General features: G+C 42.8%; 3 protein-coding genes and 1 long non-coding RNA gene across 7 annotated transcripts; 2 read left to right on the top strand and 2 right to left on the bottom strand.

Moving 5' to 3' along the window:
* Positions 1-13,031: 13,031 nt before the first annotated feature.
* Positions 13,032-40,613, bottom strand: LOC141252545 (lysozyme g-like). The gene is made up of 6 exons (XM_073670529.1): positions 40,490-40,613; positions 30,861-30,886; positions 29,277-29,357; positions 24,030-24,229; positions 15,225-15,387; positions 13,032-13,246 (listed from the first exon to the last, which is right to left on the bottom strand). Exons 2-6 carry the CDS (start codon positions 30,865-30,867, stop codon positions 13,113-13,115), a joined length of 585 nt encoding a protein of 194 aa, XP_073526630.1. The 5' UTR covers positions 30,868-30,886; positions 40,490-40,613; the 3' UTR covers positions 13,032-13,112.
* Positions 40,614-50,978: 10,365 nt separating this feature from the next.
* TXNDC9 (thioredoxin domain containing 9) lies at positions 50,979-61,519 on the bottom strand. 3 transcript variants are annotated; one of them, XM_073664867.1, is made up of 5 exons: positions 61,377-61,519; positions 59,358-59,556; positions 55,057-55,175; positions 53,537-53,791; positions 50,979-52,975 (listed from the first exon to the last, which is right to left on the bottom strand). In XM_073664867.1, the coding sequence occupies exons 2-5, from the start codon at positions 59,532-59,534 to the stop codon at positions 52,858-52,860; spliced, it is 669 nt and encodes a 222-aa protein (XP_073520968.1). In that variant the 5' UTR covers positions 59,535-59,556; positions 61,377-61,519; the 3' UTR covers positions 50,979-52,857. The 3 variants fall into 3 exon arrangements, with proteins under 3 accessions (XP_073520968.1, XP_073520967.1, XP_073520966.1); XM_073664866.1 differs by having other exon boundaries at positions 61,323-61,465; XM_073664865.1 differs by lacking the exon at positions 61,377-61,519 and adding an exon at positions 61,099-61,251.
* An 11-nt stretch (positions 61,520-61,530) lies between these two features.
* EIF5B (eukaryotic translation initiation factor 5B) lies at positions 61,531-127,880 on the top strand. 2 transcript variants are annotated; one of them, XM_073664858.1, is made up of 25 exons: positions 61,531-61,691; positions 69,018-69,131; positions 80,082-80,160; positions 80,403-81,024; positions 81,147-81,358; positions 82,909-83,059; positions 84,541-84,639; positions 84,871-84,957; positions 89,440-89,490; positions 91,344-91,403; positions 92,723-93,054; positions 99,469-99,576; positions 102,919-103,029; positions 103,149-103,216; positions 104,162-104,303; positions 104,433-104,564; positions 105,145-105,327; positions 105,424-105,585; positions 105,990-106,121; positions 106,228-106,359; positions 107,382-107,458; positions 110,941-111,105; positions 112,324-112,462; positions 113,655-113,816; positions 127,162-127,880. In XM_073664858.1, the coding sequence occupies exons 1-25, from the start codon at positions 61,657-61,659 to the stop codon at positions 127,267-127,269; spliced, it is 3,663 nt and encodes a 1,220-aa protein (XP_073520959.1). In that variant the 5' UTR covers positions 61,531-61,656; the 3' UTR covers positions 127,270-127,880. The 2 variants fall into 2 exon arrangements, with proteins under 2 accessions (XP_073520959.1, XP_073520960.1); XM_073664859.1 differs by lacking the exon at positions 89,440-89,490.
* Positions 93,096-99,304, top strand: LOC141211999 (uncharacterized). Its single transcript, XR_012281825.1, has 3 exons — positions 93,096-93,738; positions 94,347-94,395; positions 99,159-99,304. It is a non-coding gene; the product is annotated as an uncharacterized lncRNA (long non-coding RNA).
* Positions 127,881-128,225: the final 345 nt, after the last annotated feature.

Raw genomic sequence — 128,225 nt, 5'->3', positions numbered from 1 at the left:
TTTCCTTCGTCTCTGTAATTCTCTCACGTGGTGCTGTCATGGACGACCGAATAAAGCCTTAGTTACTTACCGGTAACGGGATTTTTCGGAGCCCATGACAGCACCCGTATATTCCCTCCCTTCACTGGTGTTGTGCACTCCTGTAGATTTGATTTCTTTTTGTGCACCCTTGTGGGAAATTGATGAAAAGTAATGTACTTAATGTGATTATGTTTTGTTATAACTAACCTTGGCGGTACTCTCATGCTCTGTTAACTAAACTGAGGCGGAAAGAGAGGGCCGCCCTTTTTAACCTGTAGGTTTCCTGTCCTTGATGGGCGGATCCTCTCTCTCACGTGGTGCTGTCATGGGCTCCGAAAAATCCCATTACCGGTAAGTAACTAAGGCTTTTCTGGTCTGATGAGGCGAAGATAGAACTTTTTAGTGATAATTCTAAGCGGTATGTGTGGAGAAAACCAGGCACTGCTCACACCTGCCCAATACAATCCCAACAGTGAAACATGGTGATGGCAGCATTATGCTATGGGGGTGTTTTTCAGCTGCAGGGACAGGACGACTGGTTGCAATTGAAGGAAACATAAATGCAGCCAAGTACAGAGATATCCTGGATGAAAACCTCTTCCAGAGTGCTCTGGACCTCAGACTTGGCCAAAGGTTCACCTTCCAACAAGACAATGACCCTAAGCACACAGCTAAAATAACAAAGGAGTGGCTTCAGAACAACTCTGTGACCATTCCTGACTGGCCCAGCCAGAGCCCTGACCTAAACCCAATTGAGCATCTCTGGAGAGACCTGAAAATGGCTGTCCACCAATGTTCACCATCCAACCTGACGGAACTGGAGAGGATCTGCAAGGAAGAATAGCAGAGGCTCTCCAAATCCAGGTGTGAAAAACTTGTTGCATCATTCCCAAAAAGACTCATGTACTAGCTCAAAAGGGTGCTTCTACTCAATACTGAGCAAAGGGTCTGAATACTTATGACCTTGTGATATTTCAGTTTTTCTTTTTTAATAAATACGCTTTCAAGGAGAAATGAATGTACAACATGTGCTGGCTTCACCCTTAAATAAGGGCCACATGATTAACACCTGTTTCTTCACATAATGATTGAACTCCACAGTGCTATTATTTTGAACACATCCCCTTTCAATTAATTATTCAAATACATAGACTCAAAAACATGCAGATCATGAATGCTGAGTCTGTTGGTTTTCTTAGAATCTACTGCACCAGCTGGTAAATTGTTTGACATGTGGCAATATAATTTATACCAAAAACAGTGATTAATCTGGTTAGTCGTATTGGACTGCTGTTATTTTGAACACTACTGTAAATACAGTACAGACCAAAAGTTTGGACACACCTCATTTAAAGATTTTTCTGTATTTTCATGACTATGAAAATTGTACATTCACACTGAAGGCATCAAAGCTATGAATAAACACATGTGGAATTATATATTTTTAACAAAAAAGTGTGAAACAACTGAAAATATGTCTTCTATTCTAGGTTCTTCAAAGTAGCCACCTTTTGCTTTGATGACTGCTTTGCACACTCTTGGCATTCTCTTGATGAGCTTCAAGAGGTAGTCACCGGAAATGGTTTTCACTTCACAGGTGTGCCCTGTCAAGTTTAATAAGTGGGATTTCTTGCTTTATAAATGGGGGTGGGACCATCAGTTGTGTTGTGCAGAAGTCTGGTGGATACACAGCTGATAGTCCTACTTAATAGACTGTTCGAATTTGTATTATGGCAAGAAAAAAGCAGCTAAGTAAAGGAAAACGAGTGACCATCATTACTTTAAGAAATGAAGGTCAGTCAGAGCGAAAAATTGGGAAAACTTTGAAAGTGTCCCCAAGTGCAGTTGTAAAAACCATCAAGCTCTACAAAGAAACTGGCTCACATGAGGACCGCCCCAGGAAAGGAAGACCAAGAGTCACCTCTGCTTCTGAGGATACGTTTATCCGAATCACCAGCCTCAGAAATCGCAGGTTAACAGCAGCTCAGATTAGAGACCAGGTCAATGCCACACAGAGTTCTAGCAGCAGACACATCTCTTCAACAACTGTTAAGAGGAGACTTTGTGCAGCAGGCTTTCATGGTAAAATAGCTGCTAGGAAACCACTGCTAAGGACAGGCAACAAGCAGAAGAGACTTGTTTGGGCTAAAGAACACAAGGAATGGACATTAGACCAGTGGAAATCTGTGCTTTGGTCTGATGAGTCCAAATTTGAGATCTTTGGTTCCAACCACTGTGTCTTTGTGCGACGCAGAAAAGGTGAACGGATGGACTCTACATGCCTGGTTCCCACCGTGAAGCATGGAGGAGGAGGTGTGATGGTGTAGGGGTGCTTTGCTGGTGACACTGTTGGGGATCTATTCAAAATTGAAGGCATACTGAACCAGCATGGCTACCACAGCATCTTGCAGCGGCACTGCTATGTGCCCCCAGTCACGTGCAAGCCGACGTCATCTGCTGGCCTCTGATTCGATGGCAGCATGCATTGCCTCACACGGACCCGACGGGTCTCTGCGACGCACTACACCAGTTGACTGTGTGTCCGAGGACACACATCCAGTTGAAATATTTGCTGGCCTCCGCGGGCCCCTCACCCGCCGGGCCTAGTTGCAATCACGGTAGTTACAACCCTGCCCACCGGTGACCAAATCCAGAGCCTCACTTTTCAGCAACATGCAAATGTGACATTATCCTCAATCACAAATTTATTGTCAAGGGAACACCGCAACAGAGGGAGGCCAAATTATCGCGGCGTCTGGTTTCACGAACTCCTGCACTGGTTAGAAGTGCTTCACCATCTTATTCAATAGTGCAGGTTTTTTCCTTGCTAGCATTGCAGGGGTTAATCTGTTCAGTTGAAGCTCCTGGAGCTTTCCTATCTGAACTGTCTCAGCTGTTCAGTGTTGGCCACTCTCCTCTGCTATATATGCTCACGTCTGGCACTTAGGAATTGACAGTGTTAGTTCTTACTGCCTGGTGTGCAGTTGGAGGTATAGTTTGTTGTTGGAGTTGGCGTTTGGAGATTTGTTCAGGAGATTGTTGCTTGGAGTTTTGTTTGTGGGTGCATCCCCTCACTCTCCTATTTGGTTTCTCCTTCCTTTAACTCCCCTGTGTTCCACTCTGTTGTTTGAGTGTATTTTGTCTGATTATTATTTTCACTTATTCCAGGCCATCTTCCTTTGTCTGTTTATTGTATTCCTATACACTTCAGCTTCCCACCTCCCTGGAGGTGTGGGGAGGGGAAAGATAAGGGTTAATTAGGAGTTTAGTGAGGCACGTGAACCCTGCGTCTCCACCTTCTGGAGTAATTTGGAGGACAGGGATAGACCACAGCACCCCTAGTTCTAGGGACCTGGTTAGCGCCCACAGTCCTAAGGTATTGCATGTCATTTATATAACAATGAACTGGGTAGATTTTTAAATGAATAAGATGCTGACTTTGTCTGCACATAGTGATTCAAGTATATTGTGCCAAGCACTACTCATATAAGAGAGTGGTGGCCCACAGAGGCCAACCGGAGGATTCTCCTGTGGGCCAGTTCAAGCCCACTGATGCTCTTACTGAGGGAAGGAGCTTGTTGGCCAAAATCTTGTGACACATGACCCCATCCATCCTTTCTTCAATACAGGGCAGTCGTCCTGTCCCCTTTGCAGAAAAGCACCACCAAAGTATGATGTTTCCCCCTCCATGCTTCATGTTTGGGATGGTGTTCTTGGGGTTGTATTCATCCTTCTTACTCCAAACACGGTGAGTGGAGTTGATACCAAAAAGTTCTATTTTGGTCTCATCTGACCACATTACCTTCACCCATGCCTCCTCTGGATCATCCAGATGGTCATTGCTAAACTTCAAACGTGCCTGGACATATGCTGGTGTGAGCAGGGGGACCTTGCGTGCCCTGCAGGATTTTAATCCATAACGGCGTAGTGTGTTACTAACAGTAATGTTTGAGACTGCGTTCCCAGCTCTCTTCAGGTCATTGACCAGGTATTCCCATGTAGTTCTGGGCTGATTCCTGACTTTTCTCAGAATCATCCTTAGCCCACGAGGCGAGATCTCGCATGGAGACCCAGACCGTTTTTTTTTTTGTACAAATGTAATTATTTTTTCTTCACTGCCCAATGGTATAAAATTCTGTGACACACCTGTCAATATGCTCACTGCAGAGGTGTAGTTTGCAATATGGGGTCACTTATGGCGGGGTTCTGCTCAGAGGTGACTTTCTGGCACCCGGGGCAAGAATTCAGATTGGTGCCCCCTCCCCTATGCGGTTTGAGAAGTCGTCATGTAACTAATCATTCATATGCGATTTGCACACATACAGTCATGTGCCGACTAGCTGCTCTTCCTAATTCTCTCAATGGTTAGTGAAAAACTGAGAGACGCAGGAAGAAAAACTAGTTGTCACATGACCGTAAGTATGAAAATGAGTGAAATGGCCATGTGATGACTGCTGGAACTAGTAAGCAGAGCTGAATCCTGACTGTGAGTATATTACAAACTGTTAGGATTGGCATGCTACAGGGATTAACTTTATAATTAAAGGGCTTGTGATAGGGTATGCGATTTATATACTTCTGGCCACATTCCGATTAGACGTGTCTGACCTCGCTCAATTCATTTTCATTGAATGAGGCCACACATTTCTATTTGCCATGTGAACGCGTGTATGCAAATCGCATACTTGCGGTTTTGTGACCTCTAACCCTCATCGAAGGCACCAGAGAATCCTAAGAGCATGCAGTGCGCGCTGCGAGAATTCAGAAGTGTGCAGTCATTTAGAATGACTGCAGACTCATCACAAACTTGAACAACCTCTTTAATGCTCTTGACATAAATAAAAACATAGTAACCTTAACTTGCCAGACAGCACAACATTTTATTAACATAGCCATGTATCATGTAATCTTACAAGTTATGGATTGTTACATGTGTACAGGATCAGAACCAATAACCGCACAAGAATCCATCACCAGAACCACCAGCATTACGGAAACACAGCATCACAACCCTCATCAGTACAGATATACAGTGGTGTGAAAAAGTGTTTGCCCCTTCCCGATTTCTTATTCTTTTGCATGTTTGTCACACGTAAATGCTTCAGATCAGAAAGTAAATTGAAATATTAAACAAAGATAACACAAAAAAAAACACAAAATGCAGTTTTTAAGGGAAGGTCTTTATTATTAAGGGGAAAAGAAATCCAAATCTGAAAAAGTGATTGCCCCCCCCATAAAACATAAATTAACTGTGTTGTATCACATCTTTGGGAAGCTGCGTTCAATTTCCCTAGCCACACACAGGCCTGATTACTGCCACACCTGTTTTCAATCAAGAACTCGCTTAAATAAGACCGGCCTGACAAAGTGAAGTAGACCTAAAGATCTTTAAAAGCTACACATCATGCTGCGATCCAAAGAAATTCAGGAACAAATGACAAACAAAGTAATTGAGATCTATAAGTCTCAAAAAGGTTATTGAGCTTTGAGACCCCAGCAAACAACAGTGAGAGCCATTATCCACAAATGGCGAAAACATAGAACAGTGGTGAACCTTCCCAGGAGTAGCCGGCTGACCAAAATGACCCCAAAAGCACAGCGACCACTCATTCAAGAGGTCACAAAAGACCCCACAAAAATATACAAAGAACTGCACGCCTCACTTACCTCAGTTAAGTTCAGTGTTCATGACTCCACCATAAGAAAGAAACTGGGCAAAAATGCCATGCATGGCAGAGTTCCCAGACGAAAACCACTGTGAGCAAAAAGAACATAAAAGCTCATCTCAGTTATACCAGAAAACACCTTGATGATTGCCAAGACTTTTGGGAGAATGTTCTGTGGACTGACGAGACAAAAGTTGAACGTGTACAAGTTCTTCTCACTAAATTAGAATATAATCAAAAAGTTAATTTATTTCAGTTCTTCGCTACAAAAAGTGAAACTCATATATTATACAGAGTCATTACAAACAGAGTGATCTATTTCAGGTGTTTATTTCTGTTAATGCTGATGAGTATGGCTTACAGCCAATGAAAACACAAAAGTCATTATCTCAGGAAATTAGAATAATTACCAAAAAACACCTGGAAAGGCTTCCTTAGCATTTAAAAAGGTCCCTTATTCTGTTTCAGTAGGCTCCACAATCACGAGGAAGACTGCTGACTTGACAGATGTCCAAAAGGCAGTCATTGACACACTCCACAAGGTGGGTAAGCCACAAAAGGTCATTGCTAAAGAAGCTGGCTGTTCACAGAGTGCTGTATCCAAGCATATTAATGGAAAGTTTAGTGGAAGGAAAAAGTGTGGTAGAAAAAGGTGCACAAGCAACCGGGATAACCGCAGCCTTGAAAGGATTGTTAAGAAAAGGCTATTCAAAAATTTGTGGAGATTCACAAGGAGTGGACTGCTGCTGGAGTCATTGCTTCAAGAGCCACCACACAGAGACGTATCCAGGACATGAGCTACAAGTGTCGCATTTTTTGTGTCAAGCCACTCTTGACCAATAGACAACGTCAGAAGCATCTTACCTGGGCCAAGGAGAAAAAGACCTGGACTGTTGCTCAGTGGTCCAAGGTGTTATTTTCAGATGAAAGTACATTTTGCATTTCATTTGGAAATCAAGGTCCCAGAGTCTGGAGGAAGAGTGGAGAGGCACACAATCCAAGCTGCTTGAGGTCTAGTGTGAAGTTTCCACAATCAGAGATGGTTTGGGGAGCCATGTCATCTGCTGGTGTAGGTTCACTGTGTTTTATCAAGACCAAAGTCAGCGCAGCCGTCTATCAGGAAATTTTAGAGCACTTCATGCTTCCCTCTGCTGACAAGCTTTTTGGAGATGGAAATTTAATTCTCCAGCAGGACGTGGCACCTGTCCACACTCCCAAAAGTACCAATACCTGGTTTAAAAACAACAGTATCACTGTGCTTGATTGGCCAGCAAACTAGCCTGACCTTAACCCCGTATTGTCAAGAGGAAGATGAGAGACACCAGACACAACAATGCAGACGAGCTGAAGGCTGCTATCAAAACAACCTGGGCTTCCATAACACCTCAGCAGTGCCACAGGCTGATCGCCTCCATGCCACGCCGCATTGATGCAATAATTGATGCAAAAGGAGCCCCGACCAAGTATTGAGTGCATTCACTGAACATACATCTCAGTAGGCCAACATTTCGGATTTTAAAAACATTTTTCAAGCTGTTGTTATAAAGTATTCTAATTTACTGAAATAATGACTTTTGTGTTTTCATTGGCTGTAAGCCATAATCATCAACATTAACAGAAATAAATATTTGAAATAGATCACTCTGTTTGTAATGGCTCTATATAATATATGAGTTTCACTTTTTGCATTGAGGAACTGAAATAAATTAACTTTTTGATGATATTCTAATTTAGTGAGAAGCACTTGTATGTCCCATTACATCTGGCATAGAAGTAAAACAGCATTTCAGAAAAGGAACATCATACCATATACCAAAATATGGTGGTGGTAGTGTGATGGTCTGGGTCTGTTTTGTTGCATCAGGACCAGGAAGACTTACTGTGGTAAATGGAACCATGAATTCTGCTGTCTACCAAAAAATCCTGAAGGAAAATGTCCGGCCATCTGTTCATGACCTCAAGCTGAAGCACACTTGGGTTATGCAGCAGGACAATGATCCAAAACACACCAGCAAGTTCACCTCTCAATGGCTTAAGAAAAACAAAATTAAGACTTTGGAGTGACCTAGTCTAAGTCCTGACCTTAATCCGATTGAGATGCTGTAGCAAAACCTTAAAAAGGCTGTTCATGCTTAGTAACCCTCCAATGTGGCTTAACTACAACAATTTTGCAAAGATGAGTGGGACAAAAATTCCTCCAGAGCGTTGTAAAAGACTGATTGCCAGTTATCGCAAACGCTTGGTTGCAGTTGTTGCTGCTAAGGATGGCCCAACCAGTTTTTAGGTTAGGGGCAATCACTTTTTCACACAGGGCCCTGTAGGTTTGGATTTCTTTTTCCCTTAACAATAAAGACCTTCATTTAAAAACTGCACTTTGTGTTTACTTGTGTTATATTTGTCTAATATTTAAATTTGTTTTGTGATCTGAAACATTTAAATGTGACAAAAATGCAAAAGAATAAGAAATCAGGAAGGGGGCAAACACTTTTTCACACCACTGTACATCACCAGAACAACCAGCAGTACAGAAATGTATCATCAGATCCACCAGCAGTACAGAAATACATCAGTATAACCCTCATCAGTACAGACACAGCATCAAAACCCTCATCAGTACTGGTATACATCACAATAACAACCATCAGTAGAGGAATACATCAACAAAACTACCATCAGCGCATGAATATATCACCAGGACAACCATCAGTAGATGAATACATTACTAGGATCACCATCAGTACATGAATTCAGCACTAGAACCACCATCAGTACATGTTACATCAATTGTAATGTCAGGTCAAACTCATATACATTTGTATCTCATGAACCTACAACTTCCAGTACATCCTTAACAGTGGTAAGGAGATACTGGGAGTAGTTGCTATTAGTCATCATCAGACTGCAGTCCATACAGGAACCACAGTACTGGTGAGAATTAGACAGTATCACAAATAAACATTTACATCCAGGTACCTTACAGATGACGTTGTCTCTGATTGGAGTCATTCTTTTTCTTTTCTTCATCTTGTCCAGACGCCTTGATGACTTATCACAGCCACAGCTCATCTCTGCACACTTCTATCTTCTCTGGTCTTGTGCAGCACATCTCCACATGATACCCTTAAAAATAGCAGTGTCATTATAATACTCCTGACTAAAAATATCTGCCCTACGCCGTGCCCCTGAATAAATAATTGCTCCTCATTGTGTTCCCTTCAAAAAATATGACCAACCCACACAATGTCTCTCTTATGATATATGCCCTCCATACTGCCTTCTACTTTGCCTACTGAGCCCCATCTTCACACTGTCCTCTCACACTGTGTCCCCCTATACTGTCCAGTCTCTATACTGTGCTCCCTCATCACTCTTCCACTCCTCGGCATAATGTCTCCTCGTTGCTGTGGCCTCACACTGTCCACCCATACTGTCCCTATTCCATACTGCCCCCACACTACCCAGTCTCTTTTCTGTGCCCCTTCACATCTTTCTCATCCCATACTGTCTCCTCACACTATTTCCCACATTAGTCCACTGACACATCCCTCCTGCTTCCCATACTGTTTCCTCTCTCATCCCCCTTTGATCCCATACTGTGTCTGCACCCATCCCCTCCTCGCTCCCTATACTGTGTCCTAAAATTTACCCCCTCGCTTCCCATACTGTCCTCAAATTCCTCCCTCGCTCCCCATACTGTGTTCACACCCATTCCCCTTTATTCCCCATATTGTGTCCTCACCCATCCCCACTCGCTCCCCATACTGTGTCCTCAAATTTCCCCTCTTGCTCCTTCTACTGTGTCTTCTCCCTTCCCGCCTCCTCGCTCCCCATGCTGCCTTCAAATTTAGCCCATCACTCCCCATAATGTCCTCAAATCCCCCCTCGCTCCCTATATTGTGTCCACACCCATCCCTCCATCTCTCTTTTTCCATACTGTGTCCGCACCCATCCCCCCCTCGATCCCCATACTGTGTCCTCAATTTTTTTCCCCCCGTTTGCTCCCCATACTGTGTCAACATACACACCCCCCTCGCTCCTCATACTGTGTCTTCACCCATCCCCATCGCTCCCCATACTATGTCTGCATACATTCCCCTCACCCTCTCTCCTCATACTGTGTACTCTTCCCCCCTTTCCCTAATTACAATAAATCTTTGGTGTCTTCAGCTCCATTGGAGCACTTACCACAACAAGCTTCACATGACTGATCATGCTGCTGACGTCGCCCTGTCCAGGAAGTGCCGGAGGTCAGGACTTCAATTGTACTCACACCTGAAAGACGCGAATGCAATTGATCACTGGGAGCTGGAGCGCTGCACCTTCTTTGAGCTATCTGTCAGCTTGACAGCTGGCTCAGAAAATGGGTGACTTCCACTACGGGGGGCGGAAAAATGCAGCCACCGGGGAGACGCCTCGGACTACCGCATCAGCCAGTCCGACAGCGCCCCCCTGCTGGCTGCACTTGGGGCAAATGCCGTGCCAGCTGCCCCCTTGATATGCCCCTGGTTCTGCTGTTCTGTTACCTTGGGGATCTGCCAATGTAACATGGCACATGCAAACCATAACAGCAAAATATGGACTATAATATAGCGCTCCTTCCCTTCTGACCTTTCCACTGTGCCTGAAAAGTAGTTCCTGATTACATGTAGGGTATTGGCATACTCAAGAGAAATTGTACAAAAAACTATGCTGTCCATTTTTTTCCTATTAGCCCTTATAAAAACTAAAAACTTGGGGCTAAAACAACATTTTAGTAGTAAAAATGTAATTTTTTCTTCTTCACCACCCAATGGTATAAACTTCTGTGACACACCTGTGGTGTCAACATACTCATTGCACCCTGAGATGAAGCCATTGAGAGATGTAGTTTGTAAAATGGGGTCACTTATTGGGGGTCTGCTTTTATGCTATGCCTGGGGCTCTGCCGATGTCACATGGCACCCTCAAACCGTTCCAGCAAAATCTTGACTGTAATATGGCGCTCCTTTTTTCTGTGCTTTGCACTGTGACTCAAAAGTAGTTTATGACCACATATGGGGCATTGGGGAACACAGGAGTAAGTGCATAACAAATTGTAACATTCGTTTTTTCCTATTACCTCTTTTGAAAATTAAAAACTTGGGGCCAAAGCAACATTTTAGTGGAAAAAATCTAATTTTTCATTTACAGAGCCCAATGTTATACAATTCTGTGAATCACCTGAGCGTTAAAAATGCTCACTACACCCTTAGATGAATACCTCGAGAGGTGTAGTTTCCAAAATGAGGTAACTTTTGGGGGCTTCTGCTATTTGGGCATGTCAGGGTCTCTTCAAATGTAACATGGCGTCCTCCATCTATTCTAGCCAAAATGGCACTTTAACATTCAAATAGCGCTTCTTCCTTTCTGAGCCCTCCAGTGTGCCCAAACAGTATTTTGCGACCACCTATGGAGTATTGTCATACTCTGGACCACACAATTTGCTGTGCAATTTCTCCTATTACTCCTGCTTCTCTTTAGAAAATGAAAAATTTGGGGCTAAAGCAATATTTTTGTGGAAAAATAAATGTAATTTTTTCATTTCTCAGCCCAATGTTATACAATTCCGCTAATCACGTGTGGTTTCTTGATGCTCACTGCACTCCTAGATGAAGTCTTTGAGCGGTGTAGTTTCCAAAATGGGGTCACTTGAGTTTTTTTTCTGTTTTGGCATGTCAGGGGCTCCTCAAATGCATCATGGTGTCCTCGATCTATTCTAGCCAAAATGGTGCTCCAAAATTCAAATGGTTCTCTTTTCCTTCTGAGGTGTGCGAGGTATCCAAACAGTAGTTTTCCACCACATATGGGATATCTGTGTACTCAAGAGAAAATGGACCACACAATGTATTGTGCAATTTCTCCTGTTACCCTTGTGAAAATTAAAAATGTGGGGTTTAGATGGAAAATAACAAATTTTTCACTTTTTGTTTCCAGTTTGTTTTAGTTCCTGTGAAGCAACTGAAGGGTTAACAAAACTTCCTAAGGCTGTGTGCCCACTATACGTTTTTTAAGCGTTTCCGCAGCGGCAATTCCGCTGCAGAAACACTTAAATAACCCTTGGTAGAAGGTCTGCCATGTTTCCCAATGATAATCCGCATGTGCTGTGCACATGCTGTGGAAATTTCCTCTGCGGATTATCATAAAAATGTGCAGCACTACCAATTATTTTGCGTAAGCGCTGCGTTTTTGCCGCCATTGAATTGCATTGGAACGCATGGAATCCGCATCACTGGATCTGTACATGCGGAATCCATGCGTTTCAATGTGCGGATGGTACCCGGGTTTGGAGAAGAGGAGACTTTCCTCCGGACCCGGGTACCATAGTACCTGTAAAAAAAAGAATAAAATAAAAAATAAATATTATACTTACCTTCTGATGGCCCCCGGTGTGCTTGTCTCAGCTTGCCGGCAGCTCGCGATAGACTAAAGGACCTGCGCTGACATCATTTAGTCATGTGACTGGTCACGAGATCACTGACGTCGGCAGGTCCTTAAATCTACTGCGAGCTGCCGGCAAGCCAAGACAAGGACACCGGGGGTCATCAGAAGGTAAGTATAATATTTGTTTTTTATTTTTTACCATTCTTTCAGTCACACTATATAAATCCATGCCGTTTGCATGGATTTATATAGTGTGACCAAGTTGTCAAGCACTTTCCAAGTGATGCTAAAATCACTTGGAAAGCGCTTGACAACCCGCATGTGGAAATGCATGTGAAGAACGCTTCACATCCGCATGTCCCTGGCAGGAAAAACGCATGTACAATCCGCATGCGTTTTTTCTGCCAGGGAGATGGAGAAACGCTCAAGAAAAATCCGGAGCATTTCTGCATTGTGGGCACATAGCCTTAATGTGGTTTTCAATACCTTGAAAGGTGCAGTTTTTAAAATTAGGTAAGTTTTTGGCATTTTTTGACATATAGGCCCCCAAAAGTCACTTCAAATGTGAAGTGGTCCCTAATAAAATAGGTTTTGCACATTTTGTTGGAAAAAATGAAAAATTACAGCTAAACTTTTAACCATTCTACATTTATAACAAAAAGAAAAATTTGGCTTGGTCAGGAAGGTGAAAACAGGCTTCTGCGGTAAGTTGCTAAAGTTTAGACTAACAAAAAAGACTGCAAAGATGACAAAGCACCTTCACTTTGCAAAACTTGGTCCTATATGGAATGAGTATTTTTAAAGATTTTCTGAACAAATTTCTATGGTTATTTGCCCTTGTTTATTTCTACTGTAGTGCATAAACCTACTTTGGCGTCCTCATTAGGTGAGAGAGGATTAGAATATTAGACAGACATAGTCATGGACTGATTTATAAAGCTTTATTTTTAATGGAATGATAATACTGCATAGTGATAGGCTGTTCAACACACACTATAGTTACTTTATTAATATTATGAGGTAAAGTTAAAATCCTCGTCTTTTAAAAAACTTTGCTCTAGCAACAACATCATTAGAGTAGTCCTTTCCTGTTGTGCGGCTGTCCGGATCATGCAAATTGGTGACATTGCCTGGACCAGCATTGTAGGCTGCAAGAGCACCTGTGAAATAATGCATGAGATTAGTAGGTATGTACAAAATATATTTAATCTGCTGTCAAGATACACATACTGTTTACCTGTACATTTTTTGTACTGTATATATGTGTATGTATAGCATTTTTTAGCATTTCTTAAAGAGGTTGTCCACTACACTACATAATGCCCCCATCTATTTAAACAGTGGAAAGAAGATTAGACAACCTCTTTAAGGTGGATTTCAAGTGGCATCTTCCTGAAAAAAACGTTGCATGCAAACCATCATAAAAACTACCTAAAAGAAGCCAAAGAAGATGCTTCCGGAAAAATACATCTGGAGTTTTCCTGAAGTATCTTCTGCTTTAAAACCAATATGTGGGTATAATGGTGTCTAATAGATGTCTTGTGCACCAACTCCTAGAGTGGTTTCCCATACAGTATTTTTTTTTTTTTTTTTTTTTAAGGCCACTTCAATTTTTCATGCCGTTTTATCAGCTAAAGCCAGAAGAGAAGAGAATCCATCAAGGAGAAATATACATTTTTTTCCTAATATATTTCTCATTCCTTCTGAGTCCTTATTCTGCCTTTGGCTTAACAAAAGGTGGGATTTTTAAAAACAAAATACTGCATATGAAAAGCTCTTAGGGCGAGTTAACGCTAACTTAATTTTCTTTGAAGAATTCAACAGAACAAACCTTGTGAAATGCTTTATTGTATGCTGTTTATTGGGAGTGATGTGGCTTTCTTCAACTGCTGTTACAGGCTTGGTGCACTACATACTGAACAGTGTACAGAGAAAAGTGCTAGTTCTATGGTCAAAGACACCTTGTTCATAAAAGTGATTAATGCAGTATGGCCAGTCTGGTTCAAGGTGAAAAGATGTCAAGAATTCATGGATTATGATAGCGTTATTAAGGAGAACGTCTAGCTGAACTAAATGAGACCTGGGGGTTGCAATTGTCAGACTGAAATTTCATATTCAGCTTTAGTTTGTTTTGTGCCCATTTTAGAGCCAAATATGGATTCAAATTGTAGGAAAATAGAAGTCAAAACTTCAGACTTCTAAATTTCACAGTCCAAGTACTTACTGCAACTTCAGGACCGGCTCTGGGTCTTTTGACCCAATCTCAACAGTTTTATATACGGTAAGCCTGTGAGGCTGTAGCGTTCGAGTCGTGTGAACCGCAATCTTGTGTTCATAGTCTGCCGCAGAAATGTTTGGAATTAATGAAAGAGTGTTACTTGACTCCTCTTTTGTGTCTACTGTTGGCTCCCAGATCTCTATTATAATTTTTCATATGATATGGGAATATTTATCATAGCCCCCATGATCAGAGAAATTGTATTTTCTGCTGGCAAATATTTCCCAAAACAAATATTTGTGAAGCTAAAAAAATAATGCCATAAAAAGCTGCATATGTGATTTCAGACTTATGCAGACGTTAGGCCGCAGCCACATTTCAGCCATCTGCATGCATTGTGTAATTATTGGTATTTCCATACCCCTAAAGGTAAGTATGTATTTACTTGGAAAATAAACACTTAAGGCCTGACTCATCAAGATCGGTGTTGATCACGCCGGTGTTGATGAAGGGATGTGCTGGAGTCAGACACCCCTGATTCATGAAGATGTGCACACCTCTTCATCAATCAGATGCATCTGATAAGTGGTGTGTGCCTCCGTGTGCCATGCCAGAAATCTTACTCTAGTCAAGCACTGGCGTGAGATTTCTGACGTTAGGGAACACCACAGCTCATCATGAATTATACAAGCTGTGGCGTCCCAACACAGCCGCACCTCCGTCCCACCCATTTTATCAGAGCTGGAAGAAACTGGAGTAAAAAAGACAAAAGTCGCAAAATGTGGATGCAACTGCGCCTAAATTTTACGACTTTTCAGAGCTTATACACCAGAATTCTGATGTTTAATCTAAGGGCCCAATTCATCAAAACTTTCACAAGTCAAGGAAATTAGATATATCTTTCTGTAATCAATGGTTACCTTTCATTTGATCTTCTTTTGTAAACCCTGGAAATTTTTGATGAATTGCTGTAAACATGGAGGCCAGAATCTGGGTACACTGTAAAATGTGTACTTTATTATTCCAATCCCTAGGGTTTTCAGATTTCCAATCTCCACGAGGTGTATGATAACGTATATCAATCTGTAAGGAATAATTCAAAGATTAGACATAAGTAGACAACTAATTTAAACATACACAAGATCATCAAGCGTGAACCATGAGTTATCTACTATATATGCTATAGTTAATCAACAATTTACACATATTAGCCAGGGATTGTTATTTAAGGGCTTACAGTATATGAGATTTTACATTTTTTTGCAGCAAGAATGTAAATGTAAAGCATTAATGTGATGAAAATAGGAAAAACCTCCAGATTTGTTAGTTACACTCTTACTATTTCTGTTATGCAACACTTCTTCTAATACAACATGCAGTATGTACTGATGAGAAAATATACTCAATGCAAATTGAATTTCGAGTAGAATTGTATAAATTTGTAGTTCCTGGCAAATTTGAACAGCCGGTCCTTTACCATTTTACACATTGCAGATGATTTCATCAGTCACAGAAAGGTGACGTGACCTCAGGTGCGACCTTCCCCATAATTCCTTGCAGCTGTCATCACATGGTATAGTGCAGCCAATCAGGGCAGACTACCATAGCCTTTAGAATAGCCTAAGCAAGGAATGCAGTAGCCATTTTGGGGATGTACAGGTGCATCTCACTAAATTAGAATATCATCGAAAAGTTAATTTATTTCAGTTCTTCAATATAAAAAGTGAAACTCATATATTATATAGAGTCATTACAAACAGAATGATGTATTTCAAGTGTTTATTTCTGTTAATGTTGATGATTATGGCTTACAGCCAATGAAAACACAAAAGTCATTATCTCAGTAAATTTAACCCCTTTGCAACCCATGATGTCTTAGTACGCACAAATTGCATCCCCCGGTTCAGTGAGGGCTGCTGCACTGAGCCCCCACTGAACCGAGCACATGTCAGCTGATTCTTACAGCTGACATGTGTCCGCAACAGCTGCGGGTAGAATCACGATCCACCCGCGGCTGTTAACATGTTAAATGCCGCTGTCAATCTCCGACAGCGGCATTTAACGCGCGCTTCTGGGAAGCGCGTCCTAAGCCCCGCCCGTCGGCGACCCCGTCACGCGATCGCGGGTCACCGATGGGTGGGCATGACAACCCAGGGTCTGCAGCAGACGCCTGTGGTTGTCATGAGCTGGTCGCTATGAGCGCCACCTAGTGGTCGGTGCTCATAGCACAGGACCAATTCTGCTATATGCAGGGGATCTGCTGATCCCCTGTATGTAGCAGAGGCGATCGGATAGTTGCTGCTTCTAGTCTCCTATGGAGACTATTGAAGCAAGCAAAAAGTGAAAAAAAAAAGTTTTTAAAAATATAAAAAAAATTAAAAAAATATAAAAGTTTAAATCACCCCCCTTTCGCCCCATTCAAAATAAAATCTAAAAAAAAAAAACCTACATAGACATATTTGGTATCGCCGCGTTCAGAATCGCCCGATCTATCAATATAAAAAAAGAATCCGAATGGTAAACGGCGTAACGAGAAAAAAATTCTAAATGCCAGAATTACGTTTTTTGGTCGCCGCAAAGTTGCAATAAAATGCAATAACGGGCGATCAAAACATCGGATCTACCCCAAAAAATAAGCCCTCACCCAGTCCAAGATCCCAAAAAATGGAGACGCTACAGGTCTTAGAAAGTGGCGCTATTTTTTAAAAAAAAATTTTACCAAATTTTGGACTTGTTTTTCACCGCTTAAATATAAAAGAACCTATACATTTTGGTGTCTACGAACTCGTAATGACCTGGAGAATAAGAATGTCAGGTCAGTTTTAGCATTCAGTGAACGTGGTAAAAAAAATAAATAAAAAACAACTGTGGTATTGCACTTTTTTTGCAATTTTACCGCACTTGGAATTTTTTCCCTGTTTTCCCGTACACGATATGGTAAAACTAGTAATGGCGTTGAAAAGTACAATTCGTCCCGCAAAAAATAAGCCCTCACATGGCCATATTGACCAAAAAATAAAAACGCTATGGCTCTGGGAACAAAGGGAGCAAAAAAAGAAAAAGCAAAAACGGAAAATGCTCTGGTCCTTAAGGGGTTAAATAATTAACAAAAAAACACCCTCAAAGGCTTCCTAAGTTTTTAAAAAGGTCCCTTAGTCTGTTTCAGTAGGCTCCATAATCATGGGGAAGACTGCTGACTTGACAGATGTCCAGAAGGCAGTCATTGACACACTCCACAAGGTCCCAGAGTTCCAATTTTCATTTGGAAATCAAGGTCCCAGAGTCTGGAGGAAGAGTGGATAGGCACACAATCCAAGCTGCTTGAGGTCTAGTGTGAAGTTTCCACAATCAGTGATGGTTTGGGGAGCCATGTCATCTGCTGGTGTAGGTCCACTGTGTTTTATCAAGACCAAAGTCAGCACAGCCATCTACCAGGAAATTTTAGAGCACTTCATGCTTCCCTCTGACGACAAGCTTTTTGGAGATGGACTTGGCACCTGTCCACACTCCCAAAAGTACCAATACCTGGTTTATAAACAACAGTATCACTGTGCTTTATTGGCCAGCAAACTCGCCTGACCTTAACCCCGTATTGTCAAGAGGGAGATGAGAGACACCAGACACAACAATGCAGATGAGCTGAAGGCTGCTATCAAAGCAACCTGGGCTTCCATAACACCTCAGCAGTGCCACAGGCTGATCGCCTCCATGCCACGTGCATTGATGCAGTAATTGATGTAAAAGGAGCCCCGATCAAGTATTGAGTGCATTTACTGAACATACATTTCAGTAGGCCAACATTTTGGATTTGAAAAACATTTTTCAAGCTGTTGATATAAAGTATTCTAATTTACTGAGATAATGACTTTTGTGTTTTCATTAACCGTAAGCCATAATCATCAACATTAACAGAAATAAACACTTGAAATAGATCACTCTGTTTGTAATGACTCTACATAATATGAGTTTCACTTTTTGTATTGAAGAACTGAAATAAATTAACTTTTTGATTATACTCTAATTTAGTGAGATGCACCTGTATAGCATAGTGAGAGAATGTCATAGCTCACAGCTCAGCAATAAAGATAGGAAGAGAAAGCCGTTCAGACAGTATTATCTTTTATAATTGCAGTACTGAAGAAGTCGTCTTTGGATAATAGAGAAATTAAATTAATAGGAGGAAAACAATAGGAGAGGAGCAAGCACCCATGCCAGACTCAATGTGATTGATCAGTGATAGGGGGTAGCTGGCACTTGGCCTACTGCATTAGGATTACAATTAAATGTTTTTCTTTTTTTTTCATTTGTAATGCACTAAGAAACAGAAGCAAGACAGCACAATAGTTTTCACTGAAAAAAAATAAATTAAATCAATGTCAGACAGTGTGCTTGTTTGTCACCAGCAACTGCACTGAGTTCTTGCATTTCTTCTGCAATCGTTTTTGTGAAGGTGAGGTGGGGGTAATTGTTGATTTGTTATCAAAGAAAATTCTTCAAAATTCAGACATTTAACTATGACTGTCTAACTCACAAAGTGTGTGTTTAACCCCTTCATCCCTGAGCCTTCATGACCGGGCCAAATCTTACAATTCTGATCACTGTCACTTTAAGAGTTAATAACTCTGGAATGTTTCAACAGATCCCACTGATTCTGAGAATGTTTTTTTATGTCATATTGTACTTTATGGTAGTGGTAAAATGTCTTCGATATGACTTGCGTTTATTTGTGAAAAAAATGGAAATTTGGTGAAAATTTGGAAAATTTAGCAATTTCCAAACTTTCAATTTTTCTGCACTTAAATCAAAGAGTTATTTCACACAAAATGGTTCACAAATAACATTTCCCAAATGTCTAATTTACATTAGCACAATGTTTGAAACAGAATTTTTTTAGTTAGAAAGTTAGAAGGGTTAAGAGTTGACCAGCGATTTCTCATTTTTACGACAACATTTACAAAACCATTTTATTAGGAACCACATCACATTTGAAGTGACTTTGAGGGGTCTATATGACAGAAAATATCCAAAAGTGACACCATTCTAAAAACTGCACCTCTCAAGGTGCTCAAAATCACATTCAAGAAGTTTATTAACCCTTCAGGTGCTTCGCAGGAATTAATGAAATGTGGAAAAAAAAATGAACATTTTTTTCATAAAAATTTTACTTTAGACCCAAATTTTTCAATTTTCACAAGGGTAACTGGAGAAAATAGACCCCAAAATTTGTTGTGCAATTGCTCCTGAGCATGCCGATGCCCCATATGTGAGGAAAAAACACTGTTTGGGTGCACGGAAGGGCTTGAAAAGGAAGGAGTCCCATTTGACTTTTTTAATGCAAAATTTGCTGGAATAATTAGCGGATGCCATGTTGCATTTAGAGAGCCCCTAATGTGCCTAAACAATGGAAAGCCCCAAAAGTGACATCATTTTGGACACTAGACCCCTCAGGGAACTTATCTAGATCAAGTGCTTCACAGAAGTTCATAATGTAGAGCCGTGAAAATTTTTCCTGAGCATGCAGATACCCCATATATAGGGGGAAACTATTGTTTAAACGCAGAGCTGGGCGAAGAAAGGAAGGCGTGATGTTTTGGAAAGCAGACTTTGATGGAATGGTCTGCGGGTGTCATATTGCGTTTGGAGAGCCCCTGATGTGCCTAAACAGTGGAAAACCCCCACAAGTGACCACTCAAGGAATTTATTTAGATGTGTAGTGAGCACCTTGAACCCACAGGTGCTTCACAGAATTTTACGTGGATCTGTAAAAATTAAAAAATATATTTTCCCACAAAAATTATGTTTTAGGCCCAAATTTTTTCATTTTCACAAGGAGAGCAGGAGAAACTTTGCTGTGCAACTTTTCCTTTGTACGCCGATACCCCATCTGTGGTCCAAAACTACTTTTGAGGCACAGTTCAAAGCTCAGAAGGGAAGAAGCACCATTTTAGATTTCAGATTTTGCTGGACTGGTTTGAGGGTGCCATGTCACATTGGCAGAGCCCCTGAGGTTCCAGAACAGCAGATCCCCCATATGAGACCCCATTTTACAAACTACACCTCTCAATGAATCCATCTAGGGATGCAGTGATCATATTGACACCACAGGTGGGTCACAGAATTTTATACCATTGTGCAGTGAAGGAAAAAATAATTACATTTTTACTACCAAAATTTTGTATTAGCCCCAGATTTTACATTTTCACACTGGGAAATGGGTAAAAATTGCACCAAAATTTGTCCCACAATTTCCGCTGAATGTAGAAATACCCCATATGTACAGTACTGCTTTGCCACATGGCGAGACTCGGGAGGGATGGAGTGCTATTTGCCTCCTAGAGCACAGGTTTTTCTAGAATAGTATGCAGACTCCATATACAGAACCCCTAAGTGCTAGAATAGCAGAATCCCCCCTCAAATGACAACATTTTGGAGATTTTACCCCTTTGGGAATTTATCTACAGGTGTAGTGACAACTTTGACTCCATGGGTCTTTTTCAGAAACACGCAGCAGAGGATGTTGCTGAGTGAAAATTGCAATCTGCCATTGTAGTGACCAGTATGTTGTAGTGACCAGTATGTTGAAGTGCCCAGCTCATACTTCTGGAGACATGCACTTGTAAATTAGGACGGGCTCTCATCGCTACAGAAATGTCAAACATGTGAGTGCTAAATGTGGTTTAGGCACACTGGGGCTCAGAAGGGACGTTTTTGTTAGTACCATTTTCGGGCACATGACATTTTTTGATCACTTTCTATTCTGATTTTTAGGAGGCAGCATGACACAAAAACCAACAATTCATATTTTTTTTTTAATGTCATTCCGCATATGGTAAAATTGATAATGCAGCTTTATTCTTCGGGTCAGTATATTTACAGAGATACCACATTTCTATAGTCTTTTTAGGTTTTGGTCTTATCCACAATAAAAACTATTTTATAGAAAATAATTATTTTTGCATCGCTTTATTCTGAGAACTATTGCTTTTTTATTTTTCCGCTGACAGAACTGTATGGTGGCTTGTTTTTTGCGGGACAAGATGACGTTTTCAGAGATATAATTTTTATTTACATTCGTCCTTTTGATCACATTTTATTCTACTTTTTGTTCGGCGGTATCATGATAAAGCATCGTTTTTTGCCTCGTTTTTTTTTTTACGGTGTTCACTGAAGGGGTTAATTAGTCCTACAATTTTATAGGTCAGGTCGTTCCGGACACGGCGATACCAAATATGTGTATTTTTTTTTTTTTTCAGAAAAATATTTATTTATGGGTACAGTATATATAGAGATAGATAGATAGATTTTTTTTAAATTATTTTGTAATTAATTTTTTTAACATTTTTACAATTTTTTTAAACTTTTTTACTTTGTCCCACTATGGTACTTTCATTTTTTTCAGCCTGATCGCTTATAAAGCATAGGGATGCAGGAGCATTCCTATGCCTTATAAACTGTCAGTGCTGCACTGACACACAAAGTTGCTAGCTCTGGTGAACCAGATGTCGTTATGATGATATGGGTCACCATAGCAACGATCGGGACCCCACAATGACGTCGTCTCCGATCCAGGGGCAGAGGGGCTTTCTTTCCTCTGCCTGCTCCCTAAATACTGTGATCGCAACATTTAGCGGGTTAAAGTGCAGAGAGAGGTGCCTGGCACTGTGTCCCAGGTATCAGCTGTCAGAATCAGCTGACACCTGGTGGCGATTGCCCGTGCACAGCCCCCTGTGGAATTTGTATATCTGATGTTTTTATATGCACATAATCACTTTATGTATTGTTTATCACTTTTGTCATTTAGCACATTCCTGGGTCTGATATTGGGCTATTATTTTATGGGACTTCATTGAACCTCTGGCTCCCTGTAACAGCGGACCTTTTTGTTCTTTCGGTAATGCCGTGACTATGAGTGTACTAATTAGTCTTTATTAGGGGTATTTGTGTTTTCTTTCCCGCTTTTAATGCGATTATAAATAAAAAAAAATTATTTTTTGAGGGTTACTAATGATTGCCTGAGGAATGTTCTGCCACGCTGAATGCACTTGGGCACCCAAATCATCAAGATCAACTGCTAGCAGCAAACTTTGCAATTTCCGACCAATGACGTCTCCCATCGTGCACATTTGGGACAAGTCCATAGACTGTGCAGATCATGGTAATTTAGGCCATGCATGCCACTCACAGACAACCATTACTAACCACATTGATTGCATGGCAAGGTGTGTAATAAGTGTGTATTTCTGTGTATGGCTCTCATACTCAATAAATTGAGATGTTTTGCAAATTTTGTTTCCATTTTACTATAATTTGCATATCAGTGAGTGGTTGTTTATTAGTATTTTGCACCTTTGCTGCCTCTGCCTTTTATCATGGGGGCCTATCGGTATTCTGCAATATATTGGTATTGTGATCAGTAAAGCTGGTAGAAATCGAGTCACAGGATCAAGTCCCGCAGCCGAGTCAGTAAGCTGCTGGACAAGAGTCCCAAGAACTGCCTCCTACCTCCTGGCATCCCCGGCTCTTCTTTTGATTCATTGGCCTGTTGTTACGTCATCATTGAGGTATGACGTACCTGTGACGTTGCACCGCGCAGTCTAATGAAAAGTCCACAGGTGCCAGGGGGTATGAGGTGACTATCAAGGCTCTTGTCCCACAGCCACAGGCTAAGACATAGCCACTGGATTGGGTCCTGTGAAATGATTCACACCAATCCGAGTGACAAGGTATCGGTAAATAATGACTTTTTTCTCTGATACTGTTTGGATTTAATGTCCTTTTTTGTCAATTATTTTTCCAGCATTCATGATATGTTATAAATGACATGTTTTGATTACATTCACAGAAATAAAACAATCTAAAACAAAAATTATGTCTTCAGGTCACCATTTTGTGAGGGACATTCTTTTTTCTTCTTTTTTTGATGACAGAGTTGTTTGATGGTTTAATTTTTCTGGGCTAAGTTGACAATCTTGGTTACTTACAACTTTTTGGTAGTTTTTTTATTCCTATTTTGAGAGGAGAGGTAACAAAAAAAAAGCTAATTCTGCATTGTATTGTTTATTCTGTTAACCACAATGTGATAATTTTATAGCTTGAGTTGCTCTGGAAAAGGCAATACTAATTATATGTTTATGTTATTTCTTCCATTTTCTTTTTCAATAATTAGGACTTCATCATTTAGGATCTTGCCTTTGGCATATCTGGAGGTCATTGGTAGGATTTCAGCTGCCATATTAACCCACTGGTAGCCAGTGATCGCAAAGCAGCGGAGTCACCGGGGTACAGATGGAACCCATGCCTTTGTTAATCACTTAGATGCCACAGTAACTATTGACTGCAGCAATAAGGGGTTATGTTACTGTGAGTGGAATTATCTATGGATCCTGACTGTAAAATACAGTTGACACCTGCCGTCTTAGTCCATGCCATCATGGGCAAAGGTTGCACACATAGACTCACAGAGAGACAATGACTTCAGAATACTAGTTTGGCTTTTTCTTCACGTGGGGTAAATGTTACATTTGCAACCCAAGCTATGTATCTAAATACTTTGGCCAAGGATTGTTGGCAAATCCTTGGCAGCCAGTACCCAATGAAAATGGACCACCAGCTTACTCCCCCAACCCCTGGTTCTCTCTTGAATGAGTTCAATAATTATGAGCTTATCAGAATTAATAGATGGTTAATTCCATTTAGATGTTTCCTCTGCTTTGCTGAATAATTACCTGCATGAGGCCAAATGCATTTCCATGGTCACCATATTTCCTTGAATCTAGAACGTTTCCAGCACGTGACTCACGAGATATAATTCCAGCAATGATAGCACCATCCATTCCAGTTTCCACAGACACTGACTGTATCGTCCCTTTATATTTGTTCATTCTGCCCAGATCTGTTCTCGCTAGTTTCTCTGAAGCAGCAATACCTTTAAAATTATGAATATCAGAAGAGAACGTTCAGTTCTGTATTTTCATATACATTAGTATAAAGCTTCCAAATGTTGCCTCAAAGGGAAAGAGGAAAGAAATAGCCAGAAGTAGAGAGCAACTGGCTCAATAGTTACCATTCAGAAAGACTATGTCCACACAGGATGGATATATTGTGTATCTGTAACAAAATCACTAATAAAAATCTGCGGCATTCGCATCTACGTTTGGAAACAGATTTTCATGTGGACTTGATCTCAGATTTCACCCTCTGTAATATGAAAGAGTTAAGTCAATGCTGAAGTTTGCCATGTTTCTGCAGCATCAAAATCATAGAGAAAGATGAGGATAAAGCTAATCTATTAAATAATTTTTTTTCGACAACTTTCACAAAGGAAATCGAACTAACAGGAGAAATGAGAAGTGACAAACTTAATCCTCCACTAAGTATGACAAATCTAACCCAAGCTGGGGTACAGAAACGCCTCAGTAACATTAAAATAAACAAATCACCAGGACCTGATGGCATACACCCACGGGTACTAAGGGAACTAAGTAATGTGATAGACAGACCGTTATATCTTATATTTAAGGACTCTGTTGAGACTGGGTCTGTGCCACTTGATTGGCGACAGGCAAATGTAGTGCCAATATTCAAAAAGGGAGCGAAAAGTGACGCCGGAAACTATCGGCCGGTGAGTCTGACGTCCGTTGTGGGCAAAATTTTTGAAAGCTTCATTAAAGAGGCAATTACGGAGCATCTTGATGCTAATAATCTTTTAATCCCGAACCAACATGGATTCATGAGGAATCGCTCCTGCCAAACAAACCTGATTGACTTCTACGAGGAGGTTAGCTCTCGAGTAGATCAGGGGGAACCAGTGGATGTCGTGTATCTCGACTTCTCAAAAGCGTTCGATAGCGTGCCACATAATAGGTTGGTATACAAAATGAGAATGATGGGGCTGGGGGAAAATGTCTGCAAATGGGTAGCTAACTGGCTAAAGGATAGATGGCAGAGGGTGGTTATAAATGGAATATACTCAGATTGGGTAAGCGTCACTAGTGGGGTACCACAGGGGTCTGTACTAGGCCCAATGTTATTTAATATCTTTATTAACGACATAGTCAACGGGATAAATAGTAAAATATCAATATTTGCAGATGACACAAAGTTATGTAAAACAATTAATACAAAAGAGGACAGTGCAGACCTACAGAGGGATTTGGATAAGCTGGGTAGGTGGAGCATTAAATGGCAAATGAGGTTTAACGAGGAGAAATGTAAGGTCATACATATGGGAAGGAAAAATGGAAGTCACCAGTACTCACTGAATGGGAAATCATTGGGGAATTCAGAGATGGAGAAGGACTTGGGCATCTTGATTGATAGCAAACTAAATTGGAGTGCCCAAAGTCAGGCCGCCGCTGTAAGGGCAAACAGGGTAATGGGATGTATCAGAAGAGGTATAGCTGCAAAGGATGAGAACATTGTTCTTCCACTGTACAAAGCACTGGTCAGACCACACTTGGAATACTGTGCTCAGTTATGGGCCCCAATATATAGAAAGGATATAAATGAGCTTGAAAAGGTACAAAGGAGGGCAACAAAATTAATAAAGGGAATGGAGGGACTGCAATACCCAGAGAGGTTGGCAAAACTAGGACTATTCAGCCTGGAAAAGAGAAGGTTGAGGGGGGACATAATAAATGTGTACAAATATGTTAGGGGACAGTATAGATATCTTGCCCGAGATTTGTTCAAAAGGAGGGATATTACGGTAACAAGAGGGCACTCACTAAGACTGGAAGAGAAAAGGTTTCAGCACCAGCATAGGAAGGGGTTCTTTACGGTAAGAGCAGTGAGAATATGGAATTCACTGAGTGAGGAGACGGTAATGTCGGATTCACTACACCAGTTCAAGCGGGGACTGGATGCATTTCTAGATACCAGGCAGATTTCAGCATATACTTAAAAATAAAATAAAATAGTAGGTTGATACAGGGATTTATTCTGACTGCTGGTTTCAGAGTCGGGAGGGAATTTTTCCTCAGGTGAAGATTGGCCAAATCATTTGGGGGTTTTTGCCCTCCTCTGGATCAACTTTAGCAATTACAGAACTAACAGGTCGAACTTGATGGACGCAAGTCTTTATTCGGCTTTACAAACTATGTTACTATGTTACTATGCAGCAAGTGCTAAAACCAAATTTTAATTAATCCACAGTTTGTAAATGAGGTTTTTAAAACCTATTTACTTGCACGGCAATATAGTTTGCAAAAAAATCTGTTGTAAATTTGCAGCCAATTGTGGGAACATTGCCAAAAACCTCTATGTGCAAGAATCAATATCGCCCCGAATCATCAAGACCGGCATTTTTCACAAGACAGAGTGGAGTGCAAAGCGCCTTATTCAATAAGATGTCCCTGCCTCTTAATGTACCAGGCGATGCACCAATTGGCGTGTGTCTCTATGTGCACCTCTCCACACATCCTAATCCAGTCATGAATTTGACGATAAAGGGGGTGTGGAGGGATTTGCCATGCACCGCCCCAGCTCCACCTACTTTGTCAGAGCTGGGCCAAAATGGCGTGAAAATGACAAAAGTCGCAACATCTTTTTGTTCAGTCTCGCGTTGTGCAAAAATTTTGAGAGTCTTTAAAGGTTTTTAAGACAGTTTTCTGGAGTAAAACCTTCATGAATTGGGACCAATGTATTGAAAAAATATCACCTGCAGAAAGTGGAAGGGTGACACGCTGATTCCAGCTGATCATTTTGTGGAAAGGGGGCTGTTATCCAATTCAGCTAGTGGGTCTTACTTATAGTATTTAAAATTTGGGCTTAGTTTGAGTAACATAGTATGTGTGACAAGTGTATTGACACCAGGGTTCACTGTTCCACTTACTCTCACATCCATAACCGAGTCATGTCATAAATTTACAGCACTTGATTATAAAAGTATGTCCTAACAGAGGTAGAGCTATATGATGAGATTATTGAAAGCAATGCATTTTTGACTTATTTAAGATACCTAAATATACTTGGGTGCAACTACAACTACTGTTGCAAGCAGGGGTGGTATAGGGTGGAGAACATGTGGCAATCTCTCCTCCTATATCACAGCCCTTCATTCAATTGACCATTATCTACTGAGTTTACACACAATAGATAAAAGCTGATCGAACTTGGCATCCATGAACAAGGGAACCCAACATGCTGCCAAGCTCTGGAACCTGTTACATTGGTTTCTGTTGCCATCCAATGTGAGTTAGGGATGTGCATGAGAGCAAAGAGGTTAACGGTTCATTTATACAAACCAACCGGTGGTGTTACACGTTGGTAAATATTGACCAGTTGTTTAATAGCCCGTTTACACAGGCAGACAGCGCTTAACGATAATAGGCTGCCATTGTTCTTGGCAGCACAGATTCTGTTTACACAGGATAATGTGCTTCCGAAAATGATGATCTTTTGTGCAGAACAGAAGAACATTTCACCCATGGAACAAGTGTTTTGATTATTCATCGGGTGATTGACAGCCTGTTAACACTGCAATATTATTGTGAAGCGGGTGTTCCTCGTTCACGATAATCTCAGTTTAATTGCACCTTAAGTTTGGGGTATGAATTTAGTTTGGGGATTGAAATTATTTATGGGTCTGGTCTCGCTTCTGTTCATACCCAGATTTTGGCATCTGGTCAGAGGTATGTTTGGAGGTATTAATTTAATTTGGGCTTTGGTCCAGAATCTAGAATTCTTTTTACGAAATCTAAACAGGGCTATTAAAACGCATGGTTTTGTGGGTAAAACTGCATTACTAATGCCAACAATATGTGGACAATTACTACTCTATTTGAAGACAACATTTGGGCATAGTTTTGGTACTATTTGGTTGCCATATTTTAAGAAAATACTCTTAAAGATGACTTGTCATTTTTTCTGACATTTCAGTCATGGGAAATATTTGATCATCTTCACATAGAACCCAATAATGCGACATCCCTCTGTTATACCCACTAGTAATATATGGCCTAATCACGGGCAGGGACCCCAGGAACAATGCGCAAGCATGGGTTAACCTGACACATTATCTGCGCTTGCGCAATGTCACAAACACCCTGAGCAAGCTGGCTAATACATGAAAAGTGCGCGGAATAGAATTCAAATTGAGTGGCGACCAGCATGACTAAATACAGTAAAGGACACCCCTATCACTGAACGAGCAAGTAAGTTGTAAGTATATAAAGTGATTTTGGAAAATGATTATAGCACTGATTTTCATGGAAAAAGCGCGTCAGTGATGCACATTGCATCATTAAGAACAACCTGGGGACAGTTTAACTTATACAAATGACATGACAAGTTCTCTTTAAAGTAATTCTGAACATTTAAGCTTTCTCTAAGGATAGTTAGGCAGTGTCTCAAACCCCAGACACCCACTTTTCGATGTGGTTTTGCTAATCACCACCCCATTTTGTGGCTTAGTTCGCAGGACTTCCCTAGCAAACTCGCATTGGCAAGTGTAGGTTCACATTTATAGAAGTCGTGAACGGCATGACGAAGAAAGCAGACGCTTTTTTACCCTTCAGAGATTTCTCTTCTGGATGCCCCATAGCAGTGATTATGGCTCCCATATTCTTAGAGGACCCACTTTCCAAGAACTTATTGTCTAACGCCACTATGTGAGTTCCCTTTGATGCAGAAGATTATCAGTGTTGCACTACTATACACGTTTTGGCTCTTTAACAAATAGTAATTATGCTGCTTATTACAGTTATGTATTGTTAAGAGGCAGGTGGGCTGATTCCAGCCATAAATTGTTGCTCATATACTATCTTAAGAACCTTTGTCTAAAATATATGCATTTTGTTTTCCCACCAAATATGTGTCATCCCACCCTTAATAACATCTACCAGAACCAGAAAGAGAACATGGTTTTCACATATTTATTATTCAATATTTTGTGAGATAATAGAGAACACTTACCTAATTTTTTAATACAATATTCTCTGAGACCTTCTTAGTGTAGTCCATGAAACACTTACCAGCAATGTTTTCTCCATCTTGTCTGCCAGTTGTAACCGAGGCACCAGTGGTAGAAATTTTGTCAAGATTACCATATTTAGCTGTGAAGAAATCAGAAACAAACATTAAAATTCTTGGAGTCATTTATCGAATTGTGATAGCTACATCCCTCTTTTTATGATTAAAGGGGTAGTCTGATACATAAAATGCACTATATAAATATTGAACCACTTTTGTAATTAGCTTTGTTACAACATTTCGTACCATTCTCCATATACAGCCTTTTACTTTACTTCAAGTTACGTTTGGTTTGAGGAAAGTCTCCAATGGGACTTCATCAGAGGATGGCCCTGCAGTCAATTCTCCACAGCTTCTATCACCCCACTCAGAACAGAACATCCTGGGGCCACGGCTGCTGTTACTTACAACAGCTTCTTTCACCGCCGCCGCCTGATGACGTCTGAATCAATTGCGGGGATGGAGGCAGAGAGAAGTTAATGCAGCTTCTAGAACCGCCACCACACTTGTCACCAGGGTTGCCAACCGTCTAGAAATTCCAGGACAGTTCGTAAAAATAGTCAATGATAAGGAAGAGCATGGCACATTTGGTCAGTAGGTGCTCAAGTAGGATCCTGTCCCATAACACAGTAGATATTAGACTTGGCACTGAGATATCATGAATAAGTTAGATTTTATTAAATAACAGCAATCCAGAAATTTGAAGACATTTCAGTCTATACAGTAGACCTTCATCAGGGTGCCTTTTCACTTCACACTGTGGTGGATACCACATGCTAAACTTAGCACAATTATCCTGAATCAAACATTCTCCTTGGCAATCCATAAACTGATGAAGGTCATCTGTATAGACTGCAACATCTTCAAATTTCTGGATTGCTGTTATCTAATAAAATCGAGCTATCTTAAGCCTAATATCTACTGTAGTCTGTAAAAATAGAGCATTTGTTGCCCTCTCCACAAAAAAATTAAAGTTGTCTGATTTTTTTGGAACTGAAGAAACTTATACAGATTAAAATGATGATAATTACAGTAAAAATACAGTTTACAGTGAAAGCAGCTGATGCCTTCATATAGAACAATGGGCTGTAGACATGTGTCACTCGCCCTCCTTCTGTCACCTCACCCTGATGACGACTCGTTTCAGTGAAAAAAGCTGTGTTACAGAATTTGTGTGGTGGCAGTAACAGAAGCTGTGGTCACTTCTCACTGCCTCCATCAAAGCAATTGATTTCGGACATTATCAGGGGACAGCGGTGACAGAAGCTGTTGCAAGCAACTCCCTGATGATGACTTATATTAGGAGGGATGATAGAAGCTGCATGGAAATGATTGCATACTGTCCTATTTCCTGTGCTGATAACTGAGCTCATGAAAGAGGCTTCATGGAAGTGACTCCTGGCTGCTTCACATATCTGCCGGTAGGGCAGTAACTGGCATTGATATGGAGGATCTGTTGATAACATCTTGTATAAAACACCTGAAACTAGCATTATTATTGGCATGGTAATTAATACTATGGCTGCAACTCTTATAGGAGCTCTCCCTTCACATCACAAATGACATATTTTGCTATAGATACTTACACGCCATTGTTATTTTAGCTGTGGACCTAAAAGAAGAACAAACATTATTTTAGTATGATGTGACCATAATAAACAGGCAAATTTTCTAAAACATTTACAGTCTGGACTATTCAGACAAAAGTAGATCTAGAGCTTGGCTAATATCTTTAGTCATATTTTAAAAAACGTTAACCCCTACTTGAATGGCCAATTCTGTTTTTTTGCATGTTCATGTTTTTCTCCCCCTCTTTCAAGAGCCATAACTTTTTATTTTTCCACCGACAGTCATATGAGGGCTTGTCTTATTGTGAGAAACGTTGTAGTTTTGAATGACAACATTCATCTTACCATACCAATGTATTGGAAAATGTGGAAAAAATTCCAAGTGTGCTGAATTATGAACAGCGTAGGTCCTCTTGTTATGGGAGACATATTTTCGGCGTTGTGACGAAGTGGCGAGCGTAACACATTTACTTACATCACTGCACATCAGCTCCAAATTAACATTGGACAGAAGGATAACGATATAAATGCCATATTTCCAATCTATGGAAAGCTAAAATCATGTTAGGAAATATGGCAAAAATATCTCGCGCCTGGCACCTCCAGGTGGGAAGATATACTGAAAATCAGGGATTCCATAACTTTTTGGAACCCTAGCCGAATCCTGTGACCATCCCCAATCTGAGGTCACACAGGAGAGGTACAGTGCTGGCCAAAAGTATTGGCACCCCAGCAATTCTGTCAGATAATACTCAGTTTCTTCCTGAAAATGATTGCAATCACAAATTCTTTGGTATGATTCTCTTCATTTAATTTGCTTGCAAGGAAAAACACAAAAGAGAATGAAGCAAAAATCAAATCATTGATCGTTTCACACAAAACTCCAAAAAAGGGCCGGACAAAAGTATTGGCACCCTCAGCCTACTACTTGGTTGCACAACCTTTAGCCAAAATAACTGCGAACAACCGCTTCCGGTAACCATCAATGAGTTTCTTACAATGCTCTGCTGGAATTGTAGACCATTCTTCTTTGGCAAACTGCTCCAGGTCCCTGATATTTGAAGGGTGCCTTCTCCAAACTGCCATTTTGAGATCTATCCACAGGTGTTCTATGGGATTTAGGTCTGGACTCATTGCTGGCCACCTTAGAAGTCTCCAGTGCTTTCTCTAAAACCATTTTATAGTGCTTTTGGAAGTGTGTTTTGGGTCATTGTCCTGCTGGAAGACCCATGATCTCTGAGGGAGACCCAGCTTTCTCACACTGGGCCCTACATTATGCTGCAAAATTTGTTGGTAGTCTTCAGACTTCATAATGCCATGCACACGGTCAAGCAGTCCAGTGCCAGAGGCAGCAAAGCAACCCCAAAACATCAGGGAACCTCCGCCATGTTTGACTGTAGGGACCGTGTTCTTTTCTTTGAATGGCTCTTTTTTTTTCCTGTACACTCTATGTTGATGCTTTTTCCCAAAAAGCTCTACTTTTGTCTCATCTGACCAGAGAACATTCTTCCAAAACGTTTTAGTCTTTCTCAGGTAAGTTTTGGCAAACTCCAGCCTGGCTTTTTTATGTCTCGGGGTAAGAAGTGGGGTCTTCCTGGGTATCCTACCATACAGTCCCTTTTCATTCAGACGTCAACGGATAGTACGGGTTGACACTGTGGTACCCTCGGACTGCAGGGCAGCTTGAACTTGTTTGGATGTTAGTTGAGGTTCTTTATCCACCATCCGCACAATCTTGCGTTAAAATCTCTCGTCAATTTTTCTTTTCCGTTCAGATCTATGGAGGTTAGCCACAGTGCCATGGGCTTTAGACTTCTTGATGACACTGCGCACGGAAGACACAGGAACATTCAGATCTTTGGAGATGGACTTGTAGCCTTGAGATTGCTCATGCTTCCTCACAATTTGGTTTCTCAAGTCCTCAGACAGTTCTTTGGTCTTCTTTCTTTTCTCCATGCTCAATGTGGTACACACAAGGACACAGGACAGAGGTTGAGTCAACTTTAATCCATGTTAACTGGCTGCAAGTGTGATTTAGTTATTGCCAACACCTATTAGGTGCCACAGGTAAGTTACAGGTGCTGTTAATTACACGAATTAGAGAAGCATCACATGATTTTTCAAAGGGTGCCAATACTTTTGTCCACCCCCTTTTTCAGGTTTGGTGTGGAATTATATCCAATTTGGCTTTAGGACAATTCTTTTTGTGTTTTTTTCATTGAAGACAAATTAAATGAAGAGAATAATACCAAAGAATTTGTGATTGCAATCATTTTCAGGAAGAAGCTGAGTATTATCTGACAGAATTGCAGGGGTGCCAATATTTTTGGCCAGCACTGTATGTGGGCATGACTTTTATCTGATAAATACTGATTTTGAATTATAATCATTGTCAGTGGAAGACACAGTTCCTTGCAGTTCTGTACCATTTTCCTGAAAGTAGTGCTATCCATGACACAGGTTTAGTACTTTACTTTTGTTGTTCCTTTTTATTTAATGATGTAATTGTATACACTGTATTGTTTTGTAAATTTTTGTAACATCTTTTGTATTTTTTTTATGTCCAATCGGCCTGTATAAATGATTGATGGTAGCAGCTAGTTATTGTGGAGTTTGGCAGTGACTGTGCCGCAGTATATATTCCTTGCACTGGAATCAGATGTGTATATACAGTCATGGCCAAAAGTTTTGAGAATGACAGCAAAATTATATTTTCACATGATCTGCTGGCCTCTGGTTTTTATTAGTGTTTGTCTGATGTTTATATCACATACAGAAATATAATTGCAATCATATTATGAGTACCAATAGGTTATATTGACAGTTAAGGTTAGGTTAGGTTAAGTGCACACGTAACGTTTTTAATGCTTTTTCGCCTCGAAAACGCTTGCTAATTGGTCTGCCAGCTATGGCAAAGGCAATCCTGACGTGCTGTGCACATGATGCAGAGATTTTCGCTCAGGATTGCCATTGCGGAAAAAAACGTAGCATGACCTTGATATGCAGCGTTTCCGCAGCGCTTACCGCCCATTGACTTTAAAGGGAATCTGTCACCCCCTGGGACCTATCAGACTGCTAATATGGGCATACAGGTGATAGAAATGTGAATCTATAGTTACCTGTATGTCCCATATTAGCGGTCTGATTGCTGTGTAATAGCTTTTTATTAAATTATTTCTGCTAAGCTTCGCGTCCGGGGAACGCCAAGAAATGCCCTCCTACTTGCTTCGTTTACATACTCACCCCACCTCCCCTGCACTTCACAGGGCCCTGTCACGTGCAGTTCCCGGCCGGATCCCGCTCTTGCGCAGCTTCCCCTGTATGGACGGCGCTCTTCTCCCTGCCGTCTGTATAGCCTTGTGGAGCAGGGAACTTGTGCACAGGCGCCGGTGGCTGCCTTCCCAGCGCCTGCGCACAAGTTTCCTGCTGCACAACACTACACAGACGGCAGAAAGAAGAGAGCCATCCGTACAGGGGAAACTGCGCAGGCGCGGGATCCGGCCGGGAACTGCAGTGCAGGGGAGGTGGGGTGAGTATGCAAATGAAGCTAGTAGGCGAGCATTTCTTGGCATCCCCTGGAGGCGAAGCTTGGCAGAAATAATTTAATAAAAAGGTATTACACAGCAATCAGACCGCTAATATGGGCCATACAGGTAAGTATAGATTCACATTTCTATGACCTGTATGCACATATTAGCGGCCTGATAGGTCTCAGAGGGGTGGCAGATTCCCTTTAATTGAACCGCAGCAAATCCGCAGGTATAATATTTATGCCTACGGATTTGCTGCATTTCAATTAAAGTCAACAGGCGGGAAAACGCTGCGAGTAGTACTCGGGTCGGCAGAGGAGGACTACTACTCCCCTCATCTGACTGCCGCTCTCGCTGTTCAGCGGGAGCGGCGCGGCTGAGAGGAATAGTAGTCTCCTCAGCCGAGCCGGCGTGTACGCGGTGTAAAACAAAAAAAAAAGCATTATTCTCACCTGTCCAGCGGCCCCTGGACTCCCCGATGTCCCACGATGATGTCTTCAGCCCGGTGGCCCGCGGTACACTGCCGGGAGCGCGCTCGCTCCCAGCAGTGTACTGCGCTGTCAGGACCTGCGGTCACGTGAGTTCTCAGCTGAAGATCAGCTGAGAGCCCACGTGACCTCACTTTACGTCACCGGTGCTGCATGGGAACATTCTCAAGAATGTTCCCACCAGTAATGGTGCCGAGGTCACCGAGGCTGATCAGCTGATCTTCAGCTGATGAACCCCAGTGACCTCACTCCTGCAGCAGCATGTACACTGACAGGAGTGATTTTACACCCATGTCAGTGTACATTGCTGTCTTCTACAGCACAATGATTGCTAATGTCACTGCTGTAGAAGTGACCCGGATCGCCGAGGGACAATCGTTGGCGGTAATCGTGGACTACGTTGTGACGGCGAACAGGTGAGGGATATGGTTGTTTTTTATCTTACTTTCTTTTCAGGAGACGTTGGCTTCGGGGACTGACCGTACAATAAAACAAAATTTAAAACCATGTGTCATTTTATTTAATTAAAATACTTTATTCTGGCAGTGTATTTATTGAAAAAACGGCGACAACTTTACTACGCGGTTAGTAATGGGGCTATCTTATAGATGCCCTCCATTACTAACCTGGGCTTCACGTCAGGCGCCAATACAAGGCTGACATGAACCCCAACCGCATTACCCCACTCGCCACCATTACAGGGCAGTGGGAAGAGCGGAGGCTAAGCGCCAGATTTGGTGCATCTTATGGATACGCCATTTCTGGGACTGCAGAGGAGTGATCTTATTAGCCGTGGAGGGGGCTAGTATTCATGGCCCCTTCTCTGGCTATTAAAATCAGCCTGCAGCTGTCTGTTTAGCCTTTTCTGGTTAGATTTTATAGAAGGACCCTACGTAAATTTTTTTCTGGGGTCCCCTGAAATCTAGCCAGTAAAGGCTAAACAAACAGCTGTGGGCTGATATTAATAGTCAGGGAACATTGTTGGCTAATGGCCCCTTCCCCGGCTATTAATATCAGCCCCAAGCAATCAGCTTTCCCTCTTCTGGTTATAAAAATGAAGAGGGAGCCCACACCATTTTTTTATTTAATTTTAGGCTCTGTACCCATGATCCGGAAGTAGCAGCGCTTTGGACGCATATTTTTGCTGAGTCCAAAACGTTGCATTCTATTGAACGGAGTTAAATCCGCATGTGTTCACTGAACCATGCAGATTTATCGCATTCAATACTTTCTAGTGGTCAAATTTCTGTTGCGGAGACTAGCGACTCCGCAAGAGAATTTGACATACTGCGGTCCTGAAAGACGCGCTGCACGTCAGTGTCCACGGGTGATTCGCAGCCTCTGATGCATGCATAGTGGAGATGGGATTTCTACAAATCCCATCCACTATGCTGTAACATCTGGATGCTGTGGATTTGACGCTGTATAAACACGCAGTGTCAAACTTACAGTGGCTCCTTATCGTGGCCTCATACCCAAACTCATCCGCAGCATGGCAATTTCTGTAGCAGACACATCAGTCTCCGCTGCAGATTTTGACCTATTGAAGTGTTATTATATGTGGTGGATTCACATGTACCGACTACAAAAGTGCGGCAATAGAACACAGCGTTTTGGACACAGCAAAAATACACTGCGTTCAAAGCGCTGCTTGTTGCCATTCGTGGGGATGTAGGGGCTAACGAAATAGCTGTGAGCTGTTAATAATAGCCAGGGACCATGTTTGCCTAATAACACCTTCCTAGGCTAAAAATAACAGCTCACAGCTGCCCCAGAAATTGAATGAATGGAAATGCTAATGAAGGTTGGGTGAATGGGATTAGCTGACACCTAGCTCTTTTATTTGGTGATGACAAGGTGTCAATCAGACCTTTTCATCACCAAACCTAATTAAAGAAAAGTAAAGAGTTAAATAAACACACAGACACAGAGTAAACACTTTATTTGAAATACAACAGAAACATTCTTTAATCATTTAAATTAACCAATATACTCACCCCAATTCTGACAGTAATCCAAGGATTAAAGAAATGTCCCACCAAAATAACTTTATTTAGCTCCAAAAAGCATTCATTGATGTACAAAAATGCTTAAAAAAACACATAAAAAAGCGTCAAAAATGCGGCAAAACTGCACGTTTTTTCCGCAACGTTTTTCCTGCCAAGGAGATGCAGAAATGCTGCAGAAATTTCTGCTTCAAATCCTGAATATGCGCAAATACCCTTAACCCCTTAAGGTCAGAGCCAATTATGTACTTAATGACCAAGCCAAATTTTACAATTCTGACCACTGTCACCTTATGAGGTAATAACTCTAGAACGCTTGAACAGATCCCCCTGATTCTGAGAATGTTTTTTTGTGACATATTGTACTTCATGATAGTGGTAAAATTTCTTCGATATGACTTTTCGTTTATTTGTGAAAAAAATGAAAATTTTAAGAAAATGTTTTACATTTTGCAATTTTCAAACTTTGAATTTTTATGTCCTTAAGTCAGAGTGATAAGTGACACAAAATAGTTAATAAATAACATTTCCCACATGTCTACTTTACATCAGCACAATTTTGGAACCAAATTTTTTTTTTGTTAGGAAGTTATAACGGTTAAAAGTTGACCAGCGATTTCTAATTTTTACAACAAAATTTACAAACCCATTTTTTTGGGACCACATCACATTTGAAGTGACTTTGAGGGCTCTACATGACAGAATATACCCAAAAGTGACACCATTCTAAAAATTGCACCCCTCAAGGTGCTCAGAACCACATTCAAGAAGTTTATTAACTCTTCACATGCTTTACAGGAACTGAAGCAACGTGGAAGGAAAAAATGAACAGTTAACTTTTTTTCACAAAAATTTTACTTCAGGCCCCAAATTTTTAATTTTCTCAAGGGTAACAAGAGAAAATGGGCCACAAAATTTGTCGTGGAATTTCTCCTGAGCATGCCGACACCCCATATGTGGGAAAAAAACATGTTTGGGCACACGGCAGGGTTTGGAAGGGAAGGAGCGCCATTTGACTTTTTGAATGTAAAATTTGCTTGAATAATTACTGGACGCCATGTCGCGTTTGGGAAGCCCCTGATGTAACTAAACAGTAGAAACCCCCCACAAGTGACACCATCTTGGAAACTAGACCCCTCAGGGAACTTATCTAGATGTGTGGTGAGCACCTTGAACCCCCAGGTGCTTCATAGAAGTTTATAACATTGAGCCGTAAAAATAAAATTTTCACATTTTTCCCACAAAAATGTTTTTCAGCCCCCAATTTTGCTTTTTCATAAAGGTAACAGGAGAAATTGCACCATAAAATTTGTTGTGCAATTTCTCCTGAGTAAGCCGATACCCCATATGTGGGAGAAAACCACTGTTTGGGCGCACGGCAGGGCTCGGAAGGGAAGGAGTGCCATTTGACTTTTTGAATGTAAAATTTGCTTGAAAAATTAGTGGATGCCATGTCGCGTTTGGGGAGCCCCTGATGCACCTAAACAGTGGAAACCCCCCGCAAGTGACCCCATTTTGGAAACTACACCCCTCAAGGATTTTATCAAGGGGTATAGTGAACATTTTGAACCCAGAGGTACGACACAGAATTTGATAACATTAGGTCATTATATTGAATAAGTTGTCATTAGTCTTGAGCGCAACTGCTCGCTATTTGAGTTTGCATTGGGTACTCGGGTATGCACCAAGTATCGCGGATGCTCGAGTGACATGCTTGAGTCCCCGCCCTGCATGTTTCAAGGTGGTTAGGCACCCAAAAAAACATACAGGTTTGCTCGTGCATGGTAGGCAATCCCCACATGTTTTTTTTGCTGTGTAACAACCACGAAACATGCGGGGGGAGGAGTTGAGCACGTCACTCGAGCACCGGTGATACTCGGTGCATACCCGAGCACCCGATGCAAACTCAAGTAGCGAGCACTTGCGCTTAACACTAGTCGCCATATCGTCATCATTTTTTTTCTTTTCTTTTGAAAAAATCCCAAACCCAGCACAACCGTAACAAAACCCTAGCCCTAATCCTAACCGCAACCCTAACACAACCCTAACCCTGGGCTAAGCCTAATCCTAACCCTGGGATAACCCTAACCCTGGGCTAACCCTAACACTAGGCTAACCCTAACCCTGGGCTAACCCTTACCCTAACCCTGGGCTGACCCTAACCCTGGGCTAACCCTAACCCTGAGCTAACCCTAACCCTGGGCTAACCCTAACCCTGGGCTAACCATAACCCTAACCCTGGGCTAACCCTAACCCTGGGCTAACCCTAACCCTGGGCTAACCCTAACCCTGGACTAGCCCTAATCCTAACCTTAACCCGGGGCTAACCCTATCCCTGGGCTAACCCTAACCCTGGGCTAACCCTAACCTTGGGCTAACCCTAACCCTAACAAAAAATATATATTTTTTATTTTAGAATTTTTATTTACCTAAGGTGGGGACAAAAGGGGGTATGATTTATTATTTTTTTATAGGGTTTATCACAGTGATCAAAATTAACCAATAGGGAAAATTCCCTGTCATTACCGGGCACCGGCCGGCAGATCTTGGCAAGCGCTCTGCGCCCGCCATTTTTTTTCTGCGGCAAGATGCCGGGGAGCCAGGGGATGATTAGAGGACGGCAAAAGTAAGAAAACCTCCTGATGTGCCTGTGATAATACACGGGTGAAACGAGTCGACGGTTAAATGAGGGTTAAATAGTGGATATGAGGGAGTGTAAACAACTGACATTCCTAAACCTGTAGCAAGATCTAGTGATGAGATGTCGGTGAAAACAGTGTCTCACTAACAGCTCAACAATAGATACAAATGTGATCATATAGAAATGCTGAGAGATAAGGAGCATTTTTAATAAATGAAGGTGCTTAAGCAGTTTATTATATGAATTGTTTAGAGTGATATCTGATTAAGTCCCAGAGAATATACTTCTAATGGGGATTGATTGAAAGTGTATGGGATCTATCTGTTCTGGTGCAGAACAGATAGACTGCAAATTGGGTACGTTGGATATTGGGCATTTTAATCATTACAAATAAAAGTTTAATTTTTATTGGGGATTCCACCGCAGTCAGTAACATTTTTGTTTGATTAGTGGAGTCTTCTGAGTCTTAAGATCCTCAATCAGTGATATGTTAAATGTACCCCAATATTGTGTCATTGAAAAAAACAAACTCATCCAGGTAAAAAAAGCAAGCCCTGACACAGCTATATTAACTGAAAAATAAGAAACTGTGGCTCTAGTATACACTGATAATGTGAAAATTAGCAGAAAAAAAGAAGCATTAGTGTACAGCCCATTGGGTACTGCTTGCATTGGTGCCATATATGGGATTAACTAAACCTTACACAATAGTATGTATATACTACTTTCTATGGCTTTGTCAGTGTTGTTGCAGACTCAGATTTGCTGACAGTCTCCCAATAGAGGTGAAATCCACCCCAAAGTGATCTGGCTTATCATCAGTGACATATGACTGGTTGGGTTATGTCTGTCACATTTTTTCCTGCCTCTTTATGCACTGATCACTTATCTAGGTATTTCTTTCAGATCTATTCATCTATAGTTATCTATGTTTACAATATATTTTGTAGATAATATTGTGCTTTTTGTCTGGTTTGCTTACCTTTTACAGAAAGTTTCTCCAGTAAAGTTTCCAAAATGAGCAGCTAGTTGCGTTCTCGGTAAATGATGTGTGCGGCGTCCGCTTTCACTATTCAGCTTTTATAAGGCATTGGAGAACTGAAACTGAAAGTCATCTGTAACAGAACATAAAAAGCCTCCTCCTTTCAGAAAGCCAGCTGGTTTAAAAGAAATCAAACTGAAAGAAATTGCAAAAAATTTAGAATTTTGTTAAATTGGAAAAAATAAATCTAAAAAATTAAATAAATACACAGTAAATGGGGAAGAATGATGTGGCATGCACCAGGCACTATAACCTTATTTATTGTTTCTCACAGGACATGCAATAACATGACAAGAGATGAGAGGTGCAACGAGGCGATGGACATATCACATCTTCTGAAGAATCCTCTGGCCTCAGACCTGTAGATGGAAGTCATCACGTTATTTACAGGGTTGGTACGGTACCTAAAATATCTTAAAAATATCTATTTTTACACCCTAATTAAGTTTGTAATTAGCATCATTATAAAATACCCTAATTGTGTTTTTATACTTCACTTCCTGTCAAGTTTCGTTTGAGAAGAGTCTCAATCAGGACGTCACAGGAGACTGGGACCACATTAATTTTCCTGAAGCGTCCATCACCCCTTCTGGAACAAGATGTCATAAGGGGGCAGCGCTGCAGTTACTTTCTACAGTTTCTATAATCACCACCCCCCTCTGAAGATGTCCTGGTTCCATGGCACTGTCAAAAGCTGCGGAAGAGGTGAGCGCAGCGCCGGCACTCTACTTCTGGCTCCACCGCCACAGGTTCTAACAGGGAAAGAAGATAGGAACAGTTAGTTACACCAGCGCCACCCCACAGCTTCTGTCACCACCAGCAAACAAATCGTTATCAGGGGGCAGTGATAGAAGCTGTGTGAGTGACACAAGCACCACCCCCTGATGATGATTTGTTTGAGGGCAGTGCTGGAAGCTGTGGGGCAATGCTTATTGCTTCTATCTCTGCCCTCTGATAATGTCTTCTTTCACAGTTAGAAGTTACAGCAGTGGAGACAGCAGAGTGCCAGTGCTGTGCTCAGCTCGCTCTCAGCTTCTATCAATGCCATGCTACCCAGACATCTTCAGAGGGCTACGATGAAAGATAGGTATATTTTTATTATTTTTCTTAAAGGGAATATGTCATATACGTTTTTTCAAATTACAAATAATACCACATACAAGGAGTAAATACCGTTACACCATGGCCAGACCACATATTACCACCACATAATGACGGAATAATACCACATGCAAGGAACAAATACTGCCACACCATGACCAAACCACATATTACCACCACATAGTCACCGACTATTACCACATACAGGGGACAAATACTGCCACACCATGAGCAGACTATATATTACCACCACATAGTGTCCTAATAATACCACATAGAAGGGAGAAATACAGACATACCATGACCAGATCACATATTACCACCACATAGTGACTGAATAATACTACATACAAGGAACAAATACCATCACATTATGACCTGATGACATACTGTATTACAACCACAAAGTGACCGAATAATACCGCGTACAAGTGACAAATACCATCACACCATGACCAGACCACATATTACCACCACATAGTGACTGAATTATACAACATACAGTGGTGGCCAAAAGTATTGGCACCCCTGCAATTTTGTCAGATAATACTCAGTTTCTTCCTGAAAATGATTGCAATCACAAATTCTTTGGTATTATTATCTTCATTTAATTTGTCTTCAATGAAAAAACTTATTAAACCAGACAGGGCACACCTGTGAAGTGAAAACCATTTCCGGTGACTACCTCTTGAAGCTCATCAAGAGAATGCCAAGAGTGTGCAAAGCAGTCATCAAAGCAAAAGGTGGCTACATTGAAGAACCTAGAATATAAGACATATTTTCAGTTGTTTCACACTTTTTTGTTAAGTATATAATTTCACATGTGTTAATTCATAGTTTTGATGCCTTCAGTGTGAATGTACAATTTTCATAGTCATGAAAATACAGAAAAATCTTTAAATGAGAAGGTGTGTCCAAACTTTTGGTCTGTACTGTACGCAATCCTGGGCCCTTTCCTGGTATATATGTCCCTCATCCTGGGCCCCTTCCTGGCATATATGTCCTTCATCCAGGGCCCCTTCTTGGTTTACATGTCCTCCATCCTGGTATATATGCCCCCCATGCTGGTATATACAGCTCTGGCAAAAATTAAGAGACCACTGCAAAATTTTCAGTTTCTCTGATTTTTATCTTTATACGTATATTTTTGAGTAAAATGTACATTGTTGTTTTAGTCTATAAACTACTGACAACATGTCTCCGAAATTAAAAGCTAAAAAATTTGTATTTATTTGCAGCAAATAATAAAGCGTCAAAATACTAAAAAAGAAACAGAGCTTTCAGACCTCAAATTACTCATGTTTTAACTCAGGAACAATTCAGAAATCAATATTTGGTGGACTAACCATGATTTTTAATCACAGCTTCCATGCGTCTTGGCATGCTTTCCACCAGTTTTTCCATGCTTTCCAATAGAAAACTGTTCAGTGGTCTCTTAATTTTTGCCAGAGCTGTATATACAGTAAAGACCAAAAGTTTGGACACACCTTCTCATTTAAAGATTTTTCTGTATTTTCATGACTTTGAAAATTGCACATTAACACTGAAGGCATCAAAACTATGAATTAACACATGTGGAATTATATACTTAACAAAAAAGTGTGAAACAACTGAAAATATGTCTTATATTCTAGGTTCTTCAAAGTGGCCGCCTTTTGCTTTGATGACTGCTTTGCACACTCTTGGCATTCTCTTGATGAGCTTCAAGAGGTAGTCACCGGAAATGGTTTTCACTTCACAGGTGTGCCCTGTCTGGTTTAATAAGTGCGATTTATTGCCTTATAAATGGGGTTGGGACCATCAGTTGTGTTGTGCAGAAGTCTGGTGGATGCACAGCTGATAGTCCTACTGAATAGACTGTTAGAATCTGTATTATGGCGAGAAAAAAGCAGCTAAGTAAAGAAAAACAAGTGGCCATCATTACTTTAAGAAATGAAGGTCAGTCAGTCCGAAAAATTGGGAAAACTTTGAAAGTGTCCCCAAGTGCAGTTGCAAAAACAATCAAGCGCTACAAAGAAACTGGCTCACATGAGGACCGCCCCAGGAAAGGAAGACCAAGAGTCACTTCTGCTTCTGAGGATAAGTTTATCCGAGTCACCAACCTCATAAATCGCAGGTTATCAGCAGTTCAGTTTAGAGACCAGGTTAATGCCACACAGAGTTCTAGCAGCAGACACATCTCTACAACAACTGTTAAGAGGAGACTTTGTGCAGCAGGCCTTCATGGTAAAATAACTGCTAGGAAACCACTGCTAAGGACTGGCAACAAGCAGAAGAGACTTGTTTGGGCTAAAGAATACAATGAATGGACATTAGACCAGTGGAAATCTGTGCTTTGGTCTGATGAGTCCAAATTTGAGATCTTTGGTTCCAACCACAGTGTCTTTGTGCGACGCAGAAAAGGTGAACGGATGGACTCTACGTGCCTGGTTCCCACCGTGAAGCATGGAGGAGGTGTGATGGTGTGGGGGTGCTTTGCTGGGGATTTATTCAAAATTGAAGGCATACTGAACCAGCATGGCTACCACAGCATCTTGCAGCGGCATGCTATTCCATCCGGATTGCGTTTAGCTGGACCATCATTTATTTTTCAACAGGACAATGACCCCAAACACACCTCCAGGCTGTGTAACGGCTATTTGACCAAGAAGGAGAGTGATGCGGTGCTATGCCAGATGACCTGGCCTCCACAGTCACCAGACCTAAACCCAATCCAGATGGTTTGGGGTGAGCTGGACCACAGAGTGAAGGCAAAAGGACCAACAAGTGCTAAGCATCTCTGGGAACTCCTTCAAGATTGTTGGAAGACCATTTCCAGAGACTACCTCTTGAAGCTCATCAAGACAATGCCAAGAGTGTGCAAAGCAGTCATCAAAGCAAAAGGTGGCTACTTTGAAGAACCTAGAATATAAGACATATTTCAGTTGTTTCACACTTTTTTGTTAAGTATATAATTCCACGTGTGTTAATTCATAGTTTTGATGCCTTTAGTGTGAATGTACAATTTTCATAGTCTTGAAAATACAGAAAAATCTTTAAATGAGAAGGTGAGTCCAAACTTTTGGTCTGTACTGTATATATCCCACATCCTGGGCCCCTTTTTGGTATATACAGTGGGTGAAATAAGTATCGAACACGTCACCAATTTTCTAAGTAAATATATTTTTAGGTATTGCTATGGACATGAAATTCTCACCAGATCTCGGTAACAATCCATTCAATAAAACCATAACTGTCCATAAATTAAGTTATGCGTAATAAAGAGAACTGACACAGGAAAACAAATTGAACACATGAAGAAAGAGTGGTGCAAAAAGCCATGGAAAGTCATGACACCAGCTGAAATCTATCAGTAATTAGAAAGCAATCCTGCCACTTTGTGAAAAGTAATATCAGCTGGTTCAACCGATGGCCTATAAAAAGGTGTTTCCTTACGTAAGGTGACATACAAGAAACATCTCACGATGGGTTAAACCAGTGAGCTGTCTCAAAACCGTTGCAACTATTCAAGCGCGTTTAAAGTTTGCTCAACAACATTTAGACAAGCCTGTGAAATACTGGAAGAATATAGTCTGGTCAGATGAGACCAAAATTGAACTCGTTGGATGCCATAATGCACATTATGTTTGGAGGAGAAAAAGGCACTGCATATCACGCCCAAAATACCATACCAACAGTGAAGTTTGGAGATGGGAACATCATGGTATGGGGCTGTTTTTCAGCATAAAGCACCTGCAAACTTCAAATAATTTAAGGAAGGATTAATGGGCAAATGTACCGTGACATTCTTGAAAACAATCTGCTGTCATCTATTAGGATGATGAAGATGAAACGAGTATGGATATTTCAGCAAGACAATGATCCCAAACACACTGCCAAGGAAACTCTCAATTGGTTTCAGAGAAAGAAAATAAAGCTGCTAGAATAGCACTATGTGTCTGGTACGGATCCCGAACTTTACCGTTCGGGTTTGCCCATCTTTACTCAGTGTTCATGGAAGGAGCCCACTGAACCTTTAGGATTTGATAAGCGTTTGTGTGGAAGAATGGGCCAAAATCACACCTGAGCAATGCATGTGACTAGTTTCTCCATACAGGAGGCATCTTGAAGCTGTCATTACCAGCAAAGGCTTTTGTACAAAGTATTAATTAAATTTAAGCAAGCGTGTTCAATACTTTTTCTGGTGTAATTTCTCATTATAACACAGAATTTATGGGCATCTATGGTTTGATTCTTTGCCTGTGTGGATTGGATGGGTTGTTACTGACATCTGGTGAAAATGTTATCTCCATAACGTCTTTAAAAATATATTTACGTAGAAAATTGGTGATTTGTTCAATACATATTTCACCTGCTCTATGTTCCCCACTCTGCATAAAAGAAAAACACCATTCTTCTCACCTTCCTCAGCTCCTTTGACGTCGGTGTCCTCTTTGTTGTCCTCTTATGTCCTCCCGTTCCCTGTGCTGCAATATACAGGTGCTTCTCACAAAATTAGAATATCATCAAAAAGTTCATTTATTTCAGTTCTTCAATACAAAAAGTGAAACTCATATATTATATAGAGTCATTACAGAGTGATCTATTTCAAGTGTTTATTTCTGTTAATGTTGATGATTATGGCTTACAGCCAATGAAAACACAAAAGTCATTATCTCAGTAAATTAGAATAATTAACAAAAACACCAGCAAAGGCTTCCTACGAGTTTAAAAAGGTCCCTTAGTCTGTTTCAGTAGGCTCCACAATCATGGGGAAGACTGCTGACTTGACAGATGTCCTGAAGGCAGTCACTGGCACACTCTACAAGGAGGGTAAGTCACAAAAGGTCATTGCTAAAGAAGCTGGCTGTTCACAGAGTGCTGTATCCAAGCATATTAATGGAAAGTTGAGTGGAAGGAAAAAGTGTGGTTGAAAAAGGTGCAGAAGCAACCGGGATAACCACAGCCTTGAAAGGATTAAGAAAAGGCCATTCAAAAATTTGGGGGGAATTCACAAGCGTCTTACCTGGGCGAAGGAGAAAAAGACCTGGACTGCTGCTCAGTGGTCCAAGGTGTTGTTTTCAGATGAAAGTAAATTTTGCATTTACTTTTGAAATCAAGGTCCCAGAATCTGGAGGAAGAGTGGAGAGGCACACAATCCAAGCTGCTTGAGGTCTAGTGTGAAGTTTCCACAATCAGTGATGGTTTGGGGAGCCATGTCATCTGCTGGTGTAAGTCCACTGTGTTTTATCAAGACCAAAGTCAGCGCAGCCGTCTGCAAGGAAATTTTAGAGCACTTCATGCTTCCCTTTGCCTATAAGCTTTTTGGAGATGGAAATTTCATTCTCCAGCAGGACTTGGCACCTGTCCACACTGCCAAAGGTACCAATACCTGGTTTATAAATAACAGTATCACTGTGCTTGATTGGCCGGCAAACTCGCCTGACCTTAACCTCATAGAGAATCTATGGAGTATTGTCAAGAGGAAGAAGAGAGACACCAGACCCAACAATGTAGATGAGCTGAAGGCTGCTATCAAAGCAACCTGGGCTTCCATAACACCTCAGCAGTGCCACAGGCTGATCGCCTCCATGCCACGCCGCATTGATGCAATAATTGATGCAAAAGGAGCCCCGACCAAGTATTGAGTGCATTTACTGAACATACATTTCAGTAGCCCAACATTTCAGATTGTAAAAACATTTTTCAAGCTGTTGTTATAAAGTATTCTAATTTACTGAGATAATGACTTTTGTGTTTTCATTGGCTGTAATCCATAATCATCAACATTAACAGAAATAAACACTTGAAATAGATCACTCTGTTTGTAATGACTATATATAATATATGAGTTTCACTTTTTATATAGAACTGAAATAAATTAACTTTTTGATGATATTCTAATTTTGTGAGAAGCACCTGAATGTCGCCGGCCAATCAGAGGCCGAGAGCTGACATTGGCATGCCTGCTATGGCAACGTATGACATCACTGCCATGAAATGCCAATGCCTGGCACGCTGACATTAGCTGACAGCCTCTGATTGGCTGGCAGCGTGTATTGCAGTGTCCGAGGACACACATTCAGCTGATGTGGGCGCTGGGGTCTGTGGGTCCCCCTCCTGCACAGGCTGTTTCACCTTCTACAACCGCGATCATTACGCCCCTGCCTCCACACATGCGCCAGTTTTCTGTTAGCGTCATGGCAACTCTAGGAATTCTTCACCGTGCCCCTTAGTGACGCCATCCTCATCGATGATGCGCTTCCGGGCCGGCGCACTATATCAGCATGCAGTTTGCTTGTCCTCCCTGTGGACAACAGCGCGCATAGCACCTACTTCTCCCTATCCTCTCCACATGTTGGGCACAGGTAATACATTGGACTGATGCGCTCATACCCTGAACAATTTTATTATTCTTATGTCTTTTCATGTTGTGTCATACATTTTCCATGTCATAGATTCCAGTGGACAGGAAGGGGAAACCAATATATGTTTTTATTGCAATTTTACTTGTACCCTTTCTCTATATATTTCATTACTCTTTATATGGCCTTTCATTACTATCTGTGAGCACTTTAAGACCTATACTCTAGTGTAGTTACCGTGACATGGTGGTTATATTATTCTCATAATTTTATATATATTGCTTTCTATACATATGACTACATTACAAAAACCATTACCTCTTTGTCTTTGATTATGCAAAATATCCAATGTTATGGATCACTGAATGTCAAACGGTCACCCTTCTACAATTTATGGTGTTCTTTTCAGCCTTCTTGCCCCTTGTACTAGAAATTCTCCATTTTGTTTTACTCTATATACACACACACACATTTACACTGTATATATTGTACAGCACTTTCATGTATTATTTTTTCCCTTTCTCCTTTTTAGAGACTATGCGATAATGACCGGAATAGGTCAAAACGTCTGGTTTCTGGTTGTCTATGTCCTCACACTGTGGATCATGTGTTTTGTGATTGTTACACAAATAAGGGAATTTCTAGATGAAGCATTTAAAGCAATTTCAAGAGTGCAGTTAATTTCAGTCTCTGGTCTATGACAGACATGTCACTGCGTGCTCTTTTTCCCCTGGACAAAATCTCAAATCTCACACAGGCACAGTCATTGTCACAGGTGCGTAACAATGGCTCAGCTCAATTACATGATGTGGAAGTTACTGTCCATGCACTTTCCCCAGCAATGTCAGCACCTGCGTGAATTTTTATGAGAGGAAGAAAGTCACTGAAAAAGCAGTGACCTGTCAATCAAAAACAGAGGCAGTTGGAACGGCTGGCGAACACCCAGATTTGCAGATGAAGACAAACAGCAGTGTCCAACCTTGCGGCTTATGCACCTCATTAGCATGTAAATTCAACAGGTGTTTCCTGAAGAATAAGCACATGGATGTCTTCAAACAAGTATCAATTGAATCTGTCTTACAATTCCAAATGCTGCTAACAGGTCATCTTTAAAGGGTTATTATCATAATCATAAATGGTTAAAGTTGTAAAATGCTTGTAAAAATTAGCGCTAACAAAACTTGTAAATGCTGCTCTGAAGCTGGTGGATCCGCTAGATCTGGCCAATTTCTAATACTTCAGAGGCAAGGTTGCCTTTGCTTGCAGCATTGGGAGGGCAATTTGGGCCAGTGGCATGGGAATGTGGCAAGATTGAACTGTCAATCAAGCAGGAAGCTGGGGAGTTGGGCGCTTCTGAAGAGGAGAGAATAGAGCTTGCTCTCAGTGGGAAAAACAAGATAATCTTGTAGTTATACCTAAAAATTAAAAAAAATTTGAACTCCTCCTTGTCCAGATCGCTCTATGTCCAAAAATGTGATATTATAACGTCCATGAGATTACTGTGACTATCTGCTCTTTAATTAATGCTGACATAACAGCAAACAGATAAAAGTTTTTAAAAAGTTGTATGTTTTCAGGCTTTAGAGATTAATTATTGTAAGTTTAAAAATCCCTTTAAACTTTTCTCGACTGTGCATCATACTTACATGGTGAAAGTTGTAAGGAGTGTGCTCAGGAGCTTCAATTGCTCCATACACCGACTGAGCTGGCTGTAAAATATTCATGCTGCAATTGCCAGGATCAGATATAATTCTGATTCCTCTTGTTTAAAGGAGGTTTTTCCAGAATTGCTAGAATATATCATCAATATTAGTTTTATAGGAGTAAGATTTTTCGCCAATGAGCTGATTGAAAGAGCAGTAGTTAAAATAGCCTGCATCAATCAAGACAGTTAAAGAAGACCCCATCACTATTGGGTCTTTAATTGAACCACAGATGTAATAAAACATACCATTTAAACATAAAATTTATTAACAAAGCATAACTTAGAAAAATCCCTTTTCGTAGCAAGAGACTATTATACAAATGAGCCGACTTCAGGAAGCCATCATGCTCCTCTGGTCTGCAGAAGTTACTTTCCCATGATGTATAGCATTAAAGTAAGGCGAGTTATTCCCTGATTTTCTACCTTCCATGGAGAACTGTTAGTCCCTACCAGAACCTGTCAGCATGGCTCAGCGCATCCAGTATTAACACAGTCGCAGTGCTGGCCAGGGCGGACATTGACTCACTGCTGCGCTGCTGATGAGCGCTCAGCGACAGACTGATAGGCAATCCCTCTACCAGTCCAGTGCTGAGCACTCATCAGATTAACAAGCAGTGCAGTAGTCAGTAAGTCTGCACCCTGACTGACAAGGAGTCTGCTGATACAGTATGTGCAGAGCCATGCTGACAGGTTCTGGTAGGGATAAATGGCTATTCGTGCAAGGAATATTGAATCATGCATTATTCGGAAAGTGACGTCAAAAGAGCCAAGGCACATGGCTACTTAGAGGTGACTGACTTTTGCATGATGGGCTTGTGCCATGAAAAATAATTTTTTCTGAGTTTTAGTATACGCTTTGTTAATAAATTTTATATTATAAATAAATCTGCTTTTAGAATACGCAAATTGAATGATAACAAATTTTTAACCATTTTCACTGCTATTAAAAATTACCTAAAAGAAATGTGTCCCCATCAGAACTAGAATGGCACCCGTACTTGTTGTACATTACTGTACTCCTCTTACTGGCAATGCTGTGCCAATGTCTCAACTAGTAGTCTTTTCAAACAGTGTGTTATTTTAAAGTAAATTATTGCAGGAAAATTGGAATTAAAAAGGTCATCTCACGAAGAGTCCTATTAGGCGATCCGCTGATTGCAGTAGGTTCAGCTTCTCTAAACCCAGGCGAGCAGTTATTATCATACTGATCATTCAGGTGAAAAGCCAGACATTTTCAGAATTAGAAACCGATATTAGGTGTGAATAAACACAAAGAAAATCTGATTAATTCGTTTCAGCTTTATTATTAGTCTGTTTAGAAAAGGAGCTATAATATTTAGATATGAAAATGGTTTGCATTGCCATATTAATCATTGTAAGGCCCCAAGATTCGTACAGAAGGTGACATGTAACAGAAACTGAATTTATTTTAAGCCTATAAAAGTTCAGTCCCAAGTGGAAACCTATGATCTTTATGCAAACAGGTTTTAGAGTGAAGAATACAACTAGGAGATCGTTTATTTAAAGTCCCTGCAATAAATCTTCTGTGGCATGTCAGAAGGGAGTCAGGGTATCATTTAAATGAAGGTGCAGACTAACTCATCTGAGCACCGCACCTCTTCGGATCTACTTGGTTGATTCTTGGAGAGGCAAAGTTTTCAGTGTACACATCTCTGGTCAAATCTCTTTGCAGATCATATGACAGCCAGAAGGACACAGTGCTCAGCTGACAGATTTTATCCTTTCAGTTATGAGATCAGTGGTGGCTTTAGCACTTATTTTTAAATTATAGGTACACGCAAATGAAACCTTTCACCTCGGAAAACGCTATTCACCAGCAGTTATAAGGTTAATCTGCAGATTAATAGTATTACAATGCCACCTTACTGAAGGTTGGGACACTGGGAGAAAATTAATTTATTTCTTCTCTGGAGCCGCCGGCTTTAAAGGTTTTCAACTACTGCTTTTACCCCCTTTCACATGTCCTAACGCTTCATAATAATCACTTTTCTAATATACTTCTATTACCTGCCCTGCTTCGGTAAACGTATCTCTGTGTGGGTCATCTAGTTGTCCTCTGTTGTGATGCAGTCACTGCTACTTCCGATCTGGGGACCAGAGTAGGACAAACTGAGTAGCGCATGTCATTGGTAGGGGTGGGGCTACCTCTCAGTGAGTGACAGCAATGCAGTCTGAGCATGCATGCTCAGATGAGACTTCACTCTCCTCTTCCGCCTGGATCCTGCCGATGCTTTGGAGCGCCATCCCTTCAGTTGACATGCGCTGCGATGTGCTGCTGATCATTAAAAAGCATAACACAGGGCTTGTCTGCTGAAGGAATGGCACTTCAAAGCTTCAGCAGGATCCAGGCAGAGAAGGAGAGTGAAGCCTGATCTGAGCTTGGTCATGCGTGGTGTAGACTGGCTCTGCCAAAGCGTTGAAGTGCCGTCCCTTCAGCTGAAAAGCTTTCTAATGATCAGCAGCACATCGTAGCACTTGTCAGCTGAAGGGATGGCGCTCCAAAGAATCGGCAGGACCAGGCAGAGGAGGAGAGTGAAGTCTGATGTGAGCATGCGAGCTCAGACTGCTGTCACTCACTGAGGTAGCACCACCCCACCAATGATGTGCCTACAGCAGCTGCTGACAGTATATTGAGCGATGACTATCCACTAACTGCACGCCCCATGACAAAGCCGGTAGCATTTTCAGAGTTGACAAATACCATGTAAATTGTTTGAAGAAAATCAAAGTGGTAATCTAATGCAAGTAATAATTTACACCCTTGAGTTATTAGGGATATAATTTAAGAAAAAACTACTAAAAAACAAAAAAGCATTTGCAGTAGATGTATTCAAATCAGGAACATGTAAGCCATAAAAGGACCATTCATTTATATTTCATGTTTTTTTTTTTTTTTGTATATAAATAGCTCAGATTATAAAAATTTTTAAGAAAAGTCCTGCATTTTAGAGCAAGACGTCAACTACCAACCTCAACCAATAAATCTAGCTTGTATGAACACTTTTTAATTGACCAAGGTATTTGCACTTCTGTACTGATAAATTGCATATCCCCAGGGAAAGATTATCAATGACATCTCATTTTAAGATCTGGCATATAAAGAAGGCTCAGTCACAGAGGAACATAAAGATGTATGCCTAGTCGTCATCAGAGTCTGAATCATATTTCTTTCCTCGTATACTTTTCTTTTCCAGCTTTGTGAAGTGAGAACCATATTTCTTCTGATTTTGAAAAGGAGGCTCCATAAGATTTCCACTAGAATGAAAAAAAAAGCAAAAGCAAAATCATAAATAGCCACAGGATAATAAAAGAAAACTATGCACGGAGCTAGTATTCCAGCCTTAATGCATATATACTTGTCTTAAAGTCAAGAAATTAAAAGGGTTGTCCTTTCACACATGCTACAAGAATCCTGGTGATGTATGTGACCTTCAAAAAAAAAAAAAGTCTTCCTCTAAAAACTATTCTAAACCCAAAGTAAAGAAAGAAAATTGTAGCTCGTCTTTCCCAAACAATGGGCAATAAAGTTCTGTGGCAACTGTACCACGCCAGAAGAGTATTGTGTGCTGATCCAACCGTAATCAATCAAATTCATGCACAATTTGCTCAATGGTAACTGTACCGCCCAGCATCTAAGAGCGAAGCACCATGTCAGATGTGCAGGTACTGTAAAGAATGAGGTATGTCTGGTATTGCATCTTATGCAGATACCATGTAGCTTTTAGGCTGTGCAACTGAACTCCGTCAACCTTATAGAAACAATTCACTAAAAGGAAGCAGAAAAAGAGCCTGCACCTAGAATGAAACATTTCCTACCTGTAGGTAATTATATCGGCACAGCCAAGTCTCCATTCCAAGGTCTCTGTAGTGAACTCATCGGTGTTCCCCAAATCAGTAAAGCCGACAATATAATCTCTCGTTTTTCCATCCTTTACTAGTGCCAGAGTTGGGATGACTTTAATGCGCAGCCGTTCACATAAGAAGGGAGCCTTCTCCACGTTCAGTTTCAGGAATTTTGTTTCGAAATGCTTCTTGGCCAGAATCGCCAGGTGTTTGTCCAGGATCTTACATCTATTGAAAAAGAGGAAAGGCGAGCAAAAACTCAGTAATCATTCGCCATAATTTTTCTAATCAGTGTATAATTGACTCGATATTTCCTTATATTGATTCCACATTTTTTTTTTTAAAGCTCTGATTGCTGTGAGTGAACACAAACACACACACACCCCCATAGGCTTATATGAAAAAAGCAACATCCGACACACAGCACTGTGTGATCTAGCAAGTCAGAATAGCAGTCATGTGACCCAGAAGATAACCGGCACGGTCAATGGAAGCCGGGGAAGCAATGTGAGCATATTAATGTACCGACACTACAGATACATTCACACAGGTTTATCCAATAAAAAGTTTGATGGGAGGGCTTTAACGAGCGTTGGGTATTCAGTTTAGGAAGCACTAAAAGAAAGTTCTCCTCCCTTCCTAGTGATTGCTGGTAGGGAGCAGAAACTGCTGTTTTATAGCAGACCCAGATCAGCTCAGCAGTGTGGGCAGGAGACCGAATTTTCCATGTTACTGAGGCCAATATGCCAATCCCCTAGATATAGAGGAAGTTATACCGTATTTTTCGTATTATAAGATGCACACCCCCCCCCCCCAATCAAAAATTGGGAGGAAAATAGGGGTGCGTTTTATAATCCGAAGTGAGCTTACTGGTGGGTGGGGGGGTGGTGGAGTGGAGTCATAGGAGGCAGGCAGATCTAGTCTCCCAAGATCTCAATCTGCGCTGCCTCCGGTGGCCATATTCCCGAAGCCCACTGCAGGGAAATCATTGGGAAAGGGGTCTCCCCTCCCCAGCGTTGACATCTTATGACAGCCCAGAGGCCGCAGCATCGCCCCACTGCTGCCGCAGGCCTCCTGAAGCAGCGACCCTGCCTCACCCCTCCCACGGTAAGCTACTAGTAAAAAGAACTATAAGATGCACAACCATTTTTTTTTAAACATTTTTTTTCCTATTTTCCGCCCCAAAATTTGGGGTGCATCTTATGGTCTTACAGTCCGCAAAATACGGCATATTTACAATCTTAAAATGTCCTCAAAGGTCTTACCATCTTATAAAAAGGCACAATATGTGAAATAAAAAATAAAAAGCAGAAAGGAACTATATACATACATATACACAGAATCAAAAAAAAAAAAAATTAACAAAACATATGTTTCATAAAGTGAATTCAAAGAATTGCTTCAGAAGTGCAACATAAATTTTCAATTTATTTTAGTGGTCCCTTGTGGTCGTTAAAGTAAATAAAACTAAAATCTGTAAAATTTTTCAATACCTGAAAGTAGAATCTTTGTAAAAATGGCAGATCACATTTTTACTTTCCTTCACTTCCGTGAAGAACTCTCTCTCACTAGGTATTTCTCTGTATTCTCCGTGCCCTTTGGATATCCATTCCTGAGCAATTTAAAAAAAAAAAAAAGAATATAGTCAGGACGCTAATCATTCTATTTGACACCACTTCCAAGCAATGATGCAATTTTCCTTAAACACAAGGTAATAGGCTATAACATCAGGATAAGTGAGAAGGAGATGGAGCTGGCAAACAGCCTCTCCTGCTAAGGGCTTGTTCACACAACCGTATTTTCGGTCTTGGTGCTGTCTGTGAAAACAAACGGACAACACTCTGACCAATGTTATTTAATGGGGCAATGCAGATGACCAATTTTTATTCATAGACTGAATATGTGTGTGAAAATAAATAAATCGCCGCATACACCAGCTTCATTTGTAAATCGGATGGGACTCAAATTCAAATCTATGGGTGTGTAAAAAAAAAAAAAAAAAAAAGATCAGATGCCATACACAGACACAGTTTAGCATCCAATTTTTACACATGTTGCAATTCTGTGACATAGGAAACGGTAAATGGTCTTTTAAATGATTAATAGCTGCTGTTATGTTCAGTATTTGACATTAGTATTTGGAAGCCAAAAAAACAGGAGTGGGTGATAGAAACACGTCACCACTTCTGTATTTATTATACTTTTCCTCTGATTGTCCCTCACCTGGTTTTGGCTTACACATACTAATGTAAAATACTGACCAAATACTGAATGTGTGAAATGTCAATGACAAGTCGGAAAAAAAAAAATAAATTGTCCCACTTTTCTGGATGAAACTCTCAATTTTTTTTTTTTTTTTTATACGCTTGTGTGAACCTAGCCACACTCTGATATGAAAGAGAACGTAAAGTCACCAGCTTCCTCCTACAGCTCAAGAAAAAGTCTGACAGTGAATGGAAAATGCTAAACTGGTGGAAACAGAAGCCTCTATGTATGGCAATGGGACAACAAAAAGATGACAATGGAGAAGCAGATTTACGAACGGTGCAAAAGAATAGCAGAATCAATTTAATAAAAATAAATAAAGCACTCCCCTATAATTCAGATGGAACCCACGATGGAGCAAGAGACTAGAATGACAAATGGAGTTAAATTGTACTTTTATTTGGACAGTGTCAGTCTTTCCAGATGGGCACAAAACGGTATCTGAATCAATGGTCACTGTAAGGAAAAAAAACAAACAAAAAACAGAGTCCATTTGAACTCAGTCAGTGTCATTACTGTCTATAGTTCTGTCTGAATCCCCAAAAAAACCCTAGACACACTGTATAAGCAGTGTGAACAAGTCCTGACCAACTGTATTTATATGGCAGTTGCTTTAAAGGGAATGTGTCATCCCGAAAAAAATATCGCTTCTTCAATTGCTGAAAAATAAGTATTAATGTTTTAATTAAAAATAAATAAAAAAAAAATTAAAATTTTACATAACTTTTTTTATTGGTATAAACTAACAGTTTTGATATTTTCCACTTTTAAAAAAAACTAGGAGGAGCAGCTGCTGAAAACCTAGTGTACTGTATACTGGCATCATGAGGACTGCAGTAAATGTGTGTGATGCCGCCCCTCCCCACCTCTACTGGGTGTTTGCAAACAGAGGAGGATGAAATATAGAATCACAGTGCAGAGACATTTTGTTGGTGACTGCAAGGTGACAGCGCGATGTGGACAGTCACCAAAGATGGCCAGCAGCGCAGATTCCATTAATTGTTGCTGCTTGCATTACCCCGCTCTGGGAGGTTGGATATGCGAAGGGTACACATGATGAGATATGTGGGTTGTATCAGACACGATGGGCATTAGATATGTGGCTCTGAAGGCTGTAGCACATATGACGGGATTAGATACGTGGTTATGTGTGCGGTATCACACGTAATGGGTATTAAATATGCGGGTTGCATCACACATGATGATTATCAGATATGTGGCTCAGCGGGTTGTATCACACGTGATTGGATTAGATACAATGCTGTGCTATGTCACTGGAAAGTCTGCTTCAGATGTCTGTAATTCAGGGACATCTAAATGAGGCTATGGCTGTGTGCCCACGATGCGTTTTTTAAGCGTTTCCGCAGCGGCAAAAATGCTGCAGAAACGCTTAAAAAAATGCTTGGTAGAAGGCCTGCCATGTTCCCCAATGATAATCCGCATGTGCTGTGCATGGTTATATATCCTGAGTCTTTTTCTTCCGAATAATTTTGTGTCTTTACATCAGGTTACTGTAGCACCCCTTTCTATTTGTGATTATTATTCCCCAGCAGTGCCCACTTTTTCTTTTTGTGTACTTAATCCGCATGGGCTGTGCACATGCTGCGCAAATTTCCGCTGCGGATTATCATTGCTGAAAATAACGCAGCACTACCAATTATTTTGCGGAAGCGCTGCGTTGCATGGATTTATATAGTGTGACCAAGTTGTCAAGTACTTTTCCAAGTGATGCTAAAATCGCTTGGAAAGCGCTTGTCAACCCGCATGCGGAAATGCATGTGAAGAACGCTTCACATCCGCTTGTCCCTGGAAGGAAAAACGCATGTACAACCCGCATACGTTTTTTCTGCCAGGGAGATGAAAGCTCAGGAAAAAATCAGGAGCATTTTTGCATTGTGGGCACATAGCCTTACACTGACATAAAGCTGAGTCAGTGCTCAGAGCACAGTATCGTGATGATTACTCTGCTGTGCTCTGAACACTACAGGCTATCAGTGGCGGAGGGCGGTGATCAGCAGCCTGGTATTGTACTAATAATCCCATGCTCTCAAGCTATTGTCACCACTGGAAGAAGTCTCCGCCATATGCAGTGTTCTCACCGCTCAGAGCAGCCCTGCGGCAGTAACTTCTCCAGCGATGTGAACAGTTCGGTAGTCTGACAGTAGTACAATGTCAGGCTGCCGTCCTCTGCCCTGATGCACTGCTCACCACATGCCAGCAAAATGTTTTGTTTTTTTTCCTTTTGTTGCTCATTTTTTCTCCACTGTAACTAGGTCATCCATAGGAGCTCCAGTTACAGGGCAAAACAGCACCCTAAAGTGACATACTACAAGTCACTGGTTGAGAGGATCAAGGTCATCTTGAACCCAGTAGCCTTGTTGTGCAGGGCAAAGAGGCAGCGATAATGTGATCACCAGGTCATACTGAAGCATCGCCACTGCTCACTCAGTGCTATGTAATAAACTGCTTTTGTCCTCTTCCTAGGGTCTCCGGCTTTGTCTGACAGCTGGTAACCAAACCTGCTCCAGCTGAATTGCAAGAACAGGAGCTTTGTTCCCGCACATTACTTTTACAATGGCACTTAGTCATTTATCTGGATAAAGAAGTGTTTTAGGTAAAGTTTCCAAATAAGCTTTTGTATGTGCATGAGGAATTAGACTATTTCTGGCCACTATATGACTTGTATCCTACATGTTTCATCAGTCTTTCCCCTTCAGGGTCTCTCTCTCTAATTTTCAGTTGTCTCTGAGCTGGTGGGTGGAGACTAGCTGCTACAATGTCTCCCATACACAGGACACAGAACCAGTCGGATTCCAGCTCTTCTTTACCTGTGTAGAATGTGTTCAAGTGCAGTAGAAGCATGGATGACATTATATAGCAGAAAGGAGGATAGTATACTGCAGTACTCAGCTGTGTGGCTGAGAATGTAGCACAGGAATTGGGTAAAACTCTTGCTATACACTGCAGCACGATCTGCATGGTTCTTAATGTGTTGAGTATTCCTCCTTCACCCTCCCCTCTCCACAGACACCACAGTGAGTTGGGAGTTGGCCCTGCTCTGACCAAGATAGATTTGAGTTGTTTTTCAGAGTGAATGATGATTTTAGGGCCAGAGGAAGCAAGATATTTCCTTGATAAGGTACATCACAAAGCTTATTATATTCACCAGTATTATTGATTTATGCAAAGTCTGCTGAAACAGTAATGACTATTTAGCCCCCTAGATGCTGAACTACAAAGCAATTGCAGCAAACAGCTGGTATTGACGGGGGTGGGGAGTAGTCTCAGTTATGCAGGCATCTACCAGTGCATTGGAAATGTAGTATCACAAGGTGTCCATTAATCTGAAGGGCCAACCTTGTAATGCAAGCACAGCTCAAGCCCTACAAATCTTATCTTTCTTCTTGAGCAAAGAGAACGGTCCAGAGTAAGAAACTCCCTCCCTGATCTTCATATACACCAATATGGAACTTGTACAGACGTTGCCTTTATAAGACAAATATCTGACAGTGTGACAAGTGGAAGTTACCTGCTTCTGCTGCTGTGCCTTCTTTAATGCCTCCAGACGCTTTTCTTTTAGACGTTCCATTTCATCTTCATCCATCTGATCCAGCTTTTCCAGTTCTGCATCTAATTGTTCCTCCATCAGTTTGGCAGTTTGCAGTAACTGGTTCTCCATGACTTTGGTAAACATGTCGGCTGCCATCTTTTCAGCAAGTTGTTTTAGTCTGAAAAAAATATTATCTTCTATATACCAAAAGCAAACAAATCACTAATGCTCCAATTGTACTGTACTTAGAAGCGATTCCCACTAATCCTATATTGATTAACAATTGTTAAGATAAAACCCCCCTCTACCCCATACACAATAGATAGCTGGTGGCCAAATGATGACCCCCCAACACACAAGCGGCATCATCGGCAGGTAATGCAAATGTGCGCAGACATGTCGCTCATTCTGGCAGCGTCACTGCGTCTCTGAAGCCAGGTGTACGCTTCCCGGCCTCAGAGGCAAGCACTGCGCATGACCGGAAGTGCAGAAGATAGCTTCCGGTCATAAGTAGTGCGCACCTCTAAGGCCGGGAAGCGTACACCTGGCTTCAGAGACGCAGTGACACTTGTGCAAATTATGTTAGACAGGGCTAGTTAGGGAGGGGGTTTTATCACATTTGGCTGAGTACTGCTGGTTTAGAGGGCAAGGAGGACCAGACAGGTTCCCTTTAAGAAGAAAATAATTGGCAGTCATATGTATGGAGCCTGTAGAGATTCACTCTCTCTGGTAGGCATTAGGCCTTAGGTAGCGTTCACACAGGCAATGCAGTTTTTTATTGCTTTCTACTGGTTGAACAGCACCAAAACAAACTCAAACATGAAACTCTAGCCTTGTCCAGTCGCTAGCTAAACAGGACAGACCCTGGCTACTCGTACACGGCTGAGCTAGTCCCAGCTTGGTCACGCAAAACAGCCATTGTCCATAGCTATCACTGATATTTGTGGTTCTCTGACCGCGGCCTGTGCATTTAATCATGATCACGTATGTCAGCGCGGGTTCACAGATTACAGTCCTTTCTCCATCAGCCTTCTTCATACACAGAAGTAGCAAGATCCCACCAGTCTCGGTGTCCCCTTCAGTCTGAGCTCCAGCAGCTTCCAGCAACAAATAGAAGTGTTCAACTCAAGGCACAGTTCACACTGAACAGGCTGCAGCGTCCACACAGTTCTCTGCAGCTATCACAGACTACGCGCAGTGCTCCACCCCTCCCCCCCCACAGACCCCACACTCACTCTGCACTACCAATGCCAGCACATCATTAGGCTACAAACTGATTGCACACAGCGTGCAGATGTAGGATATTATCGGCCCCCATAAATATTAGAGTACAGTCAGCCAGATCGGCCGGTATGAATGGGTTTGGGGCCCCTGACAGACGATGTCGGGGGCGGCTAAGGATCCGGCATGGATGTACTGCCCACCCTTTTGTTCTCGGCGAGCTAACACCAGCGATGAGTCTCACAGAGGGTCGGGGGAAGACAGTGTCCCCTTACTTGCCTCCGGCCTTTCCCTGTGGGAGGCATGGGATGGCATTATAGGGCACTTGTGCCCATCCTAACCCTGACACACAGGACCGGTCAGATGCGGCACAATGATGGCCGCTAGCTCAGGAGTGACCATGAGATGGGAGAGGTCCCTGAGGTGCAGTGGCCGCGCCCGGTACTACACTCCCCCGTGGGCCCCGCTCCTGGGATCCCCTACTTAGGCCGCACATTACCTGCTGTCCCCGCTCCGTCGCCTCCACACCGGCCACTCCCACTAACAGCGACCACTGTCAGGACAACCAAACCTCCGTACGGGCGTGTTACCCAGGCGCCCTGCTAAAAGGATGTCACGTGCTCCCTACGCATGACGTCACAACGTCTAAGAGGCATCGGTGGCCATTTTTGTTTCTGGCACAAGAGAAATCTGATTGTGAAAAAGATCAGCAAAATGTCTAACCAGTTATATCCGTACGACCATACTCCGTGGTATAACCTCCTTCCCAGAAAATACCTCCGCTTTTCATGATGTATTATTAAGCAGTATTCATCACGACATCGCTCAGATTAATCATTGACTAGAACCGACACGGAGCTGCTAATTCAGAACGCTCTCTACGTTCACATGACGTAACCAAGTGCGATCAGACGCCTCACCCTATTGGCTGTACGCGGGCAGTAACCAATGACGGTGCGCCGGGGGGGTAAGGTCGTGCGCATGCGCAGGAGAAAGCACTAGCAGCTTGTGAGCACCATATGCAGCGAGGTGGTAGAGCTACACTGACATAGGCACCATGGGCAAGAAGCAGAAGACCAAGGCCGAGGAGAGGTAACAGCAGGCATCCCTGTGCCCTTCATAGCCTGCGGCGTGTGTAATGGCCGGACAGCTGCGATGCTGCTCTGAGGCCTAGAAGACGGCGCCTGCCGGGGCTGATGGATGGGAGGTCCCGATAGTGCAGCATGTAGTGCCCAGTGTACAGGCTTCCTGCTGCCAGCACCGAGTGGGCAGTCACCAGCTGCCAGGGCAGGAGATGCAGGCTTATACTGCAAGGCCTGGGCAGGAAGTCTGCATTCTGCACTCAATTACAGTCTGTTGTTCTCTGTTATCAGCCACCCAAGTGAACTGTGTTACTGCCCCACGATCTCCGCTGCCTCTCATATATACAGTTATGGGGAGTGCTGTGATCCCACCATTACTGTTAGTGGACAGAGAGTAACTGCCCTACTGGGGTAACTATGGCTCGCCAGTCTTACAACTGATCGCTGATGGTCAGAGAGGCCAGATCTGGGGGCTATAGGTGCCATGCTACAGGTACAGGTTTGGGGGATCTACAGGTGCCATTATACAGGGTCTGGGGGTCTACAGGTGCCATTATACAGGGTCTGGGGGTCTACAGGTGCCATTATACAGGGTCTGGGGGCTACAGGTGCCATTTTCTAGATAGAACTTTTAGGTTTACAAGTTGACACTAATTTAAAGGGCAAGTATCAATATTTGAATGTGGTGTACACTGTATGTCAGTAATGCTCCATATACAAATTGCCCCTTGAGACAGGAAGAGGACTAGAACTCTAGCGCCACCTATAGGAAGTAGCAATGCTAAAAGTCTATTGACCCTTTATCGAGCCTTGTCACATGACTTGGGATGAAAGCCAGAATCTCTATAGGTGGCACCAGACTTTTAGTCCTCTTCCTCTATGAAGAGGCTATTTGCATATTTAATTTCCCAGAGGAGCATTGGATGGCTTATAAGCCTCCTCACATTGGCATGCCAGGTTTGGCTTGTCACTTTCCACAAGGAGAAATGTTGCCCTTGGTTCCCGGAGTAAGGCTCCATGTACACGTCCATATGACACATCCTGGTGCTGGATTTTTCTTAGCACACTGACCCATAGAGTTTAATTGATCCATACAAACGTCAGTTTTAAAAACGGATCTGTGTCTCCCGCCGAACATGTCCTGTTCTCATCCATTTTAATCAGACTCTACCATCAGGCCTCCTTCACATGTCCGTGTTGCACATACGTGTTGTATTTGTAATGGGTAAGTGTGGGAACCGTGAAATAAACAATCTATGGTGCTGTTCACATGTCTGTGTTTTTACTCGGATTGTGTGTACATGCAAAACACACGGAGACAGGTCTGTTTTTGCCACGTAGCACAAAAGACAAAGGACAATACAAGTCTATGGGTCCGTGAAAAACGTACAGCATACGGATGGCATCAGTACAGTCCGTGCTTAACATCACAAATTATAGGAGAAGCTGTCATTTATTCCTTTCTTTATCCATATCGGAAAAACACTGATGGTAAAAACGGACACACGGATGGAAAACACTGATGGTAAAAACGGACACACGGATGGAAAACACTGATGGTAAAAACGGACACACGGATGGAAAACACTGATGGTAAAAACGGACACACGGATGGAAAACACTGATGGTAAAAACGGACACACGGATGGAAAACACTGATGGTAAAAACGGACACACGGATTTAAAACACTGATGGTAAAAACGGACACACGGATGGGAGAACACTGATGGTAAAAACGGACACACGGATGGAGAACACTGATGGTAAAAACGGACACACGGATGGAAAACACTGATGGTAAAAACGGACACACGGATGGAAAACACTGATGGTAAAAACGGACACACGGATGGAAAACACTGATGGTAAAAACGGACACACGGATGGAAAACACTGATGGTAAAAACGGACACACGGATGGAAAACACTGATGGTAAAAACGGACACACGGATGGAAAACACTGATGGTAAAAACGGACACACGGATGGAAAACACTGATGGTAAAAACGGACACACGGATGGGAGAACACTGATGGTAAAAATGGACACACGGATGGGAAAACACTGATGGTAAAAACGGACACACGGATGGGAAAACACTGATGGTAAAAACGGACACACGGATGGGAAAACACTGATGGTAAAAACGGACACACGGATGGGAAAACACTGATGGTAAAAACGGACACACGGATGGGAAAACACTGATGGTAAAAACGGACACACGGATGGGAAAACACTGATGGTAAAAACGGACACACGGATGGGAAAAACGGACACACGGATGGAAAACACTGATGGTAAAAACGGACACACGGATGGAAAACACTGATGGTAAAAACGGACACACTGTCACCAGTTCCGTTTTTCATATATGTTTGTATGGTTTATACGGACGTGTGACGGAGGCCTTAATGTTTATGGGGATCTGTATAAAAGCTGATTCAGATGTCTGCATACACGGACCACCCGGCACAGACTGGCCGTGGATCTCCCGACCTGAGCATGACAGCTTTATGTATTTTTTGTCGGGAGGCCCGCTGCCAGTCTGTGCTCGGACCAGGTTGCCCTAGAATAGTGGAAATGTTGTAGACATACTTTGTACTTCAGTCTGCTGTGCAAGTTTCATCAGTTCTTAATGGATCTATCTATTGTCAGTGGATGGAAATCGTTCAGGCAGTCTACTGGCCCCAGTGAGAATAAGTGCTGAAGTAAATAGTTGCGACTAGAGTGATACCCGGCTCGGTTCCTCTCGGATGGTAACATCACCCACGTGTGAGTGCAGCCCAATTCTACACTCCGCATTCGTTACGTTTATTTCAGGCTTCTTTGGGTTTGAGTCTAGAAATTCCTCCTTTTATCTCTTGGTTTCCAGCTGTAGTTTCCCATGTGTATCTGGAGCAGCCACTATTTTTGTGGCCTGACTTGTAGGTTTCGCCTCGTGACCACTATAATCATTTCTGATACGACAGAAGGTTCTAATCTAAAGGCCCCACTTCAATTTTTAAACGGTTTAGTCTTACTTTATGAATTAAAATAACTACAGTTTCATTTATCAGGACTGACAAACACCCGCTTTCATTGTGAATACAATTATATAACCATCTTGGCATGTTATTTCCATCACTGGATACTAATGTTAATCTTGGAGTTATTTAATACTTTCTCAGTTACCTGGGAAAACCGAATGGACTTAGCTTACTGCATTCTGGAAGCCATGGATGATATTAGGTTAATGCTAATAGCACAATCTGGTCATAACTCATTGACTTCTATGGAATTGTGTGCTGTGTGACCTATAGGGGTCACTGTGCAGGGCGGGGGGGAAGGTCAGTTGTGATCCTTGCGTATTGTCAATGGTGGATCTTGATATCTGCCTTCAGGCTTATAAAGGCTTCAGCCGAATATGAGGCTCAGTGATCTGTAATGTGCAAAACGAAAATCACCAAAATCGCTTACAATACAAATGTGTTTACATTGATTCAAGCGTTTTCTGTTATCCTAAAATTACCACTTGTCCACTGCATAGGAAACAATAATTTGATCTGTGAGAGTGCTGCAGACAGGGAATGAAGCTTCAGGGCACATGCCGCTCCATGCCACTTCTGGCCTTTCTATTATGGTTGGGGGAAGAGGGGACACAAGTCTTCTAATCTGGTGATCAGTGGGGGTCCCTGCTGTCTGAATCTCACTGCCCTAACATCTATCACCTCTCCATCCAGTGGCAATCTTCTATGTTTTATGGAGCCCAGAATAGCCCTTTAAACAATAGCTTTTTTTCTGCTGACACATTTCCTTTAAAGGGCTCTGTAGAGCCAAAAGTAAGGGCAGAGGCAGACGGGGAACGCAATGCTCGGAATTGCCGGCTGCTCTCTTGACCCAAGCTTGACAGCATGTATTTCTATGCTCTGGTTGGGAGAGCTGATGGCTAGTCCAAGCATAGCATTGCGATCCCCGAGGTGCCTTCTACAGTTTCTTCTTTGCCATTAAGATATTGTATAGGCCCCCATGAGTGCCCTGTATTTAGTAACTGTGTTGTGTAGAGATGAGCTAATCTAGTCGGGGATTTCGGCAGGCAGTAGACGTGGTCTGCAGACCTTCTGTTCGACAGTCATGGACCTCTGACATGGCGGGTGGACCAGGGTCCTACTTGTCGATTTGCTCATCTCTACTGGTCAGGTTTGCACATAAATCTGAGCTTCCTCCTCTAATTGCCCCAGGGATACCTTCTCGCCCCTCATCCATTTCATACACTCTCTAGGCCTTGCTTTTTTGCTGACCGCTGGGTTTTGAGCCTCTCCCTTTTTCTCTCTAGATTCCATGTTTCATTGACTATAATCTGAATCTTTACTTGTATATTACTTAAATATGGAATTGTGCTGCAGCTTTCAGTTGTATATTGTCACCTAGTCATTGTGGACTCATTGATGGCTGTGTGTCTGAATAACGCTGTAGAAGTTGGTAGGTTGTCATTAGCTAGGTGTTTCTTTGTAATCATTGTTGAAAGCCATGACCTCATGGTTCCTGCTGAGGTTCTGCTGATGCTGTACAATACATGTTATGTTTCCTGCTGGTTGTGACAGAAGAGGAACAAAATCCCCTATACGGATACCTAGATGTCTTGGAGGACGAACTACTATTTATGATGGTTTTTGAATGATTACTTTTATTCTGCACAATGATTTGTTCTTACAGCAAACAATTGTGTACAATTTACTTTCAAGTACTGCAAATATAAGTCATTGTTGCTATCACAGCATAACTAGGGTGATTTACTGGTCACATCCGAAAACTGCCTGTGTGGGAGTTTTGGCTGCCATTAGCTGGCACTTGTCTGTGATAGAGGTATTCTAGCTACGGTATATACATTTAGGTTTCATCCTCTGCAGAGATAGTAAATGTTATTGTAAGTGCTCACGGCCTTATTGCACTTAGCCAAAAGTATATACTTTACCATCATCAGAGGCTGAAGTGCGTTCTAGCTTGGATCTGGCTAGTATATATCAACATGCTGTTTATTTAAAAGGGTTGTTCTTTACTGGGCAACTCCTTATGAATGCTTCTAGTATGCTGCATAAAATAAAAAAAAATCATGCTTACTCCTGGACATTCGATATCACAAAATTGTGAAGGCTGCAGCCAATTAGTGGTTGGGTGCAGTGCTCCCATGACATTATTTCTGTCATGAAATCACTGGGGGATGTAGGGTTCAGAGCAGAAGTAGCACGAATATGAGAAATAAGTATACCTTTATTTTTTAATTGTATGCTGTACATTAGAGCCATTCATAAAGGGTTGGCAACTAGTGGACACCCATTTAAATATATTGGAGAGCTTAGCAGACTATTTTCCTAAACAGAGGGCCACGACGAAAACAACCCTTCTTAAATACGTTTCTTTGCAATATATTCCTATAGTGTACTGATGGCTAGGCTTCCATCCATCCTGGGGCCAGTGTTGGGCAAATACCTCCTTCACTAACACTGGAAATGAAGAACTAATAGTTAAAGACTATGTCTATCTATGATCATGATCATTTTGGTGTTAATCAGCCTTGTGATATGAACATACTGAGACAGGTTTACTAACATTGCTCAATTTGTAGACCATGTAAGGCTATGTTCACATGTCCAGTAATTACTGGATCCGTTTTTTGCTTACTGGATCCAATAAGTGAAAAACAGATCTATTGCAAGGGAAAGAAATACGGATGGCTAATTAACGGATCAGTTTTCTATAGACTTCAATGTTAAAAAAATGGATCCAACATAGATCATTTATTTAAAAACTGACTAAAAATTTGCCAATGGATTGCTGCTGGATCCGTTCTAATGGATCACTACTGGACATGTGAACATAGCGTAAAGGTAAGCTCGGCATAAAGTGAGCCAAGCAGATCACACTAGGTCTTGTTGGATGATACATTTGGTGCTCTAACTTTACACCCCCCATTAGTTGGCTTATTCTGAGCCTATGTGAGACAGTGTATATAGCTATAATATTATACTCTGCAAGGCCTTATTTTATATTTTTGCTGATTTTTGTACACTGCCCCTTTTTACAGTAAACTAGAAAGCTTAACAGATGCAATAAAATCGTGTGTGAACAAGTTTAGTGACTCCGGACGATGCATAGGAAAGCTGTGTGAACCAGTCACTCCTCACCATTGAGTGAACACAATATATACAATATCTGCAATGTATAGTTGGTAATATGCAATGTTTGATAGGCAGAGATTAATTCTACACATTGCACAGTGTGTTCTATGCAAAACTGCTATTTAAGAGCATTGATGGTGTGATGGTATGCCTCAGATCAGGTTTCCTGATGGGTTGTCTGAGGTTGTGACAGGGGCTTTGAAGTCCGAAGAGCGAGAGTAGCTTGGTCAGTGATCTGTCCGAGGGAAGTGTCCTGTGGATTAGTGAGCATGGCCGACCATCATCACAATGTACGCCCCACAAAAGTGGCGTCTGTAACAGCAGGAACTGGCGCAAAGCAGTTGAAGGATGCACCAAATTTATTTTGGATTCTAGATTAAGATTTACATGAAACCGCTGGTGTTGATGAATCGGTGGCTCATGGCCTAATACTTCTGCATTGGATTTCATATTATTTTCTGTTTCTTCTTTTTGAGTAGTTCACCTCTTTTACAGCCGAGGTTTAGATACCTTTTTGAGTGTAACACGTCTTATGTTTGGATATTATTATTATTATTTATTATTATAGCGTCATTTATTCCATGGCACTTTACATGTGGCTATGTAGTTCATGGACTGCAGGGACACCCCTTGCATTGCTGGGTTTGGGAAGTTCCCTCTTTCTGACTCAATCACTTGCAACCTTCTGCTGCTATATAAAGAGATAAGCGCAGCTCTTTGTCAGCTCCTGACCGGCAGTGGAAGAAAATGCTTACTTTGCACAGGGTTTTCCTACTGGATCAAACTGAGAAGTATTTTTGTTTATATAATTGTGCGTTGATTATTTTATTCCACTTATTTTTGTATCGCATGTTGGATTTTACGTAATATTATCTTTCTAATTTTTTTGCCTTTTCTTGCACTCACGATTCCAAATATTTGTGTCCGTGAAGCAATGCTTTTCATGCCTGGTATTTTGAAGTCAAAACTAGAAGTGAACCAAAGAGAAATATACGTCTTGCACAATCCTTGTTCTTGTGGTGCCTGTACTAGTGGTATTGTGTTTTGCTAAATATTTACAATATTTTGCGAACTGAATGAATTAATAACTTGTAACATCCCTAATTTTTTTTTCTAACAATATTATAAAAAGAATTCTATTCTGATCTCATACTGAAGTTATTTCTTTTCTTTTAGCGGCAAAGATGATGTTGACATTGATGCCCTTGCTGCAGAGATAGAGGGCGCCGGAGCTTCCAAAGAGCAGAAAAGTAAAGCAAAAAAGAAAAACAAGAAAAAGCAAGAATTTGAGTGAGTTAAATGTTTGTTTCATTTAATGTAGAAGCATCAGACAGACTGGTGTCTGTTCAGACTGGGTTCTTCCCACCTCTAAATTGCTACATACTGAAATGTGTCTTCATATATCCTGTAAGTGAATACCTTTTAAAGGTTTGTCCTCAATATAAATGGCTAAAATTGCAAACTGCTTGTAAGGCTATGCTCACACGATCGTATTTTCGGTCCGAGTACTGTCCGTGAAACAAATTAACAGCATGTTATTCAATTGGACTGATCTGATGACAGGTTTTTTTTTTGTTTTTTTTTCATGGATGGAATGTCCATGTGCAAAAAAAATTGCATCATGCTTCAGTCTCTCCTGTATTTTGGATGAGACTTGCCTATTCAAGTCTATGGGGGCACAAAAAAAAATCCAATCTTCCGTATAGCATCTGATTGTTATGAATACATTGCTATTATTAATATAGGAAACAGAATTTGGTCTTGCATATTTTAATAACTACTGATGTGCAAAATCGGATGCTATATAGATGATGATAAAGTTGCAATTAGGGCACAAAAAAATAAACTACCAGATGAGAGCGTGTGCCGGCCTTGGGAGGCCGAGTATTATTGTGTTTTTTTTGGTTGAACATATGCTGCTAGCCTTTAGAATAAAAAAAAAACAACAACAAGTATTCATCGACAACCCCTTCTATGGCTATGAACCCCATTGCTCTGATTTATTTTATTGATTTTTTTTCTTTTCATTTGGGATTTGCTTTCAAAATGCAAAATTAAGGCTCTTTGTGTATAGTTTTTGTTTATTAAAAAATGTCTGTGTCTCCGTCGGGGCACACGTCCTAAAATTCCCCGCAAAACGGGGTCCGGATGTATGCTCTGACAGGGCCATAGACCACAATGGTGACTGGGCAGAGCGACCATGCTCTCTGCCGTGCACTTTTTTAGGGAGTGTACGCCCACAGGAGGCGGACACTGAGACCTAGGCTCTGTCGTCACCATTGCGGTCTATGGCCCCCGTCACAGCATACGTTCAGACCCCGTTTTGCGGGGAATTTTAGGACGTATGCCCCGACGGGGACATAGAACGCAATGTGAAAGCACCCTTACCCTTTTATTGTTGTAGAGGTTGTGCAACTCCTTCACGTTAGCGGGCTGTGCTGCTTCTCCTGTAGATCCAACAGCAAACTGCTTCTGGCTGTATCAGCTCAGGGCTGATATCATTTGCTGTTTTTGCTCATCTCCGTATTAAAGATAGCAGCAGGTAGAAGAAGGTTATTCACAACAGAACAAGATATTAGATATTGAAGGGAGGACCCACAGTCAGTAACGGGAGAGATCACATCTGCTATGTAAATGACACAGGACAGGATCAACAGCACAATTTGCATATGGAGAGCTCACACACAGACTCAAGCATGTATGTTAAAAACGAACAGCAGAAGGAAAGGATCGCACATACAACATCATAGAGATCCTTTCAAATACTTCTCATCGTCTTGTCAGCATTCTTGTCCAGGAAGAAGAGAACCCTGGTGTCTGTACAGGGCTGATGACATGAACCGTAGAAGGAGAAATCCGTTTAGGAATAAAGCTGTGCTCCAAGTGAATGCAGCAGCTTCCTAAAGCCACAGATCTCAAATCCAGCATGTATTACTGTGGAGACCATGCTTTATGAGAAAATTCTACAACTAAGAACAGGTTGGTCGCTGCTTACTAGAGGGTCTGAAAATAAATTAAAGGGGTACTCTTATCTCCAAGATCCTATCCCTATATGTAATATGTGTAGTAGTAGTAATAATAATAATAATATTAGCAAATACCTCCAATTAGAAATGTATAGTTTTTCTGATTCGCTGTATCTCTTTCCTCATGTGCAGGCATTGCAGGACCTTCGGTATCCATGGTTACGTCCACTGATATAGTGACAGCTAGCTCCTAGTGGATATAACCATGGATACCTAATGTCCTGCAATTCCTGCACATGAGGAAAGAGACATAGTGAATTAGAAGAACTATACCGCATTTCTAATTGGAGGTATTTGCTAATATTATTATATTTACACCTACTACATATTGGGATGGGAATACCCCTTTAAGAAACTGAAATTGTTTCTGTAATGCAGCTATTTTAAGACAAGTAAACCATTAACTTATGAAAAAATATTATTCCACCAAATTGTAACGACCTCTATTATCAAATCCCTATATGTCGCACTAAGCAGAGCGATAAAGCATGGAAACTGCTGAGGATGTTGGTCCTCCACTGAATGCAGGCGACAATTATACCAGCACTTTGACCATCGGAAGAACAACAGGGCGCCCCACCACATACTTTGATATAGTGAAAAACAAACCATATTTTTAATGCAGGTTGTAAATAAACTACATTTCACATAACCTGTTAAATGTAATAATTCTTTTTTCTGGTTTAACCCTGTTAAAGCAAAGGTGTGCTTCATTAACAACTCTACATTGTGGCCTTATCGTGAACCTATCTTTGTCTTCAATAAGCCACAGTGAAAAAATATTATGTAAATGTGTGAAAATGTAGTGAATGTTCCCATATTATAAAGTGTTGGTATATCTTTAAGATATACCATCACTTTATGATGTATAGTCTGACCTTTGGGATCCCCATGAATCCTGCATAGAGGTGGTCCTGGTCACAGGTTGTGCAGAGAACTGCAGCATAGCCCTGTTTACTTAAAGGGAATCTGTCAGCAGGTATTTGCTATGTAATCCGAGATCAGCATAATGTAGGAAAAGAGAGCCTGATTGCAGCGATGTGTCATTTATTAGGATGTGTGCTGTAGTTTCAATTCAATCAGTGTTTTATCAGCAGGAGATTAACACTAGATGACAGCGTCTCAAGTGTAGACCAGTCCAGCTAATCTGTGTAACCCCGCCCCCCACTACTGATTGGCAGCTTGCTTTCAATTCAACGTGTACATTGAAAGCTGCCAATCAGGGGTGTGGGCGGAGTTATACTCAGCCCAGAAGTCTTAGCTCTGCTACATCGACATCAGACAGAACAGGGATTCAATCAAAGCTGCACCAAGCAGTCCAGTAAATGATACATCGCTGGAATCAGGCTCTCTGTCTCTACATTATGTTGCTATCAGATTCCATAGCACGAACCTGCTGACAGATCCCTTTTAATTGGCACAGTGCTTCAGATATTTGTACATTTGGCAGCCAGGGAACTAAACAGAGAAAAATAGTGAACGAGATGATTCCCCTTCATATCTATGGATATTAAAGAGTACCAGAGTTCACCAAGGAAATAACTTTTTTTTACTACCTCGGGACCACCCATAGACTATAAACATCTGGGCGGTCTACATTCTATTTTGCAGTGACATTCTTAAACATCACTGCATAGTATATAGCAGCAGAATGAGCTGTATATTCCCGTCTCTGCTTACCCATACCCTGTACACATAGAGCTGACCTGGACCCCAAGGTCTTGTGATCGCTGGGTGCAGAGAGGCAGCAGGCCCTGAGCTCTGCTAAGCAAGTAGGTGGCAGATTAGCCCCAGTTATATGGGAAATCATATTTAAAAAATAATAATAAAGGTGCTGTCGTCACTGAATTTTGGGTCTTCTATCCTTTGGATTACGAGCTCGGAGAGAATGAAGACACAGGACAGGATGTTTGTGTCTAAACATACTCTAAAAACTTTATTACAAAACACAGGGCTAATATACACCCTAAAGGCAGGAAACGGATTTGCCATATATGGTTCGATTATACAGTTTAGCTGAACAAGCGAAAAAAGCTAGTTTCTGTATGCTTTAAAATATTTAATTAGACTTATCTAGTTAGCAAGGTCATTTCATCTTTCTGCAAGAACACATTATTGCTACAAGAAGAAACATCTGGCCAGGGAGAATCACGTTATCTTTTTAGCAAGGACACGCTATTGATACAAGAAGGAACATTCATAGCTGTTGTTTTCACCTAAAATAACTGTCAGACTTATATAGCATAGATGGGGCCCTTAAACTTGAGGGACTCCATCTTCTGCTATAACATTCCATCCTTTTGTTCCTTCATTTATCAATACGAATTTCTTTGTTTTCTTTTAGTACAACGCTGAATACACATTAAAAAAAGCTTAAAAACCAAATAAACCGCAAGACACATTAGCAAAACCTGTAAAATAGCTTGTACTATACCAGCCAACCACCCACCAATACCTTTAAACCAATTTGCGGGATTTAGAAAGGAAAATCTCTGTGTGGAATTATTGGCCAAAGTATCTGAACAGTTCACTCAAAAGTTTATCTCTTCCCATGAGACCGGGACAGCGAGAAAGGGTATGCTAGTGGACGTCACAGGGGCATGTGTACATATCCAACAATTAGCAATGGTCTGGTTTTGCTCCTTTAGTCCATCGATTAGAGCAAGATGGTGTCTAATGAATCTATTGTCATCTCCATCCATGGTGCCTAACCTAGTCCATGCACCTGTGGTCGCAAGGATGCAGGTAAGTATAAACAATGTCATCATTCTTTGTCCGCTGGTTCTCCTAGTATCTTTTTGCAATGGGATGCGTGGATCCAGGCCTCTTTTCCCTCTAGCTTAACGGCTGTACTTGTGGTCAGCAGAACTTGAAAGGGTCCGTCAAACCGTGGATCTAGGCTTTTCCTCACGTGTCTTTTTATAACCACCCAGTCTCCAGGTTGCAGCATATGGCTGCTAGAGTCTTGATCTGGATCTGGAAGAGAACTGAAGACATTATCATGTACTTGCTTAATCTTTTTGTGTAAAGCCCTCACATAGGAACTTAACACATGGTTGTTCATTTCTAATGCTTGCGGATAGAAACACCCTAGGCTGGGTACGTTGCCAAACAATATCTCATATGGAGAGAGTCCAGTCTTTCTATTAGGCGTGTATCTTACTGAAAACAGAGCAAGTGGTAAATAGTCCGGCCATGGTTTTCCTGTCTCAGCCATGGCTTTCTGAATTTTTAATTTCAATGTCCCATTCAGTCTTTCCACTTTACCACTACTTTGTGGGTGATATGGGGTATGGAATGTTTGTTGAATTCCTAGAGCTGACATGACTTCATTCATTATTTCACCTGTGAAGTGTGTACCTCTGTCACTCTCAATTACCTCTGGTACCCCATACCTGCAGACCACCTCCGCAAGCAGTTTCTTTGCGGTTGCCGCAGCCGTGGCTTTGGCAATCGGGAAAGCCTCTGGCCATCCTGAGAACAAATCAATACAGACCAACACATATTCCCATGATCCTGACTTTGGCAGCTGAATATAATCAATTTGCAGTCTCTGGAATGGATAGAGGGGCCGGGGGGTGTGTTTGGGTGGTGTTTTAACTACTCTACCCTGATTATGTGTAGCACATATCATGCACCCTTGTACCAGGTTTTCAATACAGGTGGAGAATCCTGGTGCCACCCAATGTTTCTGCATCACACTCATCACACCCGTTTTAGATTGGTGTGTCGGCCCATGTAGTATCTGGGCAGCTGCTGGGTACAGTGCCCTTGGAAGGCATCGTCGTGTCCCTTTCCCCCATACCCCATTTGCTTCATTCAGGCATGCACCTTCCTTTAACCACTTATCAACCTCCTCCTTTTGAGCCTGAGCCTGCATTTGGGATAAGATGTCCTCCGACACAAAGGGGTTTTTAGGGGCACTTAACTGACGTACTGTTGACCCTTGTTGCGGCTTACAGGCTGCTGTTTTTGCCGCTGCATCTGCCATCGCGTTTCCTCTGCTTACCTGGTCGGTGTGTCTGGTGTGTGCTCTTACCTTTAAGACAGCTACTTGTTTGAGTAGTTGTAGCGCATCAATTAACTGCTGGACCGCATCAGCATTCTTAATGGGGTGTCCTGCTGCCGTCAGGAAACCTCTTGACTTCCATATTGGACCAAAATCATGCGATATACCGAATGCGTGCCTAGAATCTGTGTAAATGTTAACAATACTACCTTCCGCTAGTTTACAGGCCTCGGTTAGGGCCCTAAGTTCAGCTTCTTGAGCCGACTGGTGTGGGAGCATTGGTTCTGCCTTGATTACTGCATTGAGGGAGACAACTGCATATCCAGTATGGAAGGTACCTGAATCGTCCTGATGATGGGATCCATCTACAAAAAATTCAAAATCTGCATTTTGTAATTCATGTTCAAATACAGTAGGTAAACCTGCCGTTTCTTGTGCCATCATTTGTACACAGTCATGAGGAACTTCCTCTCTTGGATCTTCCTTAAAAAGCACAGTACCTGACTCCTCCTTTAGATCCGAGAGAGGTAACAAAGTTGCTGGATTTAGGGTAGTACACCTCTGTAAAGAAACATTGGGAGGCATTAACAGTGCACATTGTAACCTAAGATGACGTGCTGCTGAGAGGTGAGCGGGTTGCACTTGATTCAATATAGTGTAGACATCATGAGGTGTTAGAACGGTGAGCGGGTGGTCAAGAACAATGTCTGCGGATTTATGGAGTAATAGTCCAACAGCATGCAGAGCACGTACGCAGGATGGTGCACCTCTGGCTACCGCATCCAATCTGCCACTAAAGTAGGCAACAGGTCTCTGATTATCACCGTGTGTTTGAGTTAAAACTCCTGCTGCATGTCCAGCTTGTTCATGAAGGTACAGAGTAAATGGGAGCTCATAATTAGGGGTACCCAAAGCTGGAGCGGCCAAAATACGGTTCTTGAGAGAATAAAAACAGTCTATTGCCTCTGATGTTAGTACAAAAGGTGTTGGGGTAAGACAGTCATAGAGGGGCTGCATCAAAATAGAAACGGCATGAATCCACTGTCTGCAATAGGAAACAAGTCCAAGAAAAGTTCTGAGGGCTGCAACATTAATGGGGACGGTGAATGCCTGTACTGCTAGTTTACGTGCATTTGTTAAATGACGAGCTCCTGGAGTAATACAATGTCCCAAAAAGGTGACTGAAGATTTACAAAACTGAAGCTTATCTTTCGATGCCTTGCAGCCAGCGTGATAGAGAAACAACATAAGCGATATAGTTGCACTATGACATTGTTTCCTGGAGGGGGCACAAATGAGCAGGTCATCGACATATTGCAAAACAACGATATGTGGTTCAGACCATCCCTCCAGTATTTCCTGCAGACTTGCAGTGTACATTGTGGGTGAATTCTGGGCACCCTGTGGCAACACTGTCCATGTATATTGACTGCCCTGGAATGTGAAAGCAAACAGGTACTGGCAGTCAGGATGTAATGGTACACTGAAAAATGCATTTGCCAAATCAACCACTGAAAAGCAAAGAGAGTTAGAAGGTATCTGTGACAGGAGAGTATGCGGGTTGGGCACAACTGGTGTTAGAAGTTCTGTGGCTTTGTTAACCAACCGGAGGTCATGGACCATTCTATATGCGGCTGGTTGTCCTGGCACACTCTTTTTCTTTACTGGGAACAGGGGAGTGTTGCAAGGGGACTGGGTTTTGACTAGGACTCCTCTCTGTAGTAATTTTTGGACCTGCTGGGCTATGGCATTTTCCTGAGCCGAGCTAAGGGGATACTGCCTCTGTTGAGGCAAGATGGCTCCTGGTTTTAATTTCACCATTACTGGTTGAACTCTTAACCTACCAACATCTGTTTTGTCTGAGGCCCAAAAATCATGTGGTACAGCCTGCTCCAATATCGGGGGAAACTCATTTGTCTCTTCTATGCTGGCAATATCTAGTGACATAATTTTGCAAAGGGTACTTGGTTTTAAACCTGGGGTCATGGTGACAGTGCCATCGGGATGATACTCAATATGTGCTTGTAATTGGGACAACACATCATTTCCCAAAAGGTTACATTGGCCTCGGGGCGATACCATGAGCTGGCTATGTACAGTAGCTCCTTGAATTTGCAGGGGAATTCTTTTAGTGACAGGAAGCAGGACAGATGGGGAATTGAAGGGGGTGGCAATGACATGATGTGAAAAATCAGTGTCAGTATATGGCCAATCACCTTGCGTAATTACGGAATTGTCGGCCCCCGTATCTACTTGGAAATCGATTTCATGTCCCCCTGGTAGGTTCACCTGCACTATACAACTGGGAGTTGGGGGTAAGGAGATGAGGGGGTTCATGTGCAAGCTACCCTCATCCTATGGGGGCGTTGTTTGGTCGGCTGGAGGACCCGTACTCTGAGCATTTGGATACGGGTTGGTCCTACAGTTCTTTCTAAAATGTCCTGGCTTTTTACATCCGTAACACAGTTTCTGTCCTCCTCCTTCAGTCCGTCCTCTGCCTCTGTTGTTTCTGGGGGTCGTCTCTACTATATGTATTCTGGCAGCTCTTTTTGCCTGCGCTATGTCATGCTGTGCCCCCTGAGCTATTCTAGCTAAATCTTCTGCCTTCACTGATCTCCAGTCCGGTCTACTTGCTTTTACCTTCTCTGCAATCTCTTTCTTTAGTCCATTCATGAAAGCACTTGCTAATACCCTCTCACTAGTCTTATTCCCGGGGTTGAACCCCATTTCTGACCAGGTTTTCTTTAGTGCATAGAAATAATCCTTAGGATCTTCCTCCTTTCCCTGCACTCTATCTTCTAGTGTAACTTGCTTTTCTGCTTGCCTGTCTTGACATGCTTTTACCAACGCTGCTGCGAATAGGACTCCAGCTGCTGCATCATTAGATTCTGCATCTATGGGTCCGGTCCTATTGGCATACTGTTTTTTTGTCTCATCTATCAACCTATCATAGCGGGCTTCATCTGCCAATTTTCCCTTAATTACCCCCTGCAGATCTATTCTAGTGGCATGATACGTATCCTGTATGGTGGTGATCATTCTAGCGAAACCCATAGGGGACTGGGATGGGTCTGGCAGCTGGGAGATCAGTGCCAACTGCTCTGAAGGACTCCATGGTCTATACATTAACATTGTGCGAGCTTCCTGACCTGGAACCACTGCATCCCCCCCTGCTGCTGCTGCTGCTGGTGCTCCTGGCACAACTACCGTCCTCATTGGGAATTGTCTAGCTGGGTGGGGTCTCGGTCCTCCACATGCCACACAGATGTCTACTGTCAAGGGATTCTGCTGTCCACATCTGGGGCAAACCCAACATTTAGGTTCCTGGGAATTCTGGTACTGGGGTGGGGGTGACGTCGGGAGCGGACAGGGAGGAAAATCTGTCATTCCAGTTTTTGTCAGTCTGTAACGTCCGTCTCCTAATTCTTCAATCTTTCCTTCAAAATAAGCGCATGCATTCATCCATACATCCACTGTCTCCAACAGACCCTTATCTTTCAACCATCCATGATAGGAGTTAAAGAAGGATTTCCATTTCTCTCCATTCATCTCTCCATTCTCATTCATTCCCGCTTTACACAATATTTTGTCAATTCCAATCAGTGCCTGTTTCCCTTCTCTGCGTACCACTAAGTCTTTGGCTATAATGCCTTCCTTGGCATTTTGGTTCCCCATTTTTTTTCAGTTCTCCTCACCTAGAAGAGACTCCTCAGTCACTTAGACAATGGTCACTTAGACAATGGGCCACAAAGGTTTCTGAACCATTCCACTACTAGCCTCTCTAGGACTTATACGCCAACCAGAAAAACAGACCAAAAACATCAATCCCGGGACACATCCACAACACAATCATCGGATCCATACTTTCATTCTTAAATTCTCCAAAGGATAGAAGGCAGGACTGTCAATTTATCTGAGGGAATTCTACTGGTTCAAAGGGACCTGAGCCAGACAACAATCTGTTGAATTACCTGGGGAGCCGACCGCTCGGGGGTGAGGGAGTCTCTTCTATGCAGTGATATAATTAGGTAGAATATAACAGTTATTCTTACCTCAGCGCTGTATATATCACCAACAGAGAGCTTCACTCGTCCCACGTCTCGGACCGGTCGAGCACCCTTGGGTAGATTAACTCAAGGTCCCTGTTCGAGGCGCCAGCTGTCGTCACTGAATTTTGGGTCTTCTATCCTTTGGATTACGAGCTCGGAGAGAATGAAGACACAGGACAGGATGTTTGTGTCTAAACATACTCTAAAAACTTTATTACAAAACACAGGGCTAATATGCACCCTAAAGGCAGGAAACGGATTTGCCATATAAGGTTCGATTATACAGTTTAGCTGAACAAGCGAAAAAAGCTAGTTTCTGTATGCTTTAAAATATTTAATTAGACTTATCTAGTTAGCAAGGTCATTTCATCTTTCTGCAAGAACACATTATTGCTACAAGAAGAAACATCTGGCCAGGGAGAATCACGTTATCTTTTTAGCAAGGACACGCTATTGATACAAGAAGGAACATTCATAGCTGTTGTTTTCACCTAAAATAACTGTCAGACTTATATAGCATAGATGGGGCCCTTAAACTTGAGGGACTCCATCTTCTGCTATAACAGTATTTAAATTTTTAAATGCCCTGAAAAGGTTTCTTATGAACTTATGGGGGGCACAGAGTATAAAGTAAATAACTAAAAAGCAAAAGAAAAAAAAAAAGATGCTGCCAGTCCAAATCGCTGTTACTAGCTTTATCCCCGTATACAAAAAAAAAATGTTTAATATATAAAAATTATGGTTACTGAAAGTGATGTGAAGCAGAAGTATCAGTATGGGAGAGAGATACACATTGGAGCAGTTCATGGATAAGGAGTGTGAATGTTTTATTGTCTCTGAGGTGGATAGTTCTGCTTCACATCACTTGTCTTATTACTGCGTTATTCTGTCATATTGTGTATAAATATGATTCTTCAGATTTTGTGTTATACTAGCCTGATGAAGAGACCTGTGTAATCTGGAAAGCTGCTATTTTTTACCATCTTTTCAGTTTGCCATTAAAAGGTATCACCCACTAAGGACTCTCAATGTCTTAATATTTTTCTATCCAAATTTTTTGTATTTTTTATACCAAATGTATGAAAAGAAAAAAATCAAATGGGGGTAAATGGCCTGCTCTTGAACTGTTAAACAAGATTATCTCATTCATTTGTAGTGAAGATGATATTCTGAAAGAGCTTGAGGAACTCTCGCTGGAAAATCAAGGAGGGAAATCCAATAAGGATTCTGCACAGGTTTGTTACTTTCAGTAATTTCTAGGGGTTTGTACTAGGTTTTAAAGCTTATCAAAAGTGAAATTGTGTCATGTGGAAGAGTATGTGCACTGTGGACATGATTGTGAGTAATAATTCCTTTCCCCGTCTGGACATAAGAGTGCATGGATACTTTGTGTATCAGTGCTATATAGTGGCCGCTGGGTATAGTGGCAATATTTATGTTTAAAAGATCCTTTTAACAAAGTTTGTTTGGTTTGTAGAAATCAGAATTAGAAGAGACAGAAGCTATCCCTCCAAAGCAGGAGAAGAAAAAGAAAGGCCAGAAGGGCAAGAAAGCCAGCATCGATGAATATGATGACAATAGTGATGAAATGGAAAGCAAAAATGCAAAACCCAGAAAAGAAGAAAAGCCCAAAAACTTGTCAGAGAGTGAAGATGATGATGATGATAATGATGATCATTTTAATAAAACTTCAAAGAAGGGTAAAGGCAAGAATGAGGCGACCAATAAAAAGCCACAGGTGTCAGAGGAAGCTAAGGATCATGATAAGGAGCAAGTAGATATTCCCGGATATAGTGATGAGGACTCTGATGATTTCAGCCGAGGTAAGAAAGGGAAGAAGAAGGAACCAAAAGCCAAGCCAGTTACCAAAGCTGATAGTGAAGAGGAAGGGGATTTCAAAATAAAAACCGCGGCTCAGAAGAAAGCAGAAAAAAAGGAACGAGAGCGGAAGAAAAGAGAGGAGGAAAAGGAAAAGGCCAAATTGAAGAAGCAGAAGGATAAAGACACTGAAGTCCCTAAAAAAGAACCTGAAAAAGAAACGGAAGAGGCGGCATCCAAAAAGTCTGCAATGGAAGCAGAAGCTGCAGAAGTAGAGGATGGTATGTGCTTACTCTTCTGTAATTACTGTAATCCTCGGCATCGTGTATTATCCCTCTCATTGTGGCTCCTGGCCTATGCTTAGATGCCACTGAAGTCTTATTAATATCGTTGTCTTATACAGATGATGATGGTGACAAGAAGAAAAAAGACAAAAAAAAGAAGAAAGGGGAGAAAGAAGAGAAGGAGAAAAAAAAGAAGGGTCCTAGTTTAGCGACAGTGAAAGCCATGCAGGAAGCGCTTGCTAAAATGAAGGAGGAGGAAGAACGGCTTAAAAGAGAAGAGGAGGAGCGGCAGAGGCGGCTAGAAGAGATGGAAGCCAAGCGTCTAGAAGAGGTACTTAAATTCTAGGACATTAGGCGTTGGGAAATTAGATCAAGCCACCTTACTGGCACTTTAAAAAAGCTTGCATCATTGTCGACAGGGACTGGCTGTGTCACACAGCCATCATCTGGCTTTAATAGCAGTGAGTGAAGCTGAGTTCCGCCTGCTGCTATTAACTTTCCAATACTGCTGTCAATCTTTTATAGCGGCATTTAATGTACGCAAACAGGAAGACGCGCCATTCCTTTTGCTTATTGGTCCCCCGCAATGCGATTGCGGGGTGCTGGTGAGTTGCTATGGTAGCCAGGAACCTGCTGACAATTTTCCACCCATGCTTGTCTCTTCACTTTTCCAATGAAGACCAGCCTGTTGCTGGCATTCACAGGAGACCATGATTTTTACTATATGCTGTAATTCTGTGGTATTACAGTAAATAGTATAAGTGATTGAACGATTGCAGGTTCAAGTCCCCAAAGGCAACTAACAAAATTTTAAGAAAAAATTAAAATTAATCTTTTATAAATATAGAAAAATAAAGAACTAAACATGATATTGCGGCTTCTTTAAAAGTCCGATCTATCAAAACATAATATTAATTAACATGATCCGTAAATGCCATAAAGAAATCAAAAAATGCCATTTTTTTTTTTTTGTCTTGGCAACACTGCAAAAAAAATGCCATAAGAACTGATTAAAAACGTTGCATCTACCCCAAAATAGTATCAATATAAACGTCTGCTCACGACGCAAGAAATCAAGCCCTCTCAGCTTCAACAACAATAAAATGAAAATGTTACGGGTCTCAGAAAATGGAGACACAAATTTCCGAGATTTTTTTTTCAACTCTTAAAGAAAAGACTATGTATGTTTGATATTGCCACAATCGTGGTAACCTTGGGAGTCATGGTGCCAGATATTAACCTCATAATAAATGCTGTAAAAACAAAATGGAGAGAATTGCGGACTTGCAATTTTTTTTACCCAATTTTACCACATTTGGATTCCCCTCCACCCCCTCCCCATCATTTTCCAGTACAATGGTAATACGAATAGTGTCATTCTGAACTACGACGAAAAAATAAGCCCTTGTATGGCTATATGAACAAAAAGAAAATAGAGTTATGGTTCTTGAAAGAAGGAGGAAAAAAATGAGAATGCAAACACGGAAAATCTCCATGTCATGAAGAGGTTGAAACCTTTTTAAAAAATACTTTTAGAAGATGTTATTGGTGGGAGTCTGCAGGTGGATCACCCTCTAATTCCCGGAGTATCTGTCCAGTTTTTGTGTCCAACATCCCACTTTGGTTGGATTTCCATTATTTGCTGCCTTAAGAATTGCACAATATTTCTGCTTTAAATTGAGGAAGACCCTGATGACCCTATTAGAAATTGAGTGAGGCAGGTATCTTTTGGATCTGTTTTATACAATGAGTTCGGCTTCAGAGTTTCCATTACAAATGAAATCCATAATGAACATATTACCAGCCTAAAATTGTGGTAAGAGAGTTACATGGTCAGTAGTAATGTGCATAGATTTTGACATGACCCGATGCCCTTCACAGGAACGTCTGGAGCAAGAACGGAAAGAAAAGAAAAAGCAGAAAGAGAAGGAAAGGAAAGAGCGCCTGAAAAAAGAAGGGAAGCTGCTGACAAAATCTCAAAAAGAGGCGCGGGCTCGTGCTGTGGCTACGTTGAAGGTCCTTCAAGCGCAGGGTGGGTATTTCTCACCATCACCTTGACATTTGCCATCTTTATTAGATACATTTAGTTAATTTTGCCGATGCTATAAATCGTGTAGCTTTTTTAACGAGTGTAAGTTAATGTATTCACATTGGGATGGGAACTAATTAGCTGCTGATAGATCCTGTATGAGAATGCTTCCGGTCAGCAGTCCTTGGACAGATGACCGAATGTCACAGGTGTGTCAGAAGTGACAGACAGTCGCCCTGCAGTTGGTTGCAGGCGATTTCTTGGTTTGGCATTACAGACACCTTCTTAGAAGCTGTCTCTCTAGGACCCAGCGGCTACCTTCCTCTTGCTAATTAACACCCTGGCCTCAGTGTATAAATACCTGCTGTTTGCTAGAGGGAGGTGCCGGCGATACTAACATGACCCATTGTGAAGGCTTGGAGCTAGCACAGTAATTCTTCCTCTCTGGAGCTAAGAGGACGTGTGTTCATTTCTCTGGAGTCGACTAAAGCTAAGCTATCTTCCCTTGTTTGTTCCCCCTTGTTGTCTTTAGTTGTCAGTGGGGATCGACTAGCGCTCATCCCCTCCCTTCCCTAGCCAGGGCCAAACGTCAGGGAAAGACAGGGAGTGGTTCCTGTGTGATTCGTACGGAACCAATATAGGGACTTTAGGGGAGACAGGGTGATATAGGTTAGCCTAGGAGGTCTTCACTGCCCCCTTTTCTCCCTTCCCTTTGTTTTGCACTTAGTCTTTTTTACACCTTGCGTGACACCGTATATGCTTTTCTTCTTTTGGTTTTGCATCATTCAAGGAATATTAGGCCTAGAAATTGGCAATTACATTAAATAAGAAATATAATTATTAGTGTTGAGCGAGTATGTTCTATTAACCCTTTCGCCAAGTATGCTCGGGCTGAGCTCCGAGTATTTACAGCTGCTCGGTGATATGCTTGAATCGCTCCCGTGTGCATGATTTGCAACTGTTTGACAGTTTTATTACATGTAAGGAATGTCTATTTCTTACACATTCCTCACATGTAATAAAACTGTCAAACAGTTGCAAATCATGCACACGGGAGCGATTCAAGCATATCACCGAGCAGCTGTAAATACTCGGAGCTCAGCCCGAGCATACTCGGACAGAACATACTCGCTCAACCCTAATAATTATCCACACTGTTCGTTAGTCTGCAGTATTTTTGCAGGATCGGAAACAGCCAGCATAGTAGAAATCCTGCACTTAACACAGGCTTATGTCCTGCCGATCAGCTCCATCTTTTGTGCTGCTACAGACAGGGCAGAGGCTGCCGCAGCCAGTTGTCTTACAGCCAGACACAGCAGTAAATGTGACAGTTGTGAGTAACGTTCTGGCTCCTAAGCGTAGATCTTATTATGCAGTAATGTATTTTTTGCTCGGCATACTTTAGTATTATTAAACTTTAATTGTTAAGTACATGCAATTCCCTTTCTCCTTTTCTTCAAACTGGAATCTGTTTGCTGTTAAAGGTGTTGAAGTGCCATCTAAAGACTCTGTGCCAAAGAAAAAGCCGATCTATGAGGATAAAAAGAAGAAGAAGCCACAACAGCAGACCCCAAATAAGGAGGGTAAGTTTGGGCTTATATTTTATGGACACAGACATGTTTTTTTTATATTTATTTATTTGTAAATCTTGTATTTTAGATCAGATACAGCAAAAGTGGTGATCTCCATGGTGTAATTGTTGTTAGGAATATTATTGAATATTTGTATTTTTTATTGCACTATATCACTTCGTTTTTGAGGGAAAACAATTAATAATGCACCCAACATTTTACGTTTTTTTTCTTTTTTCTTAGAACCAATGGAGGCGAGTTCTCCAGTTGATGATCCTGAATCTCCAGTGTTAGAAAAAGAAGAGCCCCCTCTGTCTGCAGAGCCTCCTGGTGAGTGGGGAAAACGTATCTAATCACAGTTCTTATTGTTACACAGAATAGGATGGCATTTTGTAGTATAGGGTGCTGATGTGTCTGGTAAAGTAGAACGCTATAATTGTACACTCCAGTGTCCTTCAAGTCCCTGCGCTCCAGAGGCACCAGGGCTGATCTGCCATCACCAGAACTTGGTACCAAGGTGAAAAGCAGATAACTGAAGTTATCACTTGGACAGAACCCAAATTGATATGTGAGAACTTAACTCCCTAATTAAATGTGGCTGAACGTCAACTGTAGCATATGAAAGTAGCTCAGGACGAGGAGGTCGTGGATCTCCAATATTCCCCATACAATACGTGACACATCTAGCAGCACCATGCATGGTTGATGAAGCATCAGGACAACCTGCCAGTCACTGGAGTCTTTTTTCCCATCCGATTGCTTTCTGCGATCAACACCAAATTTTGCAGCCATTCTTTTTTTTTTTTCTTATTTTGTTAAAAAAAAAAAAAAAAAGCTACTAATTGGTTGTGGGAAATACAGACTTTTTCCATGTCTCACTATTTTGTCTTCACCAATTTCTGTTTTTACCTTTCTGTTTTTTCCTCCCCTCCTTCCCAGAGCCATAACTTTTTTTTTTTCTGTCCACATTAACATATGAGGGCTTGTTTTTTATAGGACGAGTTGTACTATTGAATGACACCATTCATTTTACCACATAGTGTACTGGAAAATGAGAAATTCCAAGTGTGGTGACATTGTGAAAACGCAATTCTGACAGTTTTTTTGGGATTTGTTTTTACGGTGGACCTTTTTTGTGGTAAAAATGATAATGATTGATTCTCCTCATCAGTACGATTACAGCGATGCTCAACCTGTCCAGGTTTTTTTATTATTATTTTAGTGGTGAAAAAAAATTAGAAGTTTGCAAAAAACAAATTTTGGGTGCTTGTCGCCATTTTCAGAGACCCATAACATTTTTATTTTTTGACCGATGGAGCGGTGTGGTGGCTTATTTATTGCAGGGTGAGGCAACGTTTTTATTAGTACCATTTTGGGATAGATGTCATCGCTTTTTTTTTTTGTGGCTTTGCGGTGACCAAACCCCCCCCTCATAATTTTGGCGTTCTTGAATTTTTTTCATTTACGGTGTTCACCGATTGTGTTGTTTTTATATTTTGATCAAACTTTTCTGAATGTGGCGATACCACGTGTGTATTTTTTTAATATCTTTATTCTCAATGAGCGAAAAAGGGGGGGGGGGGTTGAGCTTTGTTTTTTGTTTTTTTCATATGTTCTAATTTTTTTTTTACTTTTCATTATTATTGTTAGCCCTCTTAGGGGCCTTGAAGATACGATCATCCGATCACTTGTGCTATATACAGCGATGCCACAGCATCTCTGCATATAGCAGAATTTGCAGTCTCCTTAGAAGCTCGGTCACAGGTAAGGTTTCATGGAAGCTCCATAATGACAGCACAAGGGTCATCAGCTGACCCCCACTGTCGTGAGAACCCATCAGCAACCCGCAATCACGTCACAGGCTCGCCAATGGGCAGAGAGAATGATGCTCATGCATGTTGGCGCATGTTAAATGCCGCTGTCAGAGATTGACAGCGGCATTTCACAGGTTAACAATCTTGGACAAAGCTTCGTTCCACCCGTGGTTGTTAGAGTTGGGTCCTGGCTTTAATACACAGCCATCACCTGCAGTCAGTCAGTGACCGCAGGATTTAAAGAGAATCTGTCACCATTTTTGACCTATGTAAGCTATTAATATGGGCATACAGACTAACGACTGCTGAGAATAGTCCTCCCTGTATACCTCATATCAGATGCCTTGTTGTGGATAAATAATCTGTTATCACTTTATATAAATGACCTCTTGCAGGCTATAGGGAGGATGCTGCATTGAAGATAACTCTGCCTCCAGAGCTTATTTTACATTAAGGGGTAGTTACCAATTTGATGTGTAATGGCCGCTCTCTGCTCTCGCTGCAGAGCTGTGTGTGATTATACCTGACACATCTGCAAGTTCCTCTCAGCTTACATCTCACAGTGCAGACAAGGTTGTAATATTCTTACAATACTGCAGAGCTCAGAGAGAAGCAAAAATGTGTTTGTAAGAAGACAGAGTTCATTTCTCCTGTTCTGTGTTAGTTACTTGTCTCACACTGGTAACTCCCCTTCATGTAAAACAAGCTCTGGAGGCAGAGTTATCTTCCAGGCAGCGTTCTCCCCATAGCCTGGAAGAGGTCATTTATATAACGTGATTAAAAGATAATGTCTTAACTATGAGGCATACAGGTCTTTATGCCCATATTAATAGTTTAGATAGGTCAAATGTGGTGACAGATTCCTTTTAACACATGCCGACCAGAAGCGTGACATTAATCCCACTCAAATGACACCTTTTGCCCATTGAAAATAAAACATTTAAAAGCTAGAGAAATACACAACTGGTGTCGTTGTGTTCAGAAAAGTCCAATCTATCAAAATATAAAATAAATTAATCCGATTGGTAAACAGTAAAATACAAAAAGAGGCAATCAAACATATCTACCCCAAAATGGAATCAATAAAAACTTAATCTCAGGGTGTAAAAAATAAGTCCTCAAACACTTTCATATCCCGAAAAATGAAAATGTTACGGGTCTCGGAAAATGGCGACAAAAACAAAAAAAACATTTTTCATGCAAATTTCTGAATTTTCTTTTCACCACTTAAATAAATAAAAAAAAAAAACTATACATGTTTGGTATCTGCGTACTCGTACTGACCTGGGGAATCATATTACCAGGTCAGTTTTAGCATAGAGTGAACATGGTAAATAAAAAAACAATTGTGGAATTGCACTCTTTTTTTGCAATTTCACTGCAATTCTTTCCTGTTTTCCAGTGCACTGTATGGTAAAATCAATAATTTCATGCAAAAGTACAACTCGTCCTGCAAAAAACAAGCCCTCATATGGCTTTATTGACGGAGAAATGTGTAAAAAGTTATGGCTCTTGGAAGAAGGGGAGGAAAAAACGGAAAAAGGCTCATGGTTGAGGGGGTTAATGGCGTCCTGGAAATTACCAGCGGTCTGCAGTTACCTGATCGCTCTTCTGGGTGCATGGTGTGAATGTACATTTCTCTAGTGCTACAGGTCATTTTCAGAACCCTACGTGTAATGGTGCATCCTCACATCCGTGTGATTGTCTGTGTGCTGCCCGATTTTTATATATATATATTTTTTTATATGTATACATTGGACAGCACTCAAACCCACTGAGTACGTCCTTATTATTATCCTCAGCATCCGGTAAGAATAAGACATGCTCTTGAGGTTCACCAATTGATCTCGTTCGCAGAGCCGTCATTTTCACGGGTAGGAGACTTTCTGGGTCAGTGTACTGTCAGATAAAAAATCAGACGCACTCGAACATTTCACTTGGATATGTGAACGCACCCCACCCGAATAGTGGATCATACACTTGGGAATTGCATTAAAAAAGAAACCAAAACGAATCCACTGGTCAGTGTTACGGTCTCCTCAAGCACTGGGCTGTAAATGTCCTGCTGCACTTTCTACCATAATAAGGCCTTGGCCCCACTATCAGTATTTGGTCAGTATTCGGTCAGTATTTTTTCTCAGGACTGGGAGACAAAACCCGGTGAGGAACAATCAGAGAAAAGGTATAATAAAAACAAGTCACCAATTCTGTATTTATCACCCACTCCTGGTTTTGGCTCCCACTCCTGAGAAAAAATACTGACCAAATACTGATAGTGGGACTGTGGCCCAAGAAGAAGAATGTTGAGGTCTGGAAATGCTGCCAGGAGGTCCTTCAGGACTGCTTAATTATTAAATGGCCATCCCCTACCTGGACATTGACAGTCTGTCCTAAGGATATTCCATTAATATCTGATCAGTTGGTGGTCCGGCACTCCTGTCGTGCTGCGGTACTTAGCAAAGTAGTGGACGTCCCTATAGTAGCTGTTTGATATACTGCCAGCTTGTTCTGTAACTGCGCACCATTTTCCAGTGAAGCAGCTTTTAGCTGCAGTCAATTTGCAAGACTCTCTCTCTAATCTGCGTGTCAGTGCGTTTGGAATGCGTCGTTAATGTGTCTACAGCCCAAGTTAAAAGTCCCTCTATAGATAATAATTCATAGCCCCCATACCTGTGCCCTGTTCTGGCTCCACGCTGCATGGAGAGTGGAGTGGAGAATCTAAATCCCGCACCTCTACTCTTCCATGTAACTGCAGTGACTATTTCTGCTTAGCCCCAGCATTTGGGAACAGCAGTAGCTGAGATCCAAAGCGGGGTACCAGGTAGGGTGTCTATGCATTACTTACCTAAGGGCAAATTCTTCACCTGGGTCGCTTTATTCTTGCTGTGGTTAATATTGGCCGCCTTAGATAAATTCACATATGGGTATGTTCGCCTGATGGCTTTGATAATTGCCTTTTTTATTTCCAAAACTGAAGTGTTTCTCACAAACTTTCCAGACTTGTTTCTCCAGTATGACTCTAATCAGGATAGTGGGACAGATAAAGAAGGTATTACATTACCATTTAGCGCATGGCTAGACTTCTGTTTGTTGTGAGCTTTGCTTCTAATCTGTAGTTAGTTATATAGCCACTAGCTTTCCTATAGTCACATGTAAGCCCTTCCTTTACATTAGCCTTCCATATAGGCCCTGTGTCTATTTTTTAAACCTGATAATCTGCATTGCTTTTAGTCAATATCCATAGTAACGATGCAGCCTTAAACCAACATGGAGGTATATTACAAAGCTGCTTGACCTTCACATACATTATTAATGCCATCACAGTTCTGCAGGTAAAATCTTGCAGCAATGAACAATCTTTGACAACCGCGCTGATTTGCTATAGAACTGCCCAGCGGCCATTATCACTGATGATTGTAACAAAGACTTCTCCTTTCTCCACTATCCACCCCTAGCTCGGCTCAAAAAACTGGTTCAAAAACTGCAATGCATTTTCAGTGTTTTCTTTACAATTTTATTTTATTTTTTTATGTGGCCAGATTTTACTTTAAAGTATTTTTTTATATTATACAAAGCATTTTTAAAAAATTTGTTTTATTTTGGAATTTTGTTTTTTAAACTTTCAATGCTCTAGATATGACTTTTTCTGGCAAAAAGAAAATCTGTGTGAAGGGAGCCTAATGAGACTAAGATTTTGTGGTTTCAAACTTTACTAAAGGCATGCATAGTAGATTTGCTAATTAATGGACTTAATCACTGCATGTCTGTAGTAAAATGTAAATATATAATGTGTGTGTGTATGTTATTTAGATTTTTGATGTACTTTTTCCTGTCTTTTAATGTACATTATTCTTTTTTCTACGTACATTTTCTTTCCTTTAGGCTCTGTATCTCTGGGTAGGTACTATTCTGCCTGCAGAGACCCAGCATGTATAAGGGACAAGCATTGCAAATAGTATCAAAATACGTCTCCTCCAAAACAGAAGAAAACTTGTCACAATGCCACCTATAAGAAACTACCCTGCAAGCCAATGATTGATCCATTGTAGATACTTCTGATATCACTGGGGCATTTGTTGCTCTCTGGTTTCTCATATCCATAATCATGTTTCAAGGCTCTATGATGAGTTAGGCATTGACTTACAGGGAACTCTTTTTTATAGGTGGGACTAGAGACAGTTTTCTTTCCTTCGAAGAATATTTGATCTTGTACATTTTTGCTTTTTGGAGTTGGAGGATGAAAAGATAATGACAGACATTGAGCAGCGTACAGACAAACCCATTGCTTGCTGTTTTTCCCCATTGGATAAAAACCTTTTTTTTGTGGAGTGAATGGAGTGAAGTGTTTCCACTTATACCTTTGTGGCTACAGGAGACTTTACAAGTTTTGTTAAATAATTGAAGTCCTCTTGTTTTCTCTTATTCAGGGGAATCTATCACGGGGTTTTTGCCACTTAATTTGGGAGCATAATAACCTAGAAACAGAGACCCTGATTCCAGTGATATATCACTTATTGGGCTGCATTATGTAGTTTTGATATCATCATTTTATCAGCAGGAAATTATCACTAGAGGACTAGTAAACCTGCTGCCAGGTCACACCCCCACCACTGATTGGCAGCTTTCTGCATATGCACAGTGTACACAGAAAGCTGTCAATCAGTGGTGTGGGCTTGATTATACAGACTCCGCATTCAGAGAACTGTTACATCTTCAGCAAATAAAACAGAGATTTACCCTTATTCCACTGCAGTTTTGATATCTGCTCCTACATCCTGCTGCTGTAAGATGAGCAAAAACCTGGTGACCAATTCCTCTTAACAGTTTATTGTAATCTTTTTCTACTTTGTGTCATTCCTGATCATGCTCTAATTGTGTTTTTTTTTTTCTAAACTCTCTTAGAAATTGAAGATGAGCTTGGGGTAGATGACTGGGAGGCGAGAATCAGCGATGAAGAGAGAGGTCTGTTTTGTTTTTTTGTTTTTTTCTTTCCTAATTTTGCTTATTTGATTAGTTAAATTTCAATAGTTATATTATTTATTCTGTTAAGTCTTCAGAATCGGGTTTAAACCTTCAGAAAACATGAAATCTTGTGAGGAGCTGGCTCTAGCCAGTGATCATATATTTCTTAGATGGCAATCTCTCTGGATTCATAGAAAGGTAGAGTTGGAAGGGACCTCCGGTGTCATCGTGTTCAATCCTGTCAATGTTCACTAAACCATCTCAGACAGATGTCTGTCCAGCCTCTGTTTGAAGACTTCCATTGAAGGAGAACTCACCACCTCTCGTGGCAGCCTGTTCCACTCATTGATCACCCTAACTATCAAAAAGTTTTTTCTAATATCTAATCTGTATCTTCTCTTTCAGTTTCATCCCATTGCTTCTAGTCTTTCTTTGTGCAAATGAGAATAAAGCTGATCCCTCTACACTGCGACAGCCCTTGAGATATTTGTAGACAGCTATTAAGTCTCCTCTGTCTTTTCTTTTCCAAGCTAAACATTCCCAAATCCTCTAACTGTTCCTCATAGGACATTGTTTGCAGACCAGCCACCATCGTGGTATCTCTTCTCTGAACTTGCTCCAGTTTCTTCATGTCTTTTTTTTTTTTTAAATGTGGTGCCCAGAACTGGACACAGTATTCCAGATGAGGTCTGACCAAAGAGGAGTAGAGGAGGATAATTACTTCACGTGACCTAGACTCTATGCTTCTGTGAATGTAACCCAGAATTGTGTTTGCCTTTTTAGCCTCTGCATCACACTGTTGACTCATGTGCAGTCTGTGATCTATTATTATACCCAAGTCTTTTTCACATGTGCTGTTGCTTAGCCCTATTCCTCCCATTCCGTACATGCTTTTTTTCATTTTTCTTGCCCAGAAAAAAAAAAATTCTATGGTGGTTCCATTGAAAACTAGGCCTTTTTCACCACATTAATCCAGATGTGCCCTTTTAACAGTTCACATTGGGATCACTGTATAATTAGGCTAATATACCTCTGGTGGATTTTGCTTTTGATTTCACCTTATGCATTGCAAAAGATGAAGATCAATGGCACATCTGCAACATAAGTCATGCTGCCAGGCTTCAAATCTGCAGCAGATTAAAAATCTATATGTAAATGAGGGTTCCAATCCAATTTACTGTCACTGCACTGTATATTTGCTGCTCACTCAATCTTCAACTACTGATCCCACCCTTAGAATTGGAAATAACCTGGCCAGAAAGCTTACGTCTTTGAATACCTACTCTGTCCAAAATAAGACTAGTGTGTTTGCTCGACAGATCCAAAAAAAGTTCACATAGAAGTTCAGGAGAAAAATGAAGAAGAGGATGAGGATGAGGATGAAGATGATGAGGACGAGGATGACGAGGATGAAGATGATGATGCAGAAAGTGAGGAGGAGGAAGATGATGATGATGAAGCTGATAGCAGTGAGGATGAAAAATGTTCAGAAGAAAAAAAAACTGAAAAGCCAACAGTGTCTTTCTCTGCTGGATGCAAACCAGCTGAGAAAAAGTCTATTGTAGAGCACAGCTCCGAGTCGGAGTCTGAATCTGATGACGATCGCACCAAAGAAGAACGGGCATATGATAAAGCAAAGAGGCGAATAGAGGTATTCAGCATTGTTACTTTTACTTATGTTTGCATTGACCTAGTAGCTTGTAATTCAGTCTTAATTTCTTTATTGCTTCATTGGGGGACACAGGACCATGGGTGTATGCTGTTGTCGCTAGGAGGTTGACAGTAGGCAAAAAAAGAAATAGCTCCTCCTCCGGAGTATACACCCGCCTATAGGCACCAAGCTCACCAGTTTAAGCTTAGTGTCTGTAGGAGGTAGACCTGGATCCTAACTGATCCAACCCTGTTGTGTTTTATTAATGTTTGTTCTTTATTTTTCAGATACAGCTCTTCAGGGTTAACAGGGAACACTGCGTCCTCTGTTATCCCCATTCTCAAGCGACCGAGAGAGCAGTGTGGCATTTCCCACATCGCCCACTCTCGGACCCGCTCGCAGGACCTATCCCCTGTCACCTCCAGGTGTCTCAGGGTGATTCCCGGTGGCCAGTCCTTGCCTATTCCCCACCCCAGCCCCCTCCTCGAAGCGGCCTGGGAGGGAGACGGTGGTCACTGCGGTGACCTTCCCCCAGATTCTGGGGTTGACACAGTCTCCTGCACTGTCCAGGACCGGTCAGTGCGGGAAGGAGGAAGAGCCAGGATCCCCCCTATCCACGGAGGACCTCCTGTGACCATCCTCAGAAGGGGAGAGGAAGAAGAGTCATCGGGACCTCAAACAAAGGTACAATCCCCTCCCACTTCTGCTGCCTTACAACCTCAGCTCCCCAGGTCCCTCATAACACACGGATATGGCACAGAGTTGTCTGTCAGCGGGCCCCGTAGATCCTGTGGATTATTAATGGGGGCATCACATCCCCACCGACACTCACTTACAGCAGCGCTTCCCTGGCCACGCCCCCTCTCCTCGCATCTTCACGGCATTTCCCGCAGCATGGCATCCCCCTCAGCATGGCGTCCCCGACAACCCCCCCTACCTTTCTCTTTCCTTTTTGCGCCGCAAATCTGCCTGCGCTTTCTCTGTCGGGGGGCGTCTCGGGTGGGGCGTTCCTATTACCGGCGGGTATACGCCCCCCGGAAATCGGCCAATCAGGACCGAGGAGCAATGTGACCCTTCCGTCACGCCCACAGTTCTCGCGGGGACCTATCAGCGGCTGAGTTCTTAAGCCAGCCCCCATTCCTTTTGCCTATCGGAGCCTTGGCTCCCCTACGTTACTCAGGACAGCACGCTCTGCTCCTGCCCCGCCCCTCTACGCTGCTCTCTGTTCTGGCTCCGGCAGCATCACTCTGTCTGACTGCCTCATCACCGCAGCCCTGCTCCTGTCTCCGCAGCTCCGGATTTTCCGACGTGGGATACGGGACCGTGCACATTCCAGACCGGGTAGGCCCTGCTCTGGCACCTACACACACCCTTTCCTGTCCACAGGCTCCCTCCTCTGCAGTATTCCTGGTTAGGCACATATGCCCAAACCCAGGGAGCTTTCTGTGAGTCCCGCTCACACAGTCACATACTACGCCTGTGCTCTTTGCAGTACTAAGTGGTCCGCGGGTCTGACAACGGCTTTCTGCTCGACTTGCAAGCCTCCCACCATGCTGGCACCCCAAGATCCCCCTGCTGCCCAGGTCGAGGTAACTCTCCCTCCTCCGGAGTGGGCTGTTGCTATGTCCCAGTCTGTCTCTGACCTCGCCAAGGTATCTCAATCTCTGGTGCAGGTCCTAGAACGTTTGCCCATGCTATCCACGTCCACCAGTGTTCCGAACGCTCCAACGGACGAGTCGCAGGCACCCCTGCCCCCTCCTCCTAAGGGCAGACCGAGGGCACGTTCTCAAAAACGGACTCACACAAGTTCATCTTCCAGGTCCCCAGACTCCAAATTGCTCCCTGCATCTCACATCTCTTCCCCAGAGGTTGCTCCGGGATCAGACACTGCATCAGATTCTGACTCTGGATCCGACACGGACCAATATTCTAGAATCCAAGACATGGTTGACAGCCTTATATCGGCCGTCAATCAGACTCTGCATGTTAAAGAGGACGAGAGCCCTTCTCAGGACTACTCCGTTTCCTTCAAGAGAATCAAGCGCCCGGCACGCACCTTTTCTAACCATTCAGAATTTGATGGTGTCTTTCAGAAACAGTGGGAGCATCCAGAAAAGCGCTTCACTGGAAAGAAACAGTTAAAAATTCTATACCCCCTTTAACCATGACCTCGTCAGCAGATGGACGGAGTCCCCTTCTGTGGATCCTCCTGTCTCTCATCTCTCGGCTAAGACGGTACTGTCTCTTCCAGACTGTTCTTCCCTCAAGGACACTACGTATAGACATGTTGAGGCCTTGGCTAAGTCAACCTTCGAGGCTGCTCGCACCTCCCTTTGTCCTTCCTTCGCCTCAACTTGGGTATCAAAAGCAGTCTCCGCATGGGCCAAACAGCTTAGGCAGGGCATCCTCACGGGGGCTTCCCCAGACGATCTGCCTGACCTAGCGGATCAGATGGCCCACGCAGGGAAATATCTTCTCACGGCGTCCCTTGACGCCGCTACCTGTTCAGCCCGCGTCTCTAGCAATATCATCGCTATACGTAGGATTCTTTGGCTGAAGGCTTGGAACGCCGACCCGGCCTCCAAAAAAATCACTAACAAATCTCCCGTTTCAGGGCTCCAGACTGTTTGTTTGGGTCTAAGTTAGACCAGATCATCTCTGATGCCACTGGGGGCAAGAGCACTTCCCTTCCCCAGCCGAGTCCTAATCGCCCCTTTCCTAGGAAACGTTCCCTTCAGTTCCGGTCCTTGCGTCGGTTCGCTCAACCGGGACCCTCCTCTCAACAGGATCGTACCCCAGCACAGCAAGAGAGACGTAAGCCTACCTTTAGGCCCACTCCCAACTGGCGCGCAAAAGGTCGCTATTCCAAGCCCTCTGGATCCCGATCATGATCCAACAGATTTTCCTCAGCATGACGGGTCACTCCCACCTGGGATTTCTCCCAGGGTGAGCGGCCGTCTACTTCTGTTCCGAGACCCTTGGGTATCAGCAATAGAGGATGCCTGGGTCAAGGAGATTGTGACCTCCGGCTACAAGATAGAGTTCAGCGCCATACCAGGAACACGTTTTCTCAGGTCCTGCCACCCGCATCCATCTCTGCTTCCTGGTTTCCTTCAGGCCATTGCCTCCCATCTGCGCTCAGGAGTCATAGTTCCAGTCCCCCCTTCAGGAAAGGTTTTCAGGTTTCTACTCCAATCTTTCCGTCGTTCCAAAAAAGGACTGCTCACTACGTCCGATCCTAGACCTCAAACAACTAAACTGACAGGTATGCGTATGGCACTTCAGAATGGAGTCCCTCTGGTCGGTAATCGCCTCGATGGAGGCCGGGGAATATCTATGTTCAGTGGACATTCAGGATTCGTACCTTCATATCCCAATCTGCGCACCACATCAGAAGTTCCTTCGACTTGCCTTCCAGAACGCACATTACCAGTTCACTTCTCTCCCCTTCGGGCTTGTCTCCGCACCGAGGGTTTTCACAAAGGTAATGGCGACGGTCATGGCCATTCTACGAGCCAGGGGGATTGTAATTATCCACTACCTAATGATCAAGGGTCCCACGTTCAGGGACTGTCTCCACAGTCTCCAGATCACCCTGAACACACTCTCTCGGTTAGGCTGGCTGATCAACAGAGACAAATCCTCCCTGGTCCCATCTCAGTGCTTAACCTTTCTAGTGATGCTGTTCGACACGACCCATGCCCGGGTCCTTCTCCCGAGAGAAAAGATAAACTCTCTCCGTCGGGGGGATTCACCTTCTCTCCGACCCAAGTCCACGCCGTCTTCGCCTGTGCATGAGTGTCTTGGGAAAAATGGTGGCAGCTATGGAAGCAGTGCCGTTTGCCCAGTTCCATACCCGGCCTCTTCAACTGGCCCTTCTGTCGGCATGGGACAAGAACCCGTTGTCTCTAGATCAACGCATCAGGTTACCTCTTCATGTGAGAAAGTCATTAATATGGTGGACTCGCTCTTCTTCCTTCAGACCCGGGAGGTCATTCCTACCGCTTCGCTGGCAGGTGGTCACGACCGATGCCAGCTTCATCGGTTGGGGGGCAGTCTCCGTCCACCACACGGCGCAGCACCGTTGGAGTACCCATGAAGTCTCCCTACCGATCAATATATTGGAGATAAGGGCAATCTACCTGGCGTTGCGTCACTGGCAGGACATTCTTGCAGGGTCCCCAGTCCGCATACAATCGGACAACGCCACGGCAGTGGCGTACATAAACCGTCAGGGAGGAACGCGCAGAAAGTCCATCTTGAAAGAGGTGACAAGAGTGCTAGTTTGGGCCGAGAACACGGTTCCGGCAATCTCAGCAGTCCACATCCTGAGGGTTGACAATTGGGCGGCCGACTTCCTCAGTCGGCAGGGCCTTGCCTCAGGAGAATGGTCTCTCCATCCCGAGGGGTTCCATCAGATTTGCTTACGATGGGGCACGCCTGACGTCGACCTCATGGCGTCTCGGTTAAACCACAAGGTTCCATCCTTCGTAGCCCGGTCCCGCGATCCCCTTGCGATCGCTCAAGACGCGCCAGTCATTTCTTGGTCTCAGTTCCAGCTGCCCTATCTCCCCCTCCCCCCCCCCTACCATTGATACCTCGGGTCGTCAAAAAGATCAAGACAGAAGGAGTACCGGTAATTCTAGTAGCCCCGGATTGGCCCAGACGCATCTGGTACGCAGATCTAGTAAACCTGCTCATCGACTCCCCCTGGAGACTACCGGACCGTCCGGACCTCCTCTCTCAGGGGCCTATTCTTCATCAGAGTTCTCGTTCTCTGAATTTAATGGCATGGCCGTTGAGGCCGCAGTGTTGAAGAAGGCGGGTTTTGCGGACAACGTCATCCAGACCCTAATTAGTGCCAGGAAACCCGCAACCTCGCGCATATACCACAGAACCTGGAGAGCCTTTTTTCGTCACTGCGAGAAGGATCAGCTAGCTCCCATGTCCTTTTCGCTACCGGTCATTTTGGCCTTTCTTCAGTCTGGCCTGGAAGCAGGACTCTCTAAGCTCTCTCAAAGGCCAGGTATCGGCCTTGTCCATTCTATTCCAACGTAACTTGGCTTTCCGTCCTCCGGTCAAGACGTTTCTACAAGGGGTGGCTCACCTGGCGCTGCCTTATCGCCCCCCGGTGGATCCATGGGACCTTAATATGGTCCTGAGCGTCCTTCAACAGCCCCGTTTGAACCCATTCAGGACATCTCAGCCTCTCTTCTCTCCTGGAAGGTGGCCTTCCTGGTGGCTGTTACCTCTATTAGGAGGGTTGCAGAGCTCGCAGCCCTCTCTTGTCGGTCGCCTTTTCTGGTCTTCCATCAAGACAAGGTAGTGCTCAGGCCAGTGCCTTCTTTTTTGCCAAAAGTGGTCTCCTCTTTCCACATCAATGAGGACATTGTTTTGCCTTCCTTCTTTCCGGCCCCAGTGCACCCTCGGGAGAAATCCCTGCACAAACTGGATCTGGTCAGAGCTTTACGTGTGTACCTTACTAGAACGGCTTCCCTTTGGCGTTCGGACGCCCTGTTTGTCATCCCCGAGGGGCGTCGCAAGGGTCTTCCTGCTTCCAAGTCAACCATCGCCCGTTGGATACGTTCGACCATTTTGGAGGCATATTGCGTCTCGGACAAATCTCCCCCTCCGGGGGTAAGGGCTCACTCCACCCGGGCTGTGGGGGCCTCTTGGGCTGTTCGCCATCAGGCTTCAGCTTCTCCGATCTGTAAGGCCGCAACATGATCTAAACTCCACACCTTTTCAAGGTTTTACAAGGTCCACACTCATTCATCGGCTGATGCCAGTCTTGGACGGAAGGTTCTGCAGGCAGCGGTTGCCCGCAGTCAGACCTAGTCTGTGGCTATCTTTTGTTCTCCACCCTAGGGACTGCTTTGGGACGTCCCATGGTCCTGTGTCCCCCAATGAAGCGATAAAGAAAGAGGGATTTTTGTTACTCACCGAAGAATCTTTCTTGGAGCCTTCATTGGGGGACACAGCACCCTCCCTGATTTTGGGCATAGGTACAGTTGGCCCTGTTGGGCATCTAATTTAGTTTTCACGGTTGTGCCCCGTTGGACCATTGCATAGTTAATTATTTTATGTTCCTCCTACTGCTTTAGCCACTAACTGGTGAGCTTGGTGCCTATAGGCGGGTGTATACTGCGGAGGAGGAGCTATTTCTTTTTTTGCCTAGTGTCAACCTCCTAGCGACAACAGCATACACCCATGGTCCTGTGTCCCCCAATGAAGGCTCCAAGAAAGAGATTTTACGGTGAGTACCAAAAATCCCTCTTTCTGTTGTTTTTTTTTATACCTTTTCACTTTGCACATTTTAAAACTAAAGCTATTGTTTTCATCTGTGTTGACTTCTGTATTAGTACTACTCTTATCAAGTCTTATCTAGAACTGAGTTGACTTGTCTTATTTTAGAAACGACGTCTGGATAACCAGAAAACCATAAACACACAAATTCTACGGGCACCAGTTATATGTGTTCTTGGTCATGTGGACACTGGAAAGACGAAAATCCTTGACAAGGTATGCACCGATTTTTAAATTGTTTGCCTACTACTACTTTTATATGATGACTGATCCTTAGGATAGGTCATGAATAGAAGATAAGTGGGGGTCTGACACCCGGCACCCCACCAATCTCCTGTGATTAGCTTCTCTGATGGCCAGATGTAAACAGCTGTGGTATCCTGCTCTGTACAGTCATAACATGCTGGAGGTGGTAACAGGTGATCATTGGGGTGCTGGGTGTCGGACCCCCATTGATCTTATATCCTTGATCTTTAAGGATGGGCAGCATGGTGGTTGAGTGTTTAGTGCTGAGGTCTTGGATTCAAATCCTAGCAAGAACAACATCTGCAAGGAGTTTGTATGTTCTCCCCGTGTTTGCGTGGGTTTTCTCTTTTGTGCTCCAGTTTTCTCCCACACTCCAAAAGACATACAAATAGGGAATTGTGAATTCCAATGGGGAAAGTGATGATGAAGTCTATAAAGCGCTGTGGAAATCAATGGCACTTTATAAGGGAATATAATAAGTCATTTAATGAGAACCTGTCATCAGGATTTTATACCCCAAACTGGTGACATGTACAGTACAGACCAAAAGTTTGGACACACCTCATTTAAAGATTTTTATATATTTTCATGACTGTGAAAATTGTACATTCACACTGAAGGCATCAAAACTATGAATTAACACATAGAATTATATACTTAACAAAAAAGTGTGAACAACTGAAAATATGTCTTATATTCTAGGTTCTTCAAAGTAGCTACCTTTTGCTTTGATGACTGCTTTGCACACTCTTGGCATTCTCTTGATGAGCTTCAAGAGGTAGTCACCGGAAATGGTCTAACAACAATCTTGAAGGAGTTCCCAGAGATGCTTAGCATTTATTGGCCCTTTTGCCTTCACTCTGCGGTCCAGCTCACCTCAAACCATCTCGATTGGGTTCAGGTCTGGTGACTGTGGAGGCCAGGTCATCTGGCGTAGCACCCCATCACTCTCCTTCTTGGTCATATAGCCCTTACACAGCCTGGTAGTGTGTTTCTGGTCATTGTCCTGTTGAAAAATAAATGATGGTCCAAATAAACGCAAACCGGATTGAATAGCATGCCGCTGCAAGATGCTGTGGTAGCCATGGTGGTTCAGTATGCCTTCAATTTTTAATAAATCCCCAACAGTGTCACCAGCAAAGCACCCCCACACCATCACACCTCCTCCTCCATGCTTCCTCCAGGCATGTAGAGTCCATCCGTTCACCTTTTCTGCGTCGCACAAAGACACGGTGGTTGGAATTAAAGATCTCAAATTTGGACTCATCAGACCAAAGCACAGATTTCCACTGGTCTAATGTCCATTCCTTGTGTTCTTTAGCCCAAACAAGTCTCTTCTGCTTGTTGCCTGTCCTTAGCAGTGGTTTCCTAGCAGCTATTTTACCATGAAGGCCTGCTGCACAAAGTCTCCTCTTAACAGTTGTTGTAGAGATGTGTCTGCTGCTAGAACTCTGTGTGGCATTGACCTGGTCTCTAATCTGAGCTGCTGTTAACCTGTGATTTCTGAGGCTGGTGACTCTGATAAACTTATCCTCAGAAGCAGAGGTGACTCTTGGTCTTCCTTTTCTGGGGCGGTCCTCATGTGAGCCAGTTTCTTTGTAGCGCTTGATGGTTTTTGCAACTGCACTTGGGGACACATTCAAAGTTTGCCCAATTTTTCGGACTGACTGACCTACATTTCTTAAAGTAATGATGGCCACTCGTTTTTCTTTACTTAGCTGCTTTTTTTCTTGCCATAATACAAATTCTAACAGTATATTGAGTAGGACTATCAGCTGTGTATCCACCAGACTTCTGCACAACACAACTGATGGTCCTAACACCATTTATAAGGCAAGAAATCGCACTTATTAAACCTGACAGGGCACACCTGTGAAGTGAAAACCATGTCCGATGACTACCTCTTAAAGCTCATCAAGAGAATGCCAAGAGTGTGCAAAGCAGTCATCAAAGCAAAAGGTGGCTACTTTTAAGAACCAAGAATATGACATATTTTCAGTTGTTTCACACTTTTTTGTTAAGTATATAATTCCACGTGTGTTAATTCATAGTTTTGATGCCTTCAGTGTGAATGTACAACTTTCAAAGTCATGAAAATACAGAAATTTCTTTAAATGAGAAGGTGTGTCCAAACTTTTGGTCTGTACTGTATGTAGAGGTGCTTTATTGCCGAGTAAATCCTCATCTATCTTATGGAAATTTGTTTTGCTGGTTTTGAGAAATTCATGGTTGTAATTGCATGCTAATAAGTTGTAAGTGCATTGGGGCGGGCTCTGCACTTGCAGCTCTCCTGCTTATTTGCCATTTCCCTGCCTGCCTTTCTCCTATCTGTGATTGACAGGTCACTGAAACCTGAGTAACCTGGAGGCAGGAGGAAGGCAGCGGGCATGGAAATAAGGAGAAAGGTAGCTGAGCTGTAAGTTCAGAGCCCGCTTTACTGTACTTACTACTCTTTAGCAGACAATTGCAACCATGGATGTCTCTAAAACAGCAAAATGGATTTCTATGAGCACAGGAAGCATTTACTTTTTTCACTAAAGCACCTTTACATACATGCGGTATAAAATCCTGATGACAGGTTCTCATTAAAAGTAGTGGACAACCCCTTTAAGTTTACCAATGATAAAGACCCTCACATCTCCTGCACTAAGTCTGTGTGGCTGTGGGAAACGTAGCTGTGAGGTTGGCAGTCCTGTCATCAAAGCAAACGCATGCCACAGATGTATTCTGCATCACCAGTGCTCAATGGCAATGCTAAACCTTAGTGAGCATGGGTCAGAACTCCGAGTCTTTTTAATGTGGAGAAAGGGGGATAATGTTGTAATTTAAGTTGCCATGTTTCATAGCATAGCAATCAGTCAAAGAAAAAAAATATTATTCTGAAATCTATAATTTGAAAAATATTTGCTTTTCAAGGCACTAAAAGTACAATTAGAAAGAAGTCGCTTAATTGAATCAAGAGAACTGGGTATCAGAAATGCGATCAGCATGTTCTTCTGAAACCTTGTTTACTCTCTGCCTTTGGTAAAGGTATGATATATTACATATTCAGTCTTATGGTCTTGTAGAGTCCTTTCCCACAGGTGCAAACCCAATGGGTATTCTAATATGTTTTCCTGTACCAGTTGTTTGCTTGGTAATTTTAAACGTATGGTCACGCTGTAGAAAATATTCCCAATCTAAATTGATCAGGATGTCTATATATGCAGTAAATGTTAACCCGAGTTTTACCCTTTTCAAAGAAGAAATGCATGGCCCATATTATATCTTCATTTCTGCACACCAATGGAAGTTTTCTTCTAAATTTTCTAGCTGCGTCATACTCATGTACAAGACAGTGAAGCTGGAGGGATCACTCAGCAGATAGGCGCCACCAATGTGCCCTTGGATGCCATAAAAGAACAGACAAAAATGGTTAAAAATGTAAGTACTACATGAAACGATGACTGCATTAAAATATCTGCGCAAGCCATGTGTACATTGGCTAATTAATACCCATTCTGTAGTGAACTGTTTTCTGAATGTTGTCCTCTTTAATTCAGTTTGATAAGGAGAATATGAAGATTCCAGGAATGCTCATCATTGATACACCAGGCCACGAGTCTTTCAGGTATCCTCTTGTCCACTACTTCTGACTTTCTACTAAAGTGTACTTCCATCCAGCTTCGATAAGAATTGTGAGCATAGTATGGTGCAGAATTATCTAACCTGTCCACAAACCGGCTACTTTCTTCCAGAAAAGTGAATCGCTGCCATACTAGACAGATGGGGCCCAATTCATCAAGACCGTTGTGGTTCATGCCGTCTTGATGAGGAGATATGCTGGAGTCATGTACTTCTGATATGTGAAGAGGAGTACTCCTCTTCGTGAATCAGGAGCGCCTGATGAGTGGAGTATACCTCTGTATATGCATCACCACGAATCCTACTCCCTGCTAAGATTCGTGGCAGAGCGGTGGTCACCACACTCCCATCCTGTCCCAGCTCTGACATAAAAGCTTTAATGAATCGGGCTCATGGAGTAATGTTCTTGGAAGAAATCAGTTGTTTCTAATCTCATATTACCCTCCTTAAACCTGTCACATACAGACTGGACTTGTTTTGGCCATACCTGAAAATATGGACTGGTTCAACCAACACCCTAATGTTTATGGAGGTTCCGACAAACTGATTTTCAGGGATTATCTCGATAGGGGATACCCGGTTTTGGACTGTCGATGGTATTGTTCTCCCATAGCTAAGCCGCTGGCAGACATGTCTGTTGGTGTCTTTCTAATAGAGAACACAGGAGCGCTCGGCAATACCTGTGTATGGGAGAGTTGGTCGAGATGGCTGTCGACCATGCAAGGCATCGTTCTGCTGACAGTCATATTTTGTGTATGGCTGCCTTTAATGCCTCTTTCTTGCTTTTGTTTTCAGCCTGTCGAAAATATATGCTATGAAGACACAGTTGTGATATGTTGTGTATCTGAACCATTTGCCTTGATTCAGTTTCTTTGTGCATGCCTCTAGGTCCTGATGTAACTAATTCGCACGTTGTTATTTAATTTTCAAGTAATCTGAGGAACCGTGGAAGCTCTTTGTGTGACATTGCCATCCTGGTAGTAGATATCATGCATGGGTTGGAGCCACAGACAATTGAATCGTTAAATTTATTGAAGAATAAGAAGTGTCCTTTTGTGGTAGCGCTAAATAAGGTAAGGAATGTTTTGGGTTTTTTAGTGTTTTTTTTTTTCTTTCTATCATTTATATTTTGCGCCTTGAATTCTTAATCATAGGATTTTGGAATATTTCTCATCCTGCTGATACGGACACTGTCTTTTCAGGTTGATAGGTTGTACGACTGGAAGAAAAGTCCAGAGACTGATGTGGCTGCTACTTTAAAAAAACAAAAGAAAAATACTAAGGATGAGTTTGAAGAGCGCACCAAGGCCATTATTGTGGAATTTGCACAGCAGGTGAATAAGAAGGTTTAGTGATTTATTGAGTTGAGACTCAGGAACTTTTTTTTTTCGATTATTGCAAATGAAAAATGATCTGAGAATTGTGATTTTAGTGGGACGTTCTCTTTAAAATGGGTTAACCTGTAAAGCTGGTTCACACTTAAACCATGTGTTTTAGCAGTTAAGTAAAACTTGCAGGGCTTCACCCATCAAGGCCTCTCTGTTCTAAGTGTGTATCCACTCAGAAATGTATAATTACTTGGTGTCTCTTCCTGTTGTGACAACCTTTCATTTGCATGACTTGGGGCCTTTTAGAAAGGCCAGGAATCTGGAACAAGCGATCCTATGAAGGCCTGTAATCACCTGACGAACAAGCAAAAAATGCTTGATCGTCAGGTGAGATCATTTCTAAGCAAGCTTAAAAATAATCATTCTCAGCAGCACAGTTGTACTATGCGCAAATAACAATCAATTTGACTATCGTTCTGTGCTCATGAACCAGTAAGTTGGGTAGCTTGTGTCACTTGGTTTCTTGAGTTGTGTTTTTTGTCTAACTTAAACTGTTGAATAATTTGCAGTTCTTCTTTTAATCCAGGGCCTGAATGCCGCCTTGTTTTATGAGAATAAAGATCCACGGACATTTGTGTCTTTGGTCCCAACCTCAGCTCATACGGGAGATGGCATGGGCAATCTGATCTCCCTCCTAGTGGATCTTACTCAGACTATGCTTAATAAGAGACTGGCCCATTCAGAAGAGCTGAGAGCTCAAGTAATGGAGGCAAGTGGAAAAAAAAGAAGAAAAAAAAACTACATTTGATCTTGTTTGTTGTATAAGATGTAACTTCTTTTCATACAAATGTAATATTTTCACTAGGTGAAGGCTCTTCCTGGCATGGGTACTACCATTGATGTGATCTTGATCAATGGACGCCTGAGAGAAGGAGATACTCTTATTGTTCCTGGTGTAGAAGGGCCAATTGTCACACAAATCAGAGGACTTTTGCTTCCTCCTCCAATGAAAGAATTACGAGTAAAGGTTAGTGACTTATTTGTTTCTATGTATGGTGTATTATTGTAGCCATTGCATTGTTAATGCATGTATGTGAAATCTATCAGAATTGCCGGGTTTTGTTCATCCCATTTCCTCTAAAAAAAACAATAAAAAAAAACATCAATAAACCAATTTATTTATGTACCCCAAAATAGAGCCAATGAAAACTCCAGCCTATTCCATAAAAAAAAACATGTTCTTGCACTTCTCTGCTGCCAGAAAAAAAGGGTTTGGCTTTTCGAATATGGCCGCAATATTTGCTAGTGCCAGAATAACCCTAACATTTACACCACATGTTTACAAATGACCCCATAAAAACTGTCTCTCATCTGGATAAAACTGTAAGATCGGTTTTGCATGGCTTATGACTTCTCCCTTCATTGTTTCAGAATCAGTATGAAAAGCACAAAGAGGTGCTTGCTGCTCAGGGAGTGAAGATTTTGGGCAAGGACTTGGAGAAAACATTGGCAGGCTTGCCACTTTTGGTTGCTCAAAAAGACGATGAAGTCCCAGTCCTGAGAGTAAGTTTTGCTTTGTAAATGGTGACTTTTCCATTATGCAACTTTCAGATTGGCTCTGAAAAACAAAGAACAATGTTAGAAACTATAACTATGTGTCTTTTGTAAGGATGAGCTCATCCATGAGCTGAAGCAGACCCTGAATGCTATCAAGTTGGAAGAGAAGGGAGTTTATGTGCAAGCATCCACCTTGGGCTCCTTGGAGGCTCTGCTTGAATTTCTGAAAACATCCGAAGTGCCAGTAAGATTTCTATATTCTACACAGTCTGTCATATCTATGCTGCTTATACAACCTCTTCTGCATGTACAAATTACAGTCTAATTACGTTACCCCTTAGACCTCAGTCCAGAGCCTCTCACCTAGCCAAATCAGTTCTCATACTTTGCACTGACGAGGGCCAACAGCCCGAAACACCATGTCTGCAATTTCAGATTCTGATTTGGCTTTTATCCGAAGTCATATTGCACGAATCGTTAAAGGGTTGATTGTGACTTGTAGGATTGCTGCTTCCAATAGGTGGCGCTATAGAGTTCAAGTCCTATTTTTCTCTGAAGAGGCAATTTGCATATTAAATTTCCCAGAGGAGCATTGCATGGCGAATAAGCCTCCTTACCTTGACATGCCAGAGCTGGTATTGCACGACTCGTTAAAGGATTTCATTTTATGTAGATACAGCAGACTTTGCTATGGTGTTTTTTGTACATATACTCAAAAAAGTCCTAGGAAATAGTTACAGTGGTTCATTTAAAGGGGGTTATATCACAAACGTTATCAACGACACCGTGGTCTGTACCGTCACCACTTGACCCATACTGTGACTAGATGGAGCGCTCGGCATCTTCTGTGGAAAGTCTCTTTCAGTGCATTCCTAATAGACTCTAAACAAGGCTGTCATGAGAATGTATTCGAGAAAGTGATTACCCTTCCACAAATGGGATGCTGTGTATTTCGGTTAGTCACAGTGCTGGCAACTGGAGAAATTTGTGACGAAGGTTTTACAATGTATTAACAGCAGCACTTGTTATATAACGGTCATAAAGGGACTGAAAGCTAACAGATTTACGGGAGTGCTACTTTACTATTCTTTGTGCGACAAGCCCTTTAATTGACCATTGTATCTTATTTCCTATCATTTTTTTGGGGTTCATGTGCTATAACAGGCTGCTGTTTTCATGAAGATTAATAAAAGTTCCTTTGTAGTGGGCAGTTTTAGTTTAGTAGCTTTCTCTGCTGATCTGATATACATTTTTCCATCCATACAGTATGCTGGAATTAATATTGGACCTGTACATAAAAAAGATGTCATGAAGGCCTCTGTGATGTTGGAGCATGATCCTCAGTAAGTTTAGTTGCCGGTCTTGTATACAGTTTATAGAATGGGGGGGGATTCTTTATTGGGAAATACATCTAGTTTATGCAAAAACTCATTAATTACAGAGTTGACCCATACTTTTCTAGAATTTTATGATTCCCCTGGTATACTGGATATCCGTTTCTAGGCCCAATCCTGGCTGATGACCGCCCATTCTTGTCTAATCAGTTCATGAAGTTTATCACAATTTCTGTGTTTTTGTTTGTCCTTCTGTTTTTTTTTTTGAGGATTGACCACAGGTTCTCAATGAGATTGAGATCTAGGGAGTTTCTAGGCATTAGACTCAAATTGTAATGTTTTGTTCGTCGAGCCACTTGGTTCTCATTTATGCCTTGTGACCTGGTGCCCCATCATTCTGGAAAAAGCATTGTTCATCACCAAATTGCTCATGGATCGTTTGGAGAAGTTGTTCTTGTAGGATGTTTAGATAGCGTTCTTTATTAATGGAAGTGTTTGTAGGCAAAATTGTAAGAGAGCCTATTCACTTTGATGAAAAGCAACCCCACTCGTGAGTGATTTCAGGATGCCTTACTGTTGGCATGACACAGGAAACCTAGTAGCACTCGCCATATCTTCTCTGGATAATCATTCCTCCAGATGCCCCAAACAGTTTGAAGAGGACTTCATCAGAGAAAATAACTTTACCCCAGTCTATTCATTATACTTCCTGCAAAGTTTGTTTTCTGATGTAGCCACCTTCAGAGAGGAATGGGACATCTGGGAGAAAGACTGTCCAGAGAAGAAAAGATGAGTGCTACCATGAGTCTTCTATCATGCCATCAATAAAGCATCCTGAGAACATTCATGTGTAGGGCAACTTTTCTTCCAAGGAAGTGGGTTCATTTACAATTTTTGCCTAAGAACACTGCCATAAATAAAGATTGCTGGCTAAACATTCTCCATGAGTAACTTGGTGAACAAATCATTGAAGTTATGGGTGCATGGCCAGGAAACTGCCCAAATCTCTGTCCCACTGAAAACCTGTGGTTATTCCTGAAAAAGCGAGTGGACAAAAAAAAACACAGAAATTCATAAACTCTAAGCACTGATTAGACAACAATGGACGGTCATCAGTCAGAATTTGGCCCAGAAGCTGATAACCAGTATACCAGGGTGAACTGCAGAAGTCTTGAAAAATAAGTCTTTGCATGATGTTTTTGTCAATAAAAGTGTAAAAACTCAAATTCTTATAATTGTACTAAAACTACAGAAGCAGCAAATGTTAATCAAAATGTGTTAATCTCTCAAGTTTTCGTCATAACTTTCCAATAGTTTGTAATGGATTAGTTCACTTATGATCGGTTGGTTTGGAGGGAGTATTGTCAGGTTATGTTACCTTTTTTCCCCTTCATAGAGAGAAAATGTAGTTATTAAGGCATTTCAGTTTTTCTAGAGGGGAATCCCAAACTTTGGGACTCTTCTTGAAAGTAGAGCCCTGGCAACATCTCTTCCTATGGAGGAGAAGTGTTTCTGTTCATTACTTTTGTGACGCATTTATTTCAATAAGTGCCTTTTATTGCTTCCCATCACATAGTAAGCAATAGTATGGCTATTCATATTATTATTGTAAAGCGCCATGGAATAAATGGCGCTACAATAATATGTGAAAAGGTATATAAACAATAAAAAAAAGTGCAATAATCTTGAACAAAAATGAGTCAGCGACTGGCACAGGAGGAAATAGGACCCTGCCGGCGAGGGATCACAATCTACAAGGATATAATGGCAAAATGTTATTTACTGCCTTCAGATGTTCTCACAAAACTTATTACAGATGTAATCTGGAGTCTCAAAGGCACAATATACTTTTCTATTACACTGTGTTCCAAATTATTATGCAAATAATATTTTCTCAGATTTTCCCAAATTACCTATATGAATTGCAGTCATTGTAATTTTCCAGTCAAATAACTATTAGAGTACAATTGAAAGGTTTTTGTACAAACTGCCTATGATAACAGTATATTTAAAAAAATAAAACACTCAAACTGCACTCAAAATGCATGTTCCAAATTATTATGCACAGCAGAGTTTTCAACCTTTTCATTTTAATAAAGAACAAAAAATGGTTATTTTTGAAATTATAAGCATTAGCAGGTTATTACAAACTGAAATCAAACAGTTTTCAACTCAAAACTTTATTCTAGGTGATGTTACATTTGCACATAGGACCGCTTGTTCGAAAGGAGCTTCTGAACTCTCTCGTCCATTGAATTTGTCAGGTTTTGGATGGTTTCTGCTTCAATTGTTTTGCATGAGGACAGAATACCCTCCCAGAGCTGTTGCTTAGATGTGAACTGCCTCCCGCCATCATAGACACTCCTTTTGATGGTGCTCCAGAGGTTCTCAATGGGGTTGAGGTCAGGGGAGCATGGGTGCCACACCATAAGTTTGTCCCCTTTTATGCCCATAGCAGCCAGAGATGCAGATGTGTTATGTGCAGCATGAGACGGGGCATTATCATGCATGAAAATGATCTTGCTGCGGAATGCACAGTTCTTCTTCTTGAACCATGGAAGGAAGTGCTGTTTGAGAAACTCAACATACATTATGGAGTTCATCTTTAGCCCTTCAGGGATCCTAAAAGGGTCGACAATCTCTCTCCCCATGATTCCAGCCCAAAACATTACTCCACCTCCTCCTTGTTAGTGCAGTAGCCGTGTTTGCATGGGGTGTCCATCAACCAGCCATCCTCCACTCCATCCATCTGGACCATCGAGATCATTTCATGCATGATAATGCTCCGTCTCATGCTGCACATAACACATCTGCATCTCTGGCTGCTATGGGCATAAAAGGGGACAAACTTATGGTGTGGCACCCATGCTCCCCTGACCTCAACCCCATTGAGAATCTCTGGAGCATCATCAAAAGGAGTATCTATGATGGCGGGAGGCAGTTCACATCTAAGCAACAGCTCTGGGAGGGTATTCTGTCCTCATGCAAAACAATTGAAGGAGAAACCATCCAAAACCTGACAAATTCAATGGACGAGAGAGTTCAGAAGCTCCTTTCGAACAAGGGGTCCTATGTGCAAATGTAACATCACCTAGAATAAAGTTTTGAGTTGAAAACTGTTTGATTTCAGTTTGTAATAACCTGCTAATGCTTATAATTTCAAAAATTACCATTTTTTTGTTCTTTATTAAAATGAAAAGGTTGAAAACTCTGCTGTGCATAATAATTTGGAACATGCATTTTGAGTGCAGTTTGAGCTTTTTATTTTTTAAAAAATATACTGTTATCATAGGCAGTTTGTACAAAAACCTTTCAATTGTACTCTAATAGTTATTTGACTGGAAAATTACAATGACTGCAATTCATATAGGTAATTTGGGAAAATCTGAGAAAATATTATTTGCATAATAATTTGGAACACAGTTTATATAGCAAATTGTTTGTTTGAGTCATAGTATGAAATTGAATCAGTTTTTTCTCCTCCTTCCTAGGTATGCTGTAATATTAGCCTTTGATGTAAGAATTGAAAGAGAAGCTCAAGAAATGGCTGACAGTTTAGGCGTGCGCATTTTTAGTGCTGAAATTATTTATCACTTGTTTGATGCCTTTACCAAATATAGACAGGATTACAAGAAGCAGAAACAAGAAGAGTTCAAGTAAGTCCTCAAGACTCCCAATAGTCAGCTATTCCTACAATAACTTGGTGCTATACTTTATTTAGCAGTCTGCTTCTTTCCACGGCCAATGTCCTCCCTCCAACACTGAAACTGCTGTATACACATCACATAGGAGACACCAAGACTACTGTATATACATCACATAGGAGACAGAGACTGCTGTATATACATCACATAGGAGACACCAAGACTACTGTATATACATCGCATAGGAGACACCAAGACTACTGTATATACACCACATAGGAGACGCGGGGCTGCGGTATATACACCACATAGGAGACGCGGGGCTGCGGTATATACACCACATAGGAGACGCGGGGCTGCGGTATATACACCACATAGGAGACGCGGGGCTGCGGTATATACACCACATAGGAGACGCGGGGCTGCGGTATATACACCACATAGGAGACGCGGGGCTGCGGTATATACACCACATAGGAGACGCGGGGCTGCGGTGTATACACCACATAGGAGACGCGGGGCTGCGGTGTATACACCACATAGGAGACGCGGGGCTGCGGTATATACACCACATAGGAGACGCGGGGCTGCGGTATATACACCACATAGGAGACGCGGGGCTGCGGTATATACACCACATAGGAGACGCGGGGCTGCGGTATATACACCACATAGGAGACGCGGGGCTGCGGTATATACACCACATAGGAGACGCGGGGCTGCGGTATATACACCACATAGGAGACGCGGGGCTGCGGTATATACACCACATAGGAGACGCGGGGCTGCGGTATATACACCACATAGGAGACGCGGGGCTGCGGTATATACACCACATAGGAGACGCGGGGCTGCGGTATATACACCACATAGGAGACGCGGGGCTGCGGTATATACACCACATAGGAGACGCGGGGCTGCGGTATATACACCACATAGGAGACGCGGGGCTGCGGTGTATACACCACATAGGAGACGCGGGGCTGCGGCTGCTAAATGGCTCAACATTTTTAATACAATTTAATTGGAAAAGTGATATTTTTTTTTCTCAAAATAGTTTGATTTCAAGAAGAAGCCCATTTTTAAACTGCTTTATTCTGGCACAGTTAACAATTGTTATACATGCTTTGGATAGTGCAACGGTAGACTTAGATTGTGAGTTTTTTCTGTAAACTTAGATATCTCAATCTTTCTATACCCAATTGTGTTTTCTTTTTATCTTTTTTTCAGACATATTGCTGTATTCCCATGTAAAATGAGAATTCTTCCACAGTTCATCTTTAATTCTCGGGATCCCATTGTCATGGGAGTGATTGTGGAAGCTGGTCAGCTTAAACAGGGAACACCCATATGTGTACCTAGTAAAAATGTAAGTCAACATTTTGGTCATTCATGTGAATGCTACCGTATGTGTATGTGCCCGTTAGTCTAATAACCATCATCCATGAAATTCAAAGAAAATAACCTGAAATTTCTTATTTCTGATGACTTAATAATACTCATTATACAACATATGGCTAATCTAGATACTTCATGATATGCAACTACACAACATACTACCAGTTTGTCTGAACCTTAGCTAAGTGTATGCCCTAAAAATTAGATAAATTTGGTGCACATGCAAACTTTATATACAGGGTGGTCCAAAAGTAGGTGGACAAAAAGTGTAATAGAATGTTCCTGTGCTGAGATAATCTTATAAATGTGCCCCTGCTGTGTACTGTGTAATGGCTGTGTCTGACCGTACAGGAACATGGTCTGATCATACCACATCTCCTGGGCAGGGGAGGAAGCAAAAGAGTATACAGATATTACAGCAGGGGATCACAGCTGATTCTTTTTGTGAGGTAAAACATTTCCCTGCCTGTTTTTAAACAATGTTTTTCTTCAAAGATAGAATCAGCTGTGACCCCCTGCTGTAATGTCTGTATACTCTTTTGCTTCCCCCCACCTGCTCAGGAGCTGTGGTATGATCAGACACAGCCATTACACAGTACACAGCAGGGGCACATTTATAAGATTATCTCAGCACAGGAACATTCTATTACACTTTCTGTCCACCTAACTTTTGGACCAACCTGTATATTCTAATGACTAGGATGAGCAATACATTCCTAAGCATAATGTAGAGGCAGAGACCCCGATTCCAGCGATGTCACTTACTGGGCTGCTTGCTGTCATTTTGATAATCTCTGTTTTATCTGCTGTCGATCTAGCCGTTATCTGAATGTTCAGCTCTGTATAACCCCGTCCACACTCCCGATTGGCAGCTTTCTACCCATGCACAGTGTACACAGAAAGCTGCCAATCAGCGAGATTATACAGAGCTCATGAATATGCCCCCAGTACATCGCAGCATATTTTTTTTTAATCCCTTTAATGATAAAATCGCTGATTTATCAGCAGGAAATTATCAAATCTACACTAAGCAGTAGGTGATACATCACTGGAATCAGGGTCTCTGTCTCTACAGTTTGCTGCTCTCAAATTAGGTGGCAAAGACCTGGTGACAGATTACCTTGAAGTAGTCTGCTTTATAAAGTAAATTTTTGTCTTTTTAGTTTGTAGATATCGGAATAGTTACCAGCATCGAGATTAACCACAAAACTGTAGATGCAGCAAAAAAGGGCCAAGAGGTCTGTGTGAAGATAGAACCTATCCCTGGGGAGTCTCCAAAGATGTTTGGAAGACATTTTGAGGCTACAGATTTCCTTGTTAGCAAGGTAAGTTATTAAGTCTGTTTCCGTGATTACAAAGTCAGTTCCGTGGCAGTTTCCTAGGGTTTAGGCTGTATTGTGGTAGAATGCCAATTTTTAATACTGTAGGATGGGAAGTTCAGTATCTAAAATGTTAGTCTACTCTTACTCCTGCAGGGCCCCACATCCCCATTTAATTTAAACGGTATATATTACTCTGTCACCTCATTGGGGGACACAGGACCATGGGTGTTACGCTGCTGTCCACTAGGAGGCGACACTAGGCTTAATCTGAAAAAGATTAACAGTGGCTCCTCCTCTGCAGTATACACCCCCTGACGGCATCAGCCATGTTCAGTTTTTGCTTCGTGTCGCAAGGAGGCACACCTAAAGATTTTTACTCCATTTTTTTTTCCGATTTTTTTTTTTTTTTTTCCACGGAGTACAGATGAAGATAAGTGGGTCGGCGAGACCCCCGGCATGGCTCCTTCCTCTGCTCCCTTCTAGGGGTGCACAGTTGAAGTCGAGAAGTCTCCTTACCATGTCCCTCCTTCCCCAGCCCCTCGGGTGCTGGTTCGAAGTTGAACCCCCCTCCTTCCCCATTTCCTTTTGGTCTTGGGTTGAGGTCGAGGTGAGGATTACAGCCTCCTGACGGTGACGGCAGCACCCTCCCTAATCCCCCTCTAGGGGTATTAGGTTGAGACACCGCAGGTAGGGCCTGTGCAGACAGCAATATACAGCTCCCTGTAGCTGCCGCTCTGCACCAACGTCCAGGAATCCCAGCTCTGCTGCAGACTCCTGATGGGGTCAGGGGGACAGTGCAGGCGGAAGGGCACACAGAGACACAGGCTGCTTACAGCTCTGTCTCTCTGCCGGCACCAGCGTTACGGTGCCTCAGGGGAACGCCTGGAGCCCTTTTGGGCATACATTCTAAATTTAGACCGCGGCTCCGGCCTAGCCGAAGCCGCCGCCCACTCTCCGCCTCCCCGGCCCGCCCCCCGGATGACTAATATGACACTACACAGTGTCATAGAAGGGGCGGAAATGAACTGAAAGGGTGCGCTTTCTAGCAATACTGCCGCCCTTTTCAGCGCTCCGCCCACCTTCTTCTCTGCACTCCGCCGGCCATTAACAAGGAAGAAGAGTTAACACTTCAGCTGCCGGTCGCCAGCTTGTCTCCAGGGGGGCACAGGATCTTGGATTTAAACGGCGCTGGACTACATCAGGCACACTAAGGTGGGATCAGATCACAGCTGGAGTCTCGCACTTGGCTGTGAACTCTATAAGGTTCTCTGCATTGCTGGCCCCCTCTGCATAGCCACCCCTGGATACTATGCCGGGCTCAAAGTCCAAGAGAACCAGGCAGGATTGCTATTATGCACTCTGTACAGCCTGCCGTAATACTCTCCCTAGTGGCAGCACTTATCCACATTGCCAGGACTGCATGCAGACTGCTGTGCCAGAGCCCCATGAAGCACTTCCCAATACTTCGGTGCCTAATACCACACCGGAATGGGTTACTCAGATGTCGCAATCTAGGACAGTCTATAGATAACCTCACAACCACATTGCTTCAGGCTCTGCAGACTCATACCTCGGTTATGAACACTACTCAAAGGGAGAGTTCCACTCAGGGACATGATGGCATGGGCACATCCACGTCTAGATCAGGACGCAAGCGGACCCACAGGTCACGTTCATCTGCGTCATCCCATACCACACGGTCATCCCCTTCCAGTGGGAGACACCGTACTCCCAGCTCTTCTAGACTGTCCCCTGACAGGGACAGACAACGCAGATCCCCACAGCCATCCCTGACCAGAGAAGGCCTCCGCTCCGGTTCTCCCAGCAGGAGACGCCTTAGCGATACACACGATTCGGAAGACATCTGTGATTCCGACTCAGACAAGGAAACCGAAGGGTCCCTGATCCCTATTCCCCCTGGCAATACAGTGCTAGTTGATGATTTAATCTCATCTATCCATCGGGTGCTGGACATCTCCGATCCACCCCTGGAGACACCATGACATAAGATTTCCTTTGAAGGAGTCCTGAAACCGCCTAAGGTCTTCTTTGACCACCCAGAGTATAATGTGATCCTTAAAAAGCAGTTCTCACAACCTGAGAAAAAGTTTACTAATCGCAAATATCTGGAAGCGCGGTACCCTTTTCCACAGGAGGTCACCAAACAGTGGACAGATCCACCTGAAGTGGATCCCCCAGTCTCCAAACTAGCAGCACAGACACTCCTTTCACTGCCAGATAGCTCAACCCTCAGGGACACAGCAGACCGGCAGGTAGAACGCATGGCTCGTTCAATTTTCGAGGCCGCAGGGGCCTCCCTGGCTCCCGCGTTCGCCTCAGTTTGGACTGCCAAGGCTATCATGGCCTGGGCCCAAAATTTACAAACTGGCCTACACACATCTACCCCTGAACTGTCGGACCAAGCGGCCCAAATAGCAGTCGTGGCAGATTACATGCTCCATGCAGCTCTGGATTCTGCAAAGGGTGCAGCCGGGATAGCTTCAAACGCCATCACGATTCGGCTTATCCTCTGGCTGCGGGAATGGAAAGCAGATGCAGCTTCAAAGAAGTCCCTCACTCACCTGCCATACCTCAGTGGTAGGCTTTTCTGTGAACAGTTGGATACAATGATATCTAACGCCACCGGGGGTAAAAGTACCTCTCTCCCCCAACTGAAGCCCAAACACACTTACAAAAAGCGCAATCAAGCACGTTACCGATCCTTTCGGAACTCTTCAGGCTGGTCCGCCTTGCGACCAGCACAGAATAACAGCCGCACTCCACGCAGGGACAACTCAAGGTCGAGGCAAAAGTCCGGCAAGACCTGGCAATCAAAGGCAGGCCAGTCAAAATTTAAAGGAGGAAAGTCTCGCACTTCCTCCTCATCATGACTCACGAACTCTGGAAGACACCCCACCTGTAGGCGGCCGTCTTTTGCTCTTTCACCAAGTCTGGCTGCCTATTACAAAGGACAGGTGGGTCAGGGAACTAGTGTCTTCAGGATACAAGATAGAATCTGTTTGGCGGGTTGGAAGTGAACTCTTTCTGTCTGTTCCCCCAAAACCGCCAGCCAAGGCTCGTGCCTTCCACCACGCGGTTTCATTGCTTCTTCAAGCAGGTGTCATAGTAACGGTCCCCACGGCCGAGCGCTTCCAAGGGTTCTACTCTAATCTATTCGTAGTCCCCAAAAAAGGAGGCCGCGTATGGCCCATATTGGACCTAAAACAGCTCAACAAATTATGTACGGGTACGTAATTTTCGCATGGAGTCCCTTCGGTCCATCATTGCGTCCATGGAGAAGGGAGAATTTCTCGCCTCCATAGACATTCAAGACGCATACCTACATATACCAATTGCGCCAGCTCATCAGAGATTTCTCAGGTTCTCAATCAACCAGGAACACTACCAGTTCGTGGCTCTCCCTTTCGGACTCTCCACGGCTCCCAGAGTGTTTACCAAGGTCATGGCAGTCACCATGGACATCCTGCACTCCAGAGGCATAATAGTCGTTCCATATCTGGACGATCTCCTCATCAAGGCTCCCACCTTCATGGACTGCGAAATCAGCGTCTTGATCACAATCGACATTCTGAGTCGTTTGGGCTGGTTAGTCAACTTAGAAAAGTCATCACCAATCCCGAGTCAGTCTCTGACCTTTTTGGGAATGTTATTCAACACCCTCAAGGGTCTAGTACTCCTCCCCGAGGACAAAACACTGTCTCTCCGTATAGGAGTCCGCACCCTACTTCGCAAACCCCCTCGGTCTCTCCGGTTTGCCATGAGAGTCCTTGGCAGGATGGTGGCGGCAATAGAAGCGGTCCCATTTGCCCAGCTTCACCTCAGGCCGCTCCAGCTAGCCATCCTCAAGTCATGGGACAGGAATCCTTTTTCTCTCAACAGGAAGTTTCAGTTGACGTCGTCAACCAAGAGATCCCTGCACTGGTGGCTCAAACCAACCTCACTAACAAAGGGGAAATCCTTTCTCACGAGTCAATGGAAAGTTCTGACCACCGATGCGAGCCTGACGGGTTGGGGTGCGGTACACCTACACCACAGAGCACAGGGCAGGTGGTCCCCAACAGAAGCGACCATGCCCATCAACATCTTGGAAATTCATGTCATTCTCCTGGCGTTGAGAGCCTTCCATCACTTACTGGCAGCCTCTCACATTAGAGTACAGTCGGACAATGCCACGGCTGTGGCATATGTGAATCACCATGGGGGGACCCGCAGTGCCCAGGCGATGCGAGAAGTGACACACATTCTCCAGTGGGTGGAAGACACAGGTTCGGTTCTCTCTGCGGTCCACATTCCGAGTGTGGACAACTGGGAAGCAGACTTCCTCAGCCAGCAAGCAATGGACTCGGGAGAGCGGTCTCTCCATCCCGAAGTTTTTCGCCAGATCTGCCATCGCTGGGGGACTCCGGACGTGGACCTAATGGCATCCCACTTCAATACCAAAGTCTCCAACTTCATGGCCAGAACACACGACCCGCGGGCGCTAGGAGCGGACGCCCTGGTTCAGGACTGGACCCAGTTACAGCTCCTGTACATTTTTTCCACCTCTCCCCCTGATATCCAGAGTGGTGAGGAAGATCAAACAAGAGGGAGTTCCAACCATCCTAATCGCACCGGACTGGCCCAGACGTACATGGTACGCCGACATCGTACAGCTCACAGCAGACGTCCTCTGGCGTCTTCCCGACCGCCCGGATCTTCTGTCACAAGGCCCGTTCTACCACCAGAACTCAGGGGCCCTCAATTTGACAGCGTGGCCATTGAGACCTGGGTTCTAACCCAGTCAGGGTTCTCGCCGTACTTCATTGCAACCATGATCAGGGCACGGAAGCCAACCTCTGCTAAGATTTATTACCGTACCTGGAAAGCCTTCTTTTCCTGGTGCGAATCTCGTGGCCAGACCCCATTCTCTTATTCCCTCCCCAGGGTACTTGGGTTTCTCCAATCAAGTCTGGAGGCCAGACTGTCCCTGGCCTCCCTTCAGAGCCAGGTGTCAGCTCTCTCTGTGCTTTTTCAGGCGCACATTGCTAACAAGCCACAAGTAAAGACATTTCTTCAGGGGGTTTCCCGATTGGTTCCCCCCTACAGACGACCACTAGAAACGTGGGATCTCAACCTCATGCTGACAGCATTGCAGGAAACACCTTTGAACCCCTTAGTGAAGTCTCACTCCGCCTTCTATCCCAGAAGGTGGTTTTCCTAGTGGCAATCACCTCGCTACGCAGGGTGTCTGAACTGACAGCACTCTCCTGCAGGCGGGCCTTCCTGTTTTTTTTACCAGGACAAGGTAGTTCTCTGTAGGTCCCATCCTTCCTTCTGAAGGTTGCGTCCAACTTCCACCTCAATGAGGAAATTTCACTGCCATCCCTCTGTCCGGTCCCGGTTCATAGAGTGCAGAAGGCTCTGCAGATGCTTGACCTGGTCATGGCATTGCGTATCTATGTGTCTAGGACTGCGCCCTTCCGGAAGTCTGATTCTCTCTTCCTTCTACTGGAAGGCGCCCGCAAGGGTCTGTTAGCTTCCAAAGCTACCCTTGCTAGGTGGATCAAATCCACCATACAAGAGGCCTACCGCCTCAAAAATTCTCCTCTTCCAGCAGGTATTACGGCACACTCTACACGTGCGGTAGGGGCGTCCTGGGCCATTCGGCACAACAAGTGTGTAAGGCAGCCACCTGGACTAGCCTACACACGTTTACCAAACACTACAGAGTTCATACCCAGTCCTCCGCAGACGCGAGCCTGGGTAGATGGGTTCTGCAGTCGGCGGTGCCCCAATTGTAGGGGCCTGTCTACACAATATTCGTCCATTGCTTCCCACCCAGGGACTGCTTTGGGACGTCCCATGGTCCTGTGTCCCCCAATGAGGCGACAGAGTAAAGGAGATTTTTGTGTACTCGCCATAAAATCTCTTTCTCTTAGCCTCTAATTGGGGGACACAGCACCCACCCTGTTGCCCGTTCCGGGCCGTTGTTATGTTGAGTTCTCATATTGTCTTTGTTTCAGCTCGTACATGGTTGCCTTCTTATAGGCATGGTTATGTTATCCATGTTACGTTCGTCCTACTGCTTTTGCACAAAACTGGAGAAGGCTGACGCCGTCCAGGGGTGTATACTGCAGAGGAGGAGCCACGGTTAATCTTTTTCAGATTATGTATAGTGTCGCCTCCTAGTGGACAGCAGCATAACACCCATGGTCCTGTGTCCCCCAATTAGAGGCTAAGAGAAAGAGATTTTACGTTGAGTACACAAAAATCTCCTTTTTTAATCTGAATTATGATGTAATTTGGGGTTCTAAACAATGGTGTTACCCAGTCATTTTAAAGGGTTAATCCCAAAATTATAAGTTATGCCCTATCTGTAAGGATCCCCCAAGAGAACTTGGGTCTGCTAAGTCCTGTTTTAAATCGAGCGGAAGAGTGCATGCTCGAATTATGAACTATTCATTATCTATCTCCCAGAGAAAACAGAGTATGTCCTCCTGAGATCTCGAGCCCCATTCTCAGTATCACTGGGGGGTCCAACACTCGGACCCCCAACGGGCAGTAAGTTATCCTATGTGCTTTGGGAATAAAATAACTTTTTAAGGCTAGCTTCTCAGCCACTGCTTCTAAACTGCACTGTATGTTCTCACACAGAAATTTATGTATCATAATCTGTGGAGTTTGAACTTCCTAAGCTGAAAAAGGTTTGTCTATATGATTAAGGAAAAAATAACAGCCCAATAAAAGCAAAGTGCACACCTTTGGCCTCTGTTGGGTGTTTGGAACCCTGTGGATGAATTTGAGGTATATACCAAAAATAGGGTATAGATAGTCAGAAAGGTATAGATATGCACAAGCCCTAATTTTATTCACCTTATGCTCATTTTACTATATTTGGGTCAGGTGATAAATGAAAGAGGAACATTTTTTACTTTGTTTGAACATGGACTACTAGTGAGGACTAAGCATCGCCACAGTCTAGCTATTGAGGCTCAAGTAGAAAACACTTTAACTACCATGTTTATAGACTGTCTTAACCCCTTCCCGACCCGTGTCACACCGTTTGTGACATGGAAAACAGTTCGTTCCCGACCCATGTCACAGCGTGTGTGACATGGAGGGAAAGAGCCCCTGCAGCGCCCGCGAGCGGGGTCGCTCAGGTGTCACAGTTGCTACTGCAACTAGACAACCTGTAGTTGACCCCACAGGGGGTGGATTAACCCCCCCGTGCCTAAAACCCCTCCGATTGGCAGTTTCACTTTCACTTTTAGTGAAACTGCCAATCGGAATGAATGAAATATTTCACCAATGGAAATTGGTGAAATATTTACTTTCTGGGCATGGCCTGATGCTTATAGCATCAGCCATTGGCTGGGGGGAGTGTCACCTCTGTGTCACCCCCCCAGATCTGATTGGGGGCTAGCGTCACATGGACACTAGCTCCAATCAGATGTCGAGCGGTGTATTTACTATGGCTGACCAAACTTTCCAGATCCATCCCTTCCGTGGAGCCAGAGGAGTTTGGTCACGCCGATCCGCTGCTGCCACAGATCATCTGCCCCGCCGCCGATCGTCTGCCACCTCCATCGCCGCCACCGATCCTCTGCACCCGCCGCTGCCACCGCTGCTGATCTGCCGCCGACCCCCTGCACCCGCTGCTGCCTCCGCTGCTGATCCGCTGCCGGTAGTATCCCCCCCCTTATCAGATTTCCAGCCCCCACTTCCCCCCCCACCCCCCCCTCCACCCCCCTTCCACCCCAGTCCCAATTTCTCACCTGTACCCCGACCTCCGCTCCCTCCCTCTCCCACGTCTTCATCCACCGGCTGCTGCTCTCCTTCTGACAGCCGGTGGACTGTGATCACAGGCAGCAGCAGACTCAGTGTAAATCTCCTGTGCCTGTGATCACACCACCATCCCCCAGTCCCAGGGATCACACCATCATCCCCCAGTCCTAGTGATCTCACCCACCATCCCCCAGTCCTAGTGATCTCACCCCCCCAGTGATCACCCGCCCCCTCCCCCGTCCGAGTGATCACCCCCCCTGCTGCTGCCAGCTACTGCCTGCCGGCCCCTACCCCCCTTGCTGCTGCCGGCTCCTGCCCCCCTTTCTGCCCCTTCTGCCCCAGTGATACCCCCCCTGCTGCTGTTGGCTCTTCTATCTCCTCAGCCCCCCCCTGCGCCCCGTGCGCCTGAGCGCGCCCCCTCCTGCGCCCCGTGCGCCTGAGCGCGCCCCCTCCTGCGCCCCGTGCGCCTGAGCGCGCCCCCTCCTGCGCCCCGTGCGCCTGAGCGCGCCCCCTCCTGCGCCCCGTGCGCCTGAGCGCGCCCCCTCCTGCGCCCCGTGCGCCTGAGCACGCCCCCTCCTGCGCCCCGTACGCCTGAGCGCGCCCCCTCCTGCGCCCCGTACGCCTGAGCACGCCCCCTCCTGCGCCCCGTACGCCTGAGCGCGCCCCCTCCTGCGCCCCGTACGCCTCCACACGTGATTTACACCAAGCACTCACACATACACACGTACACTCATACTAATAATAAAGTTTAGATTTTTTTTTTCCCCACAGCACACAAAATGTCCCGCCCGTCCCGCCCTAGGGCGTACTCAGCTGAGGAGGCATATTCATTTATTGCCTCCGAAGCTGATAGTGAGGGAGAGGACCCCACGTTCCTCTATTCCTCTCATTCTTCCTCCTCCAGTGACACCGAGCCGGCACCAAGACGACGTCAGAGGTCAAGGCATCGTCCGGAGGCCGTGGAAGAAGACCCACAGCCATCTGTAAGTAACCCTCAACCTGGTGCTAGTCAAGCCCAACCTAGCACCAGTGCCCCGGTGTGGACCCCCGTCCCTGAAAATTACGCTCCGCGGATTCCTGATTTCCTTCCCCAATCAGGAATCCAGTTCGAGACAGCAAACCTCAGGGAAATAGACTTTTTCAAAGTCTATTTCTCTGAGGCCATTGTCAGTCTCATGGTGGAGCAGACTAACATTTACGCCCAACAATTTTTGTCTGCAAACCCAAATTCAATGTTTTCTACTTGGAGTCCCGTTGACTCAGTAGAAATGTTAAAATATTGGGGACTGGTACTTCACATGGGGATTGTGAAGAAACCAGAAATCCGTCAATACTGGAGTACCGATATTTTATATCAAACTCCAGTGTTCGGAATGGTGATGACCCGCAAAAGATTTGAGGTCATTCACAAATTTTTGCATTTCAGGGATAACACTGACAGCCTTCCCCGCGATGACCCGAATTTTGACAGACTGTTCAAAATTCGTCCGGTCATAGAACACTTCAGCAACAAGTTTGCTGAAGTGTACGTTCCCCAAAGGGAAATTTCTGTGGATGAATCCCTCATCCACTTCAAAGGGAGGCTTCAATTCCGACAATACCTGCCCAGTAAGAGGGCCAGGTACGGAATAAAGCTCTACAAGCTGTGCGAGAGTGCCTCAGGGTACACTCACAGCTTTAGAGTTTACGAAGGAAAGGATTCGAGGATTCAGCCCCCAGAATGTCCACCTGCTCTGAAGGTAAGTGGGAAAATAGTGTGGGATTTGATCCGCCCACTGCTTGATAAAGGTTACCATCTATACGTTGATAACTTTTATACAAGCATTCCCCTATTTCAGTCCCTCTCTGCCAGAGCTACCGCCGCTTGCGGTACTGTGCGCAGAACCAAGAGGGGTCTCCCTTTGACGCTAATTGAGCAGGTTTTCCCAAAGGGTGAGAGCCGAGCTCAATGTAGCGGCAACATGGTTGTGGTGAAGTACAAAGACAAAAGGGACGTCTTTTTCTTGACCACAATCCATGGTCCCGGCACCACGGCCACCAACGTTAGAGGTACCCCAGCACCGGTCCGCAAACCGGACTGTGCCCTGGGGTACAACAAGCACATGGGGGGAGTTGATCTTTCTGATCAAGTCCTCCAGCCCTACAGTGCGATGAGGAAGGCGAAAGTCTGGTATAAAAAACTGGCCGTGCACATCGTTCAAATGGCACTGTATAATGCATACGTGCTGTCACGATGTGCAGGCCAGACCACCAACACCTTCCTCAACTTCCAGGAGGCAGTGATAAAGGCCCTGATTTTTAGAAGCGAAGAAGAAGCGGGCCCCAGCACCCCTGGAACTCGAGTCTCCCGTGTGGTACCAGGGCAACATTTTCCTGGTGAGGTCACGGTAAGAAAAAGGTGCCGGGTCTGCCATAAAAGGGGGATAAGAAAGGTCACCCATTTCCAATGTGAAACGTGTCCTGATAAACCGGGACTGTGTTTGAATGAATGTTTCAAAATTCATCACATGTCCCCGGACTAAACACATCCTGACCTTCCCTACAGAACTCACCCACACTAGCATGACATACAAAACATCACGCACACACACAACAACCTCACGTACACTACAACACACACCAACCTATGTCAGGTTGGTGTGTGTGTTGTAGTGTATGTGAGGTTGTTTGTGTGTGTGTGGTGTATACACCACACCACACACCAAACTCACATACACTACATCTAGATAAGTTCCCTGGGGGGTCTAGTTTCCAAAATAGGGTCACTTGTGGGGGAGCTTCAATGTTTACACACAGGGGCTCTCCAAACGCAACATGGTTCCAATTTGTTAGCGGACACCATGTCGTGTTTGGACAGCCCCTGTGTGCCGAAACATTGGAGCTCCCCCACAAGTCACCCCATTTTGGAAACTAGAACCCCCAAGGCACCTATCTAGATGCATAGTGAGCACTTGGAACCCCCAAGTGCTTCACAAATTGATTCGTAAAAATGAAAAAGTATTTTTTTTCCACTTTTTCATTTTTACGAATCAATTTGTGAAGCACCTGGGGGTTCCAACTGCTCACTATGCATCTAGATAGGTGCCTTGGGGGATCTAGTTTCCAAAATGGGGTCACTTATGGGGGAGCTCCAATGTTTACACACACAGGTGCTCTCCAAACGCAACATGGTTCCAATTTGTTAGCGGACACCATGTCGTGTTTGGACAGCCCCTGTGTGCCGAAACATTGGAGCTCCCCCACAAGTCACCCCATTTTGGAAACTAGAACCCCCAAGGCACCTATCTAGATGCATAGTGAGCACTTGGAACCCCCAAGTGCTTCACAAATTGATTCGTAAAAATGAAAAAGTATTTTTTTTCCACTTTTTCATTTTTACGAATCAATTTGTGAAGCACCTGGGGGTTCCAAGTGCTCACTATGCATCTAGATAGGTGCCTTGGGGGGTCTAGTTTCCAAAATGGGGTCACTTATGGGGGAGCTCCAATGTTTAGGCACACAGGAGCTCTTTAAACGCAACATGGTGTCCGCTAACAATTTGAGCCGAAATTGTTAGCGGACACCATGTTGCGTTTGGAGAGGCCCTGTGTGCCAAAACATTGGAGCTCCCCCACAAGTGACCCCATTTTGGAAACTAGACCCCCCAAGGCACCTATCTAGATGCATAGTGAGCACTTGGAACCCCCAGGTGCTTCACAAATTAATCCGTAAAAATGAAAAAGTATTTTTTTTTCCACTTTTTCATTTTTACGAATCAATTTGTGAAGCACCTGGGGGTTCCAAGTGCTCACTATGCATCTAGATAGGTGCCTTGGGGGGTCTAGTTTCCAAAATGGGGTCACTTATGGGGGAGCTCCAATGTTTAGGCACACAGGAGCTCTTTAAACGCAACATGGTGTCCGCTAACAATTTGAGCCGAAATTGTTAGCGGACACCATGTTGCGTTTGGAGAGGCCCTGTGTGCCAAAACATTGGAGCTCCCCCACAAGTGACCCCATTTTGGAAACTAGACCCCCCAAGGCACCTATCTAGATGCATAGTGAGCACTTGGAACCCCCAGGTGCTTCACAAATTAATCCGTAAAAATGAAAAAGTATTTTTTTTTCCACTTTTTCATTTTTACGAATCAATTTGTGAAGCACCTGGGGGTTCCAAGTGCTCACTATGCATCTAGATAGGTGCCTTGGGGGGTCTAGTTTCCAAAATGGGGTCACTTATGGGGGAGCTCCAATGTTTAGGCACACAGGAGCTCTTTAAACGCAACATGGTGTCCGCTAACAATTTGAGCCGAAATTGTTAGCGGACACCATGTTGCGTTTGGAGAGGCCCTGTGTGCCAAAACATTGGAGCTCCCCCACAAGTGACCCCATTTTGGAAACTAGACCCCCCAAGGCACCTATCTAGATGCATAGTGAGCACTTGGAACCCCCAGGTGCTTCACAAATTAATCCGTAAAAATTAAAAATACTTTTTTTTTTTACAAAAAAATTCTTTTAGCCTATTTTTTTTAATTTTCACATAGGTAACAGGATAAAATGCATCCTAAAATTTGTTGGGCAATTTCTCCTGAGTACACCGATACCTCATATGTGGTCATAAACCACTGTTTGGGCGCATGGCAGGGCTCAGAAGGGAAGGAGCGCAATTTGACTTTTGGAGCTAATTTTCCAATCAAAAAGTGAAATGGCGCTCCTTCCCTTCTGAGCCCTGTCGTGTGCCCAAACAGTGGTTTATGACCACATATGAGGTATTGGTTTACTCAGGAGAAAATGGCCAACAAATTTTAGGATGCATTTTACCCTGTTACCCATGTGAAAATTAAAAAATTTAGGCTAGAAAAAAAATTTTGTTAGAAAAATTAAAATGTTCATTTTTTTCTTCCATTTTGCTTTAGTTCCTGTGATGCACCTGAAGGGTTAATAATCTTCATGAATGTAGTTTTGAGTAGCTTGAGGGGTGCAGTTTTTGGAATGGTGTCACTTTTGGGTGTTTTCTGTCATGTACACCCCTCAAAGGGACTTCAAATGTGATGTGGTCACTAAAAAAAATGGCTTTGCAAATTTTGCTGGAAAAAAGAAAATTTGCTGATGAACTTTGAACCCTTCTAACTTCCTACAAAAATTTTTTTTTTTTTTCAAAATTGTGCTGATGTAAAGTAGACATGTGGGAAATGTTATTTATTAACTATTTTGTGTCACATCACTCTCTAGTTTAGCAGAATAAAAATTCAAAATTTGAAAATTGCAAAATTTTCAAAATTTTTCCCATATTTTTGATTTTTTCACAAATAAACGCAAATATTATCGACCTAAATTTAATACTAACATGAAGCCCAATATGTCACGAAAAAACAATCTCAGAATCGCTAGGATCCGTTGAAGTGTTCCAGAGTTTTTAATTCATAAAGGGACACTGGTCAGAATTGACAAAAATGCCAAGGTCTTTAGGGTCAAAATAGGCTGGGTCCTGAAGGGGTTAAACTAGAGGTTGCTGTTGATTGTCTCATGTAACGTTATCCTCTCTTGTACTTTCCTAATAATTTTCTGCTTTGCTTTTATTCCAGATCACCCGGCAGTCGATTGATGCTTTAAAAAATTGGTTTAGAGATGAGATGCAGAAAACAGATTGGCAACTCATAGTCGAATTGAAAAAAGTGTTTGAAATCATTTAAGGCTTTTTATCAACTGTTGGAGACCAGAGGAATTATAACTTGTAATGAGGTGAAAATGTTGCAAAGAGAATAACCAAGGCTACTGAACCTGTGGTTTGGAAGAAGAAAATAAACGTAGTTTAAATTTGTTTTCCATGAGAAACCAAGAAATTTTACACTGGTTTGACAGTGCTCAATTTTACACATCCCCACAGTTCCGGCGTGCCTGCCCACCCAAATACACCCCTCACACACTGGCTTCTGTTTTAAAAGGAAACAACTAGTCCCAATGTTTTATTACAGGTTTTCTCTATTTTTTACTTGTAAAATTGGCACTGCAGCATCGACGTTCTGCAGCATCTAAACGTGGAACTTCTGATGTAAAAACAATGAATTAAAAATGACTATTTATGCATATTCCCTGCCCCAGCACTGTGCTTTTTCATTGTCCTTTTGATTTGTGCCTACATCTTTTTTAAAGGTTAGCAGGAAAGCTTTACTCTGTATCTGCTTCTTGTTAATTGGTGATGTAAAGTGTACTGTGGGCAGCATTTCAGTGCTTGTACAGGTCCTGCCAACACTTCTCACTGTATTCATGACCTACAGAGCCAGAAATAAAGTACATGGGCTTATTAGTAGTCTTTGTCATTTTATGCATTATAGAGAGCCTTGCTGCCTTCACCTCTTCACACTTGAAGATGCAAGTACATAGATTTTAAGACGTGTCGTGATTTGGTTCTGAAAATTAATTACCAGAATTTTCTTGTAGAGCAGAAAGGTCGTCTTTAAAACCTGCCATGCTATCTTGAATAATACAAGAAGTATTTTATTAAAATTGACAATTGTATAACTATATATTTTTTTAGAATTGTATGTAGTTCCTGTTATTCCTCCTAGAAATGTATGATTAAACTGACAACTGGGTGTTCTCTTTAGAGGGTGTGTCCATGCACACTCTGCCATAGTCTGATGGTCAT

Source organism: Phyllobates terribilis, unplaced genomic scaffold (assembly GCF_046119375.1).
Source record: "Phyllobates terribilis strain yellow unplaced genomic scaffold, ASM4611937v1 Scaffold_2__4_contigs__length_985480577, whole genome shotgun sequence".
In the NCBI taxonomy this organism is placed as follows: Eukaryota; Metazoa; Chordata; class Amphibia; order Anura; family Dendrobatidae; genus Phyllobates; species Phyllobates terribilis.
Note: the sequence above shows the minus strand (reverse complement) of the source record. Positions and strands in the feature narration are given on the sequence as shown.

What these genes read in the sequence shown, in the direction of transcription:
- LOC141252545 (XM_073670529.1), bottom strand. An exon ending in AGATGGAGAAAACATTGCTG is followed by an intron (nt 24,230 to 29,276) that starts GTAAGTGTTTCA and finishes ATAATTTTAAAG; the next exon opens with GTATTGCTGCTTCAGAGAAA. An exon ending in ATGCATTTGGCCTCATGCAG is followed by an intron (nt 15,388 to 24,029) that starts GTAATTATTCAG and finishes TATTCCTTACAG; the next exon opens with ATTGATATACGTTATCATAC.
- TXNDC9 (XM_073664867.1), bottom strand. Translation starts at nt 59,534, where the DNA reads ATGGCAGCCGACATGTTTACCAAAGTCATGGAGAACCAGTTACTGCAA. An exon ending in AGGCACAGCAGCAGAAGCAG is followed by an intron (nt 55,176 to 59,357) that starts GTAACTTCCACT and finishes TAAATTGCTCAG; the next exon opens with GAATGGATATCCAAAGGGCA. An exon ending in GCCGATATAATTACCTACAG is followed by an intron (nt 52,976 to 53,536) that starts GTAGGAAATGTT and finishes TTTTCATTCTAG; the next exon opens with TGGAAATCTTATGGAGCCTC.
- EIF5B (XM_073664858.1), top strand. Translation starts at nt 61,657, where the DNA reads ATGGGCAAGAAGCAGAAGACCAAGGCCGAGGAGAG. An exon ending in AGACAAAAATGGTTAAAAAT is followed by an intron (nt 103,030 to 103,148) that starts GTAAGTACTACA and finishes TCTTTAATTCAG; the next exon opens with TTTGATAAGGAGAATATGAA. An exon ending in TTGTGGTAGCGCTAAATAAG is followed by an intron (nt 104,304 to 104,432) that starts GTAAGGAATGTT and finishes CTGTCTTTTCAG; the next exon opens with GTTGATAGGTTGTACGACTG.